General features: G+C 42.8%; 2 protein-coding genes across 5 annotated transcripts; one reads left to right on the top strand and one right to left on the bottom strand.

The window, feature by feature from the left end:
* Positions 1 to 82026: 82026 nt before the first annotated feature.
* On the bottom strand, positions 82027 to 89751 carry cd9b (CD9 molecule b). Of its 2 annotated transcripts, none has more exons than XM_056245218.1 (8): positions 89578 to 89751; positions 85878 to 85980; positions 83886 to 83983; positions 83118 to 83192; positions 82932 to 83033; positions 82749 to 82838; positions 82572 to 82655; positions 82027 to 82470 (listed from the first exon to the last, which is right to left on the bottom strand). In XM_056245218.1, the coding sequence occupies exons 3-8, from the start codon at positions 83949 to 83951 to the stop codon at positions 82405 to 82407; spliced, it is 483 nt and encodes a 160-aa protein (XP_056101193.1). In that variant the 5' UTR covers positions 83952 to 83983; positions 85878 to 85980; positions 89578 to 89751; the 3' UTR covers positions 82027 to 82404. The 2 variants fall into 2 exon arrangements, with proteins under 2 accessions (XP_056101193.1, XP_056101192.1); XM_056245217.1 differs by lacking the exon at positions 89578 to 89751 and adding an exon at positions 87442 to 87603.
* A 3453-nt stretch (positions 89752 to 93204) lies between these two features.
* On the top strand, positions 93205 to 142391 carry ano2b (anoctamin 2b). Of its 3 annotated transcripts, XM_056245214.1 has the most exons (27): positions 93205 to 93242; positions 93616 to 93773; positions 95103 to 95141; positions 95476 to 95811; positions 99735 to 99833; positions 100049 to 100206; positions 100367 to 100421; positions 100677 to 100728; positions 101364 to 101419; positions 101504 to 101551; positions 101637 to 101701; positions 101975 to 102109; positions 102545 to 102705; positions 110234 to 110316; positions 110809 to 110889; positions 111288 to 111374; positions 124478 to 124552; positions 125078 to 125279; positions 126023 to 126134; positions 126342 to 126399; positions 126763 to 126863; positions 132679 to 132824; positions 135627 to 135779; positions 135889 to 135941; positions 137466 to 137647; positions 139757 to 139862; positions 140999 to 142391. In XM_056245214.1, the coding sequence occupies exons 1-27, from the start codon at positions 93212 to 93214 to the stop codon at positions 141365 to 141367; spliced, it is 3201 nt and encodes a 1066-aa protein (XP_056101189.1). In that variant the 5' UTR covers positions 93205 to 93211; the 3' UTR covers positions 141368 to 142391. The 3 variants fall into 3 exon arrangements, with proteins under 3 accessions (XP_056101189.1, XP_056101190.1, XP_056101191.1); XM_056245215.1 differs by lacking the exon at positions 111288 to 111374; XM_056245216.1 differs by lacking the exons at positions 93205 to 93242; positions 93616 to 93773; positions 95103 to 95141; positions 95476 to 95811 and adding an exon at positions 96986 to 97394.
* Positions 142392 to 144179: the final 1788 nt, after the last annotated feature.

Raw genomic sequence — 144179 nt, 5'->3', positions numbered from 1 at the left:
AGTAGAGTGGGACTCAGTCACGATGCAGGCACAATTGTCTCCTGTTCGTATAAATACTAATTTAACCACAATAAAGAGTATTAGGTTAGGCCAGGCCATCACTGTCAAACACTTTCAAAGAGTTTTAGGGCCTCATGGCTGCAGCTTCCATCGTAATTCCTTTTGGTCTGCTCCGCATGAGGGCCTTACAGTGGTGGCTCAGGACCACAGGGTTTCTCCGCTGGCGAACCCCTTTCGCATGATCAGAGTTAAGCGCAGATGCCTTCGTGCTCTTGTCATGTGGAAGAAACCATGGTTCCTGTCTCAAGGCCCGGCTTCGGGAGCACCATGTCAGAGAAAAACTTTGACTACAGATGCGTCCCGCACGGGTTGGGGTGCGGTTATGGAGGACCATTACACCCGAGGTACTTGGAAGGACCATCATCTCTCATGGCATATTAATAGCTTGGAGATGTTGTCTGTATCCTTTGTCCTGTGGCACTTCCTTGTAGACCACAGAGGCCATCATGTTCTCATTAGGACTGACAATATGTCGGTGGTCTCTTATATCAACCGCCAAGGAGGCCTGAAGTCACGCCCTCTTTCTAGACTGGCGCATCAGATTCTTCTATGGTCCCAGGGTAAATTTCTCTCTGTTAGATCTATTTATATTCCTGGGGTTGATAATGTGAGAGCAGATATCCTGTCGAGGCAGGGGCTGAGGCCCGGGGAATGGCGGCTTCACCCTGAAGTAGTTGAGCTTATATGGAGAGAGTTTGGCCGAGCGGAGGTTGACCTGTTTGCTTCTCATGAGAACACTCATTGCCCGCTCTGGTACTCTCTCTCACATCCAGCTCCTTTAGGCCTGGATGCCATGGTACAAATGTGGCTGAGGTCACGTCTGTACGCTTTTCCCCCGATCGCTCTGCTCCCTGGGGTTCTGGAAAGGGTCAGGAGGTACGACTTGAGTTTACTCCTTGTAGCTCCGTACTGGTCGAATTCGGTTCTCGGACCCTATAAGTCTCCTGGAGAGTCCTCCCTGGCGAGTCCCTATTAGGAGAGATCTTCTTTCCCAGGCCTATGGTACAATATTTTATCCACGGCCGGAGTTATGGAGACTATGGGTCTGGCCCCTGAGGGGGATCAACCCATAAATAGGTTGCCTTTTCCATCGAGGTGGTTAGGTCATCCATTCTAGAACCCCACTCTACTAGGAACTAAATATTTTTAAGAGGTTAGGTACGGCATTGAACCCAGTTAAATACTGCCCACTGGCTTCAGTACTGGCGTTCCATCCTGTTCTCTAACGGGACCTCCCGTTCATGCTTAGGGCCTCTGTTGCGGCCTTAGTGCCCTCCGCAAGCTTCTCAGGGTGAGCTCGTAGGGAGATTCCCACTAAAAAAACTCCATGTTCCTGTAGATTGGAGGATGAATCCTGTCATCTAGCCTATGGGCATCAGTCTGACGGGTTATCCCTGGCACCCGTCATGTCCTGGGGATGAGTCATATGAGAATACATATAAGAATCTTGAGTCTGCTTCCTGTTCGTCATACTCCCTGGAAGAGCGGTGGCGTTGCCCCCTCTTACTCGAGGGCGTGGGAGCCACTCTATCTCATTTCTGCCTCGACACTGAGGTGCCTGTAGGCAATATCATGATTCTCCGGGTATTCATCATATAAGAATCTATTTGAGTCTGCTTCCTGCTCGTCCTGCTCCCTGGAAGAGTGGTGGTGCTGCCCCCTCTTACGTGATGACGTGGCAGCCACTCTACTTTATTTCTGCCTTGACACTGAGGTGCCTGTAGGCAGTATCATGATTCTTCAGGTAATCCATCCTCCATCGCATGTGTCGGATGGTCAAGGTCGTAGCCTGGGAGGCCCCTATGTTAGGCCTCGGGCTGGTAGGAGTTAGATCTATCTAGATATGTATCAAGGGCTAGGAGCTATCCCCCTTTTTCAATTAGACAGTTGGTTGTCTACGGAAACCTCTCATAACTGATGTACGAGGTGCGCTCTTGCCTTCACCTCTCATCTAATATTTCTTTACTGTCTAGGGTTCCCATCCATGGGGTCTGTTGAGCCACCGGCTCCAGACCTCCCCTTCTTACACCAAATCTTATGACAATCTAGGTTGGATCTGCCTTCTCATTCCTATCGTCCGTGAGTGTGCCAGATGCTTCACACCAGGGCGTATTCTCTCAGTGTGGCGCAGTGGACATTTCGTTCCCCAATGTGTCGATTTCCGACGCGTCTCGGGTTACGACTGTAACCCTCGTTCCCTGAGAAGGGAACGAAACGCTGCGTCCCTCGGCCACACTGCTCGCGCCCTGAAAACGACTTGCTTCGACCAATCAGAAGCTGACGCTGCTTTGTTCAGGTGTCCCTTTATAGCTTCCGCTCTCCGTCACATGCGACGTCATGAGTGACGTGATTAGGCTACGCCAATTGAGATTGAATAGTTGACTTAAGACGCTTCATGCCGAAGGCGTTCCCCAATGTGTCGATTTCCGACGCGGCGTTTCGTTCCCTTCTCAGGGAACAAGGGTTACAGTCGTAACCCGAGACGTTTTGTAGATCATAAAAAGTGTGGCCCCCCCCCCCCCCCCCCCATGAAAATGAAATGCCCCCCCATTCTATATGTTCTGGCGACGGCCCTGCCCATATGTTGACCTGATAAGGAAACTGATCCTACTCTCTTCCATTGACCAAAGGTCTTTCTTGCCAGCCCATCTTGCGTTGTTCCACACTCTCCCATCTCATCCACTCTCCCTGCTTGGCCTGGGAAATGGCCTTTATACACCTCATCCTCTCCTCCTGCTTTCGCACCTCGTTGACTACTAGCTTCCTCAGTTGAGCTGAGCCCAAAACCCCCTCTTCCATGCTGTACCTGTTCCACGATATCACCAATTTGAAGGGCAGCCTTTGCCTCTACCACAGATTTCTTTGCTGACAACTTTCTACCAGATTTTAACACAGTCTCGACTAATCAAACCACAAACGACGTGCTAAGTGAGCTGAACTGTATGAAGTTCAGTGAACTTCTGAACTGTATGAATGGCGTTCGTGGTTTGACTAGTCGAGACTGTTTTCCAAAGATGGCTCCTGTCTGTATACACGAAGTGGACTGTCTTTATAAAATATCTTCTTATTAAACGGTCTGTACACTTACAAAGTTCTCAATGCTTCGTTTTGCATGTAGGGAGCCTCATTATGTTACTGTGTTAGTGTGGGGCTATTTTGAGCCTTGTTAGTGGTATTAACTAGCGATTTCTTTTTACTTATTAAATGCCCCCATTACTAGCGTTATACGCTAAACAGTTTTTAAAGATAAAACTCTTTACATTCGATTATCATGAAAACAAATCTCAGAGAACGGTTGACTAGGTACCAATGTTTTATTAGACCAAAGGTTAATTTTGCGCCGGAGTTCTCCTTTAAATTGCATTCGTGCCCATTCAACATTATCGGTTAACTTACCAATAAACGATTAGTGCAGGCTACTGTTGTAGTCATGGTTGTCATGTCATCCATGTATGCTCTGATTGGTGGTAGTCGCATCCCAGAAGCCAAGTGCTCTTCTCCTACTACCCATCTTGATGCCCTAATTATTACTTTCATTGCCATGGTAAAAGTCAGTGGAGAAATGGTGCATCCTGCCATTATTCCAACCTCTAAGCATTGCCATTTAGTGCTGAATTCTGGAGTTGAGAAACTAAATTGCAAATCTCCAAAATAGGCTTTCACTAACTTTGTTATTGACATTGGTGCTCTGAAAAAATGAAATGCTGCCCAAAGAAGCTCATGTGGCACTGAACCAAATGCATAAGCCAAATCCAGGAATGTCACATGGAGCTCCTTCCTCTCCTTTTTAGCTGATTGAATTCGTTGCCAGATAACATTGATGTGTTCTAAGCATCCAGAGAACCCTGGAATGCCCACTTTTTGAACTGAAGTGTCAATGAAGCCATTCTTTAATAGGTAGGTGGACAATCTCTGAGCAATAATGCTGAAGAAAATCTTACCTTCAATGTTTAATAGTGAAATAGGACAAAACTGACTGATGCTTGTAGCATCTTTTTCTTTAGGTATAAAGACTCCACCTGCTCTGCGCCATGCTCTAGGTACAACCTGTTTTTCTCATGCTACTTTTATCAATTTCCACAGAATTCGTAGAACTCCTGAAGCACTCTTGTACACTCTGTACGGAACTCCGTTAGGCCCTGGAGATAGGGTTGCCAACTTTCAGAAATGGAAATAAGGAACGGGGGGGGGGGAATTGACATGGGATTGACATGGGATTGACCCCCCCCCCCCCCCCCCCCCAAGGAAATTTAAAAAAAAAAAAACCTGAAATGGTGACTTCTGGTGAATATTGTATGCTATCATACATTAACGTTATAACATATTATAATACAACTTATTAGGCCTACGCCTATATATTTATAGAATAGCAAAGTAGTCCTAATCAATAATAGGCCTATACAAGACTGAACCACATAGATATATAGCTATCATGGTCATTTTGCCAACAATGAACCATGGTTCCCTTTCAAGGGAACTTCGAGCTGCGTCAAACGCTGCGGGAACGCCCCTGCGTTGTGCGTCATGAAGCACGTATGGAATCAGCCCAATGGAGAGATGAAACGTCATAGGCGGGTGACGTCATCGACCAGGAAACTATAAAGCACCCCCAAAAACACAAGCGCATTAACTTCTGTGCTTTCAGTCGCGCTACATGTGAATCTGTCCCTGTGTGATATTGTCTGTCTTTACATACCCTGCACCACACAAACAATTTATCTATATATATTGAGAGATATGGCGGATGAACAACAGTTTAAGAAGTGTGTTCCTCCCTGCTCGCGTTATCTAACGGGCGGGGATACACCTGATCTTTGCGTTGTTTGTTTGGGAGTGCAGCATGCCGTCAGCTCTCGAGGGGGCTGACTGTGAGCATTGCGAGCGTCTGCCGTTAAGGACGCTTCGCTCCCGCCGGGCGCTCTTTGAGGAGAGCGGTTCGGTGCGCGCTCCCCACGGTTCGGGTCCCGCTTCTGCCGAGGCAGAGCGGCGGCGCTTATCGTGGGGATCGCAGATGGATCTCTCAGCGGGGGTTGAGACGGGCTCTGCCTTATCTCTCCCTTCACCTGTGAGATCCAGTGCCTCAGTCCCGGGTTCGGAAGCACGCGCTGCGGTTTCTTCCGCTCGGGCTGAGGCACCAATACTGCAGCTATCCAGTTCTGAGGAGCTGGATGTTGTTAGTGTTGAGGGAGATGTGGAGGATTCGCCACCCCACACTCCCGAAAGTGATGAGCTTATGGAGGTTTTAACAAGAGCTGTTGAAAAACTCAATATTGAATGGCCAGTGACTAGACAGGAGTCTGTTTCTAAATCAAAGTTAGATGAGAGATTTTTGCCGTCACGTGTGCAGCCTCCACGCCGGTGCCTGCCGTTTTTCCACGATCTCCACACCGAGGTGTCGAGATCGTGGAGAAAACCGGTGTCAGATAGAGTATTTAGTCCCCAGACTTCGACATGTGCAAATATTATGGGAGCTAAGGGTCATGGTTATGGTGCTTTGCCTCGTGTGGAAGAGACGCTTGCGAGCCATCTCTCCCCCGAAGCAGCATCATCTTTTAAGGCACCGGCATTACCCACCAAGCCTTTAAGAAACACCTCGGCTTTGGTTGGTAAAGCGTATTCGGCAGCAGGTCAGGCTGCGTCATGCCTGTATACTATGTCAATCTTGCAGGCATACCAGGCTGATCTGCTAAGGGACGTGGGTGAGAGTGAGGAGGTCAGTACTGACGTAGTTCGCGAACTGCGTCAGGCTGCTGATTTATCCCTGCGTGCCACCAGAGAATCGGCCAAGCTAGTGGGTCGTTCTATGGCAGCTCTGGTGGCCGCAGAAAGACATTTATGGTTGAATCAAACCAATATTAAAGAGAAAGAAAAGGCTTTTCTTTTAGATGCTCCTCTTTCTCCCCTGGGTTTGTTTGGTGATGCTGTAAACTCAGTTATCGACAAATTCCAGGAAGAGAAGAAACAAACTGCAGCTTTTAAAAAGTTTCTTCCCCTGAAAGTTCACGTCCCTGGGGCTGCTGGGCGGGAGCAGCCCCTGCCGTCTACGAGCTCATCACATAGAGCGCAGCAGAGGCAGAGTGTCGCGTCTCGTGTTCCCCCTGCTGGACAGTGGGCTCAGCCGCGACACTCTCAGCCGAAGCCTTCTAGCAATAGAACTGATCTGAGGACAGTTATATTGGCTAAGAAGGCTTCGGCTAAGAAGAAGTCCTGACGCCAAGGCGTTCAGGATACTGAGGGTGGTCCCCACCGAGGCGGAAAGGTGTTCACCTCTTTTTACGGTGCCCATTCCTCCTCGGTGCCCTCAGGGGCCCGTTCTGCCATCCCCGCCTTCATGCCCGGGCACAGACGGTCCCAGCGAGCACTTTCCCGAGGGAGGGCTCGCTCCCTCTAAGGAGGGTCTCAGAGCAGTCAAACCAGTTGTTCCCTGCCGGTGCGCCGTTACAGGGCGCTGCGTTTGTTGCTCAAGTTACACCAGAGGCCAGTCTCGAGAGACTGGTACCCTTAGTAGAATTTCTGGCAGAGTGGAAAAGCCTTCCAAAAATATCTCATTGGGTCCTGCAGACAGTAGAAAAGGGTTATGCTATCCAGTTCAGGTGTCGTCCACCAAAATTCAGAGGGGTTCTGCACACAGTGGTGGGCCCCGAGCAGGCTCTGGTAATGGAACAAGAGGTGAAAACGCTCCTTCAAAAGGAGGCTATAGAACGGGTTCCTCCTCCCAGTTTGGAGTCAGGTTATTACAGCCGATATTTCATCGTTCCAAAGAAGGATGGGGGGTTGCGTCCAATTTTAGACCTGCGCCTATTGAATCGCTCGGTAGGGAAGCTAAAATTCAAGATGCTCACTATCAAGCAGATCGTGTCTCAAATCAGATCCGAGGACTGGTTTGTCACGATAGATCTGAAGGACGCGTACTTCCATATTTCCATCCTTCCACAACACAGGAAGTTCCTGAGGTTCGCCTTCGGGGGCGAGGCGTACCAGTACAGGGTTCTTCCGTTTGGCCTAGGTTTATCTCCCCGCACTTTCACGAAATGCTTGGATGCAGCACTAGTGCCTCTGAGGCGTCAGGGCATTCGTATTCTCAATTACATCGACGATTGTTTGATTTTAGCTCAGACGGAGCAGATGGCGGTTCGGCATCGAGATGTCGTCCTCGCTCATATCAGAAAGTTGGGGTTGAGGCTGAACGCAAAGAAAAGTGTATTATCTCCTTCCCAGAAGACCACTTTTCTGGGTGTCGTTTGGGATTCGGTCTCGATGCGGGCGCGACTCACTCCGACCCGCATCGCTTCGATTCTCTCAGCTGTGAAACAAGTAAAGCTAGGCCAGCTACTCACTGTGAAGCAGTTTCAGAGACTGTTGGGTCTGATGGCAGCAGCGTCCAACGTTATACCTTGCGGCCTGTTGTACATGAGACCGCTACAGTGGTGGCTCAGGACCAAGGGATTCTCCCCGAGGGGAAATCCGCTCCGCACGTTCAAAGTCACGCGGCGCTGCCTTCGTGCTCTGGTCATGTGGAGAGAAACTTGGTTCCTATCCAAAGGTCCTGTGCTGGGGGCTCTTTGTCGTCGCATAACGCTAACGACGGATGCTTCCCTCACAGGGTGGGGGGCGGTCATGAGTGGTCGCCCAGCCCAAGGTCTGTGGCAGGACCATCATCTATCGTGGCATATAAATTGTCTAGAGATGTTGGCTGTGTTTCAGGCTCTGAAATACTTCCTAACAGACCTGAGAGGCCATCATGTGTTATTTCAATCACACAACACTTCGGTGGTCTCTTATATAAATCATCAGGGGGGCCTGCGGTCTCGCCGGCTTTACAAGTTGGCCCGTCAGATCCTCCTGTGGTCCCAAGGGAAGCTACTATCTCTGAGAGCAATGTATCTTCCTGGGTATTTGAATGTGGGAGCAGACTCCCTGTCGAGGCAGGGGCCGAGGCCAGGGGAATCTAGACTCCACCCCGAGGTGGTGGAGCTCCTTTGGTTGAGTTTCGGTCGCGCCGAGGTGGACCTATTCGCTTCCAAGGAGACCACGCGTTGTCATCGGTGGTTCTCCATCAGTCATCCAGCCCCCCTGGGGTTGGACGCTATGGTGCACCCGTGGCCGAGGTCACGTCTGTACGCCTTTCCCCCGATTGCTCTGTTACCAGGAGTTCTGGAGAGGGTCCGCCGGGACGGGGTCAGCCTACTACTAGTAGCCCCGTTCTGGCCGGCCCGAGTATGGTTTGCGGACCTGATTTCTCTCCTGGACGGTTCTCCTTTGGAGCTCCCGGTCAGGAGGGATCTACTCTCCCAGGCGGGCGGCACGATACTTCACCCCCGCCCAGAGTTGTGGAAACTGTGGGCTTGGCCTCTGAGGGGGCCCAGCTCATAGACTCCGGTCTCTCAACCGAGGTTGTTGAGACCATTCTTAACTCCAGAGCTCCATCCACGAGGAAGCTTTATGCCTTGAAGTGGAAACTTTTCACTTCTTGGTGTGGAGAACACCTGCAGGACCCTTTTAACTGCCCAGTGGGTGCAGTGCTGGAATTCCTGCAGGAGCGCTTCTCCACAGGGTTATCCCCCTCCACACTAAAGGTGTATGTGGCGGCACTAGCTGCTTACCACGTCCCTTTCAGTGAAGTTTCTTTTGGGAGACACCCGCTTATAACCCGTTTCCTCCGTGGCACTTTGAGGCTGAGACCAGCAGTTCGTACGAGGGTGCCGACTTGGGATCTGGCCATTGTATTAGAAGGTCTTTCCCTAGCTCCTTTTGAACCTATCGAAGAAGTTCCCGAGAAGTTTCTCACTTTTAAGACTATCTTTCTACTTGCTATCTCCTCACTAAAAAGAATCTGAGATTTGCAGGCTCTGTCGGTTTCACCCTCGTGCCTGGAATTCTCGCCTGGCATGGTTAAAGCTTTTCTGCATCCTAGACCAGGTTACCTTCCTAAGGTCCCTACTAATGTCGTTAGACCTACGGTTCTGCAGGCTTTCTGTCCTCCTCCATTTATGTCATCGGACCAGGAGAAACTTAATTCACTCTGCCCTGTTAGGGCATTAGAGGCTTATGTCCACAGAGCTGCCCTGTGGAGGAAATCAGAACAACTTTTTGTATGTTTCGGGCCACCCAGGAAAGGGTGTCCTGCGTCTAAACAGAGAATGAGCAAATGGGTGGTCGAGGCTATCTCACTTGCTTATGAATCGGCTGGCCAGCCTTCACCTTTGGCTGTTCGAGCTCACTCTACCAGGAGTATGGCTGCTTCAAAAGCTCTATTGTCGGGGGTTTCCCTGAGTGATGTTTGTGATGCGGCTGGATGGTCTTCACCGCATACTTTTATTAAGTTCTATGACCTAGACTTAAGCTCTACCCCTGAGGCACAGGTGCTCTCGTCCTCTGTGCGCTAGTTCTCACATGGCGGTCATTTGGTCCTATGGCGACGTGGGTATTCGCGTTCCCGCAGCGTTTCACGCAGCTCGAAGTTCCCTTGAAAGGGAACGTCTCGGTTACGTATGTAACCCTAGTTCCCTGATAGGGAACGAGACGCTGCGTCGCTCCGCCATACTCCCAGCACTCCCTTTAGCGCTTCCTTCAAGCCTATCAGAAGCTAATGCGCTTGTGTTTTTGGGGGTGCTTTATATTTTCCTGGTCGATGACATCACCCGCCTATGACGTTTCATCTCTCCATTGGGCTGATTCCATACGTGCTTCATGACGCACAACGCAGGGGCTTTCCCGCAGCGTTTGACGCAGCGTCTCGTTCCCTATCAGGGAACTAGGGTTACATACGTAACCGAGACGATTTGTTTAGTTTATAATACGTTTTATTTTTAACTTAAACAAATACAACATAGCCTATAACATTCAAAACTCAGACTGCATTTGAAGAAAAATAAACACAACAGTTTTCTGTAGCCTTGTGCGAACTTATTCAATAGAATTAGACTTCTAGAATGTTCTTTCCAGTGCAAAAAATAATATTTTTAATATTCCTACCTTTAATACCTCGCGCATTCCAGCCACGGGTAGTCATTTTCCCATTCAACTCTATATATTTGCTCTTTTCTTTTTCGCCGGCTGCTCGGAGGTAGTCATTTTTACATTTCCCGCTGTTGTCACTTGTCGTCATCGTTGCTACAATACGTGACTCACAATGACTAACGACCAATTAAAAGGGCATTCTCTGATGATGATAAAAACGCTACGCGGCTGAATTTGCACTGAATTGATTCTCAAAAATACGGAACAAAGTGCGTTCCGTATCTGTTCAATACGGAACAAGACTTGTATGTGTCAAATACGGGACGATTCCGTATTATACGGAACGGTTGGCAACCCTACCTGGAGATGATGAAACCCTTGCCTTTCTCACAGCCTGCTCTACCTCTTTCCACTTAGGTGCACAGACCTCCATTTTGTATTCTGGTGGATTGATAGGTGGGATGTCTGATGGAATTGACATAGGCTCATGCCTTTTTGCATCTGTATGTGTTTCCTCCAAATATCTCTCTAGCTCAACCATAGATGCTTTAAAATGCCATTCTTCTCACTGGTGAATAACTTCTTTACGAATTTGAATGGGTCTTTATAGAAATTAGCCCTCCCACGTTCCTTCTTTTTGTAGCGTTTCCGAAGGCCCTCAGCTCGCGTAATGTTGCCAGCTTATCTTTTATGGCCTAGATTGAGTCCCTCCTTCTGACTTTGTTCTGGTCTTTTCCATTGCTTCCTCAGCTGTCTCCTTTCTCTAACAAACCCTTCAATTTTCTGCTGCCGTCTAGACATGCCAGGAGTAGTTTGTACTTTTTCCTTCCTTTTTTCCACACCAAACGTAAATGATGTCCCCAAATTTATCCAGCTTCTTTTCAACTGTACCAGTTAATCTTTCAAATGCAAAGCATTTGTCGCATTTGTCGACCGTTGTCGCCTTGCTCCAGCCACAGACACAAGCTTGGAGTTCAATGACTTACTTACTAACTGCAGATCTTGAACTAGTCTTACTCTCCATACTCATATCCGTTTCCATTCCTAAGTCGTTAACTATGTTGTCCAACATTGAGTCATCTTCCGCCCCCGCTCTCGCAGACTCAAGGGGTATTTTTCTTTTTAATTCCTCAGAAGCCTTGGGCTGGTGTCTCCAGCATCCTGTAAACACGGAGCTGGATACTGCCGACAAGGGTACCTAACCCTTACCAGCCCCATTGGGGTCTCTTGCCCCAAGAGACAACCTAACTAACAACATTCAACACACTCAAATGCCGTTTAGTGTGTGTGACGAGGGGGGCGTGGTTTTCGCGAAGTCTGTGGTGAGAGAGGAGTCAATAAGCTGTGCGGTGAGTAAGTGGGTCAAGTGCAGATGATGAACACCTGTGTCTGATTGCAGTGATTGGCATGGAGAGACGGATATAAGCCACGCAGATTGAGAGTGCGAGAGGGAGAGAAAGGACTGGGACTTGTGCAGCGATCGAGGGAAAGAGTGCTGTAGAAAGCATCGAGAGCTGAACCAGCGTGGAAAGAGTTTTGATTGAAACTGTGCTGTGCTGTAGAGAAACTACGCTGTGTGCGCGCCTTTTGTTTTGTTTTGATTCTGAGTTAAAGGGTCATGAAACCCCCTCTTTCAGCTCAAGTCTAGCTCACAATCTTTTTGAAAAATGCAACTTAAATGGGCGTGGATGGCTGTGAGAAGAAGGGAGGGAGTGGGTGTGGTATGGCCATCACTGTCATCGCCAGTATCCCATGCATATCGACTGTCACTAAAAGCAGTGGTAAAACGTGAGGAAATGCTAGATTTTTTTTTATAGCTGGCAAAGTTAAAGTCTTATGAAATACGACACTTTATTATTGTCCTTTCAAAAGTAACTAAATGCCCTGCTATATTAGCCTACAGTAATCATAATTCTATTAAGAACATATTATAATTATAATGTTATTATAAAATATATAGTTGTTTATATAGACACTATAAATACATATATTTGAAAATTATTAATTTTCCGCTTAAAAAAAACGTTACGTGCATAGCTAGATCTACGCGCCCCCTGAACCCCCATAATAAAGATGGCTCTGTGGAGGTGGATGACGTCTCATTTTAGACACACACACACACACACCTCTGAAGGGATAGAAAAGTCCTCGGGACTTGGTACCGCATCACTCGCAAGACGCAACCTGCATTGGTTGTCAACAAGGCGAAGTCCACCATTCTCCAATTCTCGAAGCTCTCTCTCGAGAAAAATGTTTGCGGCACACACGTATAGATGTGTCCGTGGTTGATGGAAAACCAACCGCCCGGAGCCAGAGTCTAGCCCGGGCAGCATCGCGGGGAAACATATTCAACCCAATTGGACTTTTGCACCACGAAAACAAACACTTGCGTGCGTCCCATGATTGCCTCTCTCCTCTACTACGCGATATCACAGTTTGACATGTCTGTCACTGGAAAGATCCACGTGGTGTCATGAATAATTAAGAGACAGTGTCTTCTCATAGGATATGAAAACTCAGTCTCATTAATAATTATGAGACACCGATGAGTCATCAACGCACTCACAGTGCACTGCCACGTCACAGCCTGTGACGTGGACACAATGAAGATTTTAAACCTGGAAGACAAAAAAAGCGAAAAAAAACTCAAATTTAACCATTTTAACCCTGCTATTAAATCTAACTGATGCTAACATTGTCTTCAATGGTGTTCAACACATATACCTCTGTAAAAATCTCAGAAAACTTGGTTTGGGGTTTCATAACCCTTTAATAAAGACTGTACGAGTCCCAGTATCGCCGACCCTGTGTTCTTCTTCCTCACCCACAAACAAACTTTGCTACAGTGTGATAGTGTAACTGTTAGAGCAAGTGAAACAGCACTGCGTTACCTCAAGTTTAATTCGTCTAATAAACTGACCTGTGAGTAACTTATTAATTCAGCACTTGCGTGTAGTTCGGTAGAATGAAATGTCTTTATTCCTTTATATCCGCGGGACTCGCGTTGCGTGTCTCTCATTAGCAATTGCGCCCTGCTTCATACCACAGTCATGTTAAAAACATCACTGTATTCACTCATCCATAAAAGATCCATCAGCTTGACGACAAGATCCATGATTATGCTTGATGCTTTGCGCCATCGATATACGCCTTTGTTATTTTAACCCTCTGGGGACGGATTGGGCGGTACCGCCCAAAATGGCATACTTTTACAAATGTGTAATTATCTTAAAAACTATTAATGATAGAGAGCTGCGGTCTTTTTTACCGTCTTCCTCAGATTCCGCTGAAAACAGTGATACCCGGCTTTGTAAATATACACACTTCCTTGTTGCGCAATACCACTATGTAAAAGGCCAATGAAATCGATGTTGTTTGGCAGATTCCGCGAACAACAACCAATTGAAAAATTGCCGATGGAGAAATATTTTTCTTACCCAATCAGAGGAAGGTTACCGTGACCTTTCTAGCAAATCAGAGGACTCTGTAGCCTTGCAAGGGGTGGTATTATATAGTTAGGGATATGACGCAAACAGCGTTGAATGGAGAGAGAGCGAACGGAGGCTTACGGAGCAGATTATCAGAGATTTATATGAGAGAGAGAGAGACAGAACAATTATAATATATATATTTATATACACATACATACAATTATAGCATTATGTATTGTTTTAGCACTTTTATGATGGCAAGCAGTAAACGATTTACGGTGGAACAAGCTCTGGAAAAATTACTGGAGAGTGACGAGGAGAAAGCATTGCTTAGAAAATTCTAAGCATTCCTAAGAAAAACGCCTGCGACTATTTGTAAATAAAGTTACATTTTTCATTGTTCTTTACACATTTTATTTAACAATTACACATGTCTGTCAAGCAAAGGCTTTGACAAATATATTTTTTGTTCAAAAACTGTTCACTATTTTTGTGTGATGTGTGATTTTCAGAAATAAATGAGAAAAATCTAATTTCCGTTTTTGAAATTCTCTAGTTTATAGTACATTTTTCACTCATACTTCCTTTATAAACACATTACATGCATGCTTATGTTATCTTAGGGTCTTCTGAATCCATAGATACCAAACACATAGTGATCCATCTCCATTATATATGGTTTATAAGCCCAAATGTAAAAATAGAGAAAACGGACCAAAAAGGACTTAGTCCCCAGAGGGTTAAGAGATTAGCGACCCCTGGTGGCCAAAAATTACATACTGTACGGTTAAGTTTTTCATGAAAACATCACAGATGACTCTTTCCTCTTTCAGATATAGAGCATCACAGTCCCACCCACAGCCCGAGAGAGCTTTGGTGCCGGAAGTAAATTTCCCATTCATTTCTCCCATTGACGTTTTGACGTTTTACATATTAAAGGGTTAGTTCACCCAAAAATGAAATTTAAGTCATTAATTACTCACCCCCATGCTGTACCAACCCCGTAAGACCTTCGTTCATCTTCGGAACACAAATAAAGATATTTTTGATTAAATCTGAGAGCTGGATCACTGCTACATAGGCTGCCTAAGGGACTGACACTTGACGGCCCAGAAAGTCATTAAAGAAAATGTTTAAATGTTTCATGTGCCTACAGTGGCTCCACTATAAGTTTATCAAGCGACGAGAATACTTTTTGTGCGAAAAAAAAAACTAAAATAACGACTTTATTCGACTATTCCATTGCTTCCTTGTGGGCCTGAGACGAGAGTTCAAGAGATTTCCAGGACGCATGCGCGAGAACTGACACTCTTCTTCTACTACACAGCGCGCGTCTTACAAGCAGAGGAAGACGCGTGCTGTACATAGTAGTAGAAGAAGAGTGTCACTTCTCGCGCAAGCCCTCAAAAGTGAAGCCAAAACGTCTCGATCGCCCCCCGGTGACCGGTCCTAGTATAGCTCATAAGCCCTGCCTCCCCATGTTATTCAATGGGACGTGAGACCAACTAAATAATTAAATTACACTTCACATATCTTTTTTCTAAAGATAGTTTCTGTCATTTACTGTAGTTTCTATCACATTGATGTAATTTCAAGTGTTTGTTTTTAAAATAAGTTTGTTTTTAGTTAGTTATTTGATGCTATAAAAACGGTGCTGTGACATCATGATTGACCGCTGTGATTGGCAGGTTCTCTGTGCAAAGTAGTCACTGAAGCACCAACGGACTTTTTTTCATAATGTTGACTGTGTTTAGTAGTTGTATTTACCTTATTCTAACGAGGTACTGCAATCAGCAGACATCATTTGAGAGGAACGGAGCGGACAAGGCCACTTAAGAAAAGTGCAGGGCGTGTGCTTGCGATTGATTCAACGAGAGTGAGGGCGGGGCCTTGATTTTGCGGCTTTACTTCCTGCTCACGACTGCGCATGACTGGTCCCGAAAACGCTACTGTGCAGATTTAAGTTCCAATATGTCAGCGCCATATCGGGACACTGACGGCTTCAGTTCTCTCCAATGGAAAAGAGCGAAGGGGCGTGGTCCATCTTTTTTTACAGTCTATGGGCACAACACTGTATACAACATATCATTTCGAGTGAAAAAACGAAGAGAAAATCCAAAAAAAGTCAAAGGTACAAGACTGTGTACATATTTTCATTTCCGAGCGAAGGAACTACTCATCCCATAAACCACCGCGCCTCACTGAAGTCGACTGAAGCCACAACCGCGAAAGAGCATTTTGAGCGACTTCCAAATCTGACGACGGCCACGTGAACTTTTTCCTCCAGTGAATTTTATATAGTGAATGTGCAGGGAAACTCCTTTTCCTCGATTTACTGAAGCTTATATGTAAAACGCATTTGCAGCTGCACAGCTAACACATTGAGCATCTGGCTCGCTCATAGGCTGTGCTGCGGCAACTGCACATCCAATGGCACGGGCGCCTCTGACGTGCGACCAATGAACTAGCCCTACGTCATTACACGATCTTCAGTCTTCACGGACCTTCGCGGGGTTTAACTAGACAGTTACATGACTTCCACCAATCAGATGCATCACTGTGGGATTGTTCAGGATTGTGGGTAATGAAGTACTTATCCAAGACATCGCGAATAAAAGGCATTTATCTTAAAACAAGGTTAGTGCCCCATGAACGTTTGGCGTTTATATGAGCATATACAATCGCTTAGTACAGCCGTAGCTGGTTTTAAATAACCCATGGTTACGTTTTTATGGCTTATACCCCAACTGTCAATGGAGAAATTGTATTGAATTCTTACTTCCGGCACCGGCTTTGGTCAGGACTGTGATGCTCTATATCTAATCATTGCTGGATGTCACGTGACATATCAGCTTAGTCAATTATGGTTTTCTTTTCAAAAACTGTACTAAATCCTCAAATCCCCTGGTTTAAATATGTTAAAGCATTTCACACAACGTAGCATTTGCGGAAAAGGCTGAAAATGCAATTAATATGCACTGCTACGCAATGATTACTCACAACTGCTTCCACACTGAACGTTCCCTTTCGAGGGAACTCGCGATGCGTCACTTGACGCTTTGGGAACGCCCCCAGCGTGAATGCGTCTGAGCATCAATGTCAACTAGTCCAATGGAAAGAATGAACGTCACGGGCGGGTGACGTCATGAACAGGAAGGCATAAGAGCACATCCGGTGAAACGCGGCATTAGCTTCTGTGTCTCAGCAAGAGATCTGTGTTACTCTGTCTCTGTCTATTTATTGTTGTCTGTTCGATATTATTGGGAAGAGTTATGGCGAAACAACTTTACAAACTCTGTGCTTCTCCCTGCCCGCGTTATTTAACGGGTGGGGACACACACGAGCTTTGTGTAGTTTGTTTGGGAGTGTAGCATGCGGTATCAGCCTCCGAGGGGGCTGATTGCAACATTGTGAGAAGCTTTCGCTTCGCATGCTCCACTCCCGCCTGTCACTTTTCGAGGAAAGTGGCCAGGCTCGCGATCCTCGGGGTGCAGGACACGCGTCTGCCGAGGCAGCGCGGAGAATGCATTCCTGTGGATCGCGAATAGGATCTCGTTACGGGGTTGGAGACGGGTCCGCGGATCTTATCTCCTCCCTTTCCACGAGGGATCCAGTGCTCTCTCTCCGGTCTCGGAAGCCCGCGCTGCGGTCTCTTCCGCCCGGGGACAGAAATCAATGCTTCAGTGCTCTACCTCCGAGGAGGTAGATGTGCTGGGCATTGAAAGTGTACACAATCATGGGGGAAGTGGATTTGCCATCTCTTCCCCAGCGTATGAGAATTATATATAGCATATATATATATATATATATATATATATATATATATATATGATAGTTTATATATTATATATGAAATAAAGTGTATATATATAAAGAATGTATATATAAAAAAAATATATATATAATAATAAGCTGGTGGAGGTGTTTACTAAGGCTGTAGATAAATTAAATATTTAATGGCCAGCAGAAATAAGGGGGCACTCGTCCTTAAAATAAATTGAACGAGTTTCCTTCCCTCTATTTTTCCACCTCCATCACGGGGCCTTCCATTTTTCCCGATCTGCACAGCGAGCTGTCTAGATCATGGAAAAAGCCTTACTCATTTTTTAGCCCCACATTCATGTATATTCAGATATTTGGGGGTTAAGAGAGTATGGCTATGGGGCAATACCCCGGGTAGAACAGACACTTGCGAGCTATGTCTCCCGGTTCAGTATCGTCCCTGAAGGCGTCGGCTTCTCTCACTAAACCATTAAAGAAAACTATTTTTTAATCTAGTGGGAAAAGCATATATGGCAGTGGGTCTAGCACGAGCCTGCTTGCACACTATAGAGAAAAAAAACAGTGCTGCAAGCATATCAGGCTGACCTGCTGTGGTATTTGGACAGAAGTGAGGGAGTTTGGCCCGATGGGGTTTGAGAACTCCGTCGGGCCTCAGATTTATCTCTCAGGGATGGCAGCCAAAGAAATGTGGTCACTGAGAGACACCTCTGGCTCAATTTGATGGGAATCATGGAGAAAGATACAAGATAATCTCTCCCTCGCTATGTCCAACCCACTGGGGCTGCTGGGCGTGAGCAGCTCCAGCCGGCTAGTTTCTCATACACAACACAGCAGCCAAAGCCTTCAAAGCAGAAGCCGGATCCGAGGACCGTTCTTCATGCTGAGAAGGCTGCGGGTCAAAAGAAAAGGTCTGGCGCCACGGCGTCAGACCGGTGAGGGCAGCCCCAACCGGGGTGGAATGGTGTACACCTCATTATACGGTGCCCTTTCCATCTCTGTGCCCTCAGGGGACCGTTCTGCCAACCCCGCCACCCTTGGTGCTTCGGGGCGCAGCGTTCTCCAGCGAGCTTCTGGCGCAGCGTCAACTCGACATTGCGTCGGACTCGCGCCCTCTGAGGGGGGTTCGAAAACAGTCAGTTCGGGTGGTTCCTGCCAGTATGTTTCAGGTCCCCGAACTGGCTGTCTTTATTACACCAGAGGCCAGCCTCGAGGGGCTGGTTCCCTTGGTAGATTTTCTGGCAGCGCGGAAGCTACTGCCAAATATATCTCTATGGGTAATGGTAATCTCTCTGGTAATGGAGCAAGGGGCAAAGGCCCTGTTAGCAAAGAAAGCTATAGAGCAGGTGTACTCACCCGACATTGCGTCGGGTCTTTACAGTCGTTATCTCATTGTTCCAAAAAAGGATGGAGAGCAGCGTCACATACTAGATCTTCGTCTGTTGGAGTGTTTGGTGCTGGAACTCAAGTCCAAGATGCTGACACTCAAACAGATCGTGACTCAAATCAGATCCGAGGACTGGTTTGTCACGATAGATCTAAAAGACGTATACTTCCATATCTCCATCCTCCCTCAGCACAGGAGGTTCCTGAGGTTTTCTTTGGGGCAAAGAACACCAGTATCAGGCACTTCCTTTCGGTCTAGCTCTATCACCCCGCACATTCACGAAGTGTATAGACGCAGCTCTGGCCCCGCCAGGCTGCAGTGTATACGCATTCTGAATTGCATAGATGACTGGCTGATTCTAGCGGAATCAGAACAGTTAGCGGTTCGGCACCGAGGTGTCGTTCTCGCTCATATGCAGATGTTGGGGTTGAGGCTCAATGCCAAGAAGAGTGTGCTTTCTCCAGTACAGAGAACCACTTTCCTTGGTGTGGTATGGGATTCAGTGACGATGCGGGCCACTCTGTCGCCCGTTCGTGTAGCTGCTATCCTAACAGCCACAAAAGAGCTGAGGCTAGGCCAGTCACGCACTGTAAAACAGTTCGAGAGACTGTTGGGTCTTGTGGCAGTAGCGTCCAATGGGATACCTTTTGGCCTGCTGTACATGAGACCTTTGCAGTGGTGGCGCAGGACCAGAGGGTTCTCCCCGAGGGGAAACCCACTTCGTATGATCAAGATCACGCGGCCGTGCCTTCGTGCCTTGGTTATATGGAGGAAACACTGGTTCTTAACCCAGGGTTCGGTGTTGGGAGCTCTTTGCCATCGAGTTGCTATCTCGACAGATGCTTCCCTCACCGGCTGGGGAGCGGTATTGGAAGGCCGCTCAGCTCAGGGCTTGGGAGGAGTCATCATTTCGCTTGGCACATGAATTGCCTAGAGATGATGGTCGTCTTCAATGCGTTGAGACATCTCCTCCCAGACCTGAGGGGCCATCATGTGTTGTTCTGAAACAGTGACTGTTAGGCCTCAGGGCAGCAGCGTTCAATGTGATACCCTTTGACCTGCTGTACGTGAGACCTTTACAGTGGTGGCTCAGGACCAGAGGGTTCTCCCTAGGGGGAAACCCACTCCGTACGATCAAGATCACGCGGCAGTATCCCCGCGCCTTGGTTATATGGAGGAAACTCTGGTTCTTGACCCACAGACAACACGTTGGTGGCCTATTATTTTGGTCCCTCAGGAAATTACGCTGTCTGAGGGCAGTGTATATTCCAGGGGGGCCAGAATATTGGAGCAGACACCCTGTCGAGGCAGGGGCTGAGGCCAGGGGACTCCACCCCGAGGCGGTGGAGCAAATATGGGTGTTTTATGGCCAGGCAGAAGTGGATTTGTTCTCGTCTCAGCATACGACGCACTGTCCACTCTGGTTATCCCTCACTCAACCAGTCCCCTCGGGGCTGGTTGCTATGGTGCAGACGTGGCTGAGGCTACGTCTGTACGCATTTCCCCCTGTTGCTCTGCTCTCAGGAGTTCTGGAGTGATTCCGCCAGGATGGAATAAGCCTATTTAGTAGCACCACCCTGGCCGAGCTGAATTTGGTTTGCGGACCTAATTTTTCTCCTTGACGGACCTCCCTTGGAGGTCCCGATCAGGAGAGACCTTCCGTCTCAGGCAGGGGATGCAATATTGCACCCCCGGCAGGGGATTTGGAAACTGTGGGTTTGGCCTCTGAGGGGGCCCAACTCATAGAGAGTGGTCTCTCAACCGAGGTTGTTGAGACCATTCTAAGCTCCAGAGCTCCCGCTACGAGGAAACTATATTCACTATTTCGAGAGTTTTTCACTTCTTGGCGTTACCAGCGTCAGTGGGATCCGGCTAACTGTTCAGTAAACACAGTATTCGAGTTTCTGCAAGAACGCTTTGTATCAGGTCTATGTCCTTCCACGCTTAAGGTATACGTGGCGGCCATTGCGGCTTTCCACGCCCTGGTGGGTAGTACATTTTTGGGTCGAGACCCTCCTGATCACTCGTTTCCTTCGTGGCACTTTGAGGCTGAGGCCTGCAACTTGCACTAGGGTGCTGGCTTGGGACCTTGCAATAGTTCTAGAAGGCCTATCTGGGGCTCCCTTCGAGCCCTTAGATTTGGTCTCAGAGAAGTTCCTTTCTTTTAAGACTATTTTCTGCTAGCTAATTCGTCCCTATTAGAGTCAGACCTTCAGGCCCTTTCGGTCCCCACCTGCCTTGAGTGCACTGGGGATGGCCAAGGCATTCTTACCCGAAACATGGATATGTTCCAAAGGTGCCTACCATTATTCCGAGGCCTATTGTGCTGCAGGTTTTTGTCCTCCTTTTACATCTGCGGACCAGGAAAGGCTGAACCTCTTGTGTCCAGTGCGAGCACTGGATACTTATGTTCATCGGACATCTTCAATGAGGAAGTCCGACCAGTTATTTATTTGCTTTGGATCACCTAAGAAGGGTCTTCCTGCTTCTAAACAGACGGTTAGTAAGTGGATAGTCGAGGCTATTTCACTTGCATACGAGTACTCTGACCATCCGTGTCCCTTGGTGGTCAGAGCTCACTCAACGAGGGGTATGGCGGCCTCTAAAGCCTTGTTATTTGGGGTTTCTCTCCAAGACGTTTGTGATGCGGCAGGCTGGTCTTCACCGCTCACATTCGTCAGGTTTTACAGTTTGGACCTGGATGCTGCCCCAGGTTCTCAGGTGCTTAGTGCTTAGTTCCAACAGACTGACACTCAGGTACTTGGAATTCTGGCGTTTTGGGTATTCTCGTTCCCAAAGCGTCAAGTGACGCATCGCGAGTTCCCTCGAAAGGGAACGTCTCAGGTTACTACTGTAACCATAGTTCCCTGAGAAAGGGAACGAGACGATGCGTCACCCTGCCATACTTCCTGCATCCCTGTGATCGGCTTGCTTCGACTTTTTGAAGCTAATGCCGCGTTTCACCGGATGTGCTCTTATGCCTTCCTGGTCATGACGTCACCCGCCCGTGACGCTCATTCTTTCCATTGGACTAGTTGACATTGATGCTCAGACGCATTCACGCTGGGGGCGTTCCCAAAGCGTCAAGTGACGCATCGTCTCGTTCCCTTTCTCAGGGAACTATGGTTACAGTAGTAATCTGAGACATTTTCTGCTCTGTTTACAAAGTCGTTTGCTTAGTATTATTATCTAAACTACAACAAAGTAAAGATACTTCTAGGGAAAAAATCACTCTGAGACTTGTTTTGAAAGTTTTCCGAATCACCAAAATTGGTTTCGTTTTATAAAAAAAAAAAGTTTCAGAATAATACAAAGACAATAATTCAAAAAGGAAAAAAATAACAGAAATGCGTATAGGTCTTCACCCGAATTGTGGCCCCAAACAACAGGAAACAAAACCTTTTATGTTTTAATTGAGGCCATCTTAAGAGTTTGGGGCTGTAGGATACTTATAATGCAGCAATCCCATACAAGGTAAAATAACTGGCCTGGAACTTTCCACAGTTAAAGCAAAAAAAAAATACATATACTAGGGGTGTGACGAGATCTCGCGAGACTAAAATATGACGAGATTTCCCGTCGAGTGAAAAGCTGTATCGCGATATCACCATGACTGAACGTGAGATTACCATAGAATATTCCACCGCTACACTCACATTCGCCTAAACTATCGTTTTGCTGTTTTTATAAAATAAAATAAAAACCATTATAAAATAATGTAAAAGTCTGCTCTGCTCATCCAGCACGAGTTGCCGTTGCAATCAGTGCAGCACGAATCACAGTTCACTGATCGCGTGACGATGGCGGAGGAGTCGTTGCGCAACATAGACTAAACGTCTGATAAATGTCTTATCTTGTAGAATGCACGCTCAGCACCGCTGCTCCCTACACAGAGTACGCGCGATCAATAATTTTAAAGTGAAAGTAAAACACAAGCTCCCTGATGTGCATTGCGCACAAATTAGGCTGCATACATACAATAGTCCGTCTCCCAATACCCATCTCTGGACTGTTTATTTGCGGGTATGGTCTCAGTTTGCACTTCAAATATTGAGAGAGTACTGTAATGTCTTAAAGATGAACTGAACTGAAATTTGAAAAACGGTGATATAACAGATCTATTTTATTTATTATCATTGGTACAATTATTAAAATGGCAGAATTTGTTAAAAGGGATAAAACTGTACGTTGAAAATGTTGTTTTTGTTACACGGGCGCCGCCATGTTGGATTTCAACATTCGGCTACGTCACTGGCATGGTAGGCTACTCCGTTGCCAACCAACACCAGCAGAGCAGCCATAGCATGTAAATAGTCTGAGGCTAGCTGACATGGCTGGGGAAACAGAAACCAACAGGTCTAGGGGGGGTTCATACTGTATTGCCCCTGGCTGTAGTAATGAATTGTATAGGGCTAAGGCAGCTGGGGTTACGATACATTTTCACAGGCTACCTTTGACAAGGAAACCAGCCCTCAAGTCAAGGCTAGCTGCCTTTAACTGTCTAGCCCTCCGACAGCCCCTGGATTTCGAGTCTGTAGTGAGCATTTTTTAGTGACAGACTATTTAGTAGGCCTGTCGCGATAGTCAATAAATAAATTAATCGCACGATAAAAAAAATTAGCTCGATAATTTTTCCGGCCGCGATAATTTCCATTTTCCTCGTCTCTCTCTCTCTCTCTCTCTCTCTCTAGCAAAGAGACTGGATGACAACTCTCGGTTCCTTAGCGTAGGAAGAGTGAACTAGAGCTTATTCTACCCGAGCGATATTTCCCGACACTATCCTTGAGACGTGCACTCCCAACGCAATAGAGTGCGGCCGCGCGGGACTAGATCTGATGGCCGAGACTCCGAGGGCGAGCGCGGGCGGTTATGCACTCACTCTGTGTGTGCGGGTTATAAATAAAACGATTCGCGGGGCTCCCGCAAACTAGAAATATCTATGAATAAAAAATAATAGATTTTTATTCATCTGTTGCAGAAAAGCAACAAGAACAACTAAAACAAAATAGAAACGATTTACAAGGCAGAGTTTCTATTCATAACATTCTATTCATAACAACGCTTTAACATCGCGTTGAGTGATGTAGCCAATCACAGTTATATGTGTTGCTTATGATCGGCCATTGCGTTCAAGAAATCATTTAAGATGGAGTGCCTTTTTGGTATTTATTGAAGTGCATTTTTTGTAACAGAGACTGTTGTTCTCTGCAACAGATTGACTCCGGTGCAGTGTCCATGCTCCGGCAGCTCACACACCCACACCAGTCCCTTCGCCCCAAACGATCCTGTGCTGTAGGCTATGTGGAGCCTGAAACTGATCCTCCATGTGGTGGTGGTAGTCAGAAACTACTGGACTGTCCCTCACAGGTTCAAATGCGTAACCCATGCCGTTAAAAGTGCTCATTTTCGTCTGTGTATTAGGACCTGCAGCTGTTGCCTATGCACCTTTGCGTGTCCTACCATGCCAGTGACGTCATCGAAACTGCCAGCGTAACAAGCGCAATTTTTGTGTTGCTTAAATAAAGCTATATTGATATTTTTAATTAAAAATTTTAGTGTAATTTACTTTTAATTGTCATAAACAACACGTTATCAACGTCGATCAGTTCATCTTTAAAGACAACAGACAAGGGAGGCTCCGTTTCTGAACTTATAGCCTAATCGGAACGCAAGAACAACTGTAGAGACAAACACGCCAGCCTCGTTTCTCTCGACCAGGCCTTTTCCGAACTCACAGCATTAACCCTATAACTGCCGGTGCAAAATAAAACAGCAATTTCAAAACAATTATAAAGAGTCTGTGTGCTAACTTTGATTATGGTTGCACTTGCACTTATTGTTTGCACTTAATAAGACTTCAAGGAGTTCAGTCACACACAGCCTCAATTAGAGGTTCTGAAAGCTCTTAAATGTACAGGTCTGAAGAGACTAGTGTGAAATCATACAGGAGAAAAGTCAATAAAAACCTTTTACAGTGCTTGTATATTGTTTTCTTTCAATGCATTTGATAATTCATACTCATAAAGTAGACCTGAAATGACATGCATTAGAAGATTATTAGTTAAACATTGCAAAATGCACCTGCATACTATTTTTCCAGTAATGAATTTTGTCATTGAGGATTTCTGAAAAATTGTGCAAAAATCTCGTCTCGTCTCGTTCTCGTGAACCCAATCTCGTGTCTCGTCTCGTCTCGTCTCGTGAGATAAGCGTCTCGTCACACCCCTAACATATACATATCTCATCTTTTGCCACCTACGCTCGAAAGCTTAATATACATATAACCGTTCCTTCATATGCAGTTGTTAAAACCACATCCTGCCTCTCGTCTCCTCACGGACAGTGGGGCCTCGTTCTTTCTTCTAGGTTAAAGAGCTAGGCATGTCCTTAACACCTGTTGAACCATTGAGTCTATTCAGAGAGATCAAAGGAAACCACAAACACCTTAGTTGGCCTTTTGTATCATGCTTGTATCATGATTCTAGCGATTCAAGCCTCTTTTGCAAGAATGACCTTTAAACTACAAACACTTTAGTTGCAAGGCAGGCTTGCGTCTAGCGATTCAAGCCTCTTTTGCAACTATGATATTTCACAATTAGGACATTTAAATTGACTCTCTGACATAAACCCCCTCACAATACTAAATAATCTTTTATGTAATTATTCCATCTGCCTGATGGTCCTGATCATTTGCTTGCCCCGCCAGATCAGCTCGTCCCGGGGAAGATGGGTCCCTGCCTGTCTTCTTCCTCTTCTCTGTTTTCTTAGCTTTATGAAGTTCTCTGGCGTGGTCTTTCTAGAGTCGTTCAACTAAAAGATCGTCCATAAATATTTAAATTTATCAGTTACCTTGGAGATCATTTAGTAGAGGTTCCACTTGTAGAGGTTCCACTTTGAGGGATTTAACAGAATAATTCATATTTGGGTCTCCTGGCAACACAACACCCTCTCTTGAAATCTTATGGTAGAGACCTCTGGTGAATTGTGCTGTTTTTGGTAGTCTGTCAATTGGACAATTAAACACTACAACAGTTCCCTTTTTTACACTTTGGTACTCCTGTTCGACATATAGGTTGAACAAATTTCTCTTTCGTCTAAACAAAGTTACTTCATCAAAATGGATACCAGACCATTTAAACTTAGGGTCTGGGTATCTAATAGTTTCATGGATATAGTTAACGTTTATAGTTATTACAACAAAATGAACAATTCTTCTGACTCTCGCATGCTTTTCAAAACCTTCTTCTCTCTTCTTAACCCCCCTCCTCCTCCTCCTCCTCCTCCTTCATCAACCCTAACAGCTGACGATTTTGCCACATTCTTCAAAGATAAAACAACTACCATCAGCGGCCAATTTACCAATCCACAAACTGACACACACTTTTTACCAGCAAACGCACACATTCTACCATCCTTCTCTCTACTTTCAGAGGCAGAAGTCTCCAAACTCCTCCTTTCCAATTGCCCTACCACCTGTCCGCTTGATCCTATTCCCACCAATCTACTTCAAGCCATTTCTTCCTCAATTGTACCCACACTCACGCACATAATAAACACCTCTCTACACACTGGTACCTTTACCACAGCTTTTAAACAGGCGCGGGTAACCCCACTGCTTAAGAAACCCACTCTAAATCCAGCACATCTGGAAAATTACAGACCGGTATCCCTTCTTCCATTCGTCGAGAAAACACTTGAACGAGTTGTTTTCAACCAGATTTCTTAAAGTCCCTGTAAAGGCAATTTCAAAAAAAAAATCTAAACACATTATAAATGTTAGAAATGTATTGCTGAAACATATTACAAAGACTGTGAACTGTGAATTACTGAATTGTGGAGTTAGACCGTTAAACATGTTTTCACCATTGCTATTTTCCGGATTTTTTGGGCGGGGCTAAAACGGGGCTCGATGACGCACTGGAGCCCCTGAGCTCCTGGACACGCCCCTACTTGATGACACAGTGAGGCCACTGAGGCTGTCCGCTGCGCTCCCCTAACAATATATAGCACATTCGCTTCAGTTTGGCGCTCAATCGCGAGTTACTGTCAGTACTATTATTAGTAACACAGCATACAGATTGCTAGCTAGCTATGCCTTCGTCACGGAAATGCGTACTACCTGAATCCGATCACCGGATCACGTACAAAACAGATCGGTGTCCTTATTTAAATTTCCGAAAAACGATTACATCAAGAAGAAGTGGATTCATTTTGTGAAGAGCCAACCTTGATGGAGAGCTGAGGAAGGATCACCGCCAACACCCGCCTCTGTAAGTGATCATTTTACACGGGATAGTTTTATAAACTTTCGTCGGAGACAACTGGGATTCACTGATAATCCGCTGTTACTGGTGAATGGAGCCGAACCGACTCCCGCCTCGGCCATCATCCTCCCGTCGCGCCGACAACTGGTGCCATCATCGGCAGTGCGTGTCCACCGTGCCAGCATCCATTCCGGCTGTAGACTAGAGTTCAGTCTATGGTTCAGTTTGGCGACGGCAGTTTTCCCGCGAGTGGGCGTGGTTTCAGCGCAGCCAGCGGACACGCCCCCAGCGTTTGAGAGCAGAGAATACTGCTCATTTTTTCAAGATTTTGATAGCTTATTTTATGTACTTGCTGGCGTTTTTTATCATTCAAATTTGGCTGGGTGACTAATAACACATTTTTCTGTGGTGTGACAAACTCAAAACACATACTTATTTTTGACTTTACAGGGACTTTAAACAGAACAACCTCTTGGACAATGATCAGTCTGGTTTCAAAAGCGGACACTCAAATGAGACTGCCCTGCTCTCAGTAATTGAAGCTCTGAGACTGGCAAGAGCAGCTTCCAAATCCTCAGTTCTCATCCTGCTGGTTCTGTCCGCTGCCTTTGACACCGTTAACCACCAGATCCTCCTGTCAATCCTAAAGATGAAGGGCATCTCGGGATCCGCACTCCAATGGTTCAAGTCTTACCTCTCAGATAGGTCCTTTAGGGTGTCATGTCATCTAGCTACTGGGGTGCCTCAGTGCCTTTTACCTAAACTCATTACTTCAGACTTATGTGCCGTCCAGAAACTTGCGCTCTGCAAGCGAATTCTTGTGGTACCATCTCAAAGAGGCACAAAATCTCTTTCTCTGACCTTTACCATGTCTGTTCCCTGCTGGTGGAATGATCTGCCCAACTCAACCAGAGCTTCTTTTTCGGCAGCACTTGATCCAGTAACACTAACACTTTCTTTTCTTTTTTTTTTTCTATTCTATTTAACAAATATATACAGTATATTTATATATAAACTCACCTAAAGGATTATTAGGAACACCTGTTCAATTTCTCATTAATGCAATTATCTAATCAACCAATCACATGGCAGTTGCTTCAATGCATTAAGGGGTGTGGTCCTGGTCAAGTCAATCTCCTGAACTCCAAACTGAATGTCAGAATGGGAAAGAAAGGTGATTTAAGCAATTTTGAGCGTGGCATGGTTGTTGGTGCCAGGCGGGCCGGTCTGAGTATTTCACAATCTGCTCAGTTACTGGGATTTTCACGCACAACCAATTCTAGGGTTTACAAAGAATGGTGTGAAAAGGGAAAAACATCCAGTATGCGGCAGTCCTGTGGGTGAAAATGCCTTGTTGATGCTAGAGGTCAGAGTAGAATGGGCCGACTGATTCAAGCTGATAGAAGAGCAACTTTGACTGAAATAACCACTCGTTACAACCGAGGTATGCATCAAAGCATTTGTGAAGCCACAACACGCACAACCTTGAGGCGGATGGGCTACAACAACAGAAGACCCCACCGGGTACCACTCATCTCCACTACAAATAGGAAAAAGAGGCTACAATTTGCAAGAGCTCACCAAAATTGGACAGTTGAAGACTGGAAAAATGTTGCCTGGTCCGATGAGTCTCGATTTCTATTGAGACATTCAGATGGTAGAGTCAGAATTTGGCGTAAACAGAATGAGAACATGGATCCATCATGCCTTGTTACCACTGTGCAGGCTGGTGGTGGTGGTGTAATGGTGTGGGGGATGTTTTCTTGGCACACTTTAGGCCCCTTAGTGCCAATTGAGCATCGTTTAAATGCCACGGCCTACCTGAGCATTGTTTCTGACCATGTCCATCCCTTTATGGCCACCATGTACCCATCCTCTGATGGCTATACTTCCAGCAGGATAATGCACCATGTCACAAAGCTCAAATTGGTTTCTTGAACATGACAATGAGTTCACTGTACTAAAATGGCCCCCACAGTCACCAGATCTCAACCCCATAGAGCATCTTTGGGATGTGGTGGAACGGGAGCTTCGTGCCCTGGATGTGCATCCCACAAATCTCCATCAACTGCAAGATGCTATCCTATCAATATGGGCCAACATTTCTAAAGAATGCTTTCAGCACCTTGTTGAATCAATGCCACGTATAATTAAGGCAGTTATGAAGGTGAAAGGGGGTCAAACACAGTATTAGTATGGTGTTCCTAATAATCCTTTAGGTGAGTGTATATTTCATGGACAGCGTTAGATGAAACTGAGAGGGGTTTTAGCATATTGCATATTGTTGTCCTACTGTTAGTTTCACTGCTTCTATTGTTCTCATTTGTAAGTCGCTTTAGATAAAAGCGTCTGCTAAATGAATAAATGTAAATGTAAAAATCGTTTGCATCGTCGTGATCCACACATAGCCTTGTAGGGCTGAGCAAATATGGGCAGAATTCTTTACTGCCCTAGTACTTAAAAAAGTCTTTTAAAGGTGTACATGTGAATTAAACGTGGCACAATGGCCTTCATCATCACAGTATGTTACTGCCTATCTAGTGCAAGGGATTTCATCAATATGCTGATTGAGGACTGTTGGGACACTCCAGGCACAGGATGGTCCTTTCAGGAGAGACAGAGCCATTTGCGCCTCAATGACACGTCTGTACCATTTGCTTCACAGGACATATGCTTTAAACTACATACTGTTTATTTACTAGTGTGTTCTAATATGTAATTATGTCATGTTTGGTCTCATCTGACAGTTTATACACTGAAATAAATGGTGGTGAACTTAATAGACATATTAAGTATCCTAATGTACAATCTAGGTACTATTGGTTAAACATGCATTAAGGAGAATATGTTAATGTTCTTCTCCCCCTCTTGATCACCAACCAATTGCCTCATCTTTTGGTTTCCTGTAGGTCGGTTTCGGTGTTGGTATTCCACTCATGTTTAATGTAAATGCAATTGCAAGTGTCTTACTATAATAATAATAATAATACATTTTATTTGTGGGCTAGGCGCCTTTCATAGCACTCAAGGACACCTTACAGATTAAAACAGTTATAATACATTTCAAGGAGGCAATACAGTAAAAAACAAAACAAGACACAATGTAAAGATTAAGAAAAAATAAAATAAAATACAAATAATAGAATATAGAAAAAAGAAAAAAAGAAAAAAAAAACGAAGTAGTTAAACATGAAACCGACTGAAGGTGAAGTTATGTGGGGTAGGCTTTTCGAAATAAGTGTGTTTTAAAGGTCCCCTGACATGAGGTTATTTTATTATTTTATAATGTTTTCTGGGTTGCCCTTATAATGTTAGTATGTTTTTTAGATAAAAAATTGTCATAATTTAGAAATAAAAGGCATTTTTTTTCTAGCCTGATTTTAGCCTCTGATTTGAACGCTCTGTTTGAAGGGGCGTGTCGGATTCAGTGTAACTGGCCATTGCTGTGATTGGCTGACATGCTTGCATATGAATTAGCTACGTGTTACATGTGAAACTCTCTCAAATACTTTTACTAAAGCTATTATACGTTTTTCACTATTACAGCTATCGAGATTAACGAATCGTGAGAAGTTTTTTAAGTATTTAGAACTGTTTGATGCTCATTTTTACCTTATTTTGTTAAGTAACGCTGTGGACGGTAGAACGTGTGACAGACAGTTACACAAGTTCGATTGTGGAATACAGTGCGAGTTGTGAGATGCCAATCGCCTCCGTGAGTCTGTCTGCCCTCTGCAATAACTTTAGCTGTGAGCTATCCCTATTTTTCTTCCTGACACAACACGTTACACTACAGGCTTGTTCGACTTGAACCGGCGCTGCACAGACAGATGAGTTTATGACATCAAAGTCCCGCGAGAGCAATTCAAAAGCATAAGGAGCCGTCTGCTCTCTATTCGTTCACGCGTTACTTTGATGTCATTCACTGATCGGTGACTTCAACGTAGCGCGCGTTGTGCAAGCCTAGGGTTCGGTTCGGTGGAAAAAAATTCTGAGGTTCGGCAGAAACCGAACCCCGTTAAAAATCCCAATATTCGGCCGAATACGAATCCGAATCCTGGATTCGGTGCATCCCTAAAATGAACACAAAAGTATTTTTTAGTTCCTTCATCCGAGCCTCTGAAGAAACAATGGGTTAATTTTATTTTCTCTGGAAAAGTGCCGACACAACTTCCCAAAGTTTTGTAAGGTCCAAACATTTCACCAACGACTGTTTCCTCAACTTGGGCCAATACAGAGCTGGCCTGGATCATGAACGTCTGAATATAAATCATCGAGCTGCCAAGCAACAATTTCTGATGTGTAGCCTAATTGTTCAAGTTCAGACTGTTCTCAAAATCGTTCAATACTCTTATTCATAAGTCAAGCCAGTGACTAAAATATCAACTTCACATCGTTTCTTTTAGTAGGATGAAAATAATCTTATTTAAATTGTGAACAAATTATACAGAAATTGATAAAAAAAGCAATCTTTCCACACAGCGCGAGTTTATCTGGACAGCTCGTTATGAAATCAATGACGCACGTTACACTGCACAACAAAGCTCTTACTGTAAGTACATCTTCGTGTTTGCATTGGTGAAAGCAGATTAGAGAAAGTGCAGAAACTGCGTTGCAATGATAAGATCTTCATTCTCGCAATCAACACACTGTCATCTGCTTGCTCAATGCTTATCACGGCAACATTTTATGTGATGGGAATAGAAATAACCCGCATACATGGGCATGTGTTCGAGGCGCACGGCACATACGGCGCGCAGTTCTTAAAGGGGCCACACCTTATTTCCACTCGTTACAGAAGGTGGACCGTTCGAATGCAGTAGGCTGTGAGAAAGTGAAAATGGAACTCGTGAGCAGAAAAAGTGTTGTTTGGCAGTACTTTCAGTGAAAGAAGGCAATTCAAGTCGAGCTACATGTTCAATTTGCAATGCCGATTTGTCTCATGGTGGCAAGGACTCTAAATAGGCTACACAACATCGCCGCTGTTAAAATGCATAATGTTCTTTTTTTTTTTTTTTTTTACAGTTATAAAAGTAAAAGTAGTGTTTATTATTTACAGTAATAAAATAAAATGAAAAATCCACTTTGTTTACTTCATTAATGTGTTTACTGTGTTAATGGACTGAGGATGAGAGTAGGATTCGGTATTCGGTTTCAGATTCGGCAGAATCTTAACCAGTGGATTCGGTATTCGGCCGAACCCCACAAATCTGGATTCGGTGCATCCCTAGTTCATTTGTACATCCGAACATTGATCAACTGCCATACTTCGCTCGTTTGCAAGCCATGATATCTCTCGAGGAAAAACTCAAATCGCGCTCGCGTGTCCGTACTTCCTAGCTCATTTTCTCATGGGCGAGCCAAATTCTCTGGGCGGGCAAAGCAGAGAAAGGGGAGGTTACCTTTCCTCCGTATGACGTCATAAGGAGGAGATTCAAGATCAGCGCGTCTGAGCTACAGAGAAGAGAAAAATAGCCAAAGCTCGATTTACACGGATTGAAAATTCTAGACACGAGGGGACCAAATACAGGCCAGGGAACTAATATTAATTTTTTTTAAACCTCAGAAAGTGAAAATTTCATGTCAGGGGACCTTTAAGCGTAGTTTTAAAAGAGGATAGGGACTCAGTCATACAGATGAATAGAGGAAGAGAGTTCCAAAGGTGAGGTGCACAATAGCTAAAGGCTCTGAAACCCATAGTGGACATGCGGGCAGAAGGAATGGAAAGTTATGAAGCAGAAGAAGATTGGAAAGATGAAGTAGTTCAGAAAGATAAGGAGGAGCAAGATTATGGAGAGCTTTGAAAGTGAGGAGAAGAATTTTAAAATCAATACGATATTTGACAGGGAGCTAGAGTAGTTGTTTTAGAAGTGGAGTAATGTGTTCAGAAACAGGGATTCTGGTGATAATACGGGCTGCAGAGTTTTGGACCATTTGGAGTTTATGAATAGACTTGTGAGATAGACGAGAAAGAAGGGAGGTACAGTAATCAATACGGGAAGTGACAAGAGCGTGGATGAGAATAGCAGTATTATGGTGTGTAAGTGAAGGACGAAGACGGTTGATGGTGCGTAAGTGGAAAAAAGCAGACCGGCTAAGATTTTTGATATGTTTTTCAAAAGAAAGTGTGCTTAAGGATGACACCAAGACTCTTAAAGTAGAGGGAGGAGTGAACAGTGGTATTGTCAATGAGTAAAGCAAAGTTTGGACATTTTGCTAAGGTGGATTTGGAGCCAACAAGGAGAATTTCAGTTTTATTACTGTTTAGTTTAAGAAAATTTTGAGTAAACCAAATTTTAACTTCATCTAAGCAGTCAGTTAGAGAAGACGGAGGGAGCAAAGATGTAGGTTTGGTGGACAAGTAAAGCTGGGTGTCATCAGCGAAGCAGTGAAATTGGATATTATATTTCCTGAAAATAGAACCAAGGGGAAGTAGATAAATTATATAAAGGAGGGGACCCAGGACTGATCCCTGGGGAACACCACTGGTGACTGAGGAGGGTTGTGATCGAACATTTTTAAGTTGTACAAACTGAGTGCGGCCAGACAGATATGATGTGAACCAGTTCAGTGATGTGTTAATAATGCCAATGGAGGCTAGACGGTCCAGGAGGATATTGTGAGAGATTGTATCAAAGGCTGCAGTCAAATCCAGAAGAATGAGTATGGTAAGAAGACCCGAGCCATCAGCAGCCATTAGTAGGTCATTGGTGACCTTGATTAAGGCTGTTTCTGTGCTGTGAAAAGGCCGAAAACCAGATTGAAACTGTTCATAAAGGTGATTGTTGCTGAGATGATTATGGATCTGCATAGCAACAGATTTTTCTAAAAATTTTTAGATAAATGGCAAGTTGGAGATTGGTCTGAAATTATTTAGGTCGTTGGGATTTGCACCAGGTTTCTTCAGTACAGGGGTAATAGCAGCAGTTTTTAGCGCGGAAGGAACATGAATAGAAATAAGAGAGGAGTGGATGATGTTAGTTATAAAAGAGGAGAGGGAGGGTAGGCAAGTTTTAACTAAGTGAGTAGCGAGAGGGTCAAGCTGGCAGGTGGATGACTTAGATTTCCGGACAAGGTCAGATATTTCAGTGACAGTTGGGAGTAGGAAACTAGATAATAAAGTAGAGGGAGGGGCAGAGGTAGATGGATACAGTGCACTGTTATGTGAGATGGGTAGCTGTTGATGAATATTGACGATTTTTGTTTTGAAAAATGACATAAAATTATCACATTGAGAGATTGAATACAGATGGGGTGGAAGATTATTCGGGGGGCGTAAAATTGTATTAATTGTGGAAAACAGGGCCCTTCATCAGATGATATCAGATGAGTGTAGTATTTGGTTTTTGCAGCAGAAAGGGAGTCCTTGTAGTGAAGCATATGGTTGTCATAGATGTCAGTAGCTGTGTCCCACTGTGAAGGCTGCATCCTTCGAAGGCCGCGGACTTCGAAGGATGCATCCTATTCGTGCACCATGTAGCATTCATGGGATTTCCTAATTGCGCAACCAGGTGTTCCCTATTACCCCTCCTGGCACCAAGCAACGGTGCAAGAGTACAGCTGCCATCCTGATCATTCATTTGATATAATTGAGTAAACAGCTATGGAGCCAGAATTGGCTATTGCCATTTTTTTGTTTTATATTTTACTGAAGGACATGGGGAGGATGTTTCAGCCCCGGCGCCGCCGAGTCATGTAGCTATTTTCGGCTTAACCAACAAGACCATGGTCAGAGCTGGTTTACTGCGTACCTATTTAGAGGCTGCATCCTAAACTGCCAGATTTCACTTTAAACTGTTCAAGTATTGGGTGTTAACTTACGTAAATAATGTAATGAAATATGAAAAGAAAAGTAAACATACATTGGCAGGCACACACACACACATATATACAGGTCCTTCTAAAAAAATTAGCATATTGTGATAAAGTTCATTATTTTCCATAATGTAATGATAAAAATTAAACTTTCATATATTTTAGATTCATTGCACACCAACTGAAATATTTTTAGGTCTTTTATTGTTTTAATACTGATGATTTTTGGCATACAGCTCATGAAAACCCAAAATTCCTATCTCAAAAAATTAGCATATCATGAAAAGGGTCTCTAAACGAGCTATTAACCTAATCATCTGAATCAACTAATTAACTCTATCCACCTGCAAAAGATTCCTGAGGCTTTTAAAAACTCCCAGCCTGTTTCATTACTCAAAACTGCAATCATGGGTAAGACTGCAGACCTGACTGCTGTCCAGAAGGCCATCATTGACACCCTCAAGCAAGAGGGTAAGACAGAAAGAAGTTTCTGAACAAATACTCCTTTCTTTCTTTCTTTCTTTCTTTCTTTCTTTCTTTCTTTCTTTCTTTCTTTCTTTCTTTCTTTCTAACTAATCTTCTTTCTTTCTAACTAATCTTCTTTCTTTCTTTCTTTCTTTCTTTCTAACTAATCTTTCTTCTTTCTTTCTAACTAATCTTCTTTCTTTCTTTCTTTCTTTCTTTCTTTCTAACTAATCTTTCTTTCTTTCTAACTAATCTTTCTTTCTTTCTAACTAATCTTTCTTTCTTTCTTTCTAACTAATCTTTCTTTCTTTCTTTCTAACTAATCTTTCTTCTTTCTTTCTAACTAATCTTTCTTTCTTTCTTTCTAACTAATCTTTCTTTCTTTCTTTCTAACTAATCTTTCTTCTTTCTTTCTTTCTTTTCTAGCTAATCTTTCTTCTTTCTTTCTTTCTTTCTAACTAATCTTTCTTCTTTCTTTCTAACTAATCTTTCTTTCTTTCTAACTAATCTTTCTTTCTTTCTAACTAATCTTTCTTCTTTCTTTCTTTCTTTTCTAGCTAATCTTTCTTCTTTCTTTCTAACTAATCTTTCTTCTTTCTTCTTTCTTTCTTTCTTTTCTAGCTAATCTTTCTTCTTTCTTTCTAAGTAATCCATCTTTCTTTCTTTCTTTCTTTCTTTCTTTCTAACTAATCTTTCTTCTTTCTTTCTTTCTTTCTTTCTAACTAATCTTTCTTTCTTTCTTTCTAACTAATCTTCTTTCTTTCTAACTAATCTTTCTTTCTTTCTTTCTTTCTTTCTTTCTTTCTAACTAATCTTTCTTCTTTCTTTCTTTCTAACTAATCTTTCTTTCTTTCTTTCTTTCTTTCTAACTAATCTTCTTTCTTTCTTTCTTTCTAACTAATCTTTCTTTCTTTCTTTCTTTCTAACTAATCTTTCTTTCTTTCTTTCTAACTAATCTTTCTTTCTTTCTTTCTAACTAATCTTTCTTCTTTCTTTCTTTCTTTCTTTCTAACTAATTCTTTCTTTCTTTCTTTCTTTCTTTCTTTCTTTCTTTCTTTCTTTCTTTCTTTCTTTCTTTCTTTCTTTCTTTCTTTCTTTCTTTCTAACTAATCTTTCTTCTTTCTTTCTTTCTTTTCTAGCTAATCTTTCTTCTTTCTTTCTAATCTTTCTTCTTTCTTTCTTTCTTTTCTAGCTAATCTTTCTTCTTTCTTTCTAACTAATCTTTCTTTCTTTCTTTCTAACTAATCTTTCTTTCTTTCTAACTAATCTTTCTTCTTTCTTTCTAACTAATCTTTCTTTCTTTCTAACTAATCTTTCTTCTTTCTTTCTTTCTTTCTTTCTTTCTTTCTTTCTTTCTAACTAATCTTTCTTCTTTCTTTCTTTTCTAGCTAATCTTTCTTCTTTCTTTCTAACTAATCTTTCTTCTTTCTTTCTTTTTAAACTAATCTTTCTTTCTTTCTTTCTAACTAATCTTTCTTTCTAAGTAATCCATCTTTCTTTCTTTCTTTCTTTCTTTCTAACTTTTCTTTCTTTCTAACTAATCTATCTTTCTTTCTTTTTAACTAATCTATCTATCTTTCTTTCTAACTAATCTATCTATCTTTCTTTCTTTTTCACTTATCTATCTATCTATCTATCTTTCTTTCTAACTAATCCTTTCTTTCTTTCTAACTAATCTTTCTTTCTTTCTTTCTTTCTTTCTTTCTTTCTTTCTTTCTTTCTTTCTTTCTTTCTTTCTTTCTTTCTTTCTTTCTTTCTAACTAATCTTTCTTTCTTTCTGTCTATCTAACTAATCTTTCTTTTCTTTTCTAACTAATCCATCTATCCGACTTCAAACTACTTTAAACTTCTTCAAACTCTCTGGTCCGGCTTTCTCAAGCCAACTTAAAGTTTGTCTCATCAAACTTTTTTTCTAGTTAGTGGTCCTTGCCAAAGGCAAAGCAACACTAGTGTTATTGTGCATACTTATTATTCTTATTAGTGGTGCTTGCAAAGCAACACTATGGGCCCTATTTTAACGATCTGAAACGCAAGTGTCAAAGCGTAAAGCGCAAGTAACTTTGTGGGCGGATCCCGGCGCTGTTGCTATTTTCCCGGCGGGATAAATGCCTCTTGTGCCTGGCGCAAATCTAAAAGGGGTTGGTCTAAAGTAGCTTCATTATTCATAGGTGTGGTTTGGGCGTAACGTGAAATAAACCAATCAGAGCGTCATCTCACATTCCCTTTAAGAGCAGGCGCGCTTGTTCTAAAGCGGATTCCTATTATAACGGCGGATTTGCCAGGCGCGCGCCAGGAGTGGTTCACAGCCGAGGAGAGCAACGTTCTCGTCAGGGCCGTAAAACACAGAGAAGTGACATTGGGGATGGAGAAGCCCACCCAAATTAACTTCTGTTTAACAGGCGTATGATAATTTGGGTAAATGTGTAAGCTACATGCTTTTATAATAAATTGTTTATCTATCTATCTATCTATCTATCTATCTATCTATCTATCTATCTATCTATCTATCTATCTATCGTAATAATGTATGATTTGCAAAAATGAAAACTGCTGCTTAGATGAGAGAATCAACGTGTATGCGCGTTGTGCACACGCTACATTGATTATGGCCAAGCATGCGCCCTTAAAATAGCATAATGAACAACGCGCAACGCGCCACTGACTTTAGACTATTTTTTTTCTGGTCAGTGGCGCAATTGTTTTATAGAACAGCTAAATAGCATGAGGGAAAGTTTGCGCCGGAACACGCCTCCTCTTTGCGCTGAACCGCCCCGGGGAGCGCAAGTGTATTTCTTAGTTAACCGACGTGTGTCTGTGGAGGGAAAAGTCCCCTTTGCGCGGGTGCAAAATAGGAATGATACATGCGTCAGTGTACAAAGTAATTTGCGCCGAGTGCAAGATAGGGCCCTATACCTCACAATGGGGTAAAAGTTGCACCCCTGGGGGGCAGGAGCTGCCCAAAGTTTCCCCATTTACTTACAATGGTGTAGGACGGCCCATGAAATGCATGCGTTTTTCCTACTATGGTAAATTGCATAGGGATTTTGTATTGAACATAGCTCTGGGTCACAGTGTCATAGAGACAAGGAGGCGGGCTCGTTTTACTCAGAAGACCAATCAGTCTCTCAGGATCATTGTGTAGCTATCAAGCCACGCCCTAGCAACCATTTAGAGCACCTTAGCAACAAGTTCCATAGACTTCCATTGAAAGAGATCGAAGGGATATCTCTGGACTGAATTGTCATAGAAACATGAGGGTGGTCTCGTTTCACTCGGGGCAGCAAACAGCCAATCATGAATCACCTCAACACTTCCTAGCCACACCCTAGCAACCATTGTCGAGCACCTTAGCAACCAAAATCCAAAGAGGAATATCGTCCATTCTGAATGTCACAGAGGTATGGGAGTTGGTTTATATCTTTCATAGTGACAAGAAGCCTTTGGAGTTTCATCATTGGCAGCTGCCAAGCTGCTCCCTAGCAACCAAACAGAGTACCCTAGCAACCATTTTGCAAGACCTACATCTCTGCATCAAAACATCGTATAGACATGGGGGTTGGTTTATACATTCACATTGACATTGGAGCTTCATGATTGGCAGCTGCCAAGCCACTCCCTAGCAACCAAACAGAGTACCCTAGCAACCGTTTTGCAAGACCTATATCTCTGCATCAGAACATCGTATAGAGATGGGGGTTGGCTCTTTTAATTCATGCTAGCAAACAGGACTTGCTACATGCTACACATGCTAGCAGTGAATAGCTACATGCTAATATTGATTGGCTAAGTGCTAAATCATGCCAATAAAATGCTACAAACTCAACAGTAACCATCTTTGACAACTACCAACCACCTAGTAACACCATAGCAACCACCCAGAATACCCTAGCAACCGCCCTGAACACCCTAGCAACCACCTAGAAACTCCATAGCAACCACAAAAAATACCCTAGCAACCACCCAGAACACCATAGCAACCACCTAGCAAGCAGCCAATAAGTAGTGACATAATAAATTCATATTCCCGCCCTAGCAACCACTTAAGGCAGCCTAGCAACCATAAAACAACATATTCAAGCCATATCACAGCTCCAGAATATTAAAAGAAACATGAAGTTTGTCTTTTTTGACTCAGACTGTCAACTAGTCTTTAAATATCATCTCATAAACTGTATAAGCACACCATAGCAACCATATAGGGTACCCTAGTAACCATAAAAACACATGAATAAGCCATATCTCAGCTCCACAATATCGTACAGACATGGTTGTTGGCTCGTATGCAATCATGTACAACAACCTAGCAACCGAGCGGCGAGTTTTGCCACTGCAAGCACCACTTCACATTTTCTTCTGGAAATGTACATTCTAGTTAGTGGTGCTTGCCAAAGGCAAAGCAACACTAGTGTTATTGTGCATACTTATTATTAGTGGTGCCTGCCAAAGGCAAAGCAACACTAGTGTTATTGTGCATACTTATTAGTGGTGCTTGCTGAAAGCAAGGCAACACTATTGTTATCCGTCATACTTATTAGTGGTGCTTGCCAAAGGCAAAGCAACACTAGTGTTATTGTGCATACTTATTATTCTTATTAGTGGTGCTTGCTGAAAGCAAGGCATCACTATTGTTATTGTGCATACTTATTATTAGTGGTGCTTGCTGAAAGCAAGGCAACACTATTGTTATTGTCCATACTTATTAAGTTGGCTTGTGAAAGCCAACTTACTGAAATCCTATTTAAACTTATTATTATTATTAAGTTGGCTTGTGAGAGCCAACTTACTGAAATCCTATTTAAACTTATTAAGTTGGCTTGTGAGAGCCAACTTACTGATATTGTACTTAAACTTATTATTAAGTTGGCTTGTGAGAGCCAACTTACTGAAATCCTATTTAAACTTATTATTATTCTTTTTCTGAGACTAAAAATGTCTATATCTAACTCCTCCTAGAGCTTTAACTCCACATACTCCAAACTCGGCACGGACACTCAAACTGTTCTGACTCGAGTTGCTATATCTTTTCTAACTGATCGGACTTACGGTTTTCCTAAAAATGACGATCAAAGTCGTAAAAAAGGCCCATTGACTTAACATTGCGGAATGTTCAGATTTTCAAACTGACCAACTGCCAAAAATTCAAATCTAAACACCTTGAAGCCCTAGACTCAATCAAACTGCCATTCTATATGTACTAATGAACCTACCTATCTCTCTCTCTCTCTTTCTAACTCTCCCTTTCTAACTCTCTCTATCTAACTCTCTCTATCTATCTAACTCTCTCTATCTAACTCTCTATCTCTCTCTTTCTAACTCTCGATCTATCTAACTCTCTATCTCTCTCTTTCTAACTCTCACTTTCTAACTCTCTCTTTCTAACTCTCTCTTTCTAACTCTCTCTTTTTAACTCTCTCTTTCTATCTCTCTATCTATATAACTGGCTATCTATCTATGTCTTTATAACTCTCTATTTCTAGCTATCTCTTTCTATCTCTCTATTTATATAACTCTATCTCTCTATCTATCTATCTATCTATCTACATCTATCTCTTTCTAACTATCTATCTAACTCTCTATCAGGGCTCCAGACTAACTTTTTTCACCTCCGTCCTGGAACCGTCCTGAAAACCAATTTGAACCGTCCTAAAGTGAATGTCAACCGTCCCAAAATAAAACTGTTGTTTCTGTACTTTGTTATTATGATCGTCTCAGGTTACTACTGTAACCATAGTTCCCTGAGAAAGGGAACGAGACGATGCGTCACTTGACGCTTTGGGAACGCCCCCAGCGTGAATGCGTCTGAGCATCAATGTCAACTAGTCCAATGGAAAGAATGAGCGTCACGGGCGGGTGACGTCATGACCAGGAAGGCATAAGAGCACATCCGGTGAAACGCGGCATTAGCTTCAAAAAGTCGAAGCAAGCCGATCACAGGGATGCAGGAAGTATGGCAGGGTGACGCATCGTCTCTTTCCCTTTCTCAGGGAACTATGGTTACAGTAGTAACCTGAGACGTTCCCTTTCGAGGGAACTCGCGATGCGTCACTTGACGCTTTGGGAACGAGAATACCCAAAACGCCAGAATTCCAAGTGCCTGAGTGTCAGTCTGTTGGAACTAAGCACTAAGCACCTGAGAACCTGGGGCAGCATCCAGGTCCAAACTGTAAAACCTGACGAATGTGAGCGGTGAGGACCAGCCTGCCGCATCACAAACGTCTTGGAGAGAAACCCCAAATAACAAGGCTTTAGAGGCCGCCATACCCCTCGTTGAGTGAGCTCTGACCACCAAGGGACACGGATGGTCAGAGTACTCGTATGCAAGTGAAATAGCCTCGACTATCCACTTACTAACCGTCTGTTTAGAAGCAGGAAGACCCTTCTTAGGTGATCCAAAGCAAATAAATAACTGGTCGGACTTCCTCATTGAAGATGTCCGATGAACATAAGTATCCAGTGCTCGCACTGGACACAAGAGGTTCAGCCTTTCCTGGTCCGCAGATGTAAAAGGAGGAGGACAGAAAGCCTGCAGCACGATAGGCCTCGGAATCAAGGTCGGCACCTTAGGGACGTATCCCTGTTTCGGATATAAGAATGCCTTGACCATCCCCGGTGCAAACTCAAGGCAAGTGGGGGAAACCGAAAGGGCCTGAAGGTCTCCAACTCTCTTAAGGGACGAAATAGCTAGTAGAAAGATAGTCTTAAGAGTAAGAAATTTCTTTGAAACCGAATCTAAGGGCTCGAATGGAGCCCTAGACAGGCCTTCTAGTACTATTGCCAAATCCCAAGCTGGCACCCTAGTGCGAGTTGCAGGCCTCAACCTCAATGTGCCACGAAGGAAACGTGTAATCAGGGGGTCTCGACCCAACGATGTACCCCCCACCAGGGCGTGGTAAGCCGCAATGGCCGCCACGTAAACCTTAAGTGTGGAAGGACATAAACCTGACGTAAAGCGCTCCTGCAAGAACTCGAGTACTGTGTTCACAGAACAGTTAACCGGATCCCACTGATGTCGGTGACACCATACAGAAAAAACTTTCAATTTCAGCGCATATAGTTTCCTAGTAGCTGGAGCTCTGGAGCTTAGGATGGTCTCAGCAGCCTCAGCTGAGAGACCACTCTCTATGAGTTGGGCCCCCTCAGAGGCCAAACCCACAGGTTCCAAATCTCTGGTCGAGGGTGAAATATTGTGCCCCCGGCCTGAGACAGAAGGGACAGAGACAGAGTTCAGATAAGAGACCACTGATGTGTTGTCTGTTCGTACAAGCACATGATGGCCCCTCAGGTCTGGGAGAAACTGTCTCAACGCATTGAAGACAGCCATCATCTCCAGGCAATTGATGTGCCACGAAAGATGATGACTTTTCCACAGACCCTGAACCGAGCGGCCTTCCATTACCGCTCCCCAGCCGGTGAGGGAGGCATCTGTCGAGATCGTAACACGATGGCAAAGAGCTCCCAATACCAGACCCTGGTTTAAGAACCAATGTTTCCTCCATATAATTAAGGCACGAAGGCACCGCCGCGTGACCTTGATCATACGAAGTGGGTTTCCCCTCGGGGAGAACCCTCTGGTCCTTAGCCACCACTGTAAAGGTCTCATGTACAGCAGGCCAAAAGGTATCACGTTGGACGCTGCCGCCAAGAGACCCAACAGTCTCTCGAACTGTTTCACAGTGCGTGACTGGCCTAGCTTTAGCTCTTTGGTGGCTGTCAGGATAGCAGCTACACGAACGGGCGATAGAGTGGCCCGCATCGTCACTGAATCCCATACCACACCAAGGAAAGTGGTTCTCTGTACTGGAGAAAGAACACTCTTCTTGGCATTGAGCCTCAACCCCAACATCTGCATATGAGCGAGAACGACACCTCGGTGCCGAACCGCCAACTGCTCTGATTCCGCCAGAATCAGCCAGTCGTCGATGTAATAATACATTTTATTTCACAGCGCCTTTCTTAACACTCAAGGTCGCTTTACAGATAGAAAAACAGGTACAAAGAACAGAAAAGTATAAACAATTATGAGAAAAAGACAAGAACAGTGCATTTACAAATAAGCAAGCTGGAACAGATGAGTTTTGAGTCTGGTTTTGAACAGAGGGAGAGAGTCAATACTGCGGAGGTCAGGTGGAAGTGAGTTCCAGAGCTTGGGAGCAGAGCGGCTAAAGGCTCTGCTCCCCATAGTGACAAGTCGAGCAGGTGGTACAGTGAGGAGAATAGAGGAGGAGGATCTGAGGGAGCGGGAGGAGGTGGCAATGTGAAGGAGGGCGGATAGATATGAAGGAGCAAGGTTATGAATAACTTTGAAAGTATGCAGAAGGATTTTAAATTGTATTCTGAATTGAACCGGGAGCCAATGGAGCTGCTGAAGGACAGGGGTTATATGGTGAAAAGAAGGGGTTCTGGTGATGACACGAGCTGCTGAGTTCTGGAGAAGTTGAACTTTATGAAGAGATTTCTGAGGGAGGCCAAAAAGAGGGGAGTTGCAATAATTGAGGCGGGAGGTGATGAGGCTGTGGATAAGGATGGAGGCAGTGTGAGTGGTAAGAGAGGGTCGGAGGCGGTTAATGTTGCGTAGGTGGAAGTATGCAGACCGGGTAACATTATTTATGTGTGACTGAAAAGATAAGGTGTAATCGAGGATTACACCCAGACTCTTGACCTGAGGTGAGGGGGAGACCAAGGAATTATCAATGAGTAATGTGAAACTATTGATTTTGGAAATGTTGGATTGGATGTAGTTCAGAATACGTATGCCCTGAAGCCTGAGAGGGGCTAGAGCTGCATCCACGCATTTCGTGAACGTGCGGGGTGATAAAGCTAGACCGAAAGGAAGAACCCGATATTGGTATTCTTTGCCCCCGAAAGAAAACCTTAGGAACTTCCTGTGCTGAGTCAGTTCCTGTGATTTGAGTCACGATCTGTTTGAGTGTCAGCATCTTGAACTTGAGTTTATGTACTGAACGATTCAACAGACGAAGATCTAAAATGGGACGCAACCCCCCATCCTTTTTTGGAACAATGAAATAACGGCTGTAAAAACCCGACTCTCTGTCGGGTGAGTACACCTGTTCTATAGCTTCCTTTGCTAACAGGGCCTTTACCTCTTGCTCCATTACCAGAGCCTGCTCGGGATGCACCACTGTGGGCAGCACCCCGTTGTAACGAGGAGGACGAGAACCAAACTGGATTCTGTATCCTTTCTCTACAATCTGCAGGACCCAATGAGAAATATTCGGCAGAAGCTTCCACGCTGCCAGAAAATTTACTAAGGGAACCAGCCTCTCGAGGCTGGTCTCTGGTGTTATCGAGACAGCCAATTCCGGAGCCTGAAACATAATGGCAGGAACTACCTGAACTGGCCGCTCTAAAGCCCCCCTCAGAGGGCGCGAAACCGATGCTGTGCTGCAGCATAGCATCAGCGACTCGCTGGAGACCGCTGCGCCCTGAAGCACCGAGGGTGGCAGGGTTGGCAGAACGGGCTCGTGAGGACCCCGAAATGGAACGGGCACCGTATGATGAGGTGTACACCGCTCTATTTCGGTCGGGGCTGTCCTCACAGGCCTGATGCATGAACATCAGGACCTTTTTTTTTTCTGAGCCGAAGTCTTCTTCGCCTGAAGAACGGTCCTCAGATCCGGCTTCGACTTAGAAGACTTCGGCTGAGAGGGTTGCGTCTGTCTCCAGTTTCCACGTGGAGGTGCAGGAGACGCAACACTCCTTTCTGATGCACACGATATGATGAGCTAGATGGCTGGGGCTGCTCACGCCCAGCAGCCCCCGGGGGCTGGACACGGCGAGGGATAAACTTTTTGAAAGCGTCCGCTTGCTTTTTTGACTCCTGAAATCTCTCGACGACCGTATGGACTGCGTCACCAAAGAGACCAGAAGGTTCAAGCGGAGCATCTAACAAAAAGGCACGATCTTTTTCTTTAATCTCCGAAAGATTCAACCATAAATGTCTCTCAGTAGCTACCAAAGCTGCCATAGACCGCCCAATTGCTCTGGCGGTCTCTTTAGTAGCCCTGAGAGAAAGATCGGAAGCCCGACAAAGTTCTCGAATATCGTCATGACTAACTCCCTCACTATTATCCAGATCCCCCAGCAGGTCAGCTTTATAAGCCTGAAGCACTGCCATAGTATGCAGACATGCTCCAGCTTGACCTGCTGCCGTATAAGCTTTGCCCACTAACACCGACGTGGCTTTGAGCGGTCTAGTGGGCAAAGCCGAGGCTTTCAGAGACGATGCGGGACCAGGGGAGAGATAGCTAGCTAAATTCTGTTCCGCCTGGGGCATCGCCTCATAACCATACTCTTTCAGCCCTCTAATTTTTGAATAAATATTAACTTGAGGGCTGAAAAGACGTGATGAGTATGGCTTATTCCATGATTTAGAAATCTCATTGTGAAGATCAGGAAAAAATGGAAGCCCTGGTGGTGGAGATGAAGCAGTAGAAGATAAAAAGCGCTCATCTAATTTACTCTTAGGACGAGCGCCCCTCTTATCAGATGGCCATTCAATCTTTAGTTTATCTACAGCCCGCGACATAACATCCACCAGCTCTCATCATATGCTGGGGAAATAAATTGTGAATCTCTTTCCCCCATGTGTGTGCTTTCACTCTCCAAACTCATCGCATCGACCTCCTCGGAGGAAGAGAAATGAAGTAATGGAGGGCTCTCTCCCCGGGCGGAAGAAACCGCAGAGCGTGCTTCCGACACCGGGGGGAGAGCGCTGGATCTCTCGGGTAAGGAAGGAGAAAGAGCCCTCGGACCCGTCTCCAACCCCTCCGAAAGTTCCTTTTGCGATCCCCAGGAATGCATTCTCCGCGCTGCCTCAGCAGACGCGGGTCCTGATCCCTGCGGATCGCGAGCCTGCCCACTCTCTTTATCAAAGAGTGACAGGCGAGAGCGGAGCATGCGAAGCGGTAACATCTCACAATGCTGGCACTCAGCCCCCTCGAAGGCTGAGACCGCATGCTCCACTCCCAAACAAATGACACAAAGCTCGTGTGTGTCCCCACCCGTTAAATAACGCGGGCAGGGAGAAGCACACTGTTTGTACACTTGTTTAGTTTCCATCCTTTTCCGCAACAGACAACAGTAAATAGACAGAGACAAAATGACACAGATCGCTTGCTGAAACACAGAAGCTAATGCCGCGTTTCACCGGATGTGCTCTTATGCCTTCCTGGTCATGACGTCACCCGCCCGTGACGCTCATTCTTTTCATTGGACTAGTTGACATTGATGCTCAGACGCATTCACGCTGGGGGCGTTCCCAAAGCGTCAAGTGACGCATCGCGAGTTCCCTCGAAAGGGAACAGAGCTGTTTTTGACCAGATAAAATAAGTGTTTTCTTACAATACTAATGAGAATTTTTAATTAAAGTATATTACAAAATTTTAATTTAGACCCTAAAGAATCATATTAGCTTGTACAAAAATGGCATTATATGACCCCTTTAACATTACAAAATATGACACATCAGGATATGAATACAAAATACTTCAGAAATCATATTTCTGGATACTCAAATTTGGTTAAAACCTTTGTAGACATAGCTTGGATTACAGCACTACAAAAACACATAAAAGTGAATCTCCATTGCCATTTAAAAAATGTTATAGGCTACACAAGTGAGACAGACTAGTGCATATATTACAAATAGGTCGTTGTCTTACGCTGGCGGAGTTTTTCGCCCCCGTAAAGAAATGGTCATTTTCAGACCGCAATTGAATAAATTTAGCTGTCTGCTCCTTGTTCCCTTTCAAAAGCTACAATCGATGCTGCGCTGCTTAGCGCATTGGGAACGTCTTTAATCGTGACCCGCTGTGAATATAGTGTGTAAACACGTCGATAGAATCGACCGGAAGTAATATAGCCTCGGTCGGTGACGTCATCGTCGCGCGCCCGCGTGCACTCGCGCACACTCGCGTGCACCCGCGAGGCTATAAATAGATGAGCCGTAGGTGCATCGTCAGGTCTTTTGTCTTCAGAGACCTCTCTGTGTTGGTGTGCAAGCATCTATTTTCTCTCTGCTACAGATCTTTGTTAGGAGTTATTTAGCTTTATACCTGACAGTGTGCAGAATTTTCACTCTTTCTCATCTCTTAACGTCATTTAAAGAGTTTAAAAAGCAAAAAGAGAAATGAGTCAGCAAGCTAAGCGCTGTGTCCCTCCATGTTCTCGACCCATGTCAGAACTGGATACACACGCTTACTGCTTTGTGTGTTTGGGGGAGGAGCATGCGGCCGCTGCATTGGAGTCAGGGGAGTGCGAGCATTGTGAGCTGTTCATTGTTAAAATGTAATGAATCTCTTGGGTCTACGGACTTCGAGCAGCCAACTTCTGAGCGTTCCTCGCGTGACGATAAATCTGTCGAGGAGCTTCTCGAGGTGGTTACTCGCGCGGTGGCCAGATTGCAGCTTGACTGGCCTCGTGAACAAGAGACCCCCAAACGCAGTAAGTTTGAGGATAGGTTTTTGTCCGGTGGCAGGGGGGAGGGACCTCAACATCAGTCTCTCCCCTTCTTCGAGGACCTCCATGATGAGCTATCTAAATCATGGAGAAAACCATATACCTCTCGTGTCTTCGTGCCTTCGACGTCGACTTTTTCGACTATCGTGGGTGCAAAGGCGCGAGGGTATGCGGAGATGCCCCAGGTTGAAGAGACGCTCGCCAGCTATCTCTCGCCTGGGTCTGCATCTTTGCTTAAAAAACCTACCCTCCCCTCAAAGCCGTGTAGAATAACATCTTCGCTTGTGGGTAAAGCTTACCAAGCTGCAGGTCAGGCTGGTGCTGCGCTGCACACAATGGCTGTGTTACAGGCATACCAGGCTGACCTCTTGAAGGACTTGAGTGCGGGTACAACGATAGATGAGGAAGCGTTTTCTGAACTGCGCCGAGCCACAGATCTGTCTCTTCGTGCCACTAAGCAAACGGCCAGTGCCATCGGCCGTTCTATGTCCGCTTTGGTAAGCACGGAGAGGCATCTGTGGCTCAACCTCACAGGCATCAAAGATAAAGATCGTGTCTTTCTTTTTGACTCTCCAGTTTCTCCCTCTGGCCTGTTTGGCAACTCGGTCAACTCAGTAGTCACCAGGTTCAGGGAGGTCAAGAAGCATGAGGAGGCGTTTGTTCAGTTCCTTCCTCGCCGCACTCAAGGGGAGGGGCCATCGGCCACCCAACCTCTCCCTGGTCCTTCAAAACCTAGGGAGGTTAAAAAGCAGAGCGTGGCGAGCCGTGCTCCTCCTAATAAGAACTGGAGACAGGCTCGTCAGGCTCAGCAACCTCCCAAGCCAGACCTCAGGACTATCATCAACAGAAAGAAGAAGTCCTGATGGTCTGGCGCCCAGTCTGGTGGGGGTAGCCCCCCGCGGGACGGGGCGCGTATTATATCTGACCGCCCCTTCTCGTTACCCTCACAAAACCTCTCCATCCTCTCCTCTCCATGCCATTTAAAAAATGTTATAGGCTACACAAGTGAGACAGACTAGTGCATATATTACAAATAGGTCGTTGTCTTACGCTGGCGGAGACAGGCTCGTCCGAAGCACCTTTGGTGCTTCGGGGGGCAGCGGTTTCCAGCGAAATGTTAGATGATCCGTTGCTCCCTGCTTTCATCCAGGGCACGGAACATCTAACATCCCCTCAAGAGGATGTATTAAAACTGATACCACTATCAGAGAGTCTGGCAGCGTGGCAACTTCTGCCAGGCATTTCTGCTTGGGTATTAAGCATAGTACAAATAGGATACAGAATCCAATTTATTCATCGTCCTCCGCGTTTCAACGGCGTGGTCTCCACTTCCGTAAGACCGGAGCTGATGCATGTACTGTCACAAGAGCTACAAACTCTTCTGAGCAAAGAGGCCATAGAACATGTTCCTCTGCCAGAGAGGGAGTCAGGCTATTACAGCAGATACTTCCTGGTCCCCAAAAAGGACGGGGGGTTGCGTCCAATCTTAGATCTTCGAGGCTTAAACCGTACAGTCAAAGCGCTCAAGTTCAAGATGTTAACCGTCAAGACGGTCGTGTCGCAAATTCAACATCACGATTGGTTCGTCACGATCGATCTGAAGGACGCATATTTTCACATACAAATATTGCCACAACACAGGAAGTTCCTGAGGTTCGCTTTCGGGGGCGAAGCATACCAATTTCGGGTTCTTCCATTCGGTCTAGCCTTATAACCCCGCACGTACACAAAATGTATGGATGCAGCACTGGCTCCATTGCGACTCCAGGGCATTCGCATTTTGAATTACATCGACGATTGGTTAATACTAGCACAATCGCAAGAGATGGTGCTTCAACACAGAGACATTGTGTTGGCTCATCTAGTTTCTCTAGGGTTGAGACTGTTCTTTGTCCTGCCCAGAGAACGACTTATCTCGGAATTGTTTGGGATTCGATTACGATGCGGGCACAATTGTCCCCCGCTCGAATCGAGACCATTCGGGTAACTATGAGCAAAGTCAGGCTAGGTCAAGATCGTACTGTTCGTCAGTACCAAAAGATGTTAGGTTACATGGCTTCAGCATCCACGGTGATTCCTTTGGGGCTATTGCACATGAGACCCTTTCAGTTGTGGCTAAAAGCCAGGGGATTTCATCCAAGGGCCAATCCTCAAAGGCAAATAAAAATGACGCGCCGCGGGCTACGTACACTATCTCTGTGGCTCAGACCCCGGTTCCTCGCCTTGGGTCCCACTCTAGGGGCGCCTTGTCGTCGCAGATTGCTAATGACAGACGCCTCCCTGTTGGGCTGGGGAGCGGTCTTAAGTGGTCGTCCAGCTCAAGGGGAATGGGAGGGTCATCAGCTCAATTGGCATATCAACTGCCTCGAGCTGATGGCTGTATTTCTGGCCCTGAAATACTTTCTCCCTCAGTTGAGAGGCTGTCATGTCCTAGTGCGGGTGGACAACACAGCGGCAGTTTCTTATGTAAATCACCAGGGAGGTCTGCGCTCACGTAATCTGAACAAAATAGCGAGGCAGATTTTCCTCTGGGCCCAGGAGAAGTTCCTGTCACTCAGGGCAGTGTACATCCCTGGGCACCAGAATGTGGGAGCAGATTTACTGTCCAGAAGTAGTCGATCAGATCTGGACCAGATTTTACAAAGCGGAAGTGGACCTCTTCGCCTCCCATCAGACAGCGCAATGTCCCCTCTACTTCTCTCTGAGTCACCCAGCCCCCCTGGGTCTGGATGCGATGGCGCACACATGGCCCAAAATGCGCCTGTATGCGTTTCCTCCAGTGGCTCTGCTCCCGGGAGTTCTAGCCAGAGTTCGCCAGCAAGGGTCTTGCCTCTTATTGATAGCGCCGCGTTGGCCGAACAGAATGTGGTTCTCGGAGATAATATCTCTCCTCAACGGCTCGCCATGGGCGATTCCGGAGAGGAGGGACCTCTGTCCCAGGCAGAGGGCACAATATTCCATCCCAGGCCCGACCTGTGGAACCTTCATGTTTGGCCCCTGATGGGTACCAACTGAGGGACACTGGGCTTTCGCCTGCCGTTATTGAGACTATTCTAAGTGCTAGGGCTTCCTCCACGAGAAAGAGTTATGCCAACAAATGGGGTGTTTTTGAAAGGTGGTGTGTTTTACACAATGCAGATCCGGTCAACTGCCAGATTGCTTCAGTTCTGGATTTCCTGCAGGAAAAATTATCAACAGGCACATGCCCCGCCACTCTCAGGGTTTATGTGGCCACTCTTTCGGCTTGCCACGCCTTGGTTGTTGGGGTGCCACTTGGGAGACATCCTTTGCTCGCTCGCTTCATTCGTGGGGCCAGACGACTGAGGCCTCCCGTAAGAACCAAGATCCCTTCATGGGACTTAGCTATAGTCCTAGAGGGTCTGGTTGAGACCCCCTTCGAACCTCTAGAGTCAGCGTCTGACAAACTTCTGACCCTAAAGATGGTTTTTCTTATGGCTATTACCTCTCTAAAAAGAATCGGGAATATGCAGGCTCTGTCAATATCGCCATCCTGCTTAGACTTTGCCCCAGGAATGGTGAAAGTGATTTTGCATCCTCGTCCTGATTACCTGCCTAAAGTACCGTTTTCAGCTGTACATCCGGTCACTCTTGAGGCCTTCTGCCCTCCACCGTTCACAACGCTGGAGCAGGAGAGATCTCACAGACTGTATCCAGTCCGTGCTCTTCAGGCCTACGTTCACCGTACTAGCCAGTGGTGTAAGTCAGAGCAACTATTTGTTTGTTATGGGGGAAGTAACAGGGGTGCTGCCGCTACTAAACAGACCATGTCACATTGGGTCAGGGATGCTATTGCTCTTGCCTATGAGGCGCGCGGCCAAGCTTCGCCAACGGGTCTAAGGGCTCACTCCACCAGAGGAGTCGCCTCCTCTACTGCTTTGGCAAGGGGTGCCCCCTTACAGCATGTTTGTGATGCGGCAGGCTGGTCCTCTCCGCACACATTCATAAGGTTTTATAGTTTAGATGTTCATGCCACTCCGGGCTCTCATGTCCTTGAGTCGACATCACAAGCTAATGTCTAGGGCTTTCTTGCGTTCTTGTGAGCACACCTACACAACCGTAAGGAGTCCAGACACCTTCAAGCACGGCGGCGTGGGTATTCTCGTTCCCAATGCGCTAAGCAGCGCAGCATCGATTGTAGCTTTTGAAAGGGAACGTTCCGGGTTACTTGACTGTAACCCTGTTCCCTGAAAAAGCGGAACGAGATGCTGCGCTACTTTGCCGTGCTGATGATGTCCCAGGACTGCTCTTCAGACAAAATATCCTGACGATGCACCTGCGGCTCATCTATTTATAGCCTCGCGGGTGCACGCGAGTGTGCGCGAGTGCACGCGGGCGCGCGACGATGACGTCACCGACCGAGGCTATATTACTTCCGGTCGATTCTATCGACGTGTTTACACACTATATTCACAGCGGGTCACGATTAAAGACGTTCCCAATGCGCTAAGCAGCGCAGCATCTCGTTCCGCTTTTTCAGGGAACAGGGTTACAGTCAAGTAACCCGGAACGTTCCCTGAAACAATTATTAAACTAATATTAGCACATGTTTTGCCTCAAACCACATGACAAATGAAGCCACGCAATGGTGACGAATGAGTTAAGATGAATAAGAAAGAAAAACTTGTGGCTTTTAACTCTGGTTTCTCTAGCTATTTGAGTAAATGAAAACGTCTCGGTTACATATGGTAACCCTCGTTCCCTGAGGGAGGGAACGGAGACGTAGGTCAGACTGACCAATAGGAATCTCGCTAGAGAGGCCAATCTACTTCGAGTGAAACTAAAACAAGCCAATGCACATTGGCATGCAATCATTTGCATCAGCTGCGCGTCCTCGTCAGCGCGGGTATTTAACAGCAGCTGTTATGATTGCACACTAGTTTTTTGCTGAGGAGCCAAACCTGAAAAAGCTGGCCGCCCCAACGGGCGGCAGCAGATGTGGCGACGGGACCTACGTCTCCGTTCCCTCCCTCAGGGAACGAGGGTTACCATATGTAACCGAGACGTTCCCTATCGGTCAGTTCCCTATCGAATCCCTACCAAAGCGCCACAGCTGCTGCACCCCATCCAGCGCCCCATGCAAGCCTCTACACCTTCTCTGGAGCAAAAAGGGTGCACAGTAAGGTGCAGCAAGCCGACAGAGCCGGGCCTTTCGGTGCTTCTACCCGTTTAGGGTGAGAACACGGGAGGAGACCGGCTCTACACGTAGGCTATAATATCTAGCGAACGTGTTAGGTGTCGCACAGCCCGCAGCTCTACAGATATCTGTTAGCGAGGAGCCACGTGCCGGCGCCCAGGAGGATGCAACGCCTCTCGTGGAGTGTGCATGCAACCTGAGCGGGCAGGGCACGCCTTGAGCTTGGTAAGCCAAGGCGATGGCATCCACTATCCAGTGGGCCATCCTCTGCTTGGAGACAGCCTTTCCCCTCTGCTGGCCTCCGTAACAGACAAAGAGCTGGTCTGAGGTCCTGATGCTTTGAGTTCTGTCCACGTACATACGCAGAGCGCGAACGGGACAGAGCAAAGCCAGGGCTGGGTCTGCCTCCTCCAAAGGCAGCGCTTGCAGGTTCACTACCTGGTCTTTGAAGGGAGTGGTAGGAACCTTGGGCACATAGCCAGGCCGGGGTCTTAGTACCACATGGTTGTCACGCGGCCCGAACTCTAGGCACGATTCGTCGACCGAAAATGCGTGCAGGTCTCCTACCCTCTTGACAGAGGCCAGTGCAACCAGTAGCAAAGTCTTCATGGAAAGAAGCTTTAAGTCTACTGACTGCAGAGGCTCAAAGGGAACATCCTGAAGTGCTCGAAGCACCAGGGAAAGATCCCAAGAGGGTATGGAGGGGGGTCGAGGAGGATTTAATCGTCTCGCCCCCCTAAGAAACCTGACGACCAGGTCGTGCTTCCCCACTGTTTTGCCATCTATGTGGTCGTGATAAGCTGAAATAGCGGCAGCATGTACTTTGAGGGTGGAGGGAGACAGCCTTCGCTCCAACCCTTGCTGCAAGAAGGAAAGCACAGACCCTATCGAACATCTTCGGGGGTCTTCTCGACGAGAAGAACACCACTCGACGAACAGGTTCCACTTCAGGGCGTAAACACGTCTCGTGGACGGCGCCCGTGCTGAAGTGATGGTGTTAAGTACCTCAGGGGGTAAGTCACCTAGAACCGTAATGCCGGTAGGGACTGTAATGCCCTGACCTCATATCGGCTGGAGGGACCGGCTCTATCGCATCCTTCGCCAGCAGGACTGCGATCTCCGCACGCAAGACATGGGCATCGGCTGCTCTCACTGTAGTGGAGTGGATGGCCCGAAACTTGGGGGGGGCGCCGGGCGAACTGAATCGCATAGCCGAGCCTGATGGTCCGAATGAGCCAGCGAGACGGACTGGGGAGCGCTAACCAGGCTCTCAGAGACCGTGCAAGCGGGACCAAAGGGACCATAGGCGTACCCGGAGTGGGGCAGCGAGGTGGAACACAGGGACGCGGCTCGGGAGGCTCTCTCTGGGAGGCGGCCCATAGCAGGGTCTGTGTGTGCTGTGCAGCACTTACCTGGTTCCACGGGGCAGGAGGTGCAGGAGGCGGCTCGGTGGCGTTCTCGAACTGCACTCTGCTGCTCACTGGCGACAGAGGAGGCGGATGAGAGTGGTGAGGATTCTGTCCCCCCACTGCTCTCCGGGTCCTCTTCGGACCCAGAGATGGTAGAAACTGCTCTTTTATTGAAAATTTGGGTACCGCTGGTTTTAAGGCCAGCGGCGGAACACAAACAAAACGAAACACAGGATTTTCCACCCGGCCCCGGGGAGGGAGCGATGCGGTCATCGTCTCCTGGAGAGCAGTCCCTTCCATCTCCGGGTCGCCCGTCCTAGGGCCGCTTACCCTTGGCATTGCCGCCCCTCTTGGCGGGGGCCTGGACGAGCGGGGCGCCCTGCCTGCGACTGGCTCCACGGTGCCGCTTAGGTGGAGGCTGCTGCTGCGGCACGGGAGCAGGGGCAGACGCAGGAGGACGCCCTCGGCGACGAGCAGACTGAGGTGCCGCAGGCGGCGGGGTGGAGGCAGCAGCTGGCCGCCGCAGCAGGATGTGTCTGATGGCCTCTTTCTGCTTTTGTACAGCCGAGAACTGCTGGGCGAAGTTCTCGACCGCGTCGCCGAAGAGGCCGGTCTGGGACACAGGGGAGTTGAGAAACCGGAGTTTGTCAGACTCCCTCATGTCAGCCAGACACAGCGAGAGATGACGTTCCACCACCATGGTGGACATCGCACGACCCACCGACCGCGCGGTCACCTTCGTCGCACGAAGCGCGAGGTCCGTCGCGATGCGAAGTTCCTGAAGAACTTGGGGATCGTGACCACCCTCGTGCAGGTCCTTCAGTGCCTTGGCCTGATGGACCTGCAGCAACGCCATGGCGTGCACGGCAGAGGCAGCTTCCCCACAGGCCTTGTAAGCCTTGCCGGTTAAATCCGACGAGTACTTACAGGCCCGGGAAGGGAGACACGGTTCTCCACGCCAAGTGGAGTTAGGGCACAGTTGCATTGCAACGGCCCGTTCCACTGGCGAGATGCGCGTGTATCCCCTAGCCGCCCCGCCATCAAGGGTGGTGAGGGAGGAGGAGCCACCGGAGTGGTTTCTGGCAGTAAAAGGTGCCGTCCATGTCCCCGTAAGCTCCTCATGCACTTCCGGGAAGAAAGGCACTGGGGTGGGTTGCTGAGAACCAGCGCGCGCCACCCCGAGATACCAATCGTCCAACCTCGAGGGTTCGGGACACGGTGGAGGATTCCACACGAGCCCGACCCCGTTGGCGGCCCGGGAAAGCATGGCCAACATCTCCGGGTCCGTCTCAGGCACCGCTGGCACCCCCGAAGGAGGCAGCGGTGCCGAGTCGTCGTCCGCAGAGAGGTCTGACCCACCCTCCGATGCAGCGATCGACATCTGGTCTTCACTGGGAGCCCCAAAGGAGACAACCGGTACACACCTCGAGGATGGTCCAGCTCTCTCCAATGGAGGCTCAACTGGCTGCGGAGCATGAGAGGGGTGAGGGCTCCTAGGGGGTTGGTTCCCCGAAGGAGACGCGCTCACCGTAATCCTCAGGTCACCCGCGCCACCGCCCGAAGCAACCCTCTGAGGAGGATTGGATCGAGGCAGAGGCACGGGGACTCCGCCCCTTTGCAGGAACAAGAGTCTCGACCGTAGCTCCGCGATGGTCATCTTCCCACAATGGGTACATGACTCATCCACAAACGCTGCCTCAGCGTGTTCAATGCCCAGACACACGAGGCAGCGTTTGTGACCATCCTGTGAGCCCAGGTAACGACCGCATCCAGAAACACACAGATAGAAAGTCATCTTTTTTTTCTTTTTTTTTTAAAAGGCGCTCTCTATCTGTGTAAGCTCTTTTAAGGACTACTCTCACTGGTGCTGAAACACGCAGGGGAACAGTCACTGCGAACACAGACATGAATGTGCACCTGTCTGTGCGCTGTCTCTCTCTCTCGCTGGCAGGTCTTACCGGCTGTGAAAACAGCCTTTGAGCGCTCAACTGCGCACCTTACCAGCTGTTACAACAGCTTTTGTGAAATTGCTCAACAAAAACAGACAAAGACAGAAGAGAGAGGACACAAAAGACTGCCAGTTGCCGTGCTGTAACGCCCGCACCGGTTAATGAGAAATCCAACGAAGGCTCGTAGTCACACTCTGTAGAATTAAACATGAAGCGTTTGGCTCCGAAGCAAAAAGCTAGTGTGCAATCATAACAGCTGCTGTTAAATACCCGCGCTGATGAGGACGCGCAGCTGATACAAATGATTGCATGCCAATGTGCATTGGCTTGTTTTAGTTTCACTCGAAGTAGATTGGCCTCTCTAGCGAGATTCCTATTGGTCAGTCTGACCTACGTTGTAGTGACTGACCGATAGGGAACATAATACTTACATTTAAATGTGAATTTGCCGTCCACCACCGAACTCTCGGCCGCCCCTTTTTTTAATATAAATGCTGTCGTCACCAGCGCAATGACTTATGGGGTAGGATAGGCCGCTTAGGATCCATTTATGCATCCTTTTTTTCACGGGGAAACGAAGGGTGCATTTGGAGTCGCTTTTTAATCAGGGTAGCCTTTGTCACGCCGCAATGACGCAACCGGCCTTCGAATACGGCCTTCGGAGGATGCAGAATTGAATTGGGACAGCTTTCATCGCGCCGCGGTGACGCAATCGGCCTTCAAATACGACCTTCGGAGGGTGCAGCCTTTGAATTGGGACGGGGTGGAATAAGTAAAAGACACTGTCCGGGTTTTCAGAGGAGCATGGATGTTGAGGAGTTTGTTTAGTCCATCATTATACTGTGAAACCAGATCATCAGTGTTGGCTGATTTTTATGAAGTGAGATTGTTAATTCCAGTAGAAAGGGCAGGTAGATCAATGTTCCTGATGTTTCGAAATGGAATGGAACGAAGAGGATTCATTTTATGTAGTGCTAAGTTGACATTAAAAGAAATTAACTTATGGTCAGAGATGGGCAAATCAGATGCAGTGCAATTAAAAGGGGTTAGACCAGAGAAACAGATGAGGTCTAAAATATGTCCTTTGTTATGAGTGGGAAAATCAACATAGCCCAAAGCTGTCCAATGTTGAGGAGAAGTCCTTTGTGAGAGTGTTGCTACTATTGTCCATATGAATATTAAAATCACCCAGAATAATGACATTGGGAGCCATGGAGCAAATGGATGTTAAAAAGGAATTAAAATCAGTTAAAAAAGTATTATTGCAAGACTTGGATGGGCGATAGATAGTGGCCAATATGGTAGGGACTGGCTCATTGATTTGCAGGACTGTAGATTCAAATGAATTGGAGGCAGGGATGCTGACAGGGGACACTTTCCCTTTGTCATTATAAAGCATTGCAACCCCGCCCCCTCGACCTGACACGCGTGATTGACAGGTGTAAACAACCCCGGGTGGTACAGCCTCGTTTAGTTGTGCGTAATCATTTGTTTTAACCTGTTAGCTAGAAAAAAAACTTGTGCAGGCCACTTTTTTAAGTGTTTTGGACTATGGTGATGTCGTCTACATGCATGCTGCTTCTAGTACTCTCCACCATTTTTCTATACAAAGCCATGCTGGGTAAATTGCCGGCATATTTATGTAATCTCCTTAAAAGGAATTCCAGCAGTTTTCATCTCCGTTCCACCAGATGGCTCTCTTACCAGGTTCCAAGGGTTTTTACTGAGCTGGGAAAAAAAGCCTTCTCTTACTTTGCACCATGGTCCTTGAATAATTTGCTAAATTTGCTACATCTAAATTATCTAGTCCCATTGTAACTGCCCTCGGTGGGTTTAAGCAAGATGGAGAAAGTCTCGACTGATGTCTTTACGGTTTTCTTTATTTTTCTTTTCATATCCGTAATGCACCGTGAAAACTATAAAAATACACAAATCGATACAAACATTAGTACCTTCATACACATTTCCTTAATTACATCAAACATTCTCACGCAGTAAACCTAATTAAAATTCACCACTAAACAACCAATTCTTTCTACCAAGATCTACATACACGACACCGTCATCTTTAAAATCGCACACAAATTAACATATCAGGCAAAATGGCTCTTTGTCAATACATATGTGACCCGATCTGGCGAAATGAGTCGGAAGTCGCAACGTTCTATTTTAAGATATGGGCCGATTATGTGGAAAAACAATGAAATAATAGATTTTTTTTTTTGTGCTAATTTCAAAGAACAGACATTCAAAAATAATCTCCCAAAGTTTCGTAGTCCAGATAATTGAGTAAAGGTATTTAAATTACTATTAAAGTGTACAAAGTTTGACTAAATTCGCTGGAAATGAACATTGCTTTTCTTAACTCTTCTCGTCACCTCTGAGCATTTCCCGGGTATCCCCTGAAACGTCACTATCTCTGCTCTTTAAATGGTGTTACACGTTGTATGGAACCAATCAAAAAGCTTAGAAATGTACACAAATGCTGATCATTTGTCGATGGGAAGCCGTTTCGACTGACCGGCACGCGATTGGTCCAGCCACCCTCCTGTCAGACTCGCAGCGAGCGCTCTCTGTAATAAACAAGCTAGCAGATCTCCGCAGAAAGATTAAATATTATTAATTTGAGAAATGTCGCTGTCAAAAGTGAGCAAAGTTGCCAAAGCGTCATCAAGCCCCCTGGCCATTGCACACTGAGTCCGCGTTTTTTTCGTATGCGTTTTTTCGTATTGATTCGGTGGCTCCGAATTGTCAAAACACCATTCAAACTGCTTGCTACGGATGCGAAAAACTTACGATTGTTTTTATATAACGGATGAAAGTTTCGTAGTGTGCACGCGTGATTGACATAACGTGATTGACAAATGTGAATGAGTGTAGCTATTTATCTGCAAGCAGAATCCATTACAATGTGTTTGATTAACCCAATATTTAACTGTTGGTATCTCCGTTATGAATTTGTTACGCTGTTATTGTCAACTAGCCTACACTAAGATATGATTGCATAGACTAGCATTATTTGATCTCTGTTTCCTTCTCTCTCTCTCTCTCTCTCTCTCTCTCTCTCTCTCAAGCAAAAATGTAGCACCTCTGTTCAATCTTTCTAAATTTAGTACATTTTTGTAAAAGGTAGGCCTACTGTTAAATTATTTATTCAAATAAAAACTTTTAAAATAATTTGAGCTTCAGCCTGGTTTAATAGCATTTATATATTAATGTCTTTGGTCAAATTAAGCTGTAAAATATAGTTTATCCCTTTAAATGTAATGGATTTTGAAAGATATCAACAAAAAACGGGCAAAAAACTTTAAAAGCGATTTTCTCAGGTTTTCAATTGGAAAAAGAGGGCAGACGACCATAATTCAAATGTGTATATCTTTACAACCATTCAAGGTATGACTTTGACTAGGATATCAATTGAAAGCTTATGGTCTCCTCTTTCCATTAATACCAAAATCTCAATTTTTTAATTTGGGTCACTGTGACTCATTTTGCTAGATCAGGTCACATATTTCAAACCACTTACAACAATAAACATGAACACTTCACTCACAACACAACATCTTAAAATGCACATCTGTAGTTCAGAAAAATCCAAAATTTCCCCCGAACACCCCTAACTAACCTGCCTCAAATTCGGGATCCCAGTGATTATAAAACCATGCCATTGCATGGTAATGAAACTAGTTAATAGTAAGCATTAGACCCTAATCTAAAGTGTTACTTTTTAGCTTTTTATTTTTTTATAAATCATACCCTCATTGGGGGCTTAGCCCCCCTAAATGAAAATCCTAAATGAAAATGTTTTTTTTTTAGGGGGGGCGGGGGGGCATCATAAAGGAATTATGCTTAGGGCACCAAAAATGGCTAGCAGCGGCACTGGAATCGATGACATGATAATCGCAATCGAACAGAACCATGAGACCAGTGTAGGTTCACACCCCTAATACGCTGTGCTGTGTCAGGGAGTTAATAATAATTAACAAACAAATAAGTTATAAGTTCAATAAGTTAATACAAACAAACAAATTTGTACTTATTCCCTCACCCAATGAGAATCGATAAGGAATCGAATCGATAAGCAATATCGATAATGGAATCGGAATCGTTAAATTCTTATCAATTCCCATCCCTACGCAGCACCCACATATAAACAACTACACATACCTCGTTCCGCTTCCCAAGGGCGTTAAACCAATCCTAGCAATTTCCTTTGTTCCTTATCATCCCAAGTTTGGCGTCCTTACTGTGTGCTCCCGTCCGTTTGCTCTTGGTTTGTTTATGAGTTTGCGATAGCCGTAACTCGTGAGCATGGATTTTATCTAGGGTTAGGTTTAGCCTAGTGGCAGAAACTACACTGCCCACTAGTGGACGTCACTGGTGCCTGTGTTACGTCCTGGACGTAGGCATTTGTGTTTCACAATGTGTAAGTGTTATTTATTTGATGTATTGTTTGTGTGTTCTGCGTTGTAGTTTATGTTGTATGTTCTGTCCAATTTCCTGTGCTCCTCCCTGTCCTAATCTAGGTAATGGGACTTACCAGCTGTTACTCATCAGTGGCAAGAGGATCCAGTATTTAAGCAGAGCCGGAGAGAGAGACAGAGAGATTTCTTCTCCCAAGAGCCTGAGACTGATGTGGTTGTTACCAGTCCCAGAGTGTTGCTCTTGTTGGTGTGTTTTAAGCTTATGTGTGTTATGGCTGTAGTGGCAGCTTGATGTGTTAAGCTTAAAACAAGATCAGACTTAAATGTCTTGTGGCTGTAGTGTACAGTTTTGAGTTGTTTGCCCGCTGTTGAGTGTTGGAGCAGTAGGGAGTTGGGTGCCCTTTTCTTTTATTCTTATTTTCTCCTGTTTTTGCTAGTTAGGAAGTTAGGTAAGAGTTCTGTTGTTTATTTTGTATTTATTGTTGTAGGTTAATTAGATTTCCTTCAAACAGGTAGTGGTCTTTTGTTTGTTGTTTTGGCTTAACCCGCTCCTGAAGAGCATGCTTCATTTCCCTTTTCTTTTTCTGGAGTTGTTTGTTTAGTTTTCCTTTTTCCACTGTATCAATGTTATCACTTATTTATTGTAAATAAATGTATAATACATCTTACTTTGTGTATTGTGTACTGGGACTCAGATAAGTTAACTTCTCTTTGTTGCTGTTAACTTTTGCTTTAAAACGTTACTTCCCTTTTGCCCCTAGAAAACTAATTGGGAACGTAACAATTGGGGGCTCGTCCGGGATGCTTTGTTGTTTTTTTTTGTTTCAGGTTGGGATTGCATTTAAGAAATTTGGTGAAATTGTTTATAAACTGTGTGCTTTGGTTTTGCAGAATTTGTTCAGGAGACAAAACTCTTTGAGAAATGGTGTTTCCGGTAAAATTATTAACTTTGAACAGTTGAAAGAATAGATTCTACTGGAAGATTTTAAATGCTGTGTACCTGAGGGTGTTGGTTCATCTAAATGATTAGAAGATCATGAATCTTTGAGGTGGTGGTGATCTCTGAGTTTATGCTCACCCATAAAACTTTTCTCCGTTAACAATGCAGTGCAGGGTAAGTTGCCGACCACTTAGAATGGTGAGAGGGAAGATTTTAGAAGGGGTAAGATATATGAAAAGGGTTGTAAGACAGTTTTAAGTCCTAATGGAGGAAAAACCCGTTTCTATTGTCTCAACCACAGTCATATGATAGCTGAATGCATGGCATGGAGGCACGATGACCATGCTTAAGTGAAGAGCGTTGCTCAGGTCCAGTCTGGTTCCACCCGTACATGTCCCTTGCTATCTGACACTGCTGGTTACAAACCATTCATATTCCCTTAAAACTGTTTCTCTCTCTTGACTCTCCCCCTCACAGTCTTTTTGATGTTAAAAGACATGGGAGTTGCCCCGTAGTTGATACTTGACAGTCAACTCTTCTTTTGTGTTAGAAGAATCCTATACAGGTACAATAGTCTTTGTTCAATGTGTTGGACAAAGCTCTGTGCAAGTACCTTTTACACTCTGTATGGCTAACTTGCCTAGTTTCAGGTCCTGTCAAGCTCTGAACTGCCTGTGAAGGGTATCAGTGTAATTTTAGGGAACGACCTGGCAGGTGGCAAGGTGTTCTCTTTTCTGACCATGGTGGGTAACCTTGATCTGTGTGATCTAGCAACTTTGGTTACCAAGTTCTCCACTACAGTTCCTTCTGACCCTGCCCTTTGGTCTCAAGCCAAGAAACTGGTGGACTGCTGCATTTTTAGACTCCGTTATGCCTTTGTTTGAGTCTTCTGAGTGTAAAGTCCAAACCATGCTGATTACTTCTATCATGCCTGCTGTGCTTCAGATTGGACAGAATTTGGTTATGGTTGGGAGAGACCAATTGGCTGCTGTGAAGTTTTCTGAGCTTGATCTTCCATCTACTTACTGTTTGCACATACTGAAAATCGCACTCCTCATGTACTACCAACTTTGTTCTACCTTTTTCAGGTTGAGGTGAACACAACTGTGGTGGGTGCAGTATTGTTGCATAAGGATGTTGTCCTGGCACACTGCTCTATTTGTTGCAAAGTCCCAGCTTTCTATTGGTACAACCCACTTTCAAAATATGTCCAGAAATGTCATTGGACGTTTCCCAGGCTCCGCTCTATGATGGGAAGATAGTTTGTTCAGGTGATTCTGTTGAAGATTTGTGCATGTTGTTTTACGGTACTTGCTTCATTTACAAAATACAGTGGTATTTGTAACTTATGGGTGGGGGTGTTACGTCCTGGACGTAGGCATTTGTGTTTCACAATGTGTAAGTGTTATTTATTTGATGTATTGTTTGTGTGTTCTGCGTTGTAGTTTATGTTGTATGTTCTGTCCAATTTCCTGTGCTCCTCCCTGTCCTAATCTAGGTAATGGGACTTACCAGCTGTTACTCATCAGTGGCAAGAGGATCCAGTATTTAAGCAGAGCCGGAGAGAGAGACAGAGAGATTTCTTCTCCCAAGAGCCTGAGACTGATGTGGTTGTTACCAGTCCCAGAGTGTTGCTCTTGTTGGTGTGTTTTAAGCTTGTGTGTGTTATGGCTGTAGTGGCAGCTTGATGTGTTAAGCTTAAAACAAGATCAGACTTAAATGTCTTGTGGCTGTAGTGTACAGTTTTGAGTTGTTTGCCCGCTGTTGAGTGTTGGAGCAGTAGGGAGTTGGGTGCCCTTTTCTTTTATTCTTATTTTCTCCTGTTTTTGCTAGTTAGGAAGTTAGGTAAGAGTTCTGTTGTTTATTTTGTATTTATTGTTGTAGGTTAATTAGATTTCCTTCAAACAGGTAGTGGTCTTTTGTTTGTTGTTTTGGCTTAACCCGCTCCTGAAGAGCATGCTTCATTTCCCTTTTCTTTTTCTGGAGTTGTTTGTTTAGTTTTCCTTTTTCCACTGTATCAATGTTATCACTTATTTATTGTAAATAAATGTATAATACATCTTACTTTGTGTATTGTGTACTGGGACTCAGATAAGTTAACTTCTCTTTGTTGCTGTTAACTTTTGCTTTAAAACGTTACTTCCCTTTTGCCCCTAGAAAACTAATTGGGAACGTAACACCTGCGTCGAGTGAGGTGCTCATATCTACACCAAAATCTCAATAAACATCCTTCATAATATACAAACTTATACATTTACACTCATTAAATCAAGACACCTTTAAATGACTCCAAGCGGACAGTTACGCCGCCTTCACACTGGCAGTTGAAATCATCTCCGATACGGCTCCGAAACGACCGGAAGTCATTAATTTCCTATGGAGATTCGCAGACCGCATGCGAATGGGTTCCGTAACGGGTCCGACCGAGTGCGGTGCGAAGAAAATCGTGTCCGTTGGTCATCGGGATGCGTTCAAAAAATTGAACTCTTACGAAAAGCTACGGACGATTCCTATCCGACAATTCCAGCGGAAGTTAGCGTTGCTATGATACTGATAAACAAACCTGAATTCTTATCGTTATAAAATCATTATTTATTTTATTAAAAGTTAAGTTGTCATGTAATTTTTTATTTTCATTATTTGCTAACGTTATTAGGGCAGTTAATACAATTAAATTGTAGGCAGACATCAAACTAAATATGATATAGTGGTATAAATTATACCACTATATCACATTTTTTAGCCGACCTGACATGTCAACGTCCTGAGCAACTTTCCTCACGCAGCAGCCTTCCTATTAATATCTCTATAACCCTCATCAGAGAGATCATACAGACCTGACAGAATCAAACTTTCTAATCTCTCCGCCATTTTTGTTCTACCCGCTTCCGCCGCTTTTCACTGTGTAGTACGACGTCCGTTGGGGGCGTATTGCGTATTAAGGAGCTGATTTCAACTGCCAGTGTGAAGGCGGCGTTACACTCCCACCTAATTCTGCTAAATATACAAACAAATTTAAGCAGAATTTCCTACCTCACATTTGCCCGTCTTTTAAACTAAAACACTTACATGTGTAAAATCTATATGCTGCAGTGTGTGGGGTGTATATAGTGCGATCATTTTATTTGCTCTCAAGGAGGAGAACCAATTTCTGTACTGGACGCTCAACGATTGAAGGTTTACGAGGGCAGTTCCCTTTCTTTACATTGGTCCGTTCTCCTATCTGAATTTTGACTCTGCGAACCAATCCTTCGCCGTCCTGGATGGCTTCGACTACTCGTGCTAACAGCCACTGACTTCTCGGAAGATTCTCATCCTTGACAATAACTATATCATCCTCCTTGAGGTTACGTTTAGGCACATGCCACTTCTGTCGAATAGCGAGGTTAAGAAGATACTCCCTTTTCCATCGACTCCAGAACTGCTCGACCAGATACTGAACGCTACGCCACCTCTAGGAAGCATACAAATCCTCCTTCACAAATGTCCCGGGAGGCGGTAACGCAACCTTGGACTTCATCATAATAAGGTGATTTGGCGTGAGGGGCTCCAGTGCTTGAGGGTCATTGATTCCATCTGCGGAAAGTGGACGGCTGTTTACAATAGCCATTACTTCATAGAACAACATTCTAAGTGATGCATTGTCAAGTCTACCTTGGCTCTGTACAAGAGTGGCATTCATCACACTCTTAACGGTTCGGATCTGACGCTCCCAGACACCTCCTGTAGGACTTGCAGAAGGAGCATTGAAAACAAACTCACAATGCTGGTCAATTAGGAATGCTTCCAACAACTTGGCATTACATTGTTTAAGAGCATCCCTCAGCTCGTTCCTAGCTCCCACAAAGTTAGTACCTTGATCACAGTAGAGTTGCCGGACAGCTCCCATGATGCTTATGAAGCACCTTAGAGCATTAATAAATGCATCCGTTGATAGATCTTACAGCATCTCGATATGAATGGCTCGAAAAGAAAGGCACGTGAAAATCAAACCATATCTTTTATACTCTTTTCGACTCTTTCTGATGAGGAAAGGGCCAAAACAGTCCATACCGCTGTACGTGAACGGAGCTGACACTTTAACACGTACATCAGGGAGCCCAGCCATTTGTTGTATTTCCGAAGGACGTCGTAGTTTTCTGCACTGCACACACCCGCTTATCAGCTTTGCCACCAGTTTGCTTCCCCTGATTACCCAAAATCCATTTGCTCTTAATTCCATTTGCGTCTGACTTCGGCCTTGATGCCGAATCTTGGCGTGGCAATAAGCCAGAATCAGCGCGGTGATGTGGCCATCCTTTGGAAGGATTACCGGATGCTTTAACCCTCTGGGGTCCAAGGTGTTTTTGGGGTCCTTGAGATGTTTTGACATACTCTGACATTTGTGCTTTTTTCAGTTGCTTATAAACATATTACTGGCAAAGGTGTAATTACACTCTATTTAGCACACACAGGGCTACCATAATGTGTTATCAACATGTATGTACATTTTTGTATTTTTGAGAGAATATTGTTTATGCGTGGTTATTGAAAAAACTAAAACTTAAAGTTTCTGAAATAAGGCCACAAAACACATACTAAATATCTGTCCACAAGACTTTTGACTAATGGATGTTGTCGCCTAGAGTTTTTTCTTCAAAATGATCTGAAAATCATCCTGCCTTATCATTCACATAAAACAATAGATTGGTTTAAATTTAAAAACTTTTTGTTTGGAAAGGCAATATGCGCAGGGGTGTGACCTGCTGTGATTCACGCCTGAGAAGACAATGGGCCCGCATAATGAGCGCATAATGGGGCATACGAATGACCCTTTCATTCAGGTGTGTCACTGAGCCACAAGAATGCAATGACAATATATATATATATATATATATATATATATATATGCCTATATAATACAAAATTGGTTCACAGTTCCAATTATTTATTTATTTTTCAAATTGTGCTTGCAAATTGTATAATATCAAATGTAAAAAATTCTAGTAATTGTGCAGTTAATTATCATACTGTTTTTACAGAAAGTTTGGGAATGTATCCCAAATGTGTCACTAATAAAACACAATACAAATAATTTAAAGAGGAGGCTTATATTGAGCTTTTAAGATTTACCTAAGATTTATTTATATGTAGCCTACATATATTTTTGCTATTTTAATAAAAAGGTTACAATTACAACAACAATTAAAATTTTAACTATATTTCAAATGTAATCTTTCTTTGTATTATATACTGAAGGATACATTTTATCATACATATTTCACAGTTGCGGATTAATTAGTTTGAATATAGCTTACAATCGAACAAACACTATAATAACATCTTAGCAAACAAGCTTATTTGATGTGGCAGTATTTTACAGTAAAAACGACATCTTGTCTTTCATATGTAACATATCGTTTTTATGATTAGGACATATAAATGTTAATTTGCAGTTTAATACGTTGCTTATACAAAAATATTTTATTTCAACATATTTCAGTCGATTTTTACTCATCTCAGTATTGGAATATAGTTAGGTAAAAGCTGTTCATTCATTCACACACAAAAACGCGATTCAAACAGTCTTTTTGTTTACAGACACTATTCCATATCGCGATTAGCACAAAGCACTTGAAAATAAAGAATGTACCTATTTCCTCGGCTGGATCCGTAGCTCCTCCAAATGAAACTACCTGTAGCCTACTTCTGAGGTCATTTTTTCCAGGATTATTATTAAGATAGTACTATTATTCCTCACAGCGTCGTAAATCTGAGTCTCTTTCGGTGGGTTATCCAGCTGATGTGTGGGCGTGGATCACCTCAGAGCATTTGTGTTTGAATAGAGCGCGCGCTCCGTGGGCGTGGTCAAATTAACTTTAATGAGCTGAGACGAGAACGACTATCATCTCTCTCTTTTCGTACAGATTACATAAAATGAGAAAAAAAATTTTTTATATAAATTACTTCATTTAAAAGAAGATAATTCAGGCTTCATGCCTGTGTGCCTGTATACCTGTTTGACTGAGTATTTGCAGAGTTACAGATGATTTTTCGGACGCGTTTCAGAATGGACTTCACTGACAGAGAGAACGCAGAACGCGCATCATGTTTATTTTTCTTTATTAGGCGAAAAGCACAACACTTTGTTTTTATTATGAGGTTCCACAAAAAAAATACAAACTTAACAGGATCGAATGATGTACAACACTTAAATGTAAGATCGAAATTAACAGAGTAATTTGAGTCTCTTTTGCACTGATAAGGAAAAAAGTGAGCTGGTATCGCCGGCGAGACCGCCGACCCCAGAGAGTTAATTCATGGCTAAGAGAGAGGACCACTTTAGCCTGCCACCTACGCAGAGCACTCCTTCATGGAGTATAGGGTCCAAATGGTGAAGATGGTTTGAATTTGGGAGCTGTTTTCCCTTTTGAAGGGTCTCCAACTCCTGCGCAAAGGCCTGTTGTTGAACAAGCTTGATTATCACATGAGCCGCTCTCTTTTGTTCCTCAACACCTGTATGCTCGTGATGAGGTCTTTGTTTTGAACCCAGCCTCCTAATTCTTAAAACCACCTTGAGAAGTTTCGACCAAGAGGAGAACCTGCTCAGACGGCTAAGAATATCCGTGCAGTTGCTAACTCTAGTCGCAAAGACCGAAATCGCTTTAACTTCAGGATCACCAACAAGCAATTCCGGAGAATAACAGGGCCTTGGGCGAACTTCTTGCTCCCACAAAAACTTAGGTCCAGTAAGCCAGTTTGATGAAGAGATGTGTGTTACAGGGAGGCCTCTGGAGGCATGGTCCGCTGGGTTTTCTGCTGTGTCGACGTAATGCCACTGACTGGGGTCTGTAGTTTCTCGAATCCGTTGAACCCGGTTTGCCACAAAAACGTGGAACCTTCTTGCCTCGTTGTTGATGTAACCCAGAACCACTCTGGAGTCCGTCCAGAATAACTCTTCATCAATCCCCATGTCAAGTTCGCACTTCAACATCCCACTTGGTCTAGTACCCACTACAGCAGCTGAGAGCTCAAGCCTTGGAATACTTGTCACTTCAGTCGGGGCGACTCTTGCCATTCCTATCAGCAAACTGCAGTGAACCACATTTTTGTCATCCTTATATCTGAGGTATGAACATGCGCCATACCCTTTACTGCTGGCATCTGAGAAATGATGTAACTCCACTCTAATCACATTGCCGAATCCCCTTGGTTGGTAGCACCTTGCGATGGTGACGTTTTTTAGCCTCTGTAGCTCCCATTTCCACTCCTCCCACCGTGCATTTAGATCTTCTGGCAAAGGGTCATCCCATTTGACGCTTCTGCGACACATCTCCTGCAATATACATTTTCCCATCAAGGTGAATGGCGTGAGGAATCCAAGTGGATCATACAGGGAGGCCACCACGGACAAAATGCCTCTACGGCTTGCCGGCTGGTCTTTCCATGTAGTATTAAAACTAGTGCTGTCAAACGATTAAAATATTTAATCGCGATTAATCGCATTAATGTCATAGTTAACTCGCGATTAATCGCAATTAATCGCACATTTTTATCTATTCTAAATGTCTCTTGATTTCTTTTTGTCCCATTATTTTTTTCTCATTTTAATGCTATTATCAACATGGAAAAGTGGATCGGCTTGCTTTGTGCAAATGTTTTTTTTATTGAAAACAACATTGGCATATAATGTGTTCAATTTCACACTAACATTCTCACTTGGAGCAAATAATCTCACACAATGTAACACTGTCCATCAATAAAAGGGTGAAAGAAATACTGACAGGTCCTGATATTGACGAGGGGGCGGAGAATTCGCATCAGCTGTGTGTGTGTGTGTGTGTGTGTGTGTGTGCTTGGCCATCAAGTGATGTTTCAAAATAATTAAATTCCTCTTCTTTATTTTAATTATACATGTATACCTCCTTTCCATTGTTTTTTTTTCTTTCTTTCTTTTTCTTGTTTCTAATATGTGATTCGAATGTTCTTTAATTTCATTGATATGAATGTTATCTTTAATGCTCTTCATATCTTATGATGATTTGTAATAATTTAGAACAGTATATGTGAAACATTTATATCTACTGTATTATGTCATATAATTTTGAAAAAAAAAAGAAAAGTGGTGTTTCAGACTGGACGTGCTGCGATGATGATGATAGCTCAGTTCACATCGACAAAACACACAGATCACTTTGGTCTTGTCAATGGAACCATTTGGCGACTTTTTAAAGTAAACTTTCAATTCAGAATCTTATAGGCTTTATGCCGAGCGTCACGTGACCAAGCCGGAAAACAGATCACATCGCTTCCGATTCAGGTCTTTTGTATGTGCTTCATGAAATTTTTTGCGGTTTTACTCAAGATTACTTAAAAGGGGCAAGCAAAAATGAGCATAACCAATGTCCCTTTGCATGTGCAGATTGATATTTAAAAGTTATTTAATTTTTCTTCTTCACACTAACGTTTAGATATTTAAATAGCATAAAACACCAATAACAAAGTGAACTTAGTAGGTTAGCTGATTACCTTAAAAAATCCATAGATATCGTAGTTAGTTCTTACGGCCGTTAACACTTTCTCTGACAAGCGGATGCAGTGAGACCCGTTTTCCGGTTTGGTCACGTGACGCTCCGCATAAAGCCTATTGACATCCATTTCGCCGGCTCGCGCTCGTCATCCACTCAAAACGTAACGTCAACCAACTATTTGGCCGGCTCGCAAGCCCAAACGAGTGTGTGCGGCGTCGTGCCTGTTGTTTTGTTTCCGGTCTAGCTAGATCCGCTTGCGCTTTGGTCGACGAAGCAACAAAACGTCCTAGCGCAGCGCAAGCCATTGAAATGAATGGGTTTCATAGCGCCGCGCCGCGGCTGCGTCCTGTTGCAAAAAGCATGTGGAAAAAAACTACAAAGTTTGCTAGGCCAAAAAGACCGTTAATCGCGCGATAAAAAAATTAACGCCGTTAAAATGGGTTTGCGTTAACGCCGTTAATAACGCGTTTAACTGACAGCCCTAATTAAAACTAAAGATGTCATCGTCTATTGACCACTAAAGGCCGAGCACATGTCCCAGCTGACTCACCTCCTTTCTTAGTTTGATAGGTTCAATGATTGCTGCTCTTTCTGAAGGATCCACACAACTCAGAACTTCCCTTTGATTTGAGTTAAATTTATGAAGCCTTAATCCTCCTTCCTTACACAAACTCTGAGCCTCCATGATCAGTTTCTTGGCCTCTTCCACAGACTTGACACTAGTTAATCCGTCATCGACGTAGAAGTTTTTCTTCAGAAAGACTGATGCCGCCGGATAGTCAGGAGCGTATTGCCTTGCTTAATACTTCAGCTTAAAGTTGGCACACCCAGGAGAAGAGGCAGCTCCAAAGAGGTGGACGCTCATCCTATATTCCTTTGGTTCCTTTTCCAACTCTCCGTGCTCCCACCATAAGAATCTCAAATAATCTCGGCATTCTGGAGTAACACTGAACTGATGGAACATTCTTTCAACGTCACATACTAGGGCCACCGCTTCCTTCCTAAAACGACACAGAACTCCTAGAAAGGAGTTAATCAAGTCAGGTCCCGTCAGTAGAGTATAATTTAGAGAAATGCCTCTGAACTTAGCCGAACAGTCGAAAACGACTCTTAGTTTGTCTGGCTTCTTTGGGTGATAAATGCCATGGTGGGGAAGGTACTAAATACTCTCACCATTTATTGGTGTAGTTACCAACTCCGCATCCCCTCTACTCACTGTCTCTTCCATGAAGGTTCCGTAGTGGTCATGATACCGTTTGTCTGCAGTCAACTTTCTTTTCAAGTTCTCCAGCCGAATCACAGCGAGCTTCCTATTATTTGGTAGCACAGGTGGGCTGCTGCTCTGAAAAGGAAGGGGAATCTCGAGGTGTCCATCATCTTTCTGTCTGATGTTACTGCAAAGGAACTGAATAAACTGGACATCATTTTGAGACACATTTGTCCTCATAGATGCGTTCGTTAAAATCCGCTTCCAGAACTTTCAAGACATCAGTGACTGTTGGAGCAGGTATCTCTTTCACTGTGACTCGGTGCACAAAACTTTGGTTTCCTTGCCGATCTAAATGAGGGTTTGATGAGCCTATTATGCTCCAACCGAGCTCAGTACGTTGAGCGAAGGGTTCATTCTCTTTGCCTATGACTACTTCAAGGGGAGCTAATGCTGATGGACAATTATATCCTATTAGTAGTCCCACATCGCAGTCTTGGAGAGGTGGCAATCTGTCTGTTAAGTGTTTAAGATGTGGCCATCTTTGTGCAGTTTCTCGAGTTGGGATGTACGATTTATCCTCCGGGATAAAACTACGAGTATAGGCTTGGTTTATCTGGAGTAGGTTCTCATAATGAAGCCCTCAAACTTGAAGGTCTCTAATGCCTTTACTCGTGAAAACCGTGTCAACTACAGTCATCGTACTCAACTTTAGCGTCACTGGTCGTGATGTCACACTCAGATGCTCAAGCAGATCTTCAAGGATGAATGTAGTATCACTTTGTGTGTCGAGTAGGGCATAAGTAAGAACCTCCCTTTGTGGCTCTTGCTTTGTGAATACCAGGACTGGAACTATGCTGGCGGTAGCCAAGGCATATCGAGTAGATGCATACGACATGGCTCTGTGGACTTCTTCCGTCGTGTGGTTACTCACAGAAATTGGATCATTTGTAGAGATTTCTTTTGGCGCTTTTCCACTGCATGGTACGGCTCGGTTCGGTTCGGTTCGACTCGGCGCGGAACGGTTCGGCTCGCTTCGCTTTTCCACTGCGTGGTACGACTCGACTCGGTACGGCACGGTTCGGTTCGCTTTAGCTCGGTTGCTTTTCCACCGCAGTTAGTACCCCTTCAAAGTGGATGGGACTGATCGTTATTTGCGCCACCTCTACTGCCATGACATCATCGTAAACGCGCCACATTTCAAACGCACAACATAGGAACAATGGAGCCTATCGAGGGGATGGTGTTCCTGACTCTCGGCATGTGGATGTTTTTAACTGCAAGACGGAGAAATGTGTTTAAAATGAGGCTGATGGCAGCAAAACAAAATACTCGGTTTGCTCGACGGCGCACTAGGGTAAGCTAATCTTGTTTAGGGTCTCAATCGCTATATCGTCACAAAGCATATAATGAATTTAGCTGGCAATATTACGTATTAAGAAGTGTAATCTGTGTATTTCAGATGTATCATATTTCGCAAAGTCGCCACCACAGACCATCTGTTTGGACGTTTAACAGAGCTTCTGAGTGGTGGGAAGTGATTGTTCCTGGTTTTACAAACACGCAGTGGTTGGAGAACTTTAGAATGTCGGAAGAAACGTTTATCCATTTGTGCAACAAACTGCGTCCGGCGATGGAGCGACGGGACACAAATTTCCGCGTGTGTGTACCTCTAAAGAAGAGAGTAGCCATTGCACTGTGGAAGCTTGCAACCGGCTCTGAGTACAGAAGTGTTGGACATCTTTTTGGAGCAAGCATTTCAACTGTGTGTCGGTGTGTTCAGGAGTTCTGTGCTGCAGCAGAGACGTTGTTGGTACCTGAACAAATTCGTTTTCCAGATCAGGAGAGGTTTAAAGAAATGCCTGCCTACGTTGAGAACAGATGGGGACTCCCACAGTGTATTGGTGCTATTGATGGATCACACATACCCATAATAGCACCACAAGACTTTCACTGTGACTATTTCAACCGTAAAGGCTGGCACTCCATCATCCTTCAAGGTGTTGTGGATGGGAAGGGACTTTTCTGGAATGTTTTCACAGGACTGCCTGGAAGCCTGCATGATGCTCGGGTTTTGAGACTGTCCACGCTGTGGGAGGTGGCAAGCCATGGAAACCACATACCAGCTAGCACCAAAAACATTGATGGGGTGAATGTTGGCTACTACATCCTTGGAGACTCTGCCTATCCCTTGCAGAACTGGCTCTTAAAACCATTCATTGACACTGGACGGCTGACAGCGGAACAGCGGGTCTACAACACGAAAATATCCAGAGCACGTGTAGTGGTTGAAAATCCTTTTGGAAGATTAAAAGGAAGTTGGCTTTGCTTAATGAAAAGAAATGACTGTTCGGTCGACCTTGTGAAATCTATGGTGCTGACATGCTGTGCTCTACATAACCTTTGTGAGAGTCATGGAGAGGCCTATGAGAGTGCATGGGATCCACCTTCAGCAGCAGAACCTGTGCTGGCACTGCCACAGCCTGTAGAGGAGGAGGGCAGGGATGTCCGTGAGGCTCTGATGCGTTACTTGAACAGTTGACTATGTCTGTTCTGTAAAGTGTGTGGTCAATAAACATTTGTGTAGTATTTGAAAATGTTTCCCTTGCATATTTCTTAACCCCTTTCACGGAAAAGATCACAGATTATTTTAGTAAAACATTTCACCACTTGTTAAAACATCACACTCTTACTTGATCTGGAAAAACTTTCCCTCATTATAAAGATTTAAGACTCCAGCTTTGATATTTGACCACTTTTATGATAAATCTGCTTTGCAGTGACATTAAATCCTTAATTTATTCCAGGAGTGCAAAACAACGAGGTGGCCGAGTCCAGGGCACCCTCTCTCCCATTGCTCGCAGGTCGTCTTCCGTAGATAGCGTCCATTTGGTCGAACCACTTCCACGTTCTCCTGTTCGCACCACTCCGGCCGTTGTGATCCTTTATGGTTCTATAGTCACTCTTAAGTTTTTTTAATTTATCCCTACACTGTTTGTAGGTTCGATAATAGCCGTGTGCGGCTAAGAGCTGAGCTACTTCTTGGAACACTTTTTCATTCCGTTTTGCCCCATCCAGCAACCAACGAGAGGAACGTCTGCACCTCGTCCACTGACCACGATTCAGCCATTTCTTTTTTAAAGTTTTGATCTCTTTTTTTTCCAAGAAAGTAAAAAACAGATGCTACCGCGTTGGCTGTTGTCTACTGGTTATTTAAATCTAGCAGGTTTAGTGTCTCGTGTCGCAAATCCAATGACGCTGGTAGTGACGATTCTGTCTGACCAATCAGTGATCTGCAGTGTTTTTACGTCACATTTTAGTACTGGTACGGTACGCTTGGAACCTCAACAGACCAGGTACCATTTAAAGTGAGCCGAAGCGAGCCGTACCGTACCGTACCATGCAGTGGAAAAGCACCACAAGTGAGCCGTACCGAACCGAACCGTACCGTACCGTACCATGCAGTGGAAAAGCGCCAAAGCGTTGGCGTACCGAACCGTACCGTACCATGCAGTGGAAAAGAGCCATTTGTCTACACTCCTCATGCAGGCATGTTGGATGACGACGACTGCAGGTGCCACAAGTGTGACGCCTTTTGCAATCCTTGCTTACGTGTCCCTTCTTTAAACATCCAAAACAGAGATGGGTTTCATTGATGATCCGTTTCTTTTCGTCCATGGCCTTTGCAGCAAAGATGGGGCAGGTAGCGATACCATGCGTTTCTTCCTTGCAGACTGGGCATGGTGGCCTCCTGTAATTTAATGCTTCTTGTCTACCTTGTGGGGAACTATTCGTCTGAGCACTGGTAATAAAGGCTTTAGCTCGTTTTGGTGTTCTATCTTCTGTCTTGAAGTTCAATAGGAAGGGTGAGACAATGGGGTGGCAGGCTATCCGGACCTCCTTGTTTAGGAATGTGCTGAAACTTTTAAGAGACGGATAATTTCCAGATTTATCTAATTCTTCAACCACCATTCGACTCCACTTCCTCACGATCCACTCTGGCAATTTCTTCAGAAGTTTATGATTTTCTTCACAGTCATCCAAGATGGCTAGTCCCTTGACATGTGGAATTGCTTCCGCAGATCCTTGCAGAAAGTCTGCAAACTCTCTAAAGCCAGAGGGTCGGTCGAACTGAGTTTCTATAAAAGAAACCTTCCACTGCTTTGGGTGCATCTCCAGTGAGATAAGTTTTCAAATAGAACATTTTTTCATTTGCTGAGAGGGGCTTTCGGTCAATGAGAGTTGTGAAAGACATTTTCCAGTCAACATATTTCATGGGATCACCATCAAATGTTGTTGGCTCAGGCACAGGCAGATGATTTAAGCTCAATGAACTGGTTATTGCTTGGACTAAGCCAGCTGTGTCCTCATTTATAGTCGTTCCTGTAAATGTTTGTTGGGGTAGAAGCGATGCAGTGTTTGTGACAATGTGAGCGGCAGGTTCCGGTTCCAGGTAGGCAGTGTCGGTTACTAGATTTCTCTCCTCTTCATAGTCATTTCCAGAGCTGTCGTACACTCTCACTCGAGCAGCTGCTACCTGGACCTCCTTTTCAGCCTTTAACTGTGTCAGCTTCATTTGTTCTTCTTCCAGTTTTAGCCGCCGCTCTTCCCCATATTAAAACTAGTGTATGAAATGGCAAATGTAAATTATATAATTGAATTATCATTTTCATTTTGCATCAACGTTGTACAAATGTAATGGAAAATGTAAATTTAAATACTGAAATACATTGCCATTTTACATATTGCATTGTCATTTTGCATATTATATTTCAAATAGGCTTTATGCACAGCTTCACTACTTCCTGAACTTCAGCCAGCCCTTTGTTTCCTGTCTGTCATTATTGGACAAACTGATTAATCCAGGTGTGCCTGATTATTGTTACTGAGGCCAGGCACACCTGGATTAATCAGTTTGTCCAATAATGACAGACAGGTAACAAAGGGCTGGCTGAAGTTCAGGAAGTAGTGAAGCTGTGGCATAAAGCCAATTGAATATTGCTACCCATATGCTTCCATACTGGAAAACCTTGACTTGAATCATATTTACATCGTTCCTGAATTAATTGCGTGAATTACTTTGCTGCAACTTGTTTTACCAATAACTAAAGCCAGAGGGGGGAAAAATGCCTTACATTAAATTGTTTTTCATTTATTTAATATTATTTTTTTGCAGCTATAACTGGAGCCAGAGGAAAAGCTTTCCTTACATTAATTTGAATTGATTTAAAAAGTAATAATTTAATAAATTGTGGATTACCCTGTGATTTTTCAGATGTTGATTACATTTGCTGCGCAGAAATGGGCATCTCTGCAATACAAAACCAAAGCAACTGAACGCCCTCCTGTGGTGAAATGTGTGAATTACATCAGAGCCCCTCCCTTTAGAGGGAGACTCCTAAGTTTAGCTAAAAATGCCTAATGCGTAAGAAGAGATGCCTAAATACGCTTTTTGTATTGAAACAGATCGGCAGATAATAAATGTAGGCTACTGCCTGGTGTTAACTTTTGACACGTTTGCATGACATAATCAGTTGATCTGGCGTCCGCTTTGATGATTTTATCTGTCACATTAGTGCCTATCATTAAAGACAAAGCGGGTAAGATTAATAGCGTGGATAATTATAGGCCTATAGCTCTAGCCAGTATCTTATCCGAAGTCTTGGAGAGGATTATTCTGAATAGGCTGGAACATTTTGTCTTGACCTCTGACAATCAGTTTGGTTTCAAACCTAAACATGGCACTGATATGTGTATTTTTGCCCTGAAGGAGGTTTTAGATTTGTATAACAGGCATAGTTCCACAATTCTTTTGTGTTTTATTGATGCCTCTAAAGCCTTTGATAGGGTAAATCATGAGAAGCTATTTTGCAAATTGTACAACAGAGGGGCTCCCAAATATCTAGTGAGAATCTTGGCCTTTTGGTATGCTCATCAGTCAATGTATGTGAAGTGGGGTAACTCTATGTCTGCCTCATTTAATATAAGTAATGGAGTTAGGCAGGGAAGCATTTTGTCTCCCTTTCTCTTTAATATTTATATGGATGACCTATCGAAGTTGTTAAACAGTTGTGGAACAGGCTGTAGGGTTGGGGACACCATTATCAACCACCTAATGTACGCGGATGACCTGGTCATTCTTTGTCCATATAGTGCTGGCCTTCAACAGCTACTAAGGGTATGTTCCCAATACGGCTTGGACTTTGATATTACGTTCAACTCTAAGAAGAGTAATATAATGATTGCTAGAAGCAGGGAGGACAGTAAACTCTCATTTCCTGCTTTGTATCTGTCTGGTAGGTTACTTAGATTGTGTGATGAGGTCAAGTACTTAGGACACTATATAACTGATGACCTGTCTGATGATAGGGACATTCATTGACAGTATTGTATGTTGTATGCACAAGCTAATATGCAGAATCGCAATTTTAATATGTGCTCACTTTTTGTGAAGACTACACTTTTTAAAGCTTTTTGTACTCCAATGTACACTGCCCACTTGTGGCGGCGCTATAAAAAAAAAGCAGTATGCAGAAACTCAAGGTGGCATATAATGATGGTTTGAGGCTGCTGCTTAAATTGCCACGAGGGGGCAGTGCGAGCCAAATGTGTGTAAGTGTTAATGTATTCACGTGTCCGGCTGTACTCAGGAATCTCATGTAGCCTACAGATGTATGTGTAGACTAGTAGAGTCACATAACAGCATCATCGCAACACTTGTGAACCCTGCATTGAGTGCAGTTAGGTTCAATTCGGGTTTGTGGAATCACTGGCGCTTTAGTCTATATGCCAATATTTGAACACTTTTTTGGTGTATTGTGGAATTTTGACTGTGTAGTAATTTTTTTTTTTTTTTTTATTATCTTTTTTTCTAGTCTGTGTGTACTTTATCTTGTATAGTGTTATGGACCATTTTATATGTATGTCCTGAATAAAGAAATGATAATGAAATCGCTGCTATAAAATTAACCATGGTTTTACTACAACTAGCTAAAAGATGGTTGTTATTGTTCAACTATGGTAACTACAAATTAACCTTGGTTTTACTACACTAACCAACACAGTTTACCAAGCTATTTTTTTGTTTTACAAAAAATAATGTGATTAAGCCTACAAATGGTAACCGCCTAAATCTATGGTTACTACACTTCTACTAGTAAAACCATGGTTTATTTTCGTAAAAGGGTGATGTCAAAGCCTAGCTATACAAGTATATTGTACCTTTATATCTTCTCCGATTGTTATAGCTGTTGTTGTTCCTCTTGAGCCGTGTGGTTTGATTCTATCTTATTTTGAAATCTAATTAAGCTTCAATGAAGACGCACATGTACTTCTTTTCACGTGGTACCCGTCTCTTTCCTCAGCGCATGGTCAGGGAGGACTAATCAATCATTTGAGATTACTACACTAGCCTGGCCTCTATGGTGCTTCTAGATTTCTAGGCTACATATATACGCGTGTGTGTGTGTGTGTGTACAATTATTCATATAAAAGTATTATATATAAAATATAATATATATATTATAAATAAAATATGTATAATAATTACTGAATGACCAGCAGGAATCTGGTTATTCTTACATGTACTGAAACAGAGAAGATTCATGGAGGGACACAGCAAAAAAAGGATCCCGGGCCGACCTGAAAAGCCAGTTGTGGATGAGTCCCATTCTCCCATTAGCCGTCACTAAGACAACCCCAGATAAACAACAGCTCACAACAAAAGACCTCATAGAGGGAACGGCTACTCTCTGGTGACATGCCTTTGGGTAGCTGATTACAAAATCACGTTAAATGAGTTTAAAATCTAGGAAAACTTCAAGCATTTTCTTACATTGACAAGGGTCAGTTCAGAGTATTTCTGTTTTTGAGTGCATTCAAGCATCCAACTATTGTGCAAGAGGAAGGCACTCAATGATGGTAAGAAATGTTTCAATGTTTTACATTTTCATTAAAGGAACACTCCGAGTTTTTGGGACTTTAGCCTATTCACCTTATCCCCCAGAGTTAGAAAAGTCCATACATACCTTTTTCATCTCCATGCGTGCTATAAGTCTGTTTGACGCACCCACCGCTAGCCTAGCTTAGCACAAAGACTGGATGTAAATGGTTGCAGCTAGCATAATAATCCAAATAAGTGACAAAATAACGCAAACATTTTTCTATTTACATGTTGTGATTTGTATAGTCACAGAGTGTACAAAAAACAAAGTCACATGAGACACAGACATATTTTAACCGTATAAATACTGGGAACTATATTCTCTGAAGGCGACTATATTCTCTGAAGGCGAAGCACTGCTACTTGGGCGGAGTGATAACCGCAGCACCTGAGACGCGCCGTGGTGAGGAGCAGAGAGCGCGTCTCAGGTGCTGCGGTTATCACTCCGCCCAAGTAGCAGTGCTTCGCCTTCAGAGAATATAGTTCTCAGTATTTATACGGTTAAAATATGTCTGTGTCTCATGTGACTTTGTTTTTTGTACACTCTGTGACTATACAAATCACAACATGTAAATAGGAAAATGTTTGCGCTATTTTGTCACTTATTTGGATTAGTATGCTAGCTGCAACCATTTACATCCAGTCTTTGTGCTAAGCTAGGCTAGCGGTGGGTGCGTCAGATAGACTTACAGCACGCACGGAGATGAAAAAGGTATGTATGGACTTATCTAACTCTGGGGGATAAGGTGAATAGGCTAAAGTCCCAAAAAGTCGGAGTGTTCCTTTAAAGTCCAAAAGACAAAAATCTGGTGGATTTTTTTTAATGATTTCTTTCATTCTTTCCCCAAATCTCATAATATGAACTTTATAGCCTTCAGGCACCAAGAAGTCAAAACCTCAAAGTGCCAGACCTGCAACAAAGAGCAAAGGAAAGCGCTCCTCCAAGAAGAGGTCTGTCAGTGCCAAATCCACAAAGACAAGTGTGGAAATTCTGAGTCCAGCAGCCATGGAGAACATCTACTACATCTCCCATAATGCAGTGGACTGCTTGGAGTTCAGAGGATTTGGCTGGCCTGAGGCCACCAAGAAGAAAGAAAAAAGGGCAAAAAACAAAAGCAAAAAATGACATGCAGATTTGTGCCAATTAAACCTTAATTATATATGTATGCATTATTGTTCAAAAGTTTTAGATTAGTAATTAAGTTAATTACTAAAGTTAATTATTTTTAAAAGTTAATTATTTTTAAAAAGAAGTCTCTTATGCTCACCAAGGCTGCATTTATTTGATCCAAAATACAGCAAAAACAGTAATATTGTGAAATATTTTTACGATAATAAAACAAAAACAGTTTCTATTTGTTACAAAAGCTTTACAATTTCAGATAAATGCTGTTCATTTGAACTTTCTATTCATTAAAGAATCCTGATAAAAAAAAAGAATGGTTCACAACTGTTTTCAACATTAATAAGCATATTAGACTGATTTCTGAAGGATCATGTGACACTGAAGATTGGAGTAATGATGCTGAAAATTTAGCTTGGCATGACAGGAATAAATTATATTTTAAAAATATATTAAAATAGAAAACACTTATTTTAAATTGTAAAAAATATTTCACAAAATTCTTGTTTTTTGGATCAAATAAATGCAGCCTTGGTTAGCATAAGAGACTTCTTTCAAAAGAAGTAACTAAGTAAGAAATAATACCGACCTAAAACTTTTGAACGGTAGTAGTAGGCCTATGTATATATATATATATATATATATATATATATATATATATATATAGTTTAAATTCTTCAAACTGTCAGTTGTAATAAAACATTTCACCTTTATTTTTGGATTATCCTATTATATAAAAATTACAACCAAATAAATGTGTATTCCTTCAAACTGGTTTTCTGGAACTCTATTAAAAGGTGTTTTAACACAAGCTACACTTATGCCGAGTTCAGACTGCACGATTTTAGCCCCGATTTTGGCTCGCCGACAGGTTTTGAGAAATCGCCGACAAATGCCCAAAATCACAGGCACAGGCGATTCACAATCCTGCTGTGTGAATGTGTTCTGACTGAAAACTACAATGCCAATGAGAGAGCAAGATAAAGGGAGGAGGAGGAGGAGTTATAGACCAGAATATCAGTATTTTAATAGATAGGCCTATATTTACAATTATATCAAACAGAAACGAAGCACAAACATTTGCATGACCAGCAACAACAGCAGGACATTTGCAAAATTATTTATTTACCCCCAACTCTCTTTGCAAAACACAGTCCCAAATTATTTTGAAAATCGTGCAGTCTGAACTCGGCATTAGGGTCTGTTTACACCTCGTATTAAGATACATGTGTAAATCGGAACACCTGAAGAAATCAGGACAGAAGAGTTTGAAAGTGGACAAAAGAGATGGATTAAAACACCAGGTGTAAACGGGAACATGTCTCCCTCGTTTACTTATGTTCCGATCAGTGGATCAGTGGATCGGAACAAGTAAACGAGGGAGACATGTTCCCGTTTACCCCTGGTGTTTTAAAAATAAGCACCTGCTCAAGAGAGTATGCCATTTCGGATGCAGCCAGAAACCCATCTGGTTAGTGCACGTCCCGTGATGTTTACGCATTAGGTTAGTAGGCGGAGAGTTGGCGGTCTTTTGTGGCTGTTCGAACACATGAGCATTTACACCTCAAACGCAATAATGTTTCGACTACCTCTGAAAGTGGACAAGCTCAAAACGTTTGACACCTGTATTTAGCGGCGTCCAAAACGCATCTTAATACCAGGTGTAAACAGGGCCTTATGCGCATAAAAATGCAAATAATTGGGTTTCCTTAAAATAAATAACTACCATTTAGTCAATTAGTTATCAACTTTATTGGTAATTTACTAGGTGTTACTGTACTGTCTCTCTAGACACCCATATAGGTACATAAAATAAGCCACATAAAACGTTACAAAAGAATATCAGAAGCTTGCAAGTACATTCAAAGAGGCAAATGAACGTTAGTCGAGACACCAAAGAAATTAAAAGCAGCCTCTAGCGCAATTCATTATTACACTCAGTGTATAAACGACATGTAACAGTTTGAGTGTTTGACTAATGCTGGGCTTTGTTAGAAGTTTATCGGAGTGATTTTGCAAATACATATACACCCCCCCACCCCACACACACACACACACAGTCAGATAAATACAGAGCAGAAAACAGGCTGTTGCAGTAAGGGCAGCTCATACGATGTCCCGGGTTCGTCGGATGGCGCAGCACAGCAGCATGCTGAGGATCATGCCAAAGATCTGCCAACCAAAGAGACACAGGTTAATATCTGACACCAGTGTGACTCGGCTACCTGCCCAAGAATCTCCTCAGGTGACCATGCACAGGAGCATCTACTCACCATGATCACCCCAATGCCAATCCCAACTCCTCCGATCACTTGAAGCCTAGATGTGAAGTTCTCCTCAATAGCACTTGGGCAGCTCTGGAGCAGAAACAAAAGAGGTGACTATGGTACATGGGAAAAAACACAACATAACTGAAGAGACTAAAGATTTATTTATTGAGTGTCTGGTACCGTTGTGACAATGATTTCCAATCCCTCCTTTTTGGGACAGATGTCAGATACTCCATCAATCGGAAGTCCTGTTTTTCCACAGCAGTTCAACTAAACAAAAGCACACAGAAAAACGTCAGTCGGATTAAAGTTAAGCTTTTTGTCCTCCATCGGTTTGAACAAACCATAAAAATGAACACTCACTCCATAGTGAATTGCTCGCAGAGTTTCCCTCAGCGCTTCCTGTTTTGTGCTTTTGTAGTTGTCAAATGTCTGCTTGTAGAAATCCTGGATATCGTTCACGACCTGAGAAGGAAGAGAGAAAGAAAGAGGACCCACTGTGAGAAAATTAACGGGTGACAGGAGAAAAAGAGTATGAATGTCACCCACCTTTTCCTTATTGGACAATCCCCAGATTCCAGCGGCCACCTCTGCAGCAAAAATGATGAGCAGGAACACGAAGAACTGGAGGCAGCAAGAAAAAGGGAGAGATGAGGTGAACAAGGACATCAGCAAAAAGGACTTAAAACAAAAACATTTTCATTTCTTGGCAAAGACGCTCTAACGTGCATGTGAATTTTCATTCGGTCTGTTCAAAATGATCAGATTCAGAATGAATAAAAAAAAGTAAAAAAAGGTATATCTATAAAAAAAATGGATTGTGATGCACCTGAACACAGTCAGCGATATTAAATAAAACTAAAAATATAAAAACGAACATGCATACAGATACTAATAATGCCATTGTGTCAAGAATCAGATAAATTTCCCGGAGCATAGTGAGACATGAATGTTTCCAAGAGTGGGTATCTACGGGTTGGAGTAATGGGCGTCACGAAAGGTTGATAGTGAAGAAAGTGCTTTATCAAAGGTCGCAAAAGCTGTCTGTCAGGGTGCGGGTAGGGTTAAGGGTTACTTTCTGTTGTAGCAATTCACCTTTCGGCACGCCCATTGAATGCATCAAAATGCATTAAAATCAAATGCACTTTTTACCTGGTGCCCGTTGTAGCCTAAAGGGTACTTCACACGACAACATGGCATTGTTTTTTCATAAAAAGTTTTCTGTTTGTTTGTTGAAAACGATGTTGCGTAAACGCCCCCTAAAACGAATGTAAAAAAACTAAATCTTTTTGTTTTGTGCTGTAGAAGAAGACTCACCATTCCCAGCATGCATGACGATTCTTTTATTGCTCCACAGCAGCCGAGGAACCCGACCACCATCATGACGGCACCTGCCACAATGAGGATATAGACCCCTGAGGACAGAGAAGGACAGAATATCTCTTATTCCCCTGTACCTTTACATTCATCTCACTTCTTTGGCTGCTCATCTGGAAAGAATACTTGAAATCAAGGGCATTTACTGTACATTTTATTATTCTCAGATTCAGTTTATTACAGACACACATTTTGCGTAATGTATAGATGATAACTTTTTCCTTTAGCTACCTTAATTGTTTATCAGAAAAAGCTATGCAAAGCAAAATATGCAAAACAAAATTCCATGTAAATGTTATGTCATGTATCCATGAGGCCAATTGACACCGCACAGACAAACAAGTTGGCTGTTGGATTTAGAATTTTATGAAAAATAACTCATGTTCACACTGCCCCAACAGACACCGACAAACGTGGATTGAACATGTTCAGTCGGGTAAAAAAACAAATCCTGACCAATGCTATAACAGAAACCGACAGGTGCAACACACTGATCCGCCAAAACCCAACAAACGTACGCGTTTGATGCCGTTTGTTGAAACGGTGTGAATTGGCCTATAGAAACACTAAAACACCAGTCCACTAGCTGCTCTTCTGAACAGTCTGTCAGTAGGATGTTTGGCATTCCAGGAAAGCCAGCTGTCACTCAAAGTGCTTTCGAAACCTCTGGCAGATACTTGGACACTTTCCCACTGAGTTTATCGTGTTTTTGTATCTGTGGAGGCGAGCATTCTTCTTACAGCTCTGGTGGAAAATAAACCAGGCAAAACAAAAGGAGGTGGGATGGGAGCAAACAATGCGGGTTCTGTTGGCGAGGAGGAGAAAGGCATCTCTGTGAGGGATGATGGCAAGGGGCAGAGAGCTGACATCGTGTGGACCAAAGCCAGCCTCCTCCAAAACAGCACTGCCATTATAACTCCACAAACCTGACTCTTAAAAAACAAACACGCAGACAGAAACCCAACATCCTGCTCTCTATATTTAGGTTGTTTTCACCCTTCAAAAACTGTGCCATGCTTGGTTTATGGTTTAAAGTTCAATTGGCTGGTTGTTGCTTTGTGGTCGTTCTCTGCAAGGAATTTAATCTTTGGGTCTTTCATAAAAACAAACAAAGCATAGAAGAATAGATGGAGTGCTTTGAATTTTGGACGTGTTTTGTAGTCGCCATGCCATTTGCGTTGCTTTAAGAACTGGATTGTTCAGTGAACGTTGAATGACCAAGTCAGGGTGATGTCGTTAATATACACAACTGTTCAAAAGTTTGGAATAATTTATAAAGATTTATGTTTTTGAAAGAAGTCTCTTATGCATTCATTTGATCAAAATGACTGTAAAACATTCAAATTGAGCAGCAAATCAGCATATTAGAATGATTTCTGAAGGATCATGTGACACTGAAGATCACACTGAAAATTCCGCTTTGCCATCACAGGAATACATAATATAATAAAATAGAAAACGTTTCTTTTAAATTCCATTAATATTTCATAAATGTACTGTTTTTACTTTTGATCAAATAAGCTTTGGTGAGCACAAGAGACTTCTTTCAAAAACATAAGTAAACAAAACACTTAATTACTCCAAACAGTTGACCGGTAGTGTCAGGAATACATATTCTGATCAACTATAGAGAAGCCAAAACAACTCGTCCCACTTCAGACTCATGAATGGCCTTTCATTCGCTTCATGTTATAATCATAGTGTTCATGACACATCATTCACATGACAGATGGTCTGGTTCCTGGAAATAGGTGTGGCTGGTTTCCATGACTACCATTTTACCTCATTCCCAAACATCAACTTACAAAGACCTGATCATGTAGGTGACAAAGGAAGCATGTGCGATCATGGTGTTGGGAGATAAAGGTGGATTTCTGATTCACTGAGATATTAAGAACTGAGGAATCTAGCTTGGGAATGGCCAAATCTCACCTGTGAGGAACACAGATGGGGAATCTGCTGCAGTAAAGAGTTCTTTAGTTCTTTCATCGAAACGCAGCCAGAGACCAACAGCTAAAACTCCTGTACCTGCGAGCTGTGGGAACAAACAAGACATTTTAATATATCCCATTAAAAGATTAGTTTGAACAATGGCCAAACCAAAAAAAAAAAAAAAAAAAAGTCTGCATGGTGCTACCTGAAAACAAAGACATTGGCAAACTGAGTAACAACATAGAAGAAATATAGCTGCAGGGCAGCCAAGCATGACATTATTTACAAGGGCAGAGAGTACAGGAAGTCAGGTTACAAACCAAGTATTTTACTCTTTTTGAGAATGTTCAACAGGCCTTATGGAACCACAGGCACCAACCTGATATTCTTGCTAGACTGCATTGAGAAAGAGATATGCAAAGTTATGCTGAACCAACTCTAATTTCTCTTGACCAACTCCAGAAATTCCCAGGACACAGTAATGTGGCTTCCATGAATGAGTAACATGTAGGAACCAGAACGATTACAATCTGGTACATGTTCTCACAGCCAAAAGTTAATCAACAGCCCACACTCACACACTTTACAGTCAAAACAGATAAAAAAATAAATAGCACCACACCTATGTAGTTCATATTTCATTGTTGTGCAAATGGAATAGTAGGTTCAGCTTTTCATTCTCCTACAACCTTCTAAGAATTTGCACAAACATTGGATCAGTGTGTTTCCTTGAGTGGTTTGACCAATGGCGTAATGAATACTGAGAAACAAACCAAACAAGCTAAACCAGATCACACTATCGAATCACACTAAAGAATCTCTATACATACACACACACAGACACACACGAGTTGCAATCCTCCACTTTTCTTCTGTTTTGGAAAATGCAGTCACAGATATGAGCTCTGAGTCACAGTGAGTCACTGCCAGGGGTGTGGAGGCTTGTCCCTCAAAGCTTCCCAAACTGATCCCGTCTTTTTCCACCCACACACAATAGGCGTAACCGATGGGAGGATATAGTGTTTGCTAGTTTGCTCACTCACCACAAAGCTAGCTTAAGACCAGGCCCAAATACCAAGGCCACTTTAAAACAAGATAATTGCTACAGAGTCAGACCAAATCTTATTTTTGCTGCTATGATGTGTTATCTGTAAAGTCCCATATTCTCGAGGTCTGCATCTAACATGTCTGCAATGTTACATTCAAGCTAAAATGTCAAGCAAAGATGTTCTGAAACCATTTTCAGTCTTCAATAGGCTCAAATAAAAGTCATTAACACATATGTTTAAACAAACCTACATATTATAAACTAGAATCTATATCAAGATTGTATGAAATTATGTTACGAAACCCGCATCTCTCAAAGAGCAAAGTTTGTCAAACACTAAATCCAATCAGGGAAGCAAACAAAGTATGACATGAAAACAAGCAACTAACAAACTCTCATGTCCTCACCACATCACATTCAAGCCACATTTACATTTGTGTGTTAGAATGTTCCCATTTTACTCTACAAACACAATTGAATTAGCATGTACTCATGTAATGATGAAAAAATACCTACCCAGAAGATGAAGTTGAAGATAAAGAGCAAGTATTTGATACACGGAAACCCACCAGCAGCAGCAGCCATGACTAAAAAGTTAGAGCTGTTCTAAGAGTAAACACCCGATACTGAGCACCTGAAATGTGCTTCTGTCCCACCTTAAAACAGGGGCGAGTGAGAAAAAAAACCCCAGCAGGCCGCACCCTCCTACCTAGTGTTTGTCAGAAGGAAAAGAAGGAGGGGCAAAACCATTTTAGCTGAACTAAAAACTGAACTAACACAATTCAGTAGCGTATAAATGGAGTTAAAAAAAGTATAAAAGATCTATATTGTGCTTTAGTTGCCAAAATGGCATCAACACAAGCTGATCAGGTTTTACTTTTCATGTAACTCGAGCTGTCCCTCAGGAACACTGGAAGTCAGAACACAGATATTGTCCCTTTGCTTGACACTTTTAAGTGGAGAGATGGGCTAGAAACAGAGACAGCACATTAACCCTATAAAGCCTGCTGTATCCTATTTTATGCATGAATTTATAAGGCCTTTAAAATCAAAACATTGCTGGAAAAACCTGTTGCATATCTTTTAGATGCCTTCTGCACCCTGATTGATAGTTTATTCTTTTATACTAAGTAAAAGGTATTTTCTAAAAATATCCACCACATGTCTTTTTGCTGTGGAATCTTTAATGATTTTTGTTTACTTGATTATCATGCATAATTTTTTAGAAAAATCATGTTAAAATGTAATTAAGAAATATGATACAACAGGCTTCTGAGGAAAGTTTATTTGTTCATCTCTCAATCATCATTGTATTGAGTTGCATTATATGTTTTGCCTCCGCAACGAAAACTACAGACCTTGATCATAAACTAAGCATTTAAATATCATCTTACTAAGATATATTGGGAGATATAGAGTGACGACTGATATACTGCATTTTATGTAACGTCATTGATTTACACGACAAGCTATCGAGTAAAATTGTTTTTTTCCTCCTCAAGTATGAGTTTCATATTCTCACTATATCATATTATTTGAGCCATAAAAGCCTGATATATCAATCAAATATGAAAAAAAAAATTCTGACTATTATTTTTAATTTATTTGTCAGGCTCTGTTGGGAGTGTTAAGGATGGATGTGGTGGGTGAGGGCAAATTGTAATAGTCCCAAACATCCAACAGTTTCTCAGATGAAACCATGGGGATCCGATTCAAATCAAAGCAAAATCATTATGTAAGTTGCTTAATATTTGGTTGCTGTCCTTTTCTCATTCTTTGTGAGATGATCATTCCTGGGGCTACATTTACCCTAATTTATGAGATGGATTAGTGATGGAGCTGCCTAGCAACAGGTATGCAAAACTTTGACTTGTTCGTCTTCTCATGACGAACATATAGGCCTACCCTTCGTTTTCAAATGTTCGTCTAAAAACGTCTTTACTCGTGAACTATTCAACCAATAGGGCCTATTTAAAAAAAAAAAAAAAAACGAAAAAATAGTTACGAGAACAAACAATGGCAGAAAGTTATATGTTTTGTCTTTATGTTCTCAACATGTTTTGCTTACCAGCTGCCCATAACGCCCAATTTTGAATCAAGGTGTTAGCTCATGAATATTAATTAGGGCGTGCTGACGTTGTTAACCTTCCTGGAGACGAGTCACGTAATCTAAGGGTAGTTATGAGTCGATTCGCATTTTTTATTTTGAGAAACAACCACACAAAGAGGTTCAACTTTTCATTAAGTTATCTATGGGAATATTATGAAAAAATTTACTCGCCAACAGATCAACGCAATTTGCGATCATATATCAATTTATTGTTTTTCACCAATCAAGATGCCGAACATCACATTACTAATCAATATTAATACGTTAGCCTTCGCCATATAGCCTAGGTAATAAAGCTTGAACGGCTTTTATTAATGACATAGGTAGCCAATCAATGACAAATAAATTCAGCACAAATAAATATCAGCCTTTATCTTTGCCGCGGCTCTTATATTTAATAATCCAAAAAGTATTTATTTATGAAGCATATTCAAAGACTATGGTTAGGCTGAATAGCAATTTAGACATTATGAGCTTGGATACAGGTTTTTCTCCCCCCAATAAATAAACATCCAGGAGTGAACTGTATTAAATTAACTCACCCAAAATATGAAATTAAAGGCGAATGGCGTATTTGATGCACTGCTCAGCACTGGACAGACCGGACTTCATGTTGATCCAGGTTATAAGTAAACAGCAACAGATATTTTTGTTGTTCTCAGATGTTTAAATTCCCAAAGGTCTGTGTGTGTCCTTGTGTTGCTCGTCTGGTGCTCAATGCTGCTGCCCTGAGGGGAAATGACTGTTTATAACGGTAAACACCCACCTCTCACGTGAGGAAGGGACAAGAGTATGTCACATTCACTTTTCTTTCTTTCTTTCTTTCTTTCTTTCTTTCTTTCTTTCTTTCTTTCTTTCTTTCTTTCTTTCTTGGCGCTCTCAAAAGTGTGTGTTCCAAGAAAGTCAGAATTGCACTGCAAAAATGATTTTCAAGCTACACTTACTTGAGAAGCAAAGGAATTTACTATTTTTTATCTTGAGAAATGTTTTAAAATGAAGTGAGTAAATGTTTTAAACAAGAAAATTATCTGGAGAAATTATTATTATTGGCGTTTTTTTTTTCTCTTGTTTTAAGGAAAAATTCACTTAATTTTGTTCAATTATTCAATAAGGATGTATATTGATTTAAGAATGCTAATGAAAATACAACACAATACTGATTAAGAGAATGTTTTTTTATACAAGCAGAGTGCTACTGTGCTATATTCCTTTGATTTTAATTAATATTTTGAATGAGATTTTATGTTTTCTATTTTCATTTTATTTAAAGTTTTAGTTAGCTATCTTGTTGTGTGTTTTTGCCATTTTTATCATTTTTATTTATTTATCATCAAGTTTTATTTATCTTATTTATTTATCATCAAGTTTATTTATCATCAAATTTATGATATATATCATTTTATTTTTTATTTCAAGAAACCAAGTTTCTCATGAACAAAACACAGATGACTCTTTCCTCTTTCAGATATGATCTAATCATTGCCGGATGTCACATGACATGCCATATCAGCTTAGTCAATTGTGGTTTCCTGTTCAAAAACTGTACCAAATCCTCAAATCCCATGGTTTAAATATGCTAAAGCATTTCACACAACATGTGGCATTTGCGGAAAAGGCTGAAAATGCAGATAATTAACATGCACTGCTACCTTATGCAATGATTACTCACGACTGCTTCCACACTGAACGTTTTCTGCTCTGTTTACAAAGTCTGTCCTCTGTTTAATTATAGAAGTTCTATGGTTTGATTGATTTTTCCTAAAGCTAGTGGTGCCAGCTCTGTGGAGAGGCGAGTACAGTGAGGATGAGATTTTTGTTGAGGAACAATGAAACCCATTGTCACAGTCAGAGTGTTGTGACACCCATCCATCTCTGCCTGTGATGCTTGTCACCCACAGCAACCACAAAACAATGGCTGTCAATCACACGGACTCTTCGGAATATTTGAGCAGCAGTTATGGAATGAAATCAAATTGAATGTCTATTTACTTCACGGAGCCCTTGTCAAGAAGGCAGATGGCGTAGAACCGAGTCACAATGTTTCTCACCTCAGCATATCAGATGTTCATTAAATTCAATGGTCTTGGCGCACAAATGATTATTTCCCTGCAGACACAAGACCTGTTTGACCTCAGAGTGACATTTCACCAGTAATTTCATTTTGAGGTGGGCTACTGAGTCAACAATGCCTGGTTTTGTTAACACTAAAATCAAACTGTTATTTCATGGAATGTGTGCACATTTTCACATGTTGTGCAAAGAGATGACCACATATAATCTGCGTCACAGAGAATAACCGAACATCCTCCTTTTGCTAAAGAAACCAATTGCATAGGTTTTTGTGGTTCTGGGGTCTGGTGCATAACCTTTAACACCGGTGTTGCCAAATCCGCAGTTTTTCCATGTTCCACCTCCTCAACATCTCAGCTTCCAACTCATGACTTATTTTTCTTATAATGTATTTGAATGATGTTTTAAAACGTTGTGCACTACGCCAAATAAAGGTTCTTTGAAAATCCCCTTTTTGGAACCTTTATTTACTGTACTGTTTAAGCATTTCCTTGACTTCCTCAACTGGATTTCAACTATAGCTCTTTCTGAGAGAGAGAGAGAGAGAGAGAGAGAGAGAGAGAGAGAGAGAGAGAGAGAGAGAGAGAGAGAGAGAGAGAGAGAGAGAGAGAGAGAGAGAGAGAGAGAGAGAGAGAGAGAGAGGAAAGGCCTTATGTGAAAGGATCTCTCTTCAAAACAACTCTGTATTCATATTGGCACAAAGAGAATTTGGGGAGGGGGGGAGCTCTTTAAGTGCAGGGCATTGGAGGATAGTGGTGGTAAGGATGCCATCTTGTGGTTCTCAGACAAAATTGTTGTCCTTAAATGTAGGCTAGTTTGTCGAAACACATTCAGGCAAACTCATTTTCTATATCTCTATTGAAATAACAGCAGTCAAATGGAATAGCAGGTGATGACTTAATAAAAATATGAGGGATATTTAGGATGCAATTTTGATTGTTGACCACATGAGGGCACACGCTGCTAAAATTCTGATGAATTTAATAAAGAACAACCAACTTTAACCACAAGAGAGCGCTAATGTCGCATCAATGCCCACATTCTCAAACCTCTTGGTGCTCAGATGGTATCTGTTCCAATATTCTCCACAAACACATAAATTCACTGTCTATATGTTGGTTTTCCTGTTCACTGTTGACTTTGATCAATACCTTGCCTTAACCTCCCACCGAGAATGGATTAAGATAAATAGGCTACATACATGTAAAAATGATGGCTTCATAGTGCAAATCCCTCCCTTTCCAGTGGGCTAGATATATCCCAAATGTACCCTCCAGACCTGTGTGAGTAAAGCAAAGCATATATATCTATAAGTCAAAGGGGTAAAATGAATGAGAGCTTCAAGCTGATTTAACAGGCAGGCTTTTGAAGAGTTAAACGTGACATATTCCCCATTCTAGTTTCCAAGAGGAAATCAACCAAATCGAGAGCAGTTGTGTGGGTGAGCTTTTGAGGGCTATAAGAGCCGCTTCTGAATGGAGGAAATTCCACGTCTCCTCACTGATCTGAATGTGTGGAGTTCCTATAGACCTATAGAATGTAACTTGGCAACACGAAAAGCATGTGATTTGTGTTTAAATGTATGTTTCACTGGTCTTCTGGTGTTCTATATGAAACAGCAACACATTAAAGGCTGCTAGGCCTAACATTTTAGTGTGCAACCCTACACTCAATGGGGCAGTTGCATCATCTTAATGATGCTGTAAGCCAAAATAAACACTTCAAGAAACCAATAATGGCTTTACTGTAACATTTCCACAAAAAAGAGCATTCACAACTTCAGTTTTTAAATAGATAGATAGATAGATGATAGATGATAGATAGATAGATAGATAGATAGATAGATAGATAGATAGATAGATAGATAGATAGATAGATAGATAGATAGATAGATAGATAGATAGATAGATAGATAGATAGATAGATAGATAGATAGATAGATAGATAGATAGATAGATAGATAGATAGATAGATAGATAGATAGAGCCCTGTGTCTCTCCAGCAGTCATGGCATTAAATTAAGCCTGGCCAAAGCCTGGTGAGGATTTTGCGCCTTCACAGTCTCTAATCGCCCCATACCTGATTGTGCTTCAGGTCTCCGGCGACATGGCTGTGAATGGATCCTGTTCGTATGTTGGTAAGTCATGACAAACCCTGTCCACAGATAATTGCCTATGTACGCGCTTTTAAAACTCCTGACATTAGTTATGAAGCACACCAGTATTTTTATATACATATATATTTATAGAAACATGTTGTTTTGCATAAAATATAACTTTGTTTTGATTATATGGAAATGTTATTGGTGTTGAATACAGTTTATGCAAAGAGACGTGTTTTTGTTTTCTGTGATCAAAGAATTCTCTTTTTAAGTCTCTTGTTGGGGTCTTTTGAGGTAAAGATAAATCTTTAACCCTGTGTAGTCACATTCTCAAAGTAAGATCAATATAAATGTTAAATGTGTAATGGGTATTAATTGCGATTAAAACTTTACTGTTTCCCATCAACAGAGGTGCATAACTGTGTTCTGAATGGAGTCAGCACTGCCTTGAGTGAGTCCTCCTCTATTTGCAGTGACTTAAGGGAAATATCCGAGACTGAAGTTATGAACTCCACCAGCTGCACCTTTGATGATCTGTTTGACCCCATTGAAGAGTCTTGGCATCATGTGAGTAGCCTGCTGAACATGTATATGTGGCAAATAAATTCAGTTTTTGTGTGTTATGTGTTTTACTTCAAAGAAATAAAATGTCAGGGCCTAAAGGATGCCTTTATTATAATAAGGGTGATGGGGTTGGGTACAACAGCACTAAAGGCCCCCAAACCACTAAATAACAACAAACACCACAACAGTTTCCTAATCACCTGTTGGTCGCTGTGTATGTTGAAAAAGTTGCCTGATCCATGGTCATCATATGCAATCATAAAAACTGAGGTGATGTTACTTGGAAAATTTAATCTGTTTTAAAGTGTGGCATTTTTTTTTTTTTTTTTTTTGCTAGTTTGAATCCATGAAGGTATTTTAATAGTTAATAATTTTACACTGCTGGAATGGCGGAATGCATGACCTACAACAAAATACTTTCCTTCAGTGAGGGGAATAGATTTGTTGCAAAGGATGTGCAAAGTGGAGCAAAAATGCAATGGGGATTAATTTATGAAATATGTCTATACGCCAAGATGCCTTTTTACTAAAAGCAGGAAAAGGAGGAGTTTGAACATTTGAGTTGTTATGAAACGTCATATGTGTGTTAACAGGAAATGTAAACTATTTCATGAAGTGGTTGTTTGTCCTGGCTTAATATGCAAGAAGAAGAAAAATCTTGCTATCTCAAAAGTTTAAGCATTAAGTGTCAAACTCTGCTTGATCACTAGAACCTATATCTACACTATTTTACACTATATCCCTTTTAATTATTATAATTATTTGTTACTCACAACAGCCTTAACAAATATGTCTTACTCCATCAAACAAAAATACATATTTTTTCTTCATGTAGAAGCAGGCACATTGTGCTTATGGGAGCATTTAGCCCCACTGAAGCCTTTGTATTAAGCTTTAAATCACTACGCTATTTCGTAGAGAACGATTTATGCATTAATCGGATGTGCGCAGAATTTTTTGAACCTGTTGGCGACCATCTTTACACAGGCGCGCAATCCCCTCCGGCGCGTAATGATGCGCTCTGGCGCTTGGAGACGCGCAGGTATATTCCTTCAGGGACAATTAGTCAGGGACAAATGATAAGTTTCTGTGGAGATGCGTCCTGTTGTGCGTGAAGCAAATCTTTGCGCTTCCCAGTCAACGATGCCAAAACCAGACAGACGGATGGATTTCATGCTTTGCGAGATCGATGGATAAACAGAGGGAAAGATGGATGGTGCCGTCTCTATAGGGTGACATCAGAAACGGGCATGCCACCAGAAACACACACAATTTTCCGGGAACGCCGAGGAACTGTTGCCGTTTCATCTTGTTTTTGTGTTTTTCTTTAAGTGTGACAACATGCTGCAGACAAGTGACAACAAGATACATGTGAGTATGCTTTTGATTTCTCGAGAATAGTACTTCTAGAATACCTGTAGCAATATGCAAGCAGGTTAGCTTTAGTTCTACAGCCAGTAAATTGAATGAAGGATAACCCAGAAATAAATGGCATCAATGACAAGTGTCTATTGCCTTCACTCTTTCAATCTAAAGTGTATTGAGAGCAGCCAAATTAAGAAGCAATAGTCTGACCTACATCTATCCTCACCATACCCCCCCCCCCCCCCCCCCCTCCCTTTCTTCTGAGTTGAATTTGATATGCACACACACTGCTGATGAACACTGAGCCTGGGTACATTGTATTCTCCTCTCACCTGTTCAGGTGGCCAATAGCCTGATGGACGTGGACCAGGACCCTCGCAAACGGCTGTACTTTGCTGACGGCCGAAGGAAAGTGGACTATGTGCTGGTGTACCACTACCGAAAACGTTCCTTCGTCAGGGGGTCTCCTAGTCAACACAGACTGTCCACTATCTCCAATGGTAGTTATCCTTTAGGAGTGGAGGAAAAAGACCCAGTGGGAGGGAAGGATGAACCTGTGGAGGTGGTGGTGGACGTCGGACTGCCGGACCCCGCCGATGGGGAGAAAATCATGATCCGAGAGGAGTTTGAGGGCAATTTAAAAGACGCTGGGCTGGAAATTGAGCGTGATAAAGAGGTGTGTGGAAGCTGAATAGATCTTATTTGTGGTGTACCGTGGAATATTACATGCAAGTGCATGCCTTCATTCGAGAATGAATTATTTTTGCTTTAGCCAGATGCGTCTAATTGCATTTTTGATCTCTGTAAGGGCCACATCTGGTGCTGATTTGACAGAAAGCTGTTACTTTAGATCAGTTGAGTTGTGCCTTGTCAAAAACAATATCAGTCAGGAACTTTCTATCATAGTCAAGAAATCTTAGGAAATAAGATCTTGACTGTGAAAAGGGGACTCTAATTTGGTTTCCTAAAGATTGTTTACTTAATAGTTTATGTGTGTGCGGGAATTATGAGCTAGTTAGTCTTTGCAAGTCCTAATATTTGTAAGTCCTAATACGCAACCTAATATTGGATTGAGCTACCATTTCACAGGGCATCAGACCAACTTGGGAATCATCCACGTATCATTGTTTTGTTAGCCATTACTTTTAAAGATCACCCATTATGTAGTAATTGGACTGAATTCGTATGGTATTAGTAATGGTCCCAAGTGAACTCTTCTTTATCTGTTGCTAGGGAGCTTATATTGTATCTGGGGGATTAGATGAACTCTCCTAATCTTTTCGTTAAAAAGCTAGTTGAAATAAACCCCTCTCTTGTAGACTATGGCAGAAAATACTTTATTATTGTGTGTCTCTGTGATTGTTTTGTACTGTGTGTCCTCATCTGTAGGGTGATTAGACTTGTGGTGTGAAGCCAAGTTAGATTATCAGGCTGGTAATAGTAGTGATTGTCTACTCTCACACAGAAGAGCTGTGAACCGGCCTTTGACAGCACACTGAGTTAACTGTACCCTAGCCTGAAAGGGACCAAATTTCTGCTCTAAATTTAACGGTTTGCTATTTGTCATTGTTGAAAATGATAGATTCCCCATTTTCTAACACTGACTTAATCATCTGAGTTTTTCAGATAATTTAGAATCGGCTTTATAAAACAATTAGGGGTGCTTTTTTTTTAGCATGTCAACTTTTTTATTATCAAGCATGATGTTTTAAAAACATTGAGGTAGCCTATTAAACAATGTACTCTATAGCATAATTTCCCTTGGGAAACCTGGTAAGGTGGCAAGATGTACCTGTAGTGAAAAGCTTTGTCATGATTACTTTCATCGTCTTCATTATCATGATCACTGAACCCTATTCAACACTGTTCTCCTACTTTGTTTGATCACCATCATTACATAATGTTTTGCCCTGGCGGTTCTTTCGAGGTGTGCTCTGTGACCGCTACAAATACCTGCAGTCAGACACTCTGAATTATTCAGCCGGTAACTGAAGTTTGATTGCAGGCAGCCTGAACAGGGACAGCGGGTCAAGTCACACATTAACCATGTCTCACCTGCGGTCTTCCTCTTATCTCGACACATTGTTACAGTTTACTATCACTCTGGCGGATACACCATCTCGGATAACTTCAGGAGTTTTAGAAAAGGCTAGTTTGGGTTTATTGTTTCATGCGGGAGCTGCCTGGTGGACTGACTTAATTGGGAGTGAAGTTTTGTTTTGAATATCTTCAATGCTCAAGGGGACGTCACTGCCGCAGGTATTATGTTTCAGGGGCAGCGTGTTTGTTTGTCTTAACAGCCCCGTTCTGATGGATAACATTGGCTTTCTATGGAGGCAATAAATATACAAGTTTAAAAACAACAAAACCAGAGGGAAAATGTGTTGAGAAGGCTTGTCCTGTAGTTTATTGCTATTTGGCATCAGCTAGTGATTGCTGTGTTCTTTTCTGCAGGGATCTCTTTTGGGGTGTAACTAGTGCTCCTTTCTCAATGGTGGGAATATTCGTGCTCTAGGTGTGTTATGAGCATTATTGCTGTCAATAACAACAAATGAAACAACATAATCATGTTCACAAGTCTGTCACGTAAAGTCTAGTCTCACGTCCTTGATGTCGAGTTCAAGTCAAGTCACAAGTCTCTTTCAGTAGTTTATTTTAATGTATTAAAGGTTAATTTGATCTGTAAATCTGTACATGCACACTCAATAGAAAATTTCTCATAATTTTTCTTGATTAAATGAATGAGTTTAATTTTAAATGAATGGTAACTATGATAACTGGGATTAGTTTTCCTTCAAAGCTATACCATGCTGAACCTACATTTAACCTGATATATTTGCTTTATGTGGCACAATTTCAGATATTCAAGCAGTTTCTAGAGTAGATGCCAGTGCTTCTCTGATTATCTGTGTCTGTAAATCTTACGACATTAAACCGTGTTGAAACGCTTCTGTGTTACAGGAGAAAATGATGGCATAATCTCACTAGAGTTACAGCATGCACAAGAGACTTTTATCTGAACAGTGTCTTCTCCTTGTAGACCTAATATCTGTTCACAAGTCTTTAATTTGAGTCGAGACTCAAGTCAGACTATTTGTGAATTAAGTGCCTCTTCAGTTTGAATCTCAGGCTAGAGTTTGCATCTCTGGTGTGAGCCATGTATTCTCAGGATTGTGTCCGGTCAGAGATGTTGTTTCTCGACTCTTTATTTGAGTTAATTATGCCAAATGTCAAAGGCAGGGCTCACCCTGCCATGAAGAGCTGTTTCCGCTCACGGGTCTTTGGGAGCCCCTCAAATGTCAGTCGCAGCCGGTTTCTGTAGCGATGGCTCCCGCTCAGACTGTGCTCAAATCGACCTAATTGCCTTACCCTGCTGAGATGAAGTACTAATTGGAATATCTTATCCTAATTAACCTTCTCAGATCCACTTGTTATTTTTATCTCTCCTTTGTGGGTGTGTGTGTGTGGAGGGGCAGAAAAAAAACAGCTGTGGTGTTGGAACGCAGGGGACGGTGAGGATGTCCTCAGGTTTCAAATCATCTCTTTCTGTCTCATCACTCTCATCTCATCTCAATGTCTCTTTCAGTTTCATCTTGCTTTCTTCTTAACTCATGCTTCTCTAGATGGCATGGCTGACCACTGCCAGACAGATACAGTTACTGTCATCTCTGTGTGGGCACGACGTAGCTTCAGTGTTGGATTTCATGGCTACAACTTGCAAAAAGAGATCATTTCCATACCCCCCAAGTTTATGTAATATATATAGTCCCTCTTTAGGGACTCTCAGATGGGCTTGATGACAATCTGCCACTCTTTTGACATCGATACTTCTAATCTGGGTTATTTTCAGTTTATGTGTTTGCTGTCGATTAGCACCAGCAATAATTTCCACAGTATGTTTAACAAATGAGAAATATTTTTACGGAAAAATACTTTTTATAGATAGCCAGGAAGCAAGTGGGCAGTAGCAATTGAATCTAGAAACTAGAATAACTTAACCTAAAAGAGACAATTTAGACATCTTTGTAGTTCAGGTAACATATTTATGTGCTTTAACCTTAAATTCCATGACCCAAAAAGAAGAATGCGTAAAGGGCCTGTATTGGAGTCCGTTGTTTTCCTGTTTTCCATGTAATGAAAGCATTTAAGAATTTGCACAAATGCAAAAATTGTACCTTTAGGGGTACAACAGCTTGTCACTGGGGCAGTACCCTTAAAGGAACATCTTTGTACCTTATTTACCCCTAAAAGGTTCATAGAAGTACCCCAAGGGTAGGCTACATATTACAACTCTAAGGTACTAATGTGCATATTTTAGGGGTAGATAAGGTACAATGTTGTCCCTTTAAGGGTACCGCCCCATGCAGGCAGTGACACGCTGTTATACCTCTAAAGGTACAATTTATGCCAAAATACTGCGGTAAGTCAATGTTTATCTTGTCTTTATTGTCCTCAACCAAAGTTTATGTTAAGAACAGATTTGTTGCTTATGCTTAAGGATTTTTTTGGTTTCTCTGAGTGTAATGTTTTATTCATAAAATGACGCAAATCAATATGGAGGCATTATGTCAAGACCTTTCTCTTCGATTCTTTCCCCAGAACAAGACTCATGGTCAGGCTTTCATCCGGCTACATGCACCTTGGCAGGTGTTGAGCAGAGAGGCAGAGTTTCTCAAGATCAAGGTGCCCACCAAAAAGGTAGGATACAGCAGAGCTTTCTCTTATTTTCAAGACAGACACGGTTTGTCCCTTTGGGATGTCCTTATGTGAGCTCTCCACAAGCCCTCAGAAGTCCCTGCATGCGTGTCTCTGATGTATGTAAGGGAGAGAGGGAAAAGCACAAACGAATAATGCTGATTGATGATCTGAGGCTTTGCTGCTGATTTTGACTGAAAATGTTGTCTCTTGTTCAGAGTTACGAGTTGAGGGAAGATAAAGGTCTGGCTGCCACCATGAACGAATTGTGGCGGAAGTTAAATCAACCGTTCCAGCCCAAAGTACCACATCAGGAGCAAGAGCAAAGCCGCACCAAGTTCCTCTCTCACTGTTTTTCCCGGGACAAGCTCCACCTGTGAGAGCCTGGCGTGGTTGGGGTGATGTGGGGTTAAATGTCATCAGGGGCCACATGGGATTTTCTTCCTTTCTTAGAGGACTTGATAGGATTTGTTTGATTGCCAAAGGCATCTGTGTAACTCATGGATGTCTCATCGCTATTTTTGGCCTTTTTGCAGGTACAACATCAACTCAAAGGACACCTTCTTCGACAATGCCACAAGGGGCCGAATAGTGAGTCTGTTTTGCTTTGCTCATGAAAATTCTGTTAATTCAGAATGGTACAATTTGATACGTGTTCTTTGGTTGATGAAAAGAGAACATGATATACAAGAGGGAACAAAAGTTATTTGCTAGCAGCAGGGGATTGCCGTCTCTAGGCACAGTTCTAGGAAACCAATTCCGCCGGGAGTTTTCCAGGAACAATTTTCAGGTTTATTGTTTGCTTGTATCTCTCTCACTCTTTCTCTTTCTTGCTGTCTGCCTCAGGTGTATGAAATCCTCAGACGCACCGCCTGTGCACGGACCTGCCAAACCATGGGTTAGTAATGCATTAATCCATAACCTAAGTACGGACTAGTGTTCAGGGAATCCTCAGGATATTCAGGGCCAGAATGTGAGCTTTGGAAGTGGGCTCAGTGAAGTTGGGACAGAGTGCAACACAAGCCCATGCCATATGCTCCCTTGGACCAAGCCACAAAGCAGACGGACCACCGGGGGCTATTGGGAGATCGAGGCTATCCGGCAGAAGGGATGACTTGGTGCTCTCTTCAGTTCCCCCTCCCTTTCTTTCTGTCTGTCTCTCAGACTTTCTCTTACTCGGTTTCATACAAACTGAGTAAATTGGGTCATAAAGTTCTGGGATTGGGATCCGAATTGAAGCCGGGTCCATTGAGGTGGAAAGAGGGGGGCAGTGGGTAGTGGTCTTTCCAGCTTGTTGCTGGGGAGCTACTTTATTAATTGTGGGCTAATCACCAGAGCGTACGTGTCGTTCCTTTGAGGACTGATTAATTACTTTGATTAAAACCTGTGTTCTACATGTCAGCTGTCTTCCGCCTCCAGGACTCTGGCTTTCCAAACGCAATGAAGTTGGGTCACTTTAAAGTCATAGCAGTCAATCATTAATCCCACAGATGATGTTGAGTATTTTAAGGTGCTCCCTTTTTTGCCTTGCAGGTATCTCCACGCTGATAGCTAACGGGGTTTATGATTCAGCATTCCCACTGCACGATGTGAGTTGTTTTTTTCTGGATTCCTCTGCTTTACTTTCTTTCTCCTGTCAGGTTGATTTGAAATGTGTTTTTGTATGATTACAGGGAGACTTTCGCCCCACTGGACAAGCCGAGGGGAAGAACGACAGACAAGTATGCTGCTATTGTGTTGCATTTTTTTTTTATGAATCCGAAGGGAGAATATGGTCAAATTCTGTATTTTTTGTACCCTTTTCAGCTGTTACATGATGAGTGGGCAAGATATGGTGCTTTTTACAAGTATCAGCCTGTTGATCTTATCAGGTAACTGTCAAATCACTTTGACGCATTCTTTATGCATATCTTCATTTCTAATTTACATTTTTGAACTTTTTTTTTTAAGTTTGCATTGGAATGTAGAGAATACAAGTGACTTTGATTTTAAAAATACATTGAAATATAATATAGTTGGATATAATGCAGCTCTTACCTTTGGCACATAGCTTTTAATCAGGTTTGACTTTAAAACGTTTGGCACCTCTGCTTTTAGATTAATATTTCATTGATGCAACACACACTCCCATGTGTAACCTTTAGGAAGTACTTTGGAGAGAAGATAGGTCTCTACTTTGCCTGGCTTGGTGTCTATACTCAGCTTCTGATGCCTGCATCCGTGGTGGGCATCATCGTGTTCTTCTACGGCTGGGCCACTGTGGAAACAAACATACCTAGGTATGTGCCAGTAAAGCCCACCGAGAACTGGGCACGGGTCCCTGTTGTGGGTGGGCACACGATATCTGCCAGGTTGAGAGTAACTAACTGTGATTATTATATTCCACTGATAATAAAATGATAATACAAGGAACATAGTTCTGGTGTTTATGTTGTTGCATCTGATTCACAGAATTAATTTATGCTAGAATTGCAAGTGTTCTAAGAATGTGCTCAGCATGCATTTGTGACTGAAACATCTCAGGGGAGCACAGGAATATTATGATCCTTTTTAATGTCAGTACTTATTTGAGTACACGGTGAACCAGACAATTTTATTTTTGAGACCACAGTGTTTTCTGTCCAGTGCAGTCACAAGATAAAATAGTGGGCCATAATCCATTTATTTTGTTGGACTGTTGCATGGCTGTGTCTAATTTTGTGTGTTTCTGCCAGCCAGGAGATGTGTGACGAGGATCAGAACTTCACTATGTGTCCCCTCTGCGATCGGGCATGTGACTACTGGCATCTGAGCACAGCGTGTGGCACAGCGCGTGCCAGCCATCTCTTTGACAACCCAGCCACCGTGTTCTTTGCCATCTTCATGTCCCTCTGGGGTACGACCTAAAAATCCCTCTAGTTTCATTATCTCGATGTCTATTGTTTTATTCCATCATTGACACTTGATGAGTCTGATTCTCATATGAGTACAATTCATACATCAGCATTAACTTAGGGGTGTCAACTGATTAAAAAACGTGAAGATAATTAATAATTTCTACAGCAGATTATTGCAGCAGACAAAAACAGTAAAAGTGGCCTTACAAATCAATATATTGTCTAAAATGCATATTTTTAAATGTATCTTGACCCAAACTTTCCATTCACCTGCACTCTGTCTTTGTTTTTGAACACAAAAATGACGGCCCTTAGGTATTAGCCATTTTTGTATATTATTTACTTGAAGAGCTGCCTCAGATCTGTTTTTCAGTCCTATTGAATATGAGACCAGTTCAAGCGGTTAGCATTAACATGCAGAAGTGCAGCAGTCTCCATAGTGATGGAGTTGAAGAGATGTTGAATGCCAGAGAGTAGTGTTACCTCTTTCTGTCACCGCCTGAGTCCACGCACGGGCCTGGTCGATGGAGGCATTGTGAAACCGCTCAATTACTGACATTGACCCATCTTTGGCACCTGTGTGGGGTAGCAGAAGCTATACATTATTACTCATACAGAGACCCCCAGCAGCATGCATAGAGACTGCATCTGTTCATATGTAGGTATTGAGATGTATTAATTAGCCATCCAATACTGATTCAAAGCAAACACACACTGTTTAGGTCTTTTTCACGAGTTCACACTTACATAAAATTAAAGGGAATAAAGTATAATGCGTATTTGGCGTGCTGTCCGGGGGGAGGGGTCCGAGCTCGGAATTCGGCCCGAATCCAGAGTACTCCCCCACTGTATGTAAAGTGGTTTAGGACTAGAAGAGTGGAGAAGGGGTGGTGGAGGGACGCTGCTAAACTGTCAGAGAAATGAGGTGAGACTGCTGAGTCTATATATACACGTTTTAATCATGATTGCTGAGTGCTCTCCACCCGTGTTAATTATCTGAACGTGCTTCTCCCGAACTTTGTTAACAAAACATCATATTGTGAAGATTTAAAGGCATAGCTCACCCAAAGAAATTCTGTCAGCTTTTACTTTCTGTCAAGTCGTTCGAAACTCGTTTGAATTTCTTTCGTCAGTGTGTATTTTTAAGGAATATTCTATGCTTTACTTATATCTATAGTTTTAAAGTATAATCGAAGTGAATGAAGACTGGGGCTGTGGAGGAGAAACATTCAGTGATCTATAAAAAAGATTCTCAACAAATAACAACTTAAATTTCGGTCTGTCGGTCACACAAAGCTATATCGACTTGTATTAAATAGTGCACATGTCACATGGATTCCTTCATAGGATGGAAAAGAAAATTGTGTACATTCTGCTAAAAATCTCTTTTTGTGTTTGACTGAAGAAGAAAAAAAACATCATGCATATTTGGAATGATAAGTTAGTAAATAATGACAGAATTACTAATCATAAATAGTGGTTCCACATATTCTCTACTCAAATATTTCATATAGCATGAACTAAACCCAGGTTGTCAAAATAACATACGTTAGGTGTTGGCAGTCAGAAGATGGTACTGGTTACATCCACAGCACTCCCATAATACTTGCTTTTTGATTATTATTAACGCAACTTAAAATTGAATTCTCATTAGCAGGTTCTCAACTCAAGCACATCTCAATACTTCACCACAAGGGTAATCCTGAAAACCACCAACATTACAGAAACTCTTTTAAATACTAACACAATAGAATATTAAACAGTAACAAGTCTTCCCATTTTCTCATCACATAAAATGCATAAAATAACACTTTATTTTATATTTACTCTCTCTAGCCAGCCCAATGCAAAGCATGATGGGAAGTGGAAGTCATGTTCCCAGTTTTATACTTTAACACAACAAAAATCATTCACGGAGTTTCAACTCAAAGAGATTAAGAAAATTTGTTGAACATGATGAAATATGAAACGAATTATTTTGGATTAACTTGTTTTATTTAATTAAACTGAACAAGCAGAATAACGTCTCAGGTTACGACTGTAACCGTAGTTCCCTGAGAAAGGGAACGAGACGATGCGTCACTTGACGCCTTGGGAACGCCCCCAGCGTGCATGCGTCTGAGCATCAATGTCAACTAGTCCAATGGAAAGAATGAGCGTCACGGGCGGGTGACGTCATGACCAGGAAGGGATAAAGGCTCACCCGGTGAAACGCGGCATTAGCTTCAAAAAGTCGAAGCAAGCCGATCACAGGGAAGCAGGAAGTATGGCAGGGTGACGCATCGTCTCGTTCCCTTTCTCAGGGAACTACGGTTACAGTCGTAACCTGAGACGTTCCCTTTCGAGGGAACTCTCGATGCGTCACTTGACGCCTTGGGAACGAGAATACCCAAAACGCCAGAATTCCAAGTACCTGAGTGTCAGTCTATTGAAACTAAGCACTAAGCACCTGAGAACCTGGGGCAGCATCCAGGTCTAAGCTGTAAAACCTAACGAATGTGAGCGGTGAGGACCAGCCTGCCGCATCACAAACGTCTTGAAGAGAAACTCCAAATAGTAAGGCTTTAGAGGCCGCCATACCCCTCGTAGAATGAGCTCTGACCGCCAAAGGACACGGCAGGTCAGAGTACTCGTATGCAAGTGAAATAGCCTCAACTATCCACTTACTAACCGTCTGTTTAGAAGCAGGAAGACCCTTCTTAGGTGATCCAAAGCAAATAAATAACTGGTCGGACTTCCTCATTGACGATGTCCGATGAACATAAGTATCCAGTGCTCGCACTGGACACAAGAGGTTCAGCCTTTCCTGGTCCGCAGATGTAAAAGGAGGAGGACAGAAAGCCTGCAGCACAATAGGCCTCGGAGTCAAGGTCGGCACCTTAGGGACGTATCCCTGTTTTGGATATAAGAATGCCTTGACCATCCCCGGTGCAAACTCAAGGCAAGTGGGGGAAACCGAAAGGGCCTGAAGGTCTCCAACTCTCTTAAGGGACGAAATAGCTAGCAGAAAGATAGTCTTAAAGGTAAGAAACTTCTCTGAAACCGAATCTAAGGGCTCGAATGGAGCCCTAGACAGGCCTTCTAGTACTAAAGCAAGATCCCAAGCTGGCACCCTAGTGCGAGTTGCAGGCCTTAGCCTCAAAGTGCCACGAAGGAAACGTGTAATCAGGGGGTCTCGACCCAACGATGTACCCCCCACCAGGGCGTGGTAAGCCGCAATGGCCGCCACGTAGACCTTGAGCGTGCAAGGACATAGACCTGACGTAAAGCGCTCCTGCAGGAACTCGAGTACTGTGTTCACAGAACAGTTAACTGGATCCCACTGATGTCGGTGACACCATACAGAAAAAACTCTCCATTTAAGCGCATATAGTTTCCTAGTAGCTGGAGCTCTGGAGCTTAGAATGGTCTCAGCAGCCTCAGCTGAGAGACCACTCTCTATGAGTTGGGCCCCCTCAGAGGCCAAACCCACAGGTTCCAAATTTCTGGTCGAGGGTGAAATATTGTGCCCCCGGCCTGAGACAGAAGGTCTCTCCTGATCGGGATCTCCAAGGGAGGACCGTCTAAGAGATGGATCAGGTCCGCAAACCAGATCCGACTCGGCCAGCGTGGTGCTACTAGCAATAGGCTTATTCCGTACTGGCGGACTCGTTCCAGAACTCCTGGGAGCAGAGCAACAGGGGGAAATGCGTACAGACGTAGCCTCGGCCACGTCTGCACCATAGCATCCAGCCCCAGGGGGGCTGGGTGAGTAAGGGAGAACCAAAGTGGACAGTGCGTCGTATGCTGAGACGCAAACAGATCCACCTCTGCTTGGCCGTAAAACTCCCAAATTTTCTCCACCGCCTCGGGGTGGAGTCTCCAGTCCCCTGGCCTCAGCTCCTGCCTCGACAGGATGTCTGCCCCAATATTCTGGTCCCCAGGAATATACACTGCCCTCAGGGAGACTACCTTCCCCAGAGACCACAGGAGGATCTGGTGCGCCAGCTTGCAAAGCGGACGCGACCGCAGACCCCCCTGACGGTTCAGATAAGAGACCACCGATGTGTTGTCTGTACGGACGAGCACATGATGGCCCCTCAGGTCTGGGAGGAATTGCTTCAACGCATTGAAGACGGCCATCATCTCCAGGCAATTTATGTGCCAAGAAAGATGATGACTCCTCCACCGACCCTGAACCGAGCGGCCTTCCATTACCGCTCCCCAGCCGGTGAGGGAAGCATCTGTCGAGATCGTAACTCGATGGCAGAGAGCTCCCAACACCGGACCCTGGGTTAAGAACCAGTGTTTTCTCCATATAACCAAGGCACAAAGGCATCGCCGCGTGATCTTGATCATACGAAGTGGGTTTCCCCTCGGGGAGAACCCTCTGGTCCTGAGCCACCACTGCAAAGGTCTCATGTACAGCAGGCCAAAAGGAATCACGTTGGACGCTGCCGCCAAAAGACCCAACAGTCTCTCGAACTGTTTTACAGTGCGTGACTGGCCTAGCTTTAGCTCTTTGGTGGCTGTCAGGATAGCAGCTACACGAACGGGCGATAGAGTGGCCCGCATCGTCACTGAATCCCATACCACACCAAGGAAAGTGGTTCTCTGTACTGGAGAAAGCACACTTTTCTTGGCATTGAGCCTCAACCCCAACATCTGCATATGAGCGAGAACGACACCTCGGTGCCGAACCGCCAACTGCTCTGATTCCGCTAGAATCAGCCAGTCGTCGATGTAGTTCAGAATACGTATGCCCTGAAGCCTGAGAGGGGCTAGAGCTGCATCCACGCATTTCGTGAACGTGCGGGGTGATAAAGCTAGACCGAAAGGAAGAACCCGATATTGGTATTCTTTGCCCCCGAAAGAAAACCTTAGGAACTTCCTGTGCTGAGGGAGGATGGAGACATGGAAGTAAGCGTCCTTCAGATCTATTGTGACAAACCAGTCCTCGGATCTGATTTGAGTCACGATCTGCTTGAGTGTCAGCATCTTGAACTTGAGTTTCTGTACTGAACGATTTAACAGACGAAGATCTAAAATGGGACGCAACCCTCCATCCTTTTTTGGAACAATGAAATAACGGCTGTAAAAACCCGACTCTCTGTCGGGTGAGTACACCTGTTCTATAGCTTCCTTTGCTAACAGGGCCTTTACCTCTTGCTCCATTACCAGAGCCTGCTCGGGATGCACCACTGTGGGCAGCACCCCGTTGTAACGAGGAGGACGAGAACCAAACTGGATTCTGTATCCTTTCTCTACAATCTGCAGGACCCAACGAGAAATATTCGGCAGAAGCTTCCACGCTGCCAGAAAATTTACTAAGGGAACCAGCCTCTCGAGGCTGGTCTCTGGTGTTATCGAGACGGCTAATTCCGGAGCCTGAAACATAATGGCAGGAACTACCTGAACTGGCCGCTCTAAGGCCCCCCTCAGAGGGCGCGAAACCGATGCTGTGCCGCAGCATAGCATCAGCGACTCGCTGGAGACCGCTGCACCCTGAAGCACCGAGGGTGGCAGGGTTGGCAGAACGGTCTCGTGAGGACCCCGAAATGGAACGGGCACCGTATAATGAGGTGTACACCGCTCCACTTCGGTCGGGGCTGTCCTCACAGGCCTGATGCATGAACATCAGGACCCTTTTTTTTTTTGAACCGAAGCCTTCTTCGCCTGAAGAACGGTCCTCAGATTCGGCTTCGACTTAGAAGACTTCGGTTGAGAGGGTTGCGTCCGTCTCCAGTCTCTACGTGGAGGTGCACGAGACGCAACACTCTCTTTCTGATGCACACGATATGATGAGCTCGACGGCTGGGGCTGCTCACGCCCAGCAGCCCCAGGGGGCTGGACCCGGCGAGGGATAAACTTTTTAAAAACGTCAGCTTGTTTCTTTGACTCCTGAAATCTCTCGACGACCGCGTGGACTGCGTCGCCGAAGAGACCAGAAGGTTCAAGCGGAGCATCTAATAAAAAAGCTCGATCTTTTTCTTTAATTTCAGACAGATTTAACCATAAATGTCTCTCAGTAGCTACCAAGGCTGCCATAGACCGCCCAATTGCTCTGGCGGTCTCCTTAGTAGCCCTGAGAGAAAGATCGGTAGCCCGACGAAGTTCACGAATATCGTCATGACTGACTCCCTCACTACTATCCAGATCCCCCAGCAGGTCAGCTTGATAAGCCTGGAGCACTGCCATAGTATGCAGACATGCTCCAGCTTGACCTGCTGCCGTATAAGCTTTACCCACTAACACCGAAGTGGCTTTGAGCGGTCTAGTGGGCAAAGCCGAGGCTTTCAGAGACGATGCGGGACCAGGGGAAAGATAACTGGCTAAATTCTCTTCCGCCTGGGGCATCGCCTCATAACCATACTCTTTCAGCCCTCTTATTCTCGAATAAGTGTTAACTTGAGGGCTGAAAAGACGTGATGAGTAAGGTTTATTCCACGATTTAGATATTTCATTGTGCAAATCGGGGAAAAATGGAAGCCCTCGTGGTGGAGATAATGTGGTGGAAGATAAAAAGCGCTTATCTAATTTGCTTTTAGGACGAGCGCCCTTCTTCTCAGATGGCCATTCAATATTTAATTTCTCTACAGCCCGCGACATAACATCCACCAGCTCATCATATGCTGGGGAAATAAATTGTGAATCTCTTTCCCCCATGTGTGTGCTTTCACTCTCCAAACTCATCGCATCAACCTCCTCGGAGGAAGAGCAATAAAGTAATGGAGGGCTCTCTCCCCGGGCGGAAGAAACCGCAGAGCGTGCTTCCGACACCGGGGGGAGAGCGTTGGATCTCTCGGGTAAGGAAGGAGAAAGAGCCCTCGGACCCGTCTCCAACCCCTCCGAAAGTTCCTTTTGCGATCCCCAGGAATGCAATCTCCGCGCTGCCTCAGCAGACGCGGGTCCTGATCCCTGCGGATCGCGAGCCTGCCCACTCTCTTTATCAAAGAGTGACAGGCGAGAGCGGAGCATGCGAAGCGGTAACATCTCACAATGCTGGCACTCAGCCCCGTCGAAGGCTGAGACCGCATGCTCCACTCCCAAACAAACGACACAAAGCTTGTGTGTGTCCCCACCCGTTAAATAACGCGGGCAGGGAGAAGCACACTGTTTGTACACTTGTTTAGTTTCCATCCTTTTCCGCAACAGACAACAGTAAATAGACAGAGACAAAATGACACAGATCGCTTTTGCTGAGACACAGAAGCTAATGCCGCGTTTCACCGGGTGAGCCTTTATCCCTTCCTGGTCATGACGTCACCCGCCCGTGACGCTCATTCTTTCCATTGGACTAGTTGACATTGATGCTCAGACGCATGCACGCTGGGGGCGTTCCCAAGGCGTCAAGTGACGCATCGAGAGTTCCCTCGAAAGGGAACTCATTTTAAGTGTCCCTTTAATGGTTTTGTAGATGAGATGTGATTTATCTTACATTAGGAAATGACACTTTTCCCCTTATAAATCATCTTTTGCTTCTCTTTTCCCAAAAGTCTCATATTTGTCAGCACTCATTTACTGTATGCCTCATCTCTCTCTCTTTAGCTGCCATGTTTCTAGAGCACTGGAAGCGCAGACAGATCAGTTTGAACTATAGTTGGGATCTGACAGGCATGGAGGAGGAGGAGGTACGTTCTCACACGTACACAGTCACATTATGTTACTCACTAGTATTTGCATGTCTGGATTACAGCGCAGTGGCCATGACCTGATTTCAATGACAGTGTTTTTTTGACACTGACCGACTGAAAATGACTAATGCTGACTGTTATGCGACACAATGGTGCCCCTATCCAATGGTATTAAAGTTTATCCCCCAACGCTGTGTGTGAATGTCCTCATGTGTTCTCGGCCAAAAATGGACTCACCAATTATGTTAACTTGTTGTTTCTCTAAACGCAATCTTTCCCGCCAGGAAAAAGCGAAGGTTTGAGTTTTATGTTTGAAACTCTCTTCTTGCATACTGCTCTTTGAGATGTTGAGTCTGACTTTGCGTTGTGTCCTTGTGTTGCCCTGGATTTTTTACCTGTTTGAATGGTTTGAAACTCCTCTACCTGCAGCAGTCCACTGGGTTTCGCAAAGAGTAGAAAGCAATTGCCTCTTTGTCCTTTTCTCTTTAGGAGCATCCCAGACCGAAATACGAAACAATACTCCTTCAGAAGAGGCAGAGTAAGAAGAAAAATAAGAAGAACAAAAATGAGGTGGGCAGGATGTTTTTTTATTTTTTTTTACTTGCTTTATGCAGGCATTTCATTAATGGCTGACTTAAAAAGATCTAAATATATTTCCTTTTGGCTTCTGGCTAAGGAGCAATATGCAAATGCTTTATTGAAAAGAGTCAAAAAGGGAACTGCCATGGTTGTAGGGGCAGAGATGAGGGGGTGCCAAATGCTGTGGGCCTTCCCATCATGCACTGCGCTGGCCTGAAGCATTTGGCACCGGCGCCTTTGGGGCTCGTAGGCTGCACTTTGCGTTGGTGATGCCCAAGAAAAAAGAATGATCTGGTCTGGTTTATGGAAAACCAAGATTTGCATTGTTAGCTAGAGTTTTGTCCTCTGTCGCCAGCGATTGTGTGACGGTTAAGATCTGTGTGTTCCAGCCTGAGAGAGTTGTGGACGAGAGCGGGGAACTGGGGAAGGACAAATGGAGGCAGAGGTTACTGTCAGCCATGGCAGCTGGGAATCCGGTAAATGGTGCTCTCTCTTTCTCTCTCTATCTCATTCTCGCCTCAGTCTCTCCAGAGCCTTGTTTCCACCTGCTTGTGTTACAGTTTCTATATAAAACTCCCTAGTTGTGAGATTGGAAGGTTTTGAACTGTAATGCTGTGTGACAGCATCCTAACCCAGCAATCCAACTCGGTCTTCATTTTGAAAGTTTTTTGCTCTGTCTACAGGCAAAAACATTGTTTCCTCATGCACTGGCCAGTTTTGAGATTTTGGGCTATTTGGCTTTTCATAATGTGTTGTTTCAGACCAGTGGAAAGAAATCCTCCTAAATGCACTTTTAAATGTTTATTACGCTATTTGCGCCTGTACATTTGAATCAAAATACTTATCTTTAAAGGATGTTTCCTCAAAATAAGTTTTTCCCTTATGCACTGAGCCAGAAACCTCCACTTTAGTAGCACTAACCAAACTTTCCAGTTGTATTCCTATCTATGTTCTGAGGGTTTTTACAGGGGTGCTTGTTCATATATCATTTGCGTGACACATATACAACAAGCCTGTTCTGTAAATGTATGCAAATTAGTGCATATTTAATTGGATAATGCCTAATTTGCATATTTTTAAGCATAAGTTTGCGGCATGAGTTTTACACGCCGGTCTGTTATTGTAGGGACATCGACGTTACATTTTCATGCCCCTAAACATAACGTGGAACAAAACTAACCACTGTGATTGGTTGCTTTACATGTCAGTCATATGGCATCTGGGTGGTCCTTAGCCAATGAGAGCTGCTATGGAGTCCAGACTTTCTGCCAGCAGTCTGTTTTCTGGCTACCACTTTCTCTGTGGCTGGCCAATTTGAGCGACGAAAACACAAATTAATAATAAAATTAAAAGAAATATCTGTTCATCCTCCATAATGCGGTTACTATTTACATCTCATATCGTCTGTAAACTCTTGCATTACCAAGGCAATGACTTATGTATTTGTATAAGGCCTACATTCCAAAGAGCTCTGTTATCAGCCCTACATTGGAAAATGATTTGACCCGACATTGGAAAAGCGGCTCATTAGATAATTGTTTTGCCTCTCTTTCTGTCCTGTATTATTACCATTTCCTGTCAATAACTTTGAAAGAATAACTTACAGACCCATCACTCATGCACAGCACTTTTAGTGAAAGAATTTGAGTCCCATTTAATTTGCAAATGGCCCATGTGTCTGTCAGAGGGGCTCAGCTAGGTGGGGTGGTCACAACAGGGTCGTTGGCATGAGAAATACGGCCGTCTCTCACTCCTGTAATCCTCTTGCTGTAGGACGTGCATGTCGGCTAATACAATTAGATCTCGTCAGCTCGCTCTTTCGGTTTCACGTTACCCAACGTTAGTCACGTCGTATAACATTAAAGGTCAAGTGTGCTTGTGAGCTGTTTAGTAGTAAATGCACTGCAGGTCACTATAAAAACATATGCTCAGTAAATAAATATGTTGTCCAGGAAGATCTCATTAGATCATACTGATCACACATAAGGTGTGAACCTCAGAGATTTGAGCGTTTCGATCGGAAAATGTAGGTTGTGCTCGTCAGTTTGACATCATTACTTGTGGCCGTTGTCATGCATGAAGTGTAATAAGGCAAATAAGCCAAATAAATGAAGACTTGTTAGTTGATACATGACGTGGCTTTTAAACAGGTACACCAGCATCCGTAGCCTTGTTACTCTGTGTGTGTGTGTGTGTGTGTGGGGGGGGGGTTACGAGTCCAACTGTGTTAGTAGTTCAAGCTTCTTAAGGTTTCCCAGGGTTTGTAGAACATTAATCCTGGTTTAAAATCAAGCCTGGACTCACTGTGGGGTTTGTTGCCTTAAAGATTATTTTTTTTACAAAAAAAAAAAAAATCTAAATTCAATCCGTTGGGAATTAAAATGTTTACAAGGCTGCTACAATGAGGGCTTACAAGGGCTTATATAAAAGTCACTGGACTGGATTTGCTAAAAGTTCTTGGCACCAAATCTTAGATAGTCAAAAGAAATAAGTTAAAGGCAGTCAATAGCAATTAAATATGATATCCTGCAGAACACCATACTGTGCTTCTTATGTCAGATTTATCTTCCCATGATGGCATGTAAAAAAAACTGAATATCCATAAAACAAGATAAATGTAATTGTGAAGCAAAACTATTTAAGTCTTGTTTTCAGAGACTATATCTTCAATTATTGTTTGTCCTTGTATATGCAAATTGGCAATGCTATCTATATTGTAAGCATAAACCTCTATAATTATACTAAAAACTAAATAAGAAAACAAGCTTTTTTATGCAATTTTGGTTGTCAATAAATGGTGTATCTTGTAAAAAATCATTTGTTCTGGTTTCATCTTGCATCTATATTCCTTATTAAAACTTGTTTAGAACAGGAGACATGCCTGTGGCATACTTTTGGACAGATTTAGTGACCTTTGACCTAATGTGTTGCCTATTTTTTGTTTTAGGGGCCTTTGTGTCCAAGTCGTCACTTGCATTATGGCACTTTTTCCTCATTCTTATGTTTAGCTACTCTGCCCCAGATATCATGGCCTACGGTCAGTCCTGACCTAGATGTTCTGCAGAACCTTAAATCAAGACCATACATCCTAATGACTTAATTCAAAACACCCTGGACTTAGATATGTAGTGTTCTTAAAATCAAATCAGCATGGGCAGTTTTGGTCGTTGTAAACAGAGCAGTTTTTACTTAATCTTTATGTGGGTGATAAACAAGCAGTAGTTCAGTATATTATCCAGCACATATTCACTGTAGAGCAAATAAGCAGCAGTCACCAGGGTCCAGTTTGATGCTCATCAGTTTCTGACCGCTTTCTGTAAGCGATGTTGTGGTGGATAGGTTGGAAAAACTACTACACACAGGATTTCGCGACTGAGCGTTGATAGACCTCCTCGTGTTTCTCACAGCTCATTTGTTTTGCTACAAAGCCCCCAAAACTCTTGGAATAAAGCAATAAATACTGGAGAGGCAGTACGTCTTGCGACCCCCCACATCACTCATTTAAGAGCGACACGTGCGTGTATGTGTGCAGTTTGTGGTGACTGCGAAGAGAGCGGATGATGAAAGGTATTTAGTTCAGGGAGTAATAAGAATGTGTGTGCTTATTTTTCTTCACACACATGCTGAGTATGTTTATTATATGTTAACGTGTGAAGTTTTCTATGAGAGATTAGAGACTTGCTGTGCAAGTTTAAGAGATGAGAATTAGATCCAGTGCAGTTTGCTACCAGCAGAGAGCACTAGACTCCAGTGCGTTTTTGCATATATGCAAGCGTCCTTCCAAGCCGGGCTGCACGCCAAACCTCTGAATTAAGCAAAGTCCTCACATCTCCATGGAGACACGGGACGGGGACACTCGAATCCCACTCCCTCTTACGCTCGGTTGGGTTTGCCCTTATCTTCGGCTCGTTAAAAGCCTTTATCGCATAACTATGTCATCTTGGCAGCTATCTTTAGGACACATTAGTGACGTTTGTTAATAAAATGCAGCACACCCTTTGCGTGGCTAATTTTAGAACAAAATGTTTTCATCGCCTCCAGAAGCAAAGTAAGGGAACATTACTCATTATCTTTGAGGAGGAGAGTTGCATTTGCTTTCTGAAAGTGTGCATCTGGCTCGGTAGGAGAAGATAAAATGATTGACCTCTAACTGAGTATTTTGTGCTTTTCCAATGCAGATGGGATTTTTTAATACATTCTGCCTTCAGTTCTATTCACTCTAGGTCCAAAGGCCTAAAACTCTCTTTGGCCAAATATTGAAAGTTTCGTAGCAAAGATATTCAGAAGATATTAAGACAGAAACAGTAGCAAGTAACATCTGTGTATTGTGCTTCTCATTCAGATTTACCTTGCCCTAAATGTCATGTAATAACAACCTTTATACACTGAAACAAATCAAATAAAAGATTCAACTCATTTTTTAAGTCAGTTTAATGTAATTGAAGTTGAAATGACTTAAACATCCAAGTTGATTATTGAAAATTTAAGGCAGCAACTTTTTTTTCTGGTTTTATTAGTGTCTGATCATGCTGATATTGAAGTCTGAGTAGGAAGTCTGCAACATTTAATACACAGTGTTGCATAATTGAACTGTGCTTCAAATGTCATTCGTCCTATCTATGGCCTGGTGTGTTCCTGCACAAGCCGTTTATTAGAAAGATAATGATCTGAAGCATGTAGGTTTCTTTGCGTATAATCCTGCTCTGGTGGTCTTCTCCGATCAGAGCAGAGAGCTGGAAGGAGATGAGAGTGTATTTTAAAGGGATTTCAATGTGTCAGATGGGGCTCACATCAGATTATTCCCTTCACTACCCGACTCCCAAATCTTCAGACAATCTTCAGTCAAGCCGCTCTTAATGGACCTTCACCTCTTTTATCGCTCATAAAGACCATGGAAGCTATTTTCGTCAGTCCACCAGTCTGAAATATTCACTAGTAGGCTGTGCGTGTGTATTTCTAAGACAAATTCAATCCTTTCTGTAACGTTTCTGTATTCTGTAAAGCTGTGTGTGTGGCGGCTTACATGTTCTAGGTTGCTAGCGTGGGCGCTGGCGTGGTTCCGGTTCTTGTTCTCTCTCGTCTCTGGCTTACAGTATGCTTGGAGGGTGGGGGTTGAGAGAACGGGGCGTACAGTGACGTCAATGTGAACACGGCATCTCTGCAGAGCGACATATGGCGTGGAGGAAATCCCCACACTGGTGATCCTGTCACTAATTTCCCAAAGGGCTTAGTTGGGATGCTTGTGTGTCGTCCGTTTGTGAGAGAGCGTGTGGCGACCATGCGCTAACAAAACCTGAGCCCATTGACATTTTTATGTCTGCTGGGCAGATCAATGTGGGTGATGTCAGGTTGACATGAAGTCTCATCAATGAAGAGATCATCCCATTACAAAAGGCCACAAGTCGGAGAGTTGCTGATGTGTAGCTTTTATATACACTTGTAGGTTCCAAAAGGGTGTTTTGCAGCAATGCCAAAGAAAAAACATTTGGGTTCCGCAAATAATCTTTCAGTGAATAGTTCTTAAAAGAACCACTATTTTCTTGATGTGAAGAACATTAACAATCTAAAAATTTTGTGCAATGGAAAGGTTCTATTGATGTTAAAGGTTATCATAGATGCCAATAAAGAACCATTACTGAATGTAACAATGAGTTTGATTGATCAAAATCTGGTCTTTGAGAACATTTTTGAGCATTTCCATTTGTTTTGTGTAAATGGTAGCTGTAGATGTCACAACTTCTATGCAAAGATGAGTTTACCTTTCTTTATCTTGTTGTCTTTTGAGTAACATTTCTGCAAAAAATCTCTAGACAGCCAAAATGAAAGACAAAGAAAGTTGCACAGCATCTTGACTTAAGCTTAAGGAAGCGATATTCTCCATCCGACAGCTGTTGTGCACAGAGGTATAGCCCAACCCACTCTACAGTCACCGAGCTGTTGAATTAATCCACTGATCTATATCCAATATATAACAGACAGACAAAGGCTGCTGTCCTCCGCCCATATCATGCAAGCACATAATCACATGTGAACCATCCTTCCCACTTTTTTAATCTATCAACCTCTTTTGTCACAATGCCTTTGAGTTTCTTTCAGGAACAGTGACACTGACACTTTACTTTGGTTGCAGTTTATTCACATTTTATATGAAACCAATCAATTCAATCTCATGAGTTTCTTAATTTCATCAGTCAATTTCAAAGGCTGAAACAACATTGAATAAAATTAAATGTGGAATTTTTTTTTTCTTCATTTACATTTTATGCACTTGGAATATGCTTTTATCCAAAGTGACGTATTGCATTCAAGGTAAAACATTTTTCAGTTCATGCATTCCTTTTTTATATACTAAAGTATATTTTTACATACTGTAGTTTTATTGTGCCAAATAGTTTAACTGAGAATTTTTTGTATCCATTTGTTTCACTTAAAGGTATAGTTCACTCAAAAATGAAAGTTATGTCATAATTTACTCAACCTCAAGATGTTCCAAACCTGTATTAATGTATTTTTTCTGCTGAAAACAAAAGAAGATATTTTGAAGAATGTCGGGAACCAAACAGTTGATGGTCACCGTTAACTTCCATAGTATGGAAAAAAAAAATACTTGGGGCCCATCAACTGTTTAGTTACCCAATGTCAGGAGCCAATCAGAACCCTCACAAACCACCACGCAACGATCACTTTCCCCAGAGTACTAATCACCTGCACCTGTTTCCATTCAGCACGCCTTTCACAACCAGCACAAAAGCACCCAATTCACAGTCACTCATTGTCAAGCCTCCAACAGGAAAGGACCACTACCAGTTTCACTTGCTTTCCTCAAAGTTATCTCGAGTCTGGAACGTAAAGTATACTCACCTGTAATACTAACCTCTGTGCTCTTGCTCTGATGTTCCCAGGACTCGTTCCGTGGTTTCCGTTCTCTGTGCCCTGGATCCTGTATTGAGTCACGTTCCCTTCTGGATGATCTGAAAAGGGGAAAATAAGCAAGTATCACTGAACTGGTTAAATTCGCCATTGCATGCACTGCAAGGAATCTACTCACGTCGAGTTTCTCCTTGGATCTGGTCTGCCCACAAGCGATCTGAAAAAGGGAAAAAGGAAACGTCATTGCCTTGCCTCTCAATTCACGCTATACTTTATGAAGAGGATTTACTCACCTGGGATTCCTGCCACGAATCCTCTGCACGAGCACCATTGAACACCTGCAAACCTACGTGTTTCTCTCACTATTAAAATAAAGAAAAGTTTATGTTCATCACTTACCTCTTTGTCCGAGTCTGAATCCTGACAGAAGGCTTGACCTAACAACAGTAAGAGGTGAAGACCATTATGGACCCAAATCAACCAGCCGTTGCTGTCAGTCCCTCACCAGCCCCCGCTCCTTCAATACAGTCGGTGTTATCCTCTGCGGGTCCTTCCGGGAACGTCACTTCTTCGATCACCTGCTTTGCAAATCCACCGTCGCGTCCAGCGCCATTCTCTGGCCGGGCGGAGGATTGCAATGGGTTCCTGTTACAGTGTTCGCTCGCTCTGGAACAGCAGGCGCAGCTCTATCCCACTGAACGATCAAAGGTAGCATTTGTCATCCAACAACTATCTGGAGCGGCTTTGAGGTGGGCTGAGTCTTTGTGGACGAAGGAATCACCTGTGGTTGCAAACAGTCAAGAGTTCGAGCAACATTTCAGGGAAGTTTTCGGTAAACCTGTGGAGGATTCCTCGTTTGGAGAACGACTGTTACAGCTACGGCAAGGGAAGAAATCTTTATCAGAGTATTCTGTGGAATTCCGCACTCTAGCATCCAACAGTGGTTGGAATGAACGAGCTCTTATTTCTGTTTTTCGTCGGGGATTGAATCCAGCTCTACGCCTCCAATTGGCCATCTATGACGACACTTTAGGACTCGAGAAATTCTTGCAACAGGCCATGAGAGTGAGTCAAAGATCTCAGAGTTGCTACACCGATCAGTCTTACTATCCTCCTGTTCCTCATCAAAATGCTACGAGCTTCGCGGCCGAGAGTCAAGATGAAGAAATGCAAATTGATACCTTCAAAATCTCCCAGAGTGAACGTTTCCGGAGGAGGGAATTAAAATTGTGTATGTACTGCGGGGGCAAGGGACACTTTCGACTTCGCTGCCCCGTCAGACCTGGGAATATGATGGTAAGCTCAGTTTTAGATCACCAGATAGTCTCAGCACCCCTCACGATCCCTGTGAATCTAAAAATTGAAGAAACCTGTATATCTGTCACAGCTATCATCGACTCGGGGTCCGCGGGAAACTTCATCTCGGGAAAACTCTGTAAGAGACTCAAACTGCGAGAAATCAGCACTCCCAAGGCCTACTCCATCTACGCAGTGACAGGTGAGCAGATTAACATGCAAGATGTTACTACCCAGATCAATCCCATTAAACTGTGTGTGGAGGACACGCACCAAGAATGGTTCGAACCGTTTGTACTCTCGAATAGTCAGGCAGATCTCATCCTAGGTCGCCCGTGGTTAATCAGTCATCAACCCACAATTGATTGGAAGTCTGGAAAAATCTTGAAATGGGGTTGTCGATGCTCAACTCACAAGATTCACTCACCTTGTCTATCCAGCAAATCAAGAAACCACAGCGTCACAGTAAATTCCACGTCCATTGAAAGGCCTGCAAGCTAATTCCATTGAAAGGGCTCCCAACAGCTTTTAACACCGCTGAGTTACTCATGGAGCACGTCTTTCGGAATTTCGGTCTTCCTGAGGACATCGTTTCCGATAGGGGGCCCCAGTTCATATCTAGAGTCTGGCGATCATTCTTCACGTTAATGAATGTGACAGTAAGTCTGTCTTCAGGGTACCACCCACAAACCAACGGCCAGACGGAACGAAAGATCCAAGATATCGGGCGGTTCTTGCGGACATTCTGCCACTCCAATCAAAACATCTGGAGTAGATATCTCATTTGGGCCGAATACGCACAAAATTCTCTTCGACAAGCATCCACTCAGTTGACTCCATTCCAATGTATCCTGGGTTATCAGCCTCCGTTATTCCCATGGTCCGGTGAACCCTCAGAGGTCCCCGCAGTTAACAAATGGTTTGAAGAAAGCGAACAGGTCTGGGATCAGACACACCACCACATTCAGCAAGCTGTCAATCGGCAACAACGATTCGCTGATGAACGCCGCCGACCCAACCCAGAGTTTCAGCCTGAACAGCTCGTTTGGCTTTCCACTCGAGATATCAGATTTCGCCGGTCATGTAAGAAACTAAACCCCAAGTATATTGGACCATTTCCAGTTGTCAGCCAAATAAATCCAGTTACTTACCAGCTCCGACTTCCTCCAGAATACCGTATCCATCCCACGTTTCACGTTTCCCTCCTGAAGCCTTACCATCCACCAGTATCCCAGTCAGTCACAGAGGTTGAACCAGAGGATAATCCTCCTATACCACCCATAGAACCAGAGTCCATCTATCTAATTAAAGAAATTTTGGACTCTCGACGTCGAGGGAATCAACTCGAGTACCTCATTGACTGGGAAGGATATGGGCCAGAGGAAAGAAGTTGGGTGCATCGGAATGATGTTCTTGATCCCAATCTGCTCCTGGAATTCCATGCCCAACATCCCGAGAAACCTGCACCACGACCCAGAGGCAGACCCCCACGACGTCGAGGTCCAGGGTCCGCTGGCGCGGACTCTGGAGGGGGGGGTAATGTCAGGAGCCAATCAGAACCCTCACAAACCACCACGCAACGATCACTTTCCCCAGAGTACTAATCACCTGCACCTGTTTCCATTCAGCACGCCTTTCACAACCAGCACAAAAGCACCCAATTCACAGTCACTCATTGTCAAGCCTCCAACAGGAAAGGACCACTACCAGTTTCACTTGCTTTCCTCAAAGTTATCTCGAGTCTGGAACGTAAAGTATACTCACCTGTAATACTAACCTCTGTGCTCTTGCTCTGATGTTCCCAGGACTCGTTCCGTGGTTTCCGTTCTCTGTGCCCTGGATCCTGTATTGAGTCACGTTCCCTTCTGGATGATCTGAAAAGGGGAAAATAAGCAAGTATCACTGAACTGGTTAAATTCGCCATTGCATGCACTGCAAGGAATCTACTCACGTCGAGTTTCTCCTTGGATCTGGTCTGCCCACAAGCGATCTGAAAAAGGGAAAAAGGAAACGTCATTGCCTTGCCTCTCAATTCACGCTATACTTTATGAAGAGGATTTACTCACCTGGGATTCCTGCCACGAATCCTCTGCACGAGCACCATTGAACACCTGCAAACCTACGTGTTTCTCTCACTATTAAAATAAAGAAAAGTTTATGTTCATCACTTACCTCTTTGTCCGAGTCTGAATCCTGACACCCATATTCTTCAACATTTGTTCAGCAGAAGAAATAAATTCTTGTTGTGCAAAAACAACTTGAGGGTGAGTAAATTATGACAGAGTTTTCATTTTAGGGTGAACTATCCCTTTAAGTATAATTTCTCAGTTCTTCTCTGACAAATCAAATCTGCAATTTAAAAATAAAAGGTGTTAATTATTTAAAAACAATACCACCTGTCTTCTTCCTTCCTCTCTCTTTTTGTTTTTACAGTTTTCATGATGTGGCTGATTACATAAATAATGAATGCCATTCCTCTGCATTCTTTTGTCAGGAATCGTTTGTTATTGGTATTTTTTGCTAAGCTTGCACGGGATCTGCGGCTGCGGAAATCCACAGAAAGATCCACAGATTTCAGCGGAATTCAAATGGCCCACATTTATACATTTTTAATGTATTTACATCCGTTTTCATCCATTACATTTACATCCATTTGTGATTTGCCTTCACAAATCAGCATAGAAAATGAGACCAAATGTGTAGATCTCATGTGGGCCTACACAGTATAGGCTGTAAATAAAACAAAGATTGTTGGAGTATATTTTAAAAGAAAATACTCTCAGTTATTCTACTTCAAGATCTCATGTTTAATTCACTGTGTCACTTGCCGTTTCTTTGTAATTAATTGTGAAATTTACTAGCATTTCTGAGTAAAAATCCTACACAATTTTTTTCAAAGTACTTGTGGCACCTCACAGCATATTTGAGGTAACAGCTTGTATGGTCATTACTGCTTGCCCTTGTGCCAAATACAGTGATACTTCCCATGAACTTCACAAAATAGTGTGACCATACTCAGTTTCGCATTTTAAGAGGCGATCGCAGCCTGTCACCAAATAACATCATGCATCTTAATGAAGAGTAAGCAATCGGTGAGACCGCAGACCTGCAGTTATCCCTCTCATTACAGGGTGAGGGTTTGTGAGCTGAGCCTGTGGATCACAATTGCGTGACCCACATTCATTATTCTGGAGACCCTAAAGCTGTGGCATCTTGAAGGCTGTGCCTGGTAACACTTTCCAAGTTCCTGGGTGCCAGGGTTTATTCATGCATTGTGCTAGGTGGTGCTGTTTGCCTCATAATGAGTCTAATTGCAGGAGGTAGATATCTGATGTGTCTGTTGCCACTGGTACCATGCAAAACCTTATAAATCTCCATTTATCAACAAATAGCTAGACAGCAACATAGGCACAGTCCCACTGCCAAGACAAACTGTAATTCTGCAGCATTGAATATATCCTGCACAGATCCCGGAATGCATGCAACAAAGTTGAAAATGTTTTATTCATTACTGAATAGTATCAGAAATAGTTCCATCTATCCCTACCCTTAAACCTAACCCTCCCCATAACTTATCCCTAAGATCAGAGGGAAATGATAGGTGAATAACACTGATGTAGACGTTCTAACCCTGGTTCTAAGCATACACTTGACATAAACTGTAAACTTGTCCCTCAAATCTGATTGGTTGATTGGAATGTTGTTCAAGGATCAACAAAGATGTTGATCCAGGAACATGTTGTACTTGGTGAAATGACATTCACCATCTCTACCAGTGTTTATGTGTGCTTTGTGTTCTGGTGCATTTTAGAGAATGGAGCCATTAGCTTAGCAGCATTTCAGACGAGACCACTTTGGCAAGTTTACTTGAGTTTATTGAACACAATTTATCTTTGGCGGTATGGTTCCTTATGGGGATTCTTGCTCCACAATTAATGACATACGTAGCTTTAGCATTAACCCCCCTATGGAACCATCGGCTTGAGCAATATACAGATGATTAAGACAGTTAGTAATGTCTTTAAGCCGTGATTTAACATGTAGATGTATCAGTGAAGTCCGGGACGTCTATGCTGTAGCTTGCTATGAGGAAGGGTGTGTCTCTAACACAGTCTCATCCCAAGACGTCATATGACTGACGCTTTTGACCATACGTCAACATTCGACGTTTTAGGGTACCCTTTAACGTCAGTTAGATGATGATCCTAGGGCGTCATCTAACTGACGCTTTACCTTTAGCGTCAGTTAGATGACGCGGGTAGGTTTAGGTCTGGGGTAGGGTTAGGATTAGATAGTGTCATCTAACTGACGTTAAAGGGTACCCTAAAACGTTGGATGTTTACGTATGGTCAAAAGCGTCAGTCATATGACGTCTTGGGATGGTGTCTCTCATGATGATGTCCGTGACTCTAGGACTTGGAAGCAAAGAAGACGACAGCCAAAAGGTGCACAGAAAAATGCTTGATACTTATAGTGGTCAGGGTGGGGGGTTGCGAGCAGTTTAAGCATATTTCCCAGGCGGAAGTGCCGCGTATCCTTCCGGTCTAATAGGAGAACGGTAGTGGTTGGAGCGATTTGACAGCTGATCGCAGCCTATGCCTACGGCTACGTGGCCTGTCTGAACTGACGCTGTGCTCGATTATAACCTCAAATTGTTTTAAAATCAACAGAGAACAAATGAACGTTGAACATCAAATAAATCACTTTTGAGGTTAGACCATAGCTACAGACGTAACAGAGAAAACTAGTTGTGCACTTGTTGCTTAGAAAAATGTTCTCAGAAGGTTTGTCAAACACTTTCGATTATAATGGCATTTTTGTCATTACATTTTTTTATGACTTGAAAGACACATAAGCTGCCTCTTTACATTCCTGTGGCCTGCTAATTCATTTCCCTCCCTTCCTCAGAACTAAAGCTAAATCCATTTTTGACGCTGTTTGTAACATGTATTCCTAAGAGGAACATATGCTTTGACTACTGTCGAAATTTTGACAATGAAGGAAGACTAACCTCAATGGGAAAAGACCACCCTCACTCCACTGCTGCCTGTTGTTTTTGGCTTGATGAGGATTTTTATATTTGTGCAAAGCAGGCATAATCAAGTTGTTTTAATCACTGAAATAGGTCTTCCGTGTTGGCCGGATGTTTTGGAGATGTGATCTATCACTTGAATGTACGGAATGTACAGTACTCACTCTAGAGGAAGGCCAGGTGTTAATGGCCTTAATGTTGTCATGTTTTTACAAGTGGAGAGCTGAATTATTCTCACTTATAGACTAGTTCTGAGTCACTCTAAAAGCAACTCAAAAGTAAAGAGGCAAAGCTCCCAGGAAAACAGAAACACAGGCATTCAAACAGTGAACAGCATGCATGCTTCCATTAGTAACCTTAAATGTCTCTCTCCCTTCACAGACTGGACACGAGAAGCTAACATGGAGGGACAGACTGCCTGGATATTTCATCAACATTTCCTCCATTCTGTTCATGGTAACTCTTTGAGAAAAGTTTCAATTTATGGTCTTTTCTATTAAAACCAAATATATTTGCACTTTAGTACATTTAAAATGTATTCAATTTAATTGTAATTTCGAATAACACACGTCAATATAAATTATAATCATCTATTTTGCATGTGCTTCAATGTTACCACATCAAAATAAGTGTATTTCTTTAAAGCACAATCAAAAATGATTTATGTCAGCATGACATGCGATAGTCTTAAAATGTACTTTAAAGTAAAACTTTTAATTTGACATTATTACAAAGTGCACTTTTTAAAAGTGTGTAAGTACACTTAAGTTTTTATTTAATTAATATGTGACCCTGGACCACAAAACCAGTCACAAGGGTCAGTTTTTTGCAATTGAGATTTATACATCAAATTAAAGCTGAATAAATAAGCTTTCCATTTCCTCATAAGGGAAGTCTTAGCCTTCCTGTCTGATGCAATGGTTTCTTACTTGCCCATATTTTATTTCTCGTCCACTGCTTCTTGTTCCTCTCTGCCTGTAGTTTGGAGTGACGTGCTCTGCCGTGTTCAGTGTCATCATTTACCGCATCACCATCTCCGCCCTCATGGCAATGAGCCCAGACCCAGAGGTCAAATCCAACGTCCGAGTGACCGTCACGGCCACCGCCGTCATCATCAACCTGGTGGTCATCCTCATTCTAGACGAGATCTACGGCATGGTGGCTGCCTGGCTCACAGAACTGGGTGAGATTTGACCACCCATATTACAGCCTCTGTATTGTTGATATGCATCACCTTTGGTCAACTTATCTATTTTTTTGGATGTCCTTCTTCCCCTATTCGCTCACCCACACGGCATGAATCTTTGATTTAAACCACTCCAGGAATGTTGGAGAAACTTTTCTTGTCAGTTAGCCATCACCGAGATTTCCTTAAGAGACGTTTTAATAAATGAGAGTCTCTGGGGATATGTAGGGAAGGAAGGAAAAGGAGAAAGCATGTGTTATCATCTCGTGAATAAGACATAGATTTGCCCGTACTTCTTTGATTTTTTTCTCTTAAAGTCCACATACAGTCTGTCTCACCCTAATGCTTTAACCTACTTCCAAACCCATTTATTCATGCTTGAATATGTTTTACCAGACTTTGAATTTGGGCTCTTTCTCGAGCCTATTAATGAAATATGGTGAATTTATTGCCAAAACCAATGTGGCACTGCCTGTAATCTGTTGTGGCAGATGAAGATTTAGGGAACACCAGAAAACATGTAATCCCCGCCCAAACGCAACCATATGGTCTTCTGAAGAGTTCGATTTCTCAACCTTCAACCTACTGAACAGAAGTTGATAAAGAGAAACATGTTGGGAGAAATTTCCAAGCCATCCCTTTTTATTATGCTTGTCACAATACCAGCTTTTGTAATTGTCTGCGGTTTATCCAGAACATATTAGTCTAAATCCCAAATCATTTAATTAATGTATCTGCAGAGATCCCTAAAACAGAGACCAACTTTGAGGAGCGTCTGATTCTGAAGGCTTTCCTCCTGAAGTTCATGAATGCCTATGCACCCATCTTCTACGTGGCCTTCTTCAAAGGGAGGTAGGTGGACAAGTTCAACCCCAAAAACAGTTAACTCTAGGAGAAAGACAAAAGCACACAAACACGCACATATTTAGCTTCTGGTAAATGTGAAGTCTGAATGCAGCACAAACATCTGGCTTCAAATAAGACAGGCATGTGACCCTTGACACTTCCTTTCTTGGGGTGAGATATATCCTGTGACCCTTATTCATGGGTTTTTTACAGGTTTGCAGGCCGCCCCGGTGACTACGTTTATGTCTTCAATGACTACCGTATGGAAGAGGTGAGTACGGTTTGTCTTTTGTTGCATCCTTTTTGATGATTAGCACTATAACACCATGTTCAATGTTAGGGCTGCACAATTAATCGAAATAAAACATAAATCATGAAACGGCTTAGTGCAAAGGTAGCAATTTATCTCCAAATATGCTCCAAACACCTTCGCTTGTAATGAGAAACATTTATAAAAAGGTTTCCACCAAAATAAAAGCTCAGTGGTTTAAGGTTTGAAAAGGACGCAAGAAAGACAGCCATAAATAGTAGCATTGTAATTTTAAAGTTGTACTGTAAAATAAAATAATAATAATTGTGCAACTCTATTCAACATCATGACACTGTCATAATATCTTTTACCTTTTCTGCCCAGTGTGCTCCTGGTGGCTGTCTAATTGAACTCTGCATCCAGCTCAGTATCATCATGTTGGGGAAGCAGCTTATTCAAAATAACATCTTTGAGATCGGCATTCCGTAAGTTCCCGCTCCTCGCAGTGGATCTCATAAAACATGCTCTACCACTAAACAAAATAGCTTTTCTATCTGGAAACTTTAGAAAGATCATTCCTTCAGATAAACAGTAAATACTGCTCCTGCCAAAGTTGGTTTATAGTACAGCAAATCCCGAGATTGTAAGGTGGGCTTCTCTCAAACTGCCTACTCCAATTCCTGCATGTCTTATTTTGCTGTTTTTTATCTTTCTTTAATTCATTTTACTCTCTCTTTGCACACAGGCAAACTTTCTAGCATGCCTGTCCTTGTACTCTAATAGACTGGATTCCTGTCTCATTTCACATGTTTGCACAAGCGCCGCACCACGTCATTAATGAACAAGATAAAATGCAAATCATCGTGACTGATATTTGGTTATTATATGGAGTAAAGTCTGTACTTGCAGAGCATGTAAACACAGAGAGATAAATCATCACAGGTATCTTGAGTGTGTGGTATGCATGCATTAATACTTGTGCATACGGAACGATTGCACAAATCTGGGACGAGATTTCCCCTGGCTGGCTGAAAGGACCTCTGAGTCGTGGACTTCCATTCTGTGGAAATCCCTTTTTAACCTATTTCTCCTCGTCCTTCACAAGTACACCAGCTACAGCTCATGCTCTGTGTTTATTTTTTCTCTATATCCATTTCATTTCCACACAGATCTCTTTGATGTGTGCAATTCTGAAACACAGTTTGTTGCGAGTTATCTGATAAACATGAGCACTTTTTATTTATGATTCATCGTATGACTCTACGTACTTTATCTCTACCTCTATCTCTATTGTCATGCATTTTGGTCCATTTAAATGAACTCACTCAACTCACTCCCATGGCCGAGGTGGCCAGAAACACTCTAGGCGCCTGCCTTTTGTTCCTTGCGGCATGCAACCAAAACACGTCTTCTTTACGGACTACAACAGCAACTCAACGTGAGTTGATTGACAGCAGAGTAGCAAGAGTTCAAATCAGCTCCGTCTTTCCTCTTTCTTGTCTTGTTTGCCCTCACTCTAGTTGTAAACCGTGTGTGAACATGTATAAAGTCTGCGCCTACAAGTCTTTGGCATGTTCCACAAAATTGTCATTGCAGTTGACCTTTCTATCTTCCTGTTTCAGGTTGTTCAGAGTGCTGAGAACAACTAAGTAGTTAATTTAAGAATGCAAATCAAAAAAGCAATATGGCCCATGAGGGGAGAACAATGTCAAACCCATTCTCCCGTGAAGTTCTATAAATACTCGCCTTGAATTTCTTTTTTCGGGGAGAACTCACAGAAGTGGTCTTTGGTGGAAACGTACCATGACGGAGGCCAGGACGACTCGAGATCCCTGACCTACTTAATAGATCTAATCTCCCCACAGACAATGCCATCCCACAATATTATAATAATGTGCATGCTAAAAACAGAGCCTTGTATGTTTAAAAGGGTGCTTCATCTTTTTTTTTAGGTCGGTTTTAGTTGACCAGTCGTTTTCCACCAGTAGGGGTTTGCGTGTCATTCTAGCACATTCCCAAATGCAAATTCATTCCAACAGCTGGTAAACGAGAGCTTTATCACGGATGGAGGAAAGCACTTATGATACAAAGGCGAGCATTAAAAAGTAATGTGCTGGAAAAGGCTGTAGTTTTGAAGACTAAATAATGCAGCAGATGCAGGGTTTTATTGGGAGTGTTAATAAGCTATAGACGGATGGGCCACACGGACCATTTCGTCCACTATATTTGGCCAGTCCAACGTGAGCTGTCATGCTCTCGCACTTGTTCTCCCGACGAGGACTCTCCAAACACGAAGGCTTGAACACAGAGCGATGCCTGTGCACGTTATGTCTGTTTTAATGACTTAAAAATGGGGTCAAAGTATGTTGTGGTTGTGATTGCATGGCATGTTTGCTGGCGTGCTTTTAGAGTGAAATATATCCTGTTATATTGAGCTTTTGAATTTTACAACTTGGGTCATTATATCAATTTACCTTGTTTTCAAAACCCACTTATGTAAGCAACCTTTTCTTTGCTGAAATCCCAAACTGTTTAATGAGAAGTTTATGAGAGGTTTGTCTTTATATGTGGAATAGCTCCAAACCCTTTGGGAGTTATTTAGTGTCACCACCAACTGATGAAGGTCCTGTGATCTCCACTGGCTCTTTTAGGTACTGTTAGGTGTTTTTGAGTTGTAACAGACACATGTAGGACCTACAGTCATGCTGTTTGTGTTCTTGGTTTTTAGCATTGAATTGAGAGATTTAGGGCCCTATCTTGCACCCGGCGCAAATGACTTTGTACACTGACGCATGTATCATTCCTATTTTGCACCCGCGCAAAGCGGACTTTTCCCTCCACAGACACACGTCGGTTAACTAAGAAATACACTTTCTCAGCGCAAGCGCAGGGCGGTTCAGCGCAAAGAGGAAGCGTGTTCCGGCGCAAACTTTCCCTCAAGCTATTTTGCTGTTCTATAAAACAATTGCGCCACTGACCAGAAAAAACCTAGTCTAAAGTCAGTGGCGCATTGCGCGTTGTTCATTATGCTATTTTAAGGGCGCATGCTTGGCCATAATCAATGTAGCGTGTGCACAACGCGCATACACTTTGATTCTCTCATCTAAGCAGCAGTTTTCATTTTTGCAAATCATACATTAGTACGATCGATAGATAGATAGATAGATAGATAGATAGATAGATAGATAGATAGATAGATAGATAGATAGATAGATAGATAGATAGATAGATAGATAGATAGATAGATAGATAGATAGATAGATAGATAGATAGATAATTTATTATAAAAGCATACATGTAGCTTACACATTTACCCAAATTAACATACGCCTGTTTAACAGAAGTTAATTTGGGTGGGTTTCTCCATCCCCAATGTCACTTCTCTGTGTTTTACGGCTCCTAGACCGCGCGCCTGGGAAATCCGCCGTTATAATAGGAATCCACTTTAGAACAAGCTCGCCTGCTCTTAAAGGGGTCATATAATGCCATTTTTGTACAAGCTAGTATGATTCTTTAGGGTCTAAATTAAAAGTTTGTAATATACTTTAATTAAAAATTCTCATTAGTATGGTAAGAAAACACTTATTTTACTTGGTCAAAAACAGCTCTGTTTTCAGCACGCCGTTTCAGTGCATATGACTTTAAATGATAATGAGCTTTGCTCACCCCGCTCTCTGTTCTGTGCGTACACCGTTTGTAACACAATAACCATAACGCGTTGTTCAGTATAAACGTGGGATTATGAATTATATTGAGAACATCATACATAGAAAACATGCCGTAATGCACCCTAAGTGTAAACCTGAGACGCATTCATTGTGAAGCGTGCAGCTAGCGATTTGCAAATATTAATATAAATATTAATATAAAGTTTAATAAAACGTTACACTCACTTCAGTTGTTCTAGAGGTTCAGCAGGAACACGAATAGTTGGTACCGATCCTTTTTTCATGAGCAGCTTCTTAGCAAAACCAGCTTTATACTGATCCTCATTTATAAAGCAGTCTGGTGAGAAATGATTCGCGCAAACATGAAAGCATTGACGTTGCTCGTGGGGAATATTCCCTTCGAAAACAAACTCAGCCTCTGCGTCTTCAGTGGTTCGGATTTAGGAACATTAAAATGACTGCTGTGTTCGTTATTACACCCAAGAACAGAACACCACAATCACTTAGACGCCATTCTGCTCATAGACAGTGCTCCAGCATATCAACAATGACCGCGCCGATCCGCACGGACTATGATTGACAGCTCTCACGAGCGAGGGCGGGTCTGTGTTGAAACGTTGCTGTCAATCAACAATCGTGGGAGGGGCTTCCGAGCGTGTGACGTCACATGGTCGAACGGCTTGATTTGAGACAGGGGAAAACATATAAGGAGATTAAAACAAAAACACTGGATGGATTTTTATCATTTTATGATGGTTGTGTACAGGCACTGCCAACACACATTTCAGTACAATCAACTTGTAAAAGTGCATGTACCATTATATGACCCCTTTAAAGGGAATGTGAGATGACAGTCTGATTGGTTTATTTCACGTAACGCCCAAACCACACCTATGAATAATGAAGCTACTTCAGACCAACCCCTTTTAGATTTGCGCCAGGCGCAAGAGGCATTTATCCCGCCGGGAAAATAGCAACAGCGCCGGGATCCGCCCACAAAGTTATTTGCGCTTTGCGCTTTGACACTTGCGTTTCAGATGGTTAAAATAGGGCCCATAATGTGCTAGAACGTTCTGTATGGCTTGACTAATCGACAGATTTGCTGTAGAGATTTGCATTCTTTTTGCTTTTATTCTTTTCCATGTAACCAAGCTGGAACAGACAGCCTTGTGTCTGTGTGGTTTGAAGGAAAATACGAAACAAGTGAACAGATGTGTACAATAATGAGATTTCCAGAGAGTTCTTTTGAGTCTTCTGTGTATGTGTGTATCAAATGAGCTGGTCTGTCTCCTGTATGCCCCTGGTTTCATGATTAATTGGTTTATTAACCAATTAATCATGAAACATCTGGCCAAGTTCATTCTCATGCCAGTGCACTGAACTGATTCACTCAAAGGAATAGAGTGCAACAGTCGGGTTCTTGAAGTAAAAACCTCGTTCATTTTCTCCATAGGGAAACTGACTTTTAACTTATAACCTTAAAAGACAGACCTACTGTGAGCTACAAGGTTGTTAATTGATGGCATTTGCTTCTGTTCAAACCATCATCCTGTATTTTTTCAACTTATTTTTTAAATAATCTTGTTTAACAGTGGAATTTGTGGTGACAAACTAAAGTACATTAGCCATGATGCTGTACAGACAATTACACCAATCAGAGAGACCAGCAAAACTCCACCCACTCACTGTGAATGATGTTCCCGAGTCAATCTCACAACGCTCTCAAAAATACTTAAATATTATTTAATTATATAATATATATATATATATATATATATATATATATGCATATTTTGCAATAAACTTAAAAGTTATTGCTTTTATTTGCTCAACATTTTAAAATGAGTAGTTTTATGGTTCTCCATCGTTTTTAATTTGATTGTGCTGTTTGCAATGCATCATGGGATTGTAGTTCTTTCTTTCACTAAAGCCGTTAAGTACACAGTCTTGCACCTTTGTATTTTTGTCTGATTTTCAAATACTTTTTTTTTGCTTCAAATCAAAGTTTGTAATGTTATGATTCACCTTGAAGTTGGTTGGTTTGGTCCATGGCTTATAACGCTTTAACAAACACTTTTTAAACATGCCTATGGTAAAAATGAATGCAAAAAAATACCTCCAGAAGCAAAGCCGCTGAAAAAGTGGGCAGGCACTGTTGCACAAGCAAGTTTAATAGGATGTTATAAGAACAATTTTCTGAAAAATAATTAGTGATGTTTGCCCGTTCTGTGTCGTATATATATACACACAGTATATATATCACACAAATATATATGTTTTATGTGTGATATTACATATATATAGCCAAAAATAATACCTCCTCAAGTTATTTTGTAGCAAAAGAAAAGTGCAGTCATTTTGGTTTTGGAAAAAAACATCCAACTCTATTTATGAGCAATAATAGTAGTTCAGTAAAAATAAACAAAGCACACATCATGTTGATGAGCCATGTGTTTGCATAAAATTCATATGCAGTTCTTAGAAACAAACCTGACACTTGACTCACTATCAAATCTGGGTCATGTTGGCTGCAAGGTCAAGTTTATAGCAACGGTTTGTGTGTTTACATTCTGTCTCTCTCTCTCTCTCTCTCTCTCTCTCTCTCTCTCTCCCTCTCATATCCCGCTTTTAGAAAGCTGAAGAAGCTGTGCCGCACGCTCAAGGATAAGGAGCGGGACCCCAAGGAGATTGTGGAGCAGCCGGGTCGCCGCCAACAATGGCATCTGGACTATGACCTGGAGCCTTTTGACGGACTCACACCTGAATACATGGAGATGAGTGAGTGAAACTCAACTGTGTAAAAGCGAAAGTAGAGCGTCCTCAGGGTGAAGTGCTGTGAAAAAACATCTGGTTACTTTAACTTGTCCCCTTCGGTGGGAACAGCAGGATTTGTTGTCAGAGGAATGCTTTGGTCTTTGGATTTAACACACCCCAGAGTTTCACGAAAGATGCTAAAACTCTAGAGTATTAGTTTCTCTAATAAACTCTAACGGTTTAAAGGGTAACAACTATGAATGAGCTTGTGAATTAGACCAATAGCCCCTGCATTTGTTTTACATCTGTGTTTACAACCAGGAAAGGGCCTACATTCGCTAGGATGTGGCTTGCAGTGATACACAACTGAGTGTTTATGTGAGTTGCTGTGACGGTGTCTGCAAAAGATCTGAATGCCTAGTAAACAGCAAAGTTAAACATATGAAAACCAATCTAAACTTGAATTACTATTATTCATTCTGCATTTATACAGCCCAGTTATGCAGAGAACGTAAGACGCCGACGGTTGTTTCCTGACACATTTGCAAAAAAAAAATTCTTTCAACAAGTTTGAAACAGCTCTGTATTAAATAAACAATTTTTGGTTTTGGTTTTCTTTTATGTATTTTGCTATATAAAATGTAATGCAGGTACACAACACTGTCTTCTGTGATAATCTGCCGAGTTTATTATGGTTCCCTATCATTGTTGTTGATTGAGTGGTTTGATGTGGGACGGTTTAGTCCCTGGAGTGCCTGCGAGTTGCATAACTGTTCTTTCAGCGACATATGCGTGAGAAAACCTGCGCCCTAGTCTTTTCTCAAAAATGCATGGATGCTTTAATCCACTGCCAAGTAAAACTTTGTTTTTCATTCAAGAAACACTTATGAGACTCTTTGAATCAAAGAAACAATTGGGGAGAAATTGAAGATGAACTTAGGACCCTCAGTAATAACACTGGTGGGAGATCAACACCTACACACTGTAAAAGATATTCTCAGTGAGAGCAGGAGAATGAGACCCAGTCATATGGATGTTTATGTAGGATACCCTCCAGCCTGATCTCTCTCGAACCATTGTTTGGTTGCTGCACAGAAAAAAAAACCATGTGTCAATCAAGCCAAAGAAGGAAATGCAGTTTCCCACAAGGCTTATGTTCCATGTGTTGTTGATTGACAAATAATCACCTTGGTGTTTGACACCCGTGCTGGTAATGTTAGAAGTCAGAACGATAGTTTGTTTCTAGAACAATCACCACATCACATTAGTAGTGGTTTCCCCATTGTCATAATTATTTGATCTATATGTATAAGGATATTTGGTAAGACTTTAATTTAGGCTCCGATTCTCACTATGAACTAGTTGCATATTACTAGGATATTGGCTGTTTATTAGTGCTTATAAAGCACATATTAATGTCTTATTCTGCATGACCATATCCTATCCAATAAGCTTAACAAATACCTTACTAACTATTAATAAGCATTAATTAGGAGGGTAACACTTTAGAATACGGTTCCTTCGTTAATGAATAACTACACAGGAACAAATGAGTAACACAATATTAACAATCTAGTAACTACTATTAACTAACAAGAAATTCTGATTAACGAATTAGTAAGTAACAGCGCACAGATGAAAGTGGTAGTTCACTATTAACTAATTGACAACTGCTTTTTTTTAATGCTTCCCAGAGAACTACTGAAGAAGATTAATAGTTCATGCAAAACTAATCAATAACTAATGCAGGACAAATGACTAACACTACATTAACATTAATAACTGCTGTAAACAAATACACAAGGTTTATCAATATGTAATAGCATAGCAGACTTATGATTTGGGAAATAATTAGCCTATGCTCTCTCCTAGAGAACTATTTATCAACTGAATAATTTGAAAGAAATGGCTTTTTAAATGCAGTTGTCGGGACCTTACTTGTCCTGTAGTGATTCAATGCCAGTCCAGAGGAATGCCAGAAAATTGGCCAGAGTCACGGTGACGGCTGGAACATATTGAGTTATCAGCCATCCAAATACCATATACAGTATACCTCAAAAAAAAAAAAAAAAAAGATTTTATTAATGTCTCCTACCTCATACGTGTGTGCAAATATCTTGTGAAGGATTAGAAGATTCTACACTTTAGGATTGGCTTTTCATGTAAGAATCATGATAACTAACTAGTAATGACTCAAGTGTTACTACATACTTCTAAAGGAATGACTAATTATTTGGATCCGTATTATAAAGTGAAGATCATGGTAACTAACTAGTAATTACTCAAGTGTTACTACATACTTCTATGGGAATTACTATCTAAAACTTCACCAAAAACCTCAAAAGCTTAAAAGAATTAGTATTCCTTTAGAAGTATGTAGTAACACTTGAGCCATTACTAGTTAGTTACCATGATTCTTACAGTATTTCTCTGGGAAGCATTAAAAAAAATTAGTTATTGATTAGTTAATAGTGAACTACCACTTTCATCTGTGCGCTGTTACTTACTAATTTGTTAATCAGAATTTCTTGTTAGTTAATAGCAAGATTGTTACTAGATTGTTAATATTGTGTTACTCATTTGTTCCTGTGTAGTTATTCATTAACGAAGGAACCGTATTCTAAAGTGTTACCATTAGGAGTTTATTGAGGCAAAAATCATAGTTAATAGTTTGAATTCGACAGTTGTATAATTTCAAAATCTTAATGCCTGGTTACAGACTGCAGTCATGAGAATTGCTTTCTAACGCACATCAATCAAACTCCAGTTTGGAATCCAAATGTCTGCCCATGTAATCTCCATGTTTGTTTGTTTTCCATTCTGCAGTCATTCAGTTTGGTTTTGTGTCGCTCTTTGTGGCCTCGTTCCCGCTGGCTCCGCTTTTCGCCCTCTTAAACAATATCATCGAGATCCGCCTCGACGCCAAGAAGTTCGTCACTGAGCTTCGCAGGCCAGATGCCGTGAGGGCCAAAGATATTGGTGAAAATCTCATATCAATATTTACACCACAACAATTCACTTGCATTCTAAATCAGACTCGCTGCTGGATCTACTAATTAAACCTCTGAATTGAAATGTGTCCTCACAGGTATCTGGTACAACATCTTGAGTGGTTTGGGAAAGTTCTCAGTCATCATCAATGTGAGTTTCTTTTATATAACTCTGCTGCTTACCATATGCTAGTCATATAAGTCATTTTAATGTAAAGTTTATTATACACAGGGATTCATAAAGACCCCAGGGTTCATCCTTGTTAAAGAGATCCTCTTATTGTTTAGATAAGACTTAGATGAACAAGATTCTTCAGACTTATATGCCTGGGTTCACATTATTCATGGAAGAAATCGATTCATGTCACAAATTTATGTTCTAGCATTGCACGGATGTTTGCTTCATGCATGTCTCTTCAACTCAAAATTGAATGATAAACCCCAAGCAGATTTGTTTTAATAGATGCAATGTTCCCAAAATGAGAAGTAAGCCTTATGGCAAACCTGGTAAAGATCTTTCAGCTTCTCTTTGACCTTTCTTTAAGGAAACCATATTTACTCAGCAGCACAACATCTGATTCAGTCCAGCTGTGCTGTTCTTTTAGAAATCAAGTATTCGTTTAATGTTACAGCTATAAACTGGCTCTTTTATCCAATTAAATGACACCTATTATCAATGATACCGCTCTACATGTGTCCCATAGTGGTCTGACTCTGAACATTTAAGTTTGCTGATTTTCAACCCCGTTTGCATTGTTAAAATCTCAGTTGTATGTATTTACACACAATGTTTATTCTTTCTCTGTGTTACCAGGACCAATAAATTCCTGTAATTTTGTCAGCAAAAGTCTGCTGGGTGATGCAAAACATATCATTCGGACTATTGACAGCACCAGGGCTTTTGCGAAAACTACAGATATTACTTACGCATTTTTGTATTCCCGTCCACAACAGTCGCCACTGAAGGTTAACAAAGTTGTTAAGGGTTGGTTTATCACTGAAAATTATTGTACTTTGTCCACTCTTTAAAATACTAACTATAGCAACAGCCTTCTTACCGGAATGCGATGGTGTTTTGCCTTTGGGGTGTTCCTCTTCTTCCCAATTAACTGACAGAATGGCAGATTCTTTCAGTTTTTTCCTCTCCGTTTGGCCTTAAACACTGTGTTCATTATCATCGAGTTTGAAAAGGTATTTCAGCTTTTCCGTCGTGGCGTTCTCTATGGATTTATGATTGTTTGCAGCCTTTAGCCACTGCCTACAATGCGCTGGATCCTTCACTGGAAACCCCAAAATAACTCACTCCCACTAAATATTGGAACTCTTGCACCCTGGAGCAATACAAGTCTATACTTACATTGTGGCTAAAAGTTTGCAAAGAAGTATTTCCTACTCAAGCAATGACTCTCGTCAAGCCTATTCAATAGGAGCAGACTGTTAGTGGCCTTGAATGGCAACATGCCCTGCAGTGCATTATGGGTGTTGAAGTTTTACTATTAGTAAAAGGAAAGACAACAGCCCTATATTTCTCTTTTTTCTCCTGTTAATTTTTTTACCACATAGGCAGCAAAGTTTAATTGAACATTTTACTGAACCCATTTGTCAGCGGTGAATTATGCCTTTAATGATACTTGCTTGTTCACAATTTTAATTACATATTCTTTTATCATTTCAGGCTTTTGTCATCTCCTTCACATCAGATTTCATCCCTCGCCTGGTCTACCAGTACATATACAGCGAGACAGGGACCATGCACGGCTTCATCAACCACACGCTCTCTTACTTTAATGTCAGCAACTTTAAACCTGGAACTGTGCCTTCCATCTCCAGTCTCGGCAAAGACATTACAGTCTGCAGGTAGGAAAAAGAAACTATATTACAATGAACTATGATTAAAAAAAAATAACAATTTATTGAAAATCCATTGCCAAGCACAAAACCATGAACATTATCATCAGTAATTAGTTCAAAACTAAAGAGTAGTTGTAACCAACCTAAACAAGCACTCATTATTCACATCAAAGTGGTTCTTCGTAGGACAGTACACAGGCCATAAAGAGCCGTAGGACCCCTCAATTGCACCTCTTCGATCGTATATGAAATAAACATATGTCGAATCTTTCCACACCTTTACATACCAGGTTTGTCATGCTATCCAGTTCAGTGTATTTAGTTCAATGGTAAATTACGAAGAACTGGATCAATCGACTTAATGTGAATAGGGAGTGTAGCTTGTCAGTTCTTTAGTTAGCCGAAAGCACAAATCCACCAAAATATTGAACAAACAGACACGCACACCCGATTCTTTGGAAATCTACTGCACTGTCACAGGTTCCTTGTGGGCCTGGTAATGAATAGACTTCTACAGAATTCGGCTGCCGTTCACATAAACTCCCGCCTTTTGCATGTTTCTTTTTATTTTATACTTGTATAGTTTACAATAAGGACTCATTTGTTAACATTAGTTAATGTATGAACAGTGAGCGATATATATTTTTACATTTTTCATTATCTTTGTCAATGTTAGTTCATAAAAATACAATTGTTCGTGTTAGTTCACAGTGCATTACCGGTAACTAATGTTAACAAATACAACTTTTATTTTTAAAAATGTATTAGCAAACATTGAAATTACCATTAAGACTAATAAATAGAAGTATTGTTCATTGTTAGTTCATGGTAACTAATGTAGTTAACTAATGTTACCAGATATTTAGCTACAACTAGTAATGCATTTTACAATAATCTGTTCCACAGAATTCTGCAGATTTTCCTCCACTGTCAGAGCAGAAAATGTGGAAAATCATGCACAGATTCCGTGTGGGCCTAAATAGTTTTGTAAACTATCTTAATGCAAAAAAAAAAAAAAAAAAAGTTTTCTAATGAAGCAGTGCTGTTTGCTTGTGTTGATAATGATAGTAATTCTGTTCATCGTTTCTCTGGAAAGAATAATCTCTTGTTAAGATCTTGAAAACAAACAGCATTTAACCCTCACAACCAAATCACAGCAGGCAGCGGAATGGAAGAAAGAGAGACGGAGAGAAACTTCTAGATGGGACTCCATCACCCTGACGTGTGAGATCTCACCACTGCTTTGATTATCTCGGGCGGCCTTCACAACACAGATCAGAAGCATGTCAAGAAAAGTGCTTTTATCAGAACCTGTCTGCTTTTTCTGCTCCAAGCAGTTGAGAACGAGATTACGCTCGTTTGTTGGTGGACATACTCGGACCAAAGAGAAGTGGCAATCTGATGTCTGGGTTCCTTTGACCCTCAGTCTGTTTGTTAAGAGGACAGATAGATGGAGAGGGAGCAAGAGAGCAAGCTTGTCAGTGTTCTAAAATAGGGTTGGGGAACAAATCAAGCCCATGTTTTTACTGCACCATATTTGCCCTTTCTGGACCAGGATAACCAAACAAGGGATCATGTCTTTAGATGAAGCTATCTGACTGTCTGAGGAAATCAAAACCATGCAGTCTAACACATTCCACGTAGATTACTGTATATGGCCATGAAAGCAACGTCTTAAGTACGTTATTAAAGACTCACAGTTTACTTTTCATAATTCAATAGAGGAAATCAAAACATTTGGGAACAGCCTGGTCTAATGAATAACGCCAATCAAAATATGACCAAGAACGTCTCCTCCAACTACAACTATATTATTTAATTGCACCTTTGTGGTGTGTGTTTAAACGATTTAAAAGTAACAGTTGTCAGTGTGTCCCAAAGAGGAAACAAATCCACTTACACAATTAAATAGTTAAGGATGCAGTTCCTTCTTTTGCACTTTAAAATATCTTTATCATAATTAATAAAGCTGCTGTGTTGTTTTGCCCTTTGTAGCCTTCTAGAAGCATGTGTTGAGCATGTGTTTTAAATTTTCTGTTTCTTTTTATTGCAAACCTCGCTGGAGATGAATTAGCCTAGAATGACTCGGGATGCCTGTTCTTTTTTTCATTTCAGATACAAGGACTACAGAGAACCGCCATGGTCGAATGAGGCGTACCAGTTCTCTAAACAGTACTGGTCGGTTCTAGCTGCTCGGTTAGGTTTCGTTATATTGTTCCAGGTACAAAACACTATTTTACCATTACGCCCAAATCTGCAAGCTCTTAAAACATCCAACAGTTTGACCCAGTGAATGCCAGAAAATCCAGAGTAAATTGACTATGAATGAAGGAACGTAAATGTAAAAGCCACACAATAGCTACCTCAGCAATATGAGAGGTTCAACCACATATAAATGATGCAGCCTTTGCACGTTAGGAAAAATAGTCTATACTGTATGGTGGTCAGAATAAGTGCTGTAACTCATTAGAAATGTCCTGCTGTCAGCATTTGTGGGCGGAAACTAATTCTATTGAAATGCAATTAAACAGTTAACCAAACAGTTAAAGGAATAGTTCAGTCCAAAATTAAGTTTCAAAGTACATAGTGACCAAGGCTGTGAAGCTGCTAAAGGGGCTAGAATTTTTTTTTAAATGAATAACAACTTAAATTCAGTATTTTCCTCACTCAAAGCTTTAATATGACTTCAAAATTTAAATGTTTAAATGTCAAATTAATATTTGTATTCAGCAAGGATGCATTCGTTTGATTAAAAGTGACTGTAAAGACATGTATAAGATTTCTGTTAAATTCTGTTCTTTTGAACTCCACACAAGAATCCTGAAAAAAGGGTTTCCACAAACATATTAAGCAGTGCAACTGATAATAAATGTTTCTTGAGCAGCAAATCAGCATATTAGACTGATTTCTGAAGGATCACTGAAAATTCAGCTTTGCATCACAACAGGAATAACTTTTTATTTATACAAAAGAAAGCAGTTTCTAATTTTTTTTAAACAATATTTCACAATATTGCTGTTTTTAATGTATTTTTTTATCAAATAAATGCACCCTTGTTAAGCAGAAACTTTTTCTTTCAAGAACACGTAAAATCTTTCAGAGCCCAGACTTTTGAACGGAAATGTATATATAAACTGCATATGAGATTGCTTTTTCTTCATGACTCATGATCAGGAACTCAATGTATAGACATCACTGGCAGAGTGCCAATACCTAAAATGCTGCCTGGTGTGGAAAAGATCCTCCATCAACTGAATAGAAAGATATATGTTTTCTTCACAGCCACTGATGTGTATCATCTCCTGTTCCCCACCCATGCATGTATATATAAACTTACGTGTTCTTCCACTCCTCCAGAACCTGGTGATAACCATGAGCATGCTGGTGGCCTGGGTCATCCCGGACGTGCCCAAAAACATCAGCGAGCAGCTGAAGAAGGAGAAGACTCTTCTGGTGGACGTCTTCCTAAACGAGGAAAAGGAGAAGTTGCAGCTGATCCAGAGCCTGTTCTCTAAAGATCTGACCCAAGACCAGCAGGATGAGGTGCAGGTGTCGGATCAGACCTCGCTGCCCCTTCAGGAAACCAACCCCGGACCGGTCCTTTCCGCCCCGTCCCCGGGCTCCACAGCTCCCCGCACCCGGCCCCGAGCTGCAAGCTTCAGCCAATTCACCCGCCAGATGTCCATGTCTCCCCGCAGCGACATCACCCAGCACACGGCCGTGTGAAGGAGGTCGGGCGAGAGAAGATGAGTCTACCGGTGGAGCGTGTTTAACAGTGCCTGAGCGCTAAGTTTTGAGGATTTGCCGAAGTTTGAGGCTCTGTGTTGGGAGTTTCGGGAATCAGGTGTTGTCACTCCTTTTGGTCTCTGAACTGTATGTCTGAATGCCTGTCTACAGGCTCCACGTCTGGTTTTTAAACCCTCAGATGTTCCTAGCGTTTTCAGGGACATCTGACACAAACTTGAGCTTCAATAGGACCGCTTGCAGATGCAGTCATTCCATATGCATTGGCGTTCGTTGAGCGCAGGAACACGAGCGGGTCTCACATCCTCTTGGAATGTTTTTCTCCTTGATCTGTCCTTGAACGAGGATGTTTGTCGGGACAAACTCATAAAGAGCAGCACACATTTGGTGACGTTGCGTAATCTGTACATGCTGTCCAAATGCAAACTGCTTTGCACATTGTCCACGAGATGTAGCATATAACGGCAAATAATAACCCTTCATTTTCTCAGGTAACAGCGTCACTGTAGGCTGTATTTGTTCTCATCAATATGACCATTGTTGGGTTAATAAAGACTATGATGCGTGTTAGTAAGTTAAGGTGCAAAGAACACAATTACGATGTGGTACTGCGACGTATTCTGTGAAATGTGTGGCGTTTTGTCTTTTTAACGTCCCAGCCCTCTCGTAATGTAACACATTAAGGCAATATGTAATTAAACTCAAGTTTGTCAATCCATATATTTATGCTATGCCTCCTTCTGATAAACTGCAGGACTGTAGATTGGGATCACACAGCATTCGCTGTATTTATGATTGTGGAGCAGCTGGTCTTTTTGTGCCATGTCATCTGTAATCCTCCCATGAATTTGCCGTCACCGGTGTGGGAAGGTTGAAGGGGGGTTACTGTCATCCAGGGAGGAAACATGGATAGATGTTGTGTGCCAACATCTGGCCATCAAGTCATCATTCACTATGCCTCATAGGACTTAATACTCATGCAAGAAGAATAAATATTTAATCCCAATTATGCGCAATGGATTTTCTTTCTCGCCCTCAAGGCATTGTGCTACGAGTCCCGCGGGGTCAATTCACTTGTGTTCCTGACTTCTAGCAGCTGCGCATGTTGTTTGTTATACCCTGATGATTGGCACACATGCTTAACAAAGCTAGCTTTACCCAGTAGACACTGCTTCTCTATTCTCTTTTTCAGATTTACCACGGCAGGATTTTGATCTTTTTTTTGTGTGTTTTCACCCCAGAGCCACATTTGATTTATCCCTGGGGTCTGGACTTTACAACTCAAGAGGATTAAGATCTTGGCATTTACCATGAAGTCTATCCTATGTGCTTTATAGTTTCATTACAAAACCAGGCTGAAAAATACACACAAATATTTGTATTTCCCAGAGCTTAAAAAGCATAAGATGTGAGCAAAAGTTAAGCAGCTCAAGTCCAGGACTGCTGCCATGCAACTTACCAGCCCAGCTTGAATGGCCATCTCATTTGACGGGCATCTATAAGGTTGAGGCGTGTTTTTTTTTTTTACCCACTTCGCCTCTACTGGTTGCTATGTAGATATGAAAGTTGGACTGCCTGATATGGCAGTCAGATTTGACAACTCACACTTGATAAATCCAACTTCAGGCAAAAGCAAAATAAGTTCATTAAAGGATTAGTTCACTTTAAAAAAAACTTTTGCTGATAATTTACTCACCCCCATGTCATCCAAGATGTCCATGTCTTTCTTTCTTCAGTCGAAAAGAAATTAATGTTTTTGATGAAAACATTCCAGGATTTTTCTCCATATAATGCACTTTGCTGGGCACCAAACGGTTCAAGGTCTAAATGACCGTTTCAGTGCAGCTTCAAAGAGCTTTAAACGATACCAGACGATGAATAAGGGTCTTATCTAGCGAAACGATCGGTCATTTCAAAAATAAATAAAAAAGTTAAAGTTTTATAGGCACAAATGCTCGCCTTGCGAACTCTCCTGTTCGAACTCGTTCATCAAAATGAACGAATCTTTTTTCGAGTCATTGACTCGTTCATCAAAATGAACGAATATTTTTTCGAGTCATTGACTCGAAAAAAGATTCGTTCATTTTGATGAACGAGTTCGAACAGGAGAGTTCGCAAGGCGAGCATTTGTGCCTATAAAACTTTAACTTTTTTATTTATTTTTGAAATGACAGATCGTTTCTCTAGATAAGATCCTTATTCATCGTCTGGTATCGTTTAAGGCCCTTTGAAGCTGAACTGAAACGGTCATTTAGACCTTGAACCGTTTGGCTACCATTGAAGTCCATTATATGGAGAAAAATCCTGGAATGTTTTCATCAAAAACATTAATTTCTTTTCGACTGAAGAAAGAAAGACATGGACATCTTGGATGACATGGGGGTGAGTAAATTATCAGCAAAAGTTTTTTAAAAAGTGAACTACTCCTTTAAGTGATGCAATGTTTGAAATACTTTTTTTGTTATCAGAAATTATTACTGTAAATTATTACCTTTTAAAAATGTACTGATACGACTTACGTTTTTATGAGTAAGTGTACATAACTTTAAACATACATAAACATATATGAGCCAAAATTTGCTAAGTGATGATTAAATGTAACAAATCATGTCATAAAAATCACAATATTTCATAAAAATCACCTGTAAAGTTTATTATATCAGCATATGAGAGTGGAATTGGACTCAAGATCACTCATTTAACAGTTCATCTATTGCCAAAAAGATCAGCCAAGTATAGAAAATTATTGAAAACATCCAGTAGTGTGGGTTTTTAATGCGCGACTCGCTGGACC

The sequence above is a fragment of the Rhinichthys klamathensis genome, unplaced genomic scaffold (assembly GCF_029890125.1).
Source record: "Rhinichthys klamathensis goyatoka isolate OS25496 unplaced genomic scaffold, OSU_Roscu_1.1 h1tg000029l_1, whole genome shotgun sequence".
NCBI lineage: Eukaryota > Metazoa > Chordata > Actinopteri > Cypriniformes > Leuciscidae > Rhinichthys > Rhinichthys klamathensis.
This window is presented reverse-complemented; position numbering and strand designations above follow the sequence as displayed.

Excerpts from the sequence above, each read along its gene's own strand:
- cd9b (XM_056245217.1), bottom strand. The coding sequence starts at position 87,510 with ATGGCTGCTGCTGCTGGTGGGTTTCCGTGTATCAAATACTTGCTCTTT. Across the intron at positions 83,193-83,885 it reads CGTCATGCATGCTGGGAATG|TTCTTCGTGTTCCTGCTCAT; the intron begins GTGAGTCTTCTT and ends TGCTGCCTCCAG. Across the intron at positions 83,034-83,117 it reads GATTGTCCAATAAGGAAAAG|GTCGTGAACGATATCCAGGA; the intron begins GTGGGTGACATT and ends CTTCCTTCTCAG.
- ano2b (XM_056245214.1), top strand. The coding sequence starts at position 93,212 with ATGGCTGTGAATGGATCCTGTTCGTATGTTG. Across the intron at positions 93,243-93,615 it reads TGGATCCTGTTCGTATGTTG|AGGTGCATAACTGTGTTCTG; the intron begins GTAAGTCATGAC and ends TCCCATCAACAG. Across the intron at positions 100,729-101,363 it reads ACGGACCTGCCAAACCATGG|GTATCTCCACGCTGATAGCT; the intron begins GTTAGTAATGCA and ends TTTGCCTTGCAG.